The 144,179-nt window shown below is 36.9% G+C and overlaps 2 protein-coding genes across 2 annotated transcripts; both read left to right on the top strand.

The window, feature by feature from the left end:
* The first annotated feature begins 29,304 nt into the window (after positions 1 to 29,304).
* Positions 29,305 to 34,848, top strand: LOC132560042 (armadillo repeat-containing X-linked protein 4-like). Its single transcript, XM_060224699.1, has 2 exons — positions 29,305 to 29,352; positions 33,325 to 34,848. The coding sequence occupies exons 1-2, from the start codon at positions 29,305 to 29,307 to the stop codon at positions 34,846 to 34,848; spliced, it is 1,572 nt and encodes a 523-aa protein (XP_060080682.1).
* Positions 34,849 to 46,021: 11,173 nt separating this feature from the next.
* LOC132560041 (B-cell lymphoma/leukemia 11B-like) lies at positions 46,022 to 143,438 on the top strand. The gene is made up of 4 exons (XM_060224698.1): positions 46,022 to 46,073; positions 88,901 to 89,314; positions 141,049 to 142,384; positions 142,439 to 143,438. Exons 1-4 carry the CDS (start codon positions 46,022 to 46,024, stop codon positions 143,436 to 143,438), a joined length of 2,802 nt encoding a protein of 933 aa, XP_060080681.1.
* Positions 143,439 to 144,179: the final 741 nt, after the last annotated feature.

Genomic DNA, 144,179 nt, shown 5'->3' with positions numbered 1-144,179 from the left:
TGAAAATCCTGTAACCTAGAATATCTTTTTTTATCTGTGTTTGTTTGTTTTTTTGTTGTTTTTTTTTTTTGTAATTTTAACGTCGTTTAGAGAATACATAACACCAATATTAAAAAGAAGAAATTAGGAATGAAAACATAGATAATCGAAAGAGAGAAACATCAAAAGTAAACGGAATCATTAGTCTATACAATACGTGGAAACATAAAAACTGGTTTTCTGTAAACGTAACGAAAAAGTTGAAGGATTGATAACAAAACAATGATATTCTACAAAAAATATATACTTACTTATACCGGAACTTCTGATGATGATAATGTAAATTAAAAACAGACGTAAAACAAAAATATTGTAAAAATATTCAAAATACAATATGAAATTACATAGGTCAAGAAACAAACAATTATAAAAATACCAAAACTTCGCGGAAATCAACATGGAAACCGAAAAAAAATCCTCAGAAAGGAATTAATATGGCTGTAGAGTTCATCCAACGTAACTATAGGATCTTAAAATCAACACTCTACATATCGAAAAAGAAGAAAAAATAATAATTACAAAACAGCATTTTTTTAAAATCGAAATTGCCATTAAAGTGCAAAAGTAAAGAGCGCGTGATAAACTTGCAAGATTGCATACTTGTAATGGTACCTTACGGATAAATAATTATATATCTTGCTATACGTTAAAGAAAGCCTTTTAGCTGTATTTTTAATCAGCTCCCATTCGAATCACTAACACATAGTTTACCCAAAACACAATAACATGTCTCTACACTTAACAGCTTTAATGACATAACAACCATTAGCCGTACTAGGGAGTGGCGACGGGGTCAGGGAGAGGGTAAATAGTGGCAGAGAGTGGCAACGGGACAGGGAGAGGGGTGAATAGTGGCAGGGAGTGGTAACGGGCTCAGGGAGAAGGGGAAATAGTGGCAGGGAGTGGCGATGGGGTCAGGGAGAAGGATGAATAGTGGCAGGGTTTGGCAACGGGCTCAAAGAGAGTGGCAACGGGCTCAGGATGAGAGGTGAATAGTGGCAGAGGGGGGCAACGGGGTTAGGGAGAAGGTTGAATAGTGACACTGAATGACAATGGGCTCAAAGAGAAGAGTGAATAGTAGCAGGGAGTGTTGACGGGATCAGTGAAAGTGGTGAATAGTGGCAAGGAGTGGCGACAGGATTTGGAGAAAGGTGAATAGTGGCAATGAGTGGCACCGGGCTCAAAGAGTGTGGTGAATAGTGGCAGTGAGTGGCGACGGGGTCAGGGAGAAGGGTGAATAGTGGCGGAATGTGGCAATCGGTTCAAGGAGACCGTGGCTGACAAAGAGGGATGAACAGAGGCAGGGACTGACAACACGATTTAGGTAGAAGGATGCATTAAGGTAGGAAGTGAGTGAGACCGGGGCTCAGGGATAGGGATGAATTGAGACAGGGAATGGGTTAGACAGGGACTCAGAAAGAGGAAAGAATTGAGACAGGGAATGAGTCAGGGGAGGACTGAATAGGGCTATGCAGGCAAGGAGTAACACCGGGGCTATTACAGCTTAACTATACGAGGCTGGTAGTCAAGTAGTTGAATATCAATTATGTTTAGAAATGGCAGTCGGAGAAGAGTGAATAATCTCGGGAAGAGGAATGAATTGAGTTTCGGAGATGGGTGAATATAGTCGGAGAGAGGGAGTGAATACTCACGGAATCCTTCTATGGTATAGAAAAGAACGAAACGGGTTGATGGAAGAGGCGAATAGTTTAAAGGTGCTTGTGTGAACAGCTTGCTTTGGAGGAAATGGAATCTTTAAAAAGGACAAGTTGGTAAATAGTTTGAATAATACAGCACTATCTCTTCTAATTTCACAAAGGAACTAAATTTTGAGAAAAGCTACAAATATGTCATTAATATCTGAAACATGGTGAGAAGGAGGATGTCGTTCATAGTTTCTCCAGTGTTGACTGATATTTTCCCAGTAGACAACCTTGATGATAGAATGTAACTGGCAGTGGAAGGGGTCGCCCCTACAAAATTGGCCTGGATTCTTTATACAAAAAGGAATGTAAATCTAATGAACTGTTATTCACTGGAAAGGGAAGAAGGTGAGAGGGAGGGGGGTTAATAAAAATGATGCACTTCCGTATCTTTCTTGTTTTTTTTTTCACTGGATAGAATCACGTTAGTCATATTTTCTGGTTTATTTTCTTTTCGTTTTCTTTTTTCTCAAAAATATATGATAAAATCAAATAAAAAAAACATTGTTCGTTTTCGTCAATTGTGAAACAAGATGTATATAGATAACATATTCAAGGAAATGACGTACAGGGGAGATGACGTCACATTTAATTTTTGTGACGATGTTATCAGCGATTTTTCAAATTTTGTTTTTCGGCAGGTCTGTGAACTATTGTAATAATGTGAAGTCATTTTCAAAGTTAAAATAGCAATGGATTGTATAACACATCTCTGTATCATATTTCTAAAAAAAAATTGTGGAAATTGCTATGACCAAATGACAAGCCTTCACGATTCCACGGTCACTGAAACTGTCTGACCATTTTCGTATATAACGTATACATAAGTCTGTTTGTCCATTATGCTAATGAGTTGGAGAAGAAAACCGATCCTTACGATATCTGAGTGATTAGGAGTAACGCGCACGAGACTGAGAAGTTCAAAGATCAGTCCAAACAAATTTGTCTGAGCTAGAGTCCAATATTAGACATAAACTGACCGGCGGTGACCCTCCTGGCCGAAGTATAATGGAGTGACAGTCTTGTCATAACGAAGACAACTCAATATACATTATGTAATAGTCCTAACGCTGATAAGATTGCTGTTTGTCTAGCGGTCTAGCTGGTTCCTTGCTATAAAAGTTCAAGGCCACCTTTAGGTAAATTGGGAACTCTTCAGTAATGAAGTTATGAAGTAGTGGGGGATTTTACCCCAAGATATTTATGTTGGTTTGTCCACTCACAGAAGGAGTTCATTTTTTCCTTAGTGTGCAATGTTCCTATATCAAAGGTAATCACCAGCTCGCGCTAAACTTAATAATTCAAGGCACCGTTATTTTCAAATAATTTCGAAATTTGCATTCGTAAGAAAAAGTAAAAAGTGCACTTTGAGATGAGTTTCGTTAAACGAACGATATGGACGCTCAAAACACACACAAAATAATCTACTACTTATAAAGGCGATGGACAATACATCTCGGCAAACCACAAAACATTAGCGTTTTCAGAGTTCTCCACCGGTCATACACTGATCTATGCTTTTGAATAATTTTGATCATCATAACTTAATAACGAACTTTAAACAAACCGATGTCAACCATGACTTAGAACTTGGCCCCGGAGTTCGAAAGACATCATCCTTCTGACCTAAACTTAGACTCGGTGTTCAAGAGAAATCATCCTCATGACTTCGAACTTGGCCTCGGAGTTCGGGAGAAATCATCATCTCACGTCATGACTTCGAACTTGGCCCCGGTGTTCGGGAGAAATCATCATCTCACGTCATGACTTCGAACTTGGCCCCGAAGTTCGGGAGAAATCATCATCTCACGTCATGACTTAGAACTTGCCACCGGTGTTGCAGAGAAATCATTCTCCGTCAACTTTGAACTTCTCTACGGTCGTAAAGATCACACGGGACTTCGCCCTTTTTTGAGTTACCGAGAACTCATAGGTCGGATGGTACATGTGGGACAGAAAACCTTACATATATCTGTCTCGATTCGACTTACAACTTGCCTTCCTATTCCAGTAATGATTAGACGAACCCGGAGTGCTATATCTCAAAAAGTATGACACTATCGACGTTGTCAAATCTATCATTGCAAAACAATATCAACATAAGCAGGGTTTAATGGAGTACTTGCTTATTGCCCTTTGTGTTCTTACATATGTCTTGCTTCTGGGGAGAAAGCTGAATTGGTTAGAGCATCTAGGGACGAGATCCGACGCTCCATACTACTGACTGTGTGTTTTACAAGAAGAAGAGGAGCAGACAGGCCCAGGTTATGGTTGCGTCATAAGGCAAGGCACTTCACGTTAATTACTCGGGATGGAATGCGACGGGCCTCCCGTATCCTTTTCAATAAGACTATTTCAGACCTAACAAACAAATCTAACTTTTCATCTGTCGAGATTTTACAAACAAGATTAACATTTTGATTAATGATGCTACAGCATGTCGCTTAAGCTTCACATTGCTTCCTGACAAATGTGATATCTGGATTTTTTCGTATTGCTAGACTATTATAAATATGCTAAGCGGTGCTGTCGAATTAATGACTCATTCTCTAGAGAAAACACTGCTTACACTTAAGAAGCTGTCACCTTACACCTACACACACCCTTTGATATACTTAGATTGTACACATTTGTCGTTAACATACACTTTTGATATTTTGACCAAGTCAATGATAAGGGAATGCTGACGATTGCAACATGTAACTTCCTTTTTTAAGGGAAGCCTTGATGAAATATTTGTCGAAGTCTCGACGATATCCGAGAAAGCGAGAAGACACGTTGCTAATTGAACCTAAAAGAAAGCAATGGATGTATATTGATTTTTATATTGTGATCAAAATACTAAAAAGGCAATGCAGTAAGACTGCAAATGAATAAAAGATGGAGATGAAGTTGAATTTCAATTTACGGTTCGGCGAGACAATATAAAATAATACCTTTTCTACCACAATATGTTGTGTTATTTCTCTCTCAGATCATAATGTAAACTTGCTGACGGAAATATATATATATATCACTGATGTAAGCCTAAGCTGGACTTTCAGATCACCCAAACTGTTTTAGTGCGAAAATCTTTCTACTCCAAATGGACTTAGATGCCGGTAGAATTTGCTTTATTTTCAAGTCAACCACTAAAAATGTACATAAAAAGGTACACAGAAAGAGAAATAAAAACGTCACAAAAATGACGCTGTATTGAGATTTAGGTAGTCCGTACAAACTCACAGCGCCCAAGTCACGAAACACCACTTCTTTTAACTTTAATGCTTATTTTTTCCGTAAATAATACAACAATATATAATATGTCGATTTTTCAAATCCAACCTGTATTATTTTTCTTGTCTCAATTAATCATTTTCGTAAATCCAATTTTCGTGAATTTAATCGTTCGTAGCCGAAAACATAGTATGGTGTACTCTACCGCTGGAGTCCGCGACGATCTTAAGTCTTCTGTCCTTTTGAAAGTACAACACGGTTGCTTTATAATACAATTTACTGGTAACATTAACTATAGCAATTAGCATACAAGGGTGCACTGATGACCGTCTGGATGTAAATTCGGTAGGATTAACGGAGTTCAAGTGTTTGATCTCTTCAGACAGTTCAAATCAGCCCGGATGTCAGAATCAACTGGGACCCGCCCACACCTCCATACTCTGGTAACCCAGCCACACGGAGTTCAATGGAGCGCGAACTCGTAACTATGGTTTGTATAGGCATCCAGAATGGTTCGGAATATAAATCTCGTGTCACCTTCCCATAAGTATCCTGGATACAAATATCTCCGTTCTTTTTTCCGTTTTTCATTTTGGAGACATAGTATGTTCCTTAGAACAGAAGTTCTTATAACACAACCTATAGGATTTTAGAGATGGTAAACAGATTACTAATCACGATTGGGGTCAGAGACGAATATGTGATCAAGTGTTAAACAACGCGTACAGTACATTGTTTCTATCTTGTGTATTTTTTTTTATAAAGCGTTTACCATCTCGTCACACTATTTTCGACCTCAGTGTATATAGGATAGTACAGCCGAAAAAGTTGGTCGATTCCTTACCATCTCGTCACACTATTTTCGACCTCAGTGTATATAGGATAGTACAGCCGAAAAAGTTGGTCGATTCCTTACCATCTCGTCACGCTATTTTCGACCTCGGTGTATATAGGATAGTACAGCCGAAAAAGGTTGGTCGATTCCTTACCATCTCGTACACTACGTGCGTCAGTGCTAGTAAGCTTCACACTGGTCATTTGTCTGATGAAGGTGACTGTGAAGTCATCGAAACGTCCCACTAATCTTCTACTAGTTTCGTTATAAGAACTTCTATTCTATTGACATCACCAACCCGAAGAAAATTATCCGAAAGAGTCTGTCCCTGCCATCTTCTCTAAAGGTAGGGAATAGATCATTGTCAGACCCCATCGGCTGTCATACCATCTGACAGAGTGAAACTAAGGGAAGTAACTCTGGGAGATCAGAATGGGAGTAGTGATAAATTCAGAATACAGGGGTGCTATAAAGAATTGACAAGACCATACTGATGATTGTTGTCTTTATCAAGAGGTTCTGTATGGAAGAGGTCATGAAAGCAGAGAGAAATTTTGTCTGTCCAAAGACTTCAGTATTCGATAACAACCGGTGGAGAAGGGAAAAGGACGGCATGTCTTCTGCCTCAATGTTGGTAGATATTTTCTCAATAAGGAAATTTATAAGTATTTTTTCCCATTCGACCGATACGATAATTATGGATAGTCTATAGGTCACAACTGCCGGTTACTACGCTCTGACAATCTCATTAGACAGATGACCAGTGAAGGTCGACGGGACATTCCAGCTATACTATTAACTTATGCACACTTGAGGTGGAAAATAATGTACGAGATGGGGATAAAATTCAGGTGAAAACAGGTGGAATCGGTAATAATCTATATCTACATTAGTCTGAAACAATGTACGAACTGACCTATGGAAGTCGATTAGGCCATGCATTGTTGAAAGCTTTCTAGTTGTGACTTAGAAACCCATTTTCCTGTGTTTTACTGATAATCTTCATTATAACTTTTAAAATCAGGTGCGAATTAACAACGGCGTCAAAACAAAAAGAAAAAATGAAATAATTAATTTGCCAATCAACACTTTATTCAAATCACATGGCAAAATCAGCATATCGTTCTATATATCTTAACACACAACCATTATACACAGACTAATGAACAAAGGTAATTTCGTGAGAACTTCCCTGGCTCCAATCTGCTGTAATATATACATCGTTCAACAATACCTAGCTATTGTTTGTAAATCTACAGGAAAGTGCAGGTAAGTAAGATTGTTTTAAATTAAAAAAAACAGAGGACACTAGAGAGCGCTTTATGTAAGACATAACGCTCATCGACAGCCATCAATTAAAATTCCAGAGGACATAACTCAAATTTAACTTGACACTAAGTCGATGTATCAAAGTCTCATTATTCATACCTAGATAATGAATGCTAATACTTTCTCATTAAATATGGATATTATCACGTGACGTCTAACGTCAAGACTTCCGCATACCTAATGTATAGCGTGCATGTACAACTTTCTATTTGTATACTTGTTCTCATCAAAGCTGTGTTTATGATTTCTTTAACACGTGAAAATGGACCTAGTCTACTCGAGGTTATGTTACGCAGGGACATGCAATGAAGAAAATACTTCAAAGACGTATTTGTCAGAATAGGACGAGAGGACAATCGAAGCGTGCCAATATATATTATTTATCACGAAGATAAAAAGAGATCTAGAATAGTTGTTCACACTTTAGGTCAATAACGCTTACAAAGATAAGGACAGGTGACAGATTTAGTCTCAACTAGTTCCTAAGTAATTGATTTCTATGTACTATTTTACAATAAGTAACATACGATATACACTACTTGTATCAAGTAATCATTTTCCTCTTGGCTTCAGATCGTTGTACATATTTCGATGTCTGCCTCTGGGAAATATCTTGTTTAAAAAGGTATTTGATAAGAATTTACATTGGATAGTTTCATCTTACTAGTGCTTAATGATTTGAAGCGTATGTGAATGAAATCTTATTCAAATATAGCCACGGTATCATAACCTTTATATAGTCATCAATCGAAAAAGATTTGATTAATTTACTTAATAGACACCATCGTATAAACCAGTTGTCTGGTTATATCTGACCCGATAAAAGGTAAACACAATATAAGATCCCATGGGGTCACACGATATATAGAATATAACGTCATACATTGTCATTGGTAGATAGAATATAACGTCATACAGGGTCAAACGGTAGATAGAATATAACGTCATACAGGGTCATTGGTAGATAGAATATAACGTCATACAGGGCCATTGTTAGACAGAATATAACGTCATACAGGGTCATTGGTAGATAGAATATAACGTCATACAGGGTCAAACGGTAGATAGAATATAACGTCATACAGGGTCAAACGGTAGATAGAATATAACGTCATACAGGTTCAAACGGTAGATAGAATATAACGTCATACAGGGCCATTGTTAGACAGAATATAACGTCATACAGTGTCATTGGTAGATAGAATATAACGTCATACAGGGTCAAACGGTAGATAGAATATAACGTCATACAGGGCCATTGTTAGACAGAATATAACGTCATACAGGGCTATTGTTAGATAGAATATAACGTCATACAGGGTCATTGGTAGATAGAATATAACGTCATACAGGGCCATTGTTAGACAGAATATAACGTCATACAGGGCTATTGTTAGATAGAATATAACGTCATACAGGGTCATTGGTAGATAGAATATAACGTCATACAGGGTCAAACGGTAGATAGAATATAACGTCATACAGGGTCAAACGGTAGATAGAATATAACGTCATACAGGGTCAAACGGTAGATAGAATATAACGTCATACAGGGTCAAACGGTAGATAGAATATTAAGTCATACAGGGTCAAACGGTAGATAGAATATAACGTCATACAAGTTAAACGTTAGACTTACAGAGAAATACGATATACATGATATAGGGTCATGAATAGAAATACTGATACCGTACAATGAATTAGGATCGTTCAGTGTCACACGGTGGATCGGATATCAAGGTATACTGTGTAAAAGGTCATACGGTAAATAAGATGTAAGGTCATACAAGGTCATACGGTAGATAGTGACGAGAGGGAACATTTTGGAGAGTCTTTGGTCACTTGTTGTTTTTAAAGAGACTAAAGGAAACATTCGGATTGGATATCTACTCAGACAGGGCGAAACGCCAGTAGGAGCCTCTATTCACTGTGAGGGTATTATCTACATAGATTATAGAACCTCTGGTCACCATGTTGGTGTTATCTACAGAGATCAGGGGGAGCACCCGGGGAACCTCTGGTCACCGTGTTGGTGTTATCTACGGGGACCAGAAGGAGCACTATGGGAACCTCTGGTCACCGTGTTGGTGTTATCTACGGGGACAGTGGGAGCACTGTGGGAACCTCTGGTCACCGTGTTGGTGTTATCTATGGGGACCAGAGGGAGCACTGGGGGAACCTCTGGTCACCGTGTTGGTGTTATCTACAGGGACCAGAGGGGGCACTGGGGGAACCTCTGGTCACCGTGTTGGTGTTATCTACAGGGACCAGAGGGAGCACTGGGGGAACCTCTGGTCACCGTGTTGGTGTTATCTACAGGGACCAGAGGGAGCACTGGGGGAACCTCTGGTCACCGTGTTGGTGTTATCTACAGGGACTAGAGGGAGCACTGGGTGAACCTCTGGTCACCGTGTTGTTGTTTTTTACAGGGACAGTGGGAGCACTGTGGGAACCTCTGGTCACCGTGTTGGAGTTATCTACGGGGACAGTGGGAGCACTGTGGGAACCTCTGGTCACCGTGTTGGTGTTATCTACGGGGACCAGAGGGAGCACTGGGGGAACCTCTGGTCACCGTGTTGGTGATATCTACGGGGACAGTGGGAGCACTGTGGGAACCTCTGGTCACCGTGTTGGTGTTATCTACAGGGACCAGAGGGAGCACTGGGGAACCTCTGGTCACCGTGTTGGTGTTCTCTACGGGGCCAGTGGGAGCACTGTGGGAACCTCGGGTCTCCGTGTTGGTGTTTTCAACGGGGACCAGAGGGAGCACTGGGGGAACCTCTGGTCACCGTGTTGGTGTTATCTACGGGGACCAGAGGGAGCACTGGGGGAACCTCTGGTCACCGTGTTGGAGTTATCTACAGGGACCAGGGACAGTGGGAGCACTGTGGGAACCTCTGGTCACCGTGTTGGTGTTATCTACCTGGCCCAGAGGGAGCACTGGGGGAACCTCTGGTCATCGTGTTGGTGTTATCTACAGGGACCAGAGGGAGCACTGGGGGAACCTCTGGTCACCGTGTTGGAGTTATCTACAGGGACCAGAGGGAGCACTGGGGGAACCTCTGGTCACCGTGTGGTTGTTTTTTACAGGGACAGTGGGAGCACTGTGGGAACCTCTGGTCACCGTGTTGGAGTTATCTACGGGGACCAGAGGGAGCACTGGGGGAACCTCTGGTCACCGTGTTGTTGTTTTTTACAGGGACAGTGGGAGCACTGTGGGAACCTCTGGTCACCGTGTTGGTGTTATCTACGGGGACCAGAGGGAGCACTGGGGGAACCTCTGGTCACCGTGTTGGAGTTATCTACGGGGACCAGAGGGAGCACTGTGGGAACCTCTGGTCACCGTGTTGGAGTTATCTACAGGGACCAGTGGGAGCACTGGAGGGAACCTCTGGTGGGGGAACCTCTGGTCACCGTGTTGGAGTTATCTACGGGGACCAGAGGGAGCACTGTGGGAACCTCTGTCACCGTGTTGGTGTTATTATCTACAGGGACCAGAGGGAGCACTGGGGGAACCTCTGGTGGTCACCGTGTTGGTGTTATCTACACTGGGGACCAGAGGGAGCACTGGGGGAACCTCTGGTCACCGTGTTGGTGTTATCTACGGGGACAGTGGGAGCACTGTGGGAACCTCTGGTCACCGTGTTGGTGTTATCTACAGGGACCAGAGGGAGCACTGGGGGAACCTCTGGTCACCGTGTTGGTGTTATCTACAGGGACCAGAGGGGGCACTGGGGGAACCTCTGGTCACCGTGTTGGTGTTATCTACGGGGACCAGAGGGAGCACTGTGGGAACCTCTGGTCACCGTGGTGTTGTTTTTTACAGGGACAGTGGGAGCACTGTGGGAACCTCTGGTCACCGTGCTGGAGTTATCTACGGGGACCAGAGGGAGTACTGGGGGAACCTCTGGTCACCGTGTTGTTGTTTTTTACAGGGACAGTGGGAGCACTGTGGGAACCTCTGGTCACCGTGTTGGTGTTATCTACGGGGACCAGAGGGAGCACTGTGGGAACCTCTGAAACCTCTGGTCACCGTGTTGGAGTTATCTACGGGGACCAGAGGGAGCACTGTGGGAACCTCTGATTACCGTGTTGGAGTTATCTACGGGGACCAGAGGGAGCACTGGGGGAACCTCTGGTCATCGTGTTGGAGTTATCTACGGGGACCAGAGGGAGCACTGGGGTAACCTCTGGTCACCGTGTTGGAGTTATCTACAGGGACCAGAGGGAGCACTGGGGGAACCTCTGGTCACCGTGTTGGAGTTATCTACGGGGACCAGAGGGAGCACTGTGGGAACCTCTGATCACCGTGTTGGAGTTATCTACGGGGACCAGAGGGTGCACTGGGGGAACCTCTGGTCATCGTGTTGGAGTTATCTACGGGGACCAGAGGGAGCACTGGGGTAACCTCTGGTCACCGTGTTGGAGTTATCTACAGGGACCAGAGGGAGCACTGGGGGAACCTCTGATCACCGTGTTGATCACCGTGTTGGAGTTATCTACGGGGACCAGAGGGAGCACTGGGGGAACCTCTGGTCATCGTGTTGGAGTTATCTACGGGGACCAGAGGGAGCACTGGTGTAACCTCTGGTCACCGTGTTGGAGTTATCTACAGGGACCAGAGGGAGCACTGGGGGAACCTCTGGTCACCGTGTTGGTGTTATCTACAGGGACCAGAGGGAGCACTGGGATGAACATCAGGTCAAAGTGATTTTGAGGGTGTTGTTCACAGGGACCAGGGTGAACACTGGGAAGGGAACCTCTGGTAGTTGCGAGGGTGTTATCTACAGAAACCTAAGAGAACATTGAGACGAACATCTGGTCACTGCGATGGTGTTATCTACAGGAACCGAAGGGGAATACTGGGGGGAACCAAAGGTCACTGTAAGGTTTTCTTTTTAGTCAAAGGGAACACTTATTTTGGCGATATTAAAGGGGTTTAATAGATCCTTTGAGACAATTTTAATGATTTAAGCTTTTTTACATTATAAAACACCTATTGTGTAGCTTCCAAACATACAATGTCCCCTTTTTAAAATGGAATTTGTTTTTAATTATCGAGCTGTCGTATTTTGATATTCAATTAAATCACTTTTTCGTCGAGGTTGTCAAATACACGCGAACTCTATATGAGGTGCAGGTTTGTGTACCTTTAGGCGTGGCGATGCCCATGTAGGTACCAGCATCCAAACCGCATATCTTACTTCAGATTTGTACTCATGTACTAGACGAAGGGAGATGTAAAATAAGGATTTCGGCAATGGTTGGCGCTACAATCCTGTACGCAATGTTCCCTGGAGACTTCTTTAAAGGCAAGAGAAATTCTAATGTCCTCATTTCGTCATCAACTTCTCGCTGTTTCTGTTTGACCTTTGATAATGGAATTTCAAAGTGACATATAGGGTTCACGTAAACGGGAACAGCCATCACTTTACTATTAGGACTTAATACGTTTACAGATAAATTTCTAGTTTACACAGGCACCAGGCAGTGAGAGCATTTAAATGTGTTTTCTTATTAAAAACATTTAATCTGGTCTTTTATGTAAAAGTACATAAAAACTCGGTACGCTGACAATTTTTTGTGTACTGCGTCTTATGCAAATTTGTATACAAAGTGATATACATTAATGGTAGTTGCTGATCGGAAGTCCGTTGTTTGTAATCTGATGAGATTTGCGTATATATTTATTTTCGTCAGCTGATTAATCAACAAATGTACTGTTTCATCTGAAATTGATTACAGAACGGATTATCCTCATTATTTGTGCTTTTACCATTTTCACTACTTCAATAGAATTCCTTTTTTCTCAATTTTTTCAAATGAACTATCCTTCTGTCGAATGGCAAGATTGACAGAATAAAAAAAAAGATGAGTGTGGAAAGAAGGACAGAAAGAACAAATACACGTATATAACAAAACTAAGTAAAATCCGCTTAAAAAAAGGAATACAAATGTACCAGTGCAGATGTAAGAAATGCGGAGATAAAAGAGCAAACGACATCCATATTAACTGATCATAAGAATGGAAAGAGCATTGCACTTTTAGATTAGCTATTAATGAAACGTATTAGTTTAAGTTGTTTTAAGGAAGATTCCCAGGTCGATCTAATTGAGTAGGTGTCACAAGAGTGCAAATTAAGGTCGTTTATCCGTAATCCTGTCCATTAGTGATGTCGACCTTCATTGCTGTACCCTCTGTGTAATACAACCTGTCTTTACTGACACCAAGATGGCGGACCCATTTACTCGTGTATAACGTTAAGTCTTAAGTGTTCTTCTTCTTCTTCTTCTTCTTCTTCTTCTTCTTCTTCTTCTTCTTCTTCTTCTTCTTCTTCTTCTTCATTCCCATGATTCTAGAAAGGATAAATAAGGGACTTTCTGCAGATTCATTGTTTCATTTTGTATCGCCTACTTACAGTACATTGGATAAATCAAAGTTGAACTGTTGTCCTGATTGTCTTCACAAGTGTCTTTTCTTCTCCGTCTTTTTGTAATCTGCACTTTGCCCATGTCGCTTACTTAACCTTTCTCACGGTTATATCGGATTTAAGCCGTTACAAGTATGTAAAACATCAAATTCACAAAATACCGAAAATTCAATGATATCATAATTGCCAAACAATAATATTGAAATACTGGTGAAGCCATGAAATCTCTGCTTCCACGTCACATCCACACCCAGCTGCACGTCGCGAACCAACTCCGGAACACCTATTATAAGCTTACAGCTATGTTTAGAACGTTATTGCAAAGCAGTTCTCCGTATGAGTAGAAGATATATCAAATCATTCATTAAAATGACATAACCTTAAGGAAATATCACATTAGTTACCAAGGCAAAAGGCAATGACTTTTCTCTCAAAAGGTAATCTGCCGGAAGTAGGTAGTTTCTGTTAGATTCGTATCCCCTGACGACAGTATTTGGCGGGTGATATATAGCGTTATTTTCGTACATGGGTACTTGCAGTTTAGTAGATATCATTAGTTATGGGTTTTTATAAATGTGATGTACAAATAATATGGCAATGATTACCACTAACAGAAATACATCTCTGATCATTTTAACAACTCCATTCTATCGTTACTAGAAAACATCGTTTGCACGCTGAAAACATCATTTCTTAAGATCGATTTTGATCAAAATTGACATAAATGATTCGCTATCACACTAGCCTATTCAGTTCAAGTTCAGGGTCATCGTTACTATTTCACAGCGGATTTTGTTTATAGTAGCCTTCTTATTAATAAAATTTGATGACATCCACACAAAACCTATAAATACGAATGTAAAATAGCTTGATGGAGTCACGTTGGTTCAACATTTGTAGGTTCATGGTCATCGTTGCCATATATAGAAAACATCTCGCTTTGACAATGAATTCTCGCGAGAACGAGGGCATGCTTTCGATTCCGATGCTTTTTATTATAATTAGTTTGAGACAGCGGAGGAGTATACTAATATCAACCGAAACGAGAATAGGAACAATAAAATGATGTGATCGCGCAGAAAGATCGCGTATTTTTATATCATATCGTTAAAGCGAAAACCGTATAAAATATCTGCTCAAACATCATGCATCCTTAAAGATGTCACAAAATTCTATTTCAGTGAATTGTGGGCGGGTGGATCACGAGATGCTCAAATTTATTGGCATTATATCGTTTTTATGTATATGAAAACAGATGTCGGAGCATTTTTTATAAGGGGAAGAAAGAAAAAACTCATAAGATCAAATTTCTTGTTATCTTCAATTGCTGGTCAAAGTATTGTATATCCGGTAAGAAGCAGACATAAATTCCGAACTACAGGAATTATCTCAAACTGACTGTTCTTTTCTACCATCTACACTTCAACCACAGAATACACTGCATATCACATCCGGATCTTCTGTCACTGTAGACTAACCAAAACCATCTGTCCACGACGGGTTTGGTGACTGGCAGTTGAATATAATACACACAACGTGACGTCATCAAAGTAGTTAATTGAAATAAGATTTGTTTCGTGTAAATCTGTAAATGACACATGAAAAACACGCAAGTAAATGTTTTTCATGTTCCTTTTATTGTCTCTATTATGAACAGCGTCTCTAATCTCGAAATGTATTTTTTTTCAAATCTCAATGAACGTTTTTTTATGGAAATGAAAATCTGCATGTAGACACTAATGAAATAATATTTAGAAATTTGCACACTGTCATGAAATGAATTTATTTTCAAATTCCGGAGATGAATGTAACGATCCAAGGTAATTTTAGATTCATGGCCTCTTTGTTTTGTCAAATGCTGTAATTGTTGTTTTGTTTGGGAAATAATTTAAATAATATTGGAATAATTCGTGCCTAATCTTTTTTCCTATTATTATAGCAAAGTGTATGTTTAAATCAAGTAAAGAAACGAAGTTCGTTACTTATCATAAATAAACTTTTCTCCCAATTATACAGCAGACAGACAGTGAAACACAAGGTCAATGACGATAGCAGACGAGGTAACGAACTGACGTCACTTCCTTTTGGAACAAGACCGTAATAACACGTAACGTGTCAAACAAATGTCATTAACGAGGTTTGTTAAGTACATCAGTATTCAGACTTTCGATGGTATGTTCTGTACGTTTCTGTCCGTGAGTCCATTATATTACTAAATAGGATTCTTTTGTTTTTGCTATCTTTTCCGTGCAGGAACTTTGTACAAGGACCGATGAGTGGTCATTGATAATGTATAATATTGTAGGTGTACTGAAATACACGTTGCTACCTATCTTTAATCACATCTGTCGCCATTATGAAACACGCTTCATAGTCCGAGTTTTAATATTTTATGACTTAAAAATTCTCATTTCCATGAAGTCTTCGCCTTTTTATGCACAGAGTGCACGGAACTCGCCGCAGCTGTCAACAAAATATTATACATGGTACGTTCATTTCCCTTTGTTGTCATGCAAACTATAAAAAAAACTTATTCAGTCCAAAGGAAAGTTGATCACAGGACGCCTATAAATCTACAGCTTGTTATTTGTCAGAGAGACGTGACCCGCACGTCATGCGAGGCTCGTTGAATGTTATCAGTATGTCCCGTAAGATATTAGATAAATGGAATAAAGAAAATATATTCTGCTTCATTTTACTTGTGAAATACGTCATCAATCACGTGATGCGGTTCTGATAAATGATTCCTTTTACCAATATCGCAAGTTCCCTTGCCCGTTTTCGCCATAAGGAATGGTTTTATGTAACATAGGTACTATTACTGCGATTTTTTATTCTTCGGACAACAAACATTTTCGCGTTGATTGTCCAAAAATTTCATCGTGACTTACGATATCGAAAAACTGATCATTACACAGTAACCGAATATTGCAAAAGCCGTACTGATAAAGACAATGAAAGAGGTGGATCCCGAAAAGGTATTCAGACATGAGCTGTCTATTATAGAGACAAGGTGTCCTCAGTGTCCATATAGAGGACAGAGGCAAGGTATCCTTAGTGTTCATATAGAGTACAGAGGCAAGGTGTCCTTAGTGTTCATATAGAGTACAGAGGCAAGGTGTCCTTAGTGTTCATATAGAGTACAAAGGCAAGGTGTCCTTAGTGTTCATATAGAGTACAGAGGCAAGGTGTCCTAAGTGTTCATATAGAGTACAGAGGCAAGGTGACCTTAGTGTTTATATAGAGTACAGATGCAAGGTGTCCTTAGTGTTCATATAGAGTATAGAGGCAAGGTGTCCTTAGTGTCCATATAGAGTACAGCGGCAAGGTGTCCTTAGTGTTCATATAGAGTACAAAGGCAAGGTGTCCTTAGTGTCCATATAGAGTATAGAGGGTGTGTGTCCTCAGTGTTCATATAGAGTACAGAGGCAAGGTGTCCTTAGTGTTCATATAGAGTACAGAGGCAAGGTGTCCTTAGTGTTTATATAGAGTACAGAGGCAAGGTGTCCTTAGTGTTGATATAGAGTACAGAGGCAAGGTGTCCTTAGTGTTCATATAGAGTACAGAATCAAGGTGTCCTTAGTGTTCATATAGAGTATAGAGGCAAGGTGTCCTTAGTGTTCATATAGAGTACAGCGGCAAGGTGTCCTTAGTGTTCATATAGAGTACAGAGGCAAGGTGTCCTTAGTGTCCATATAGAGTATAGAGGGTATGTGTCCTCAGTGTTCATATAGAGTACAGAGGCAAGGTGTCCTTAGTGTTCATATAGAGTACAGAGGCAAGGTGTCCTTAGTGTCCATATAGAGTATAGAGGGTATGTGTCCTCAGTGTTCATATAGAGTACAGAGGCAAGGTGTCCTTAGTGTTCATATAGAGTACAGAGGCAAGGTGTCCTTAGTGTTCATATAGAGGCAAGGTGTCCTTAGTGTTCATATAGAGTATAGAGGCAAGGTGTCCTCAGTGTCCATATAGAGGACAGAGGCAAGATGTCCTTAGTGTCCATATAGAGTACAGAGGCAAGGTGTCCTTAGTGTCCATATAGAGTATAGAGGGTATGTGTCCTCAGTGTTCCGTTCTAAAATGTATTAAGGGAAGTTATTCTTACTGACCGTTCTATAGGATATTAAGGGAAGTTATCCTTACTGACCGTTCTATAGGGTATAGAGGAACGTCATCCTTACTGACCGTTCTATAGGGTATAGAGGATCGTTATCCTTACTGGCCGTTCTAAAGGGTATAGAGGAACGTCATCCTTACTGACCGTTCTATAGGGTATAGAGGAATGTTATCCTTACTGGCCGTTCTATAGGGTATAGATTATGCTACTTAAGAGGTGGTCGTTTCTTAGAGGTCGTTCAATTGATGATTACGATTCATTGAGACTAATCATTCGTTCCCAAAAGGATAATAATACTCCCTAATGTTCCCTATAATTATGACACGTAAAAGGTGGTCTTTTTCTGGAGGTCCATGCTACCCAAGACGTGGTCGTTTCCTAGAGGTTTAATACCAAAAAGACATCGTTCTCTAGGACGGGTATATGCTACATAAACGGTGGTCGCTCCTTAGAGGTCTATGATACTTGTTCGTTGTATTAACGGCTATGATTAGCCCTGTATGTTTTCAAGATGATAGTCACGTTCTGATGAACTTGCGTCTTGTTATAGCTGGCTTCAAATCATACACTGTCGTGTTTGCTAAAGTCAATTGATAATGTGTTTGGTAGATGGACACTTTTGGTAATGGCATACTACTTATAATATCATCGAATGATTTATCAATAAGCGGCGAGGGCTTGCTCAGTAGTCTTAAATTTTATCATCTTCCTTCCTTCTGAGGATATTCATAGGGATATGCGTAAGCGAACAGAAAATAGACAATCACGACATTGCATATTATGAAATAAAGACTTTCCGCACATGCGCTGAAAGGTTTCACTATGACCACAATATCCGTGCTTCCAGTACATTATCCTGTCTCGCGGTCAGCTACAAATCAAGGTTAAATTATACATGACCGGCTGATATAGATATCAACATTTTCCTCGTTTTAAATACGCCGTAATGACCCCGAACGGCGTGAGCTGTTGGCTTAATTGTCTTTTCTAACGAGCGAGCTATACTGACCAGATGGGCGATGGCCGAAGAAAGATACCTAAATGCACGCAGTTACTTTTTTATCATTAGGACAGATCCCTGGACAAAAAAAAACCAATAATAGCCGGTACAGGTATTGATTTGCCATTAGACCGATGGAGACGTTACCTGTAATATATATATACAGGCTGAAAGTTGATCTGTTGTCCGTGCCAATCTCAGGTATCGCGTCCAGCCTCCGTTCAAGTGTACCATACCAGGCAAATATTGAAGCAAACATTGGTCAGGGATCACAAATGATATCATGTTCTGTGCTGAACGTGCCGAAAAGAATAGCAGTATATGCGAACACGTGCAGGTATTTTTGAAGTGTATTGACCAAATATTATTCGATTGTGTATTTTGACCTTGACCTTAGATCCCCAATAAATGTGATCCGACTGAAGAGAGAATGACACATTACACGTGAAATTATTTAAACGGATGAGTTAAAAGGTGGAAGGCACAAATGGACGAATCAGCTTTTACATACCTGTTAAGCTAATCAACTAAAAAAATCCATACAGACAGATATTTATTGGTAGATATACTGATTTGTTATTGACCCAAAATGTCCGACATTTTATAGGAAATGAACTGCCAATTAAACTACAAAACATACTTTACTGAAATGAGAACTCCGAAATATCTTGTATTATCTCTTAACCAAAAATACACCAGAACCGTTCATGTGAGAAAGTTGTCTGTCATTTATTCTCTAAATCGCCATTGTATACACACCACTAAACTTTAGAATATATCTGGTCGTTTAAGACATCATTATTTCGCGGGAGCTTAGTTGGTTTCCAGTTCCTAATCCCTAGTTCCGTGTATGAAAAAGGAACTGGGAACCAGAACAAAATTCTGTTTTAGATGAAACACAACTGGGAACCAGAAATTAGTTCCGTTTTTATAAAGCAGTTGGTCTGATACGGATCTCGGTTTTACATTTCAGTTAAAGTTTTCTTAAACGGAACTTGGACCTGGTTTAAAGATTCCTTTTTCTAAAATGAAACTAGGAGCTGGAAACCTAATCCAGGCTTCCAATTTCGTGAACTGACAAAGGCTGAAGAGATTAGATAGGTGAAGTTCCCTTATTAAACGTAATAGCCAAAGCTGTTAAATCAGAGTAAAGCAATATAGGACCAAACCAAGACACAGAAGCTCTTTTCTGCCTCGTTACACATCTTTTTCGTCACCTGACATCATCTATGACGTAAATGGTAATTAGAACGAGTAAAACTTTTACGTAACTCTCTCTGTTCCTCGGCCATAGAGTCAATTTGGATGAAAATGTAGTTGAATCTAACAGTAATTTGAGATATGAAATGTCTTGATATGGGACCTTGGCTAGAAGTATGAAGGTCAACTAGTATCTATTTTTCTGACACAGCAGTTTAATTAAGTTTTTGTTTGTGATCTATTTTATTCAGTGTTTAAAACGTTGTAACACCAATTTTTCGATGGAGCGATGATGGACTACAATTGAAATTCAGAACAAACTTGGATGTTGATCTATAGGAATGGTACATGTCCTTGAACCTTTACGATACTGTGGTTAGCGATAATGTCACCGAAATATCACGTGATGACGGTACAAGGATTGATAATGATTTGTAAAGAATTTTCGACAAATTTGTATTTTAAAGATATGAAAATGCAGTAGAAATAAAACACACTGGTTCCCTGTTGAAATGTTTACATGTTGTGTTTGGTCATTCATTCTCCATATAAAGCAACCAATGCCTAGCCATGGAACATCACAATTCATTAGCACGTAACACATATACAAACATTCTGATCTTTCAATTATGACAGGCTGTAATTAAAATATAAAGTTATTGTGTAATATTCCGGAGAAAAAAACCAATATTTTAGACCATATATTTCCCAGAACAGCTTTTAATTCATCTAAATGTTTGAACCTTATGATTAAATGTATACCGTGCTATTTGAGGTGAAGTGGGAGCCTGAAAATAACACTAACTCAACTGCATTTATGGCGCTATAAATGAAAATTCTCCTGGTGGAGCATTATATACTGTAGGATACATGTTTAAGTGATGTCTTTCTTACTTACATCCATAACACTTAACCAGGATGGTACAATTTAATGGATTGTATTGGGAGCTAGAGATGCTGACGATAATTAGCATGATGGCTAGTAAGTCTTATGTATGTGGGATATGATTGCTTCCGTCCATTTCAATAATTACAACCTATTGATAACCACTACATGTTTTTCACACTCAACACACAATACCTGTAATGGACTTTTATCGACATGTCCTGTCCTGACCGATAAACAGCAGGGTGATTACCATAAAGGTGAAGTCTTGTTTTATTTCCACAAACATTAATAAGACACAGAAAGAATACATTTAAATTATGCATTGATAAAAATACCGGTCAACTTCAATGATATCTACACAAATGCAACGTGATAAATGTGTTTTCAACATGGCGTCCCCTGAGACCACGTGATCTCCAGTCATCTCTATCAGCGAGTACAGCACAAGTTAAAAAGAGTACGGTCCAGGCACACTGATTAAATGTTCATGAATTTATCGTTATCCAGCTTTACTTAACATTAGAGGAGTTAACCATTGGTCATCTCAGGTCAATGGTCCGGCTGGCTGTTCAAGGTCATTTAGGGTCACTCAAGCGTTGGCCAGAATAGTCATGATCGGCCGTGCCTGTTCGTTTTAAGGGCCGGTTAGTGTCCAGTATAGTGTTTACACACTTACGTCCATTCAGAGGTCAATTCTAATAATTGACTGTGTTCGTGATCAGCAGCCATACATTGACCAGTTTATCTATAATGTGTACACAATCATATAAAAAATGTATTGGACACACAGCAGAACGTATCTGGACATTGAGTGAAATATACTAACTCAAAGCCACAAGTGCCTGTCTTTCAAAATATCTGCATTATATCTCTATTTTCAACCATATCGTATGTATCAATGTGCTTGATGTACATATCGACAGCTGAATCTTTACAACTCGGATTTATAGTTTCAAATTATTACGAAATTGTGAAATAAAATTCAGCTAGAATTTGTATCACGTTTTCTCTATCCAGCAATTATTTTTCGTTGTATAGGGAAAGTACATTTCTTAAAAACCTCCGACGGCTTTGGAAAAAATGAAAAATGTGTGGGATCTATATTTTCAGCAGCAAAATGCATATTAATCATTAGATACTGTTGAAATTGATTAAATGATTGATTGATCGATTTAAAGTTAAATTGGTATTATTGTAAAATAGCTTTCAGATAAATAATGTCAAGTATGTGTCTGCGTTAGAAGATAGCACAAAAGTTTAAGATGAAGCATTGTGTAACTCCGAAAAAAAAACTACTTATCACTTTAAAACAAAAAAATATTTTATTGTGAACTTTCTTTTCTTGACAACAACAGATGCAGTTAATATACCATCGGGAATATTTCGGAATATTCGTAGAAATCCTAAATTTGCGGTTTTCCGAATGTCATTTTTTGTGATTTTTCTTCATTGTCAAATTTTAACACATCATGAACAAACAGAAATATATCATCTCCAAGTCTCCAAGAAACACGCAGTTTAAAAACTGCTCTGTTAATATTTTGCCCTCCATTACAATCAAATGTATGTTCCATGTCCATAATCGGAATTTCGTCGCGTCTGAAGGACACTGTAGCACCCCTGCCCTACCCAAGGGATAACCCGCAAAGTGTGACACGTGCCTCGCATTGCCATTCCCAAAAACTCTATTAAACCGCTGGAAAAGTAATAAGGAATAAACTCGACTTTTGATGTGTCTAAATATGCCTCATACTTAAAGGGTTACTACTCTTGCAATTGAAAATTAACGCGATGAACCTTTTGGTAATAGCGTTTTCTTCACTTCTGAAACGAGACTGTTGTATCTGGAGAGATGGCACGAGAATTAAGACTTAATTTGAAACGCAGACTGTAGAAAATGACAATTTCTTTTATGACAAACAAATATTCATCCAAAGTTGATCATTTTCCAAGGTCATAGTTCCAATCTTTGATTTGTTCTGCCAATTTCTATCAAATGTTTCAAATAACCTTGGGAATCCATATGTTATCCTGAAAAACCCGAAAGGTGTGTTACTTCTCACTTCGAGTACGGGTTAATGTCAAACGCCGCGTTCTATTTCTGTAACATTAAAGTGAACTTCAGTGAATGAAGCCAAACAGCTAGCAAATGAGCCTTAAATGAAATATGGGTACCGTGTGTCTTACTGCATTTGACTGATTATTACTTTTGATTACATAAGCAACCGGTTACGAATAAATTTTGAAACAAACGACAGTCAGTTTATGACCTTCTTTTTCACTACTTTTAACAGAAGAATTATAGATCGATATAGATATAGACTTTTAGTATCATATGATGATCCTGTTATCAATGTAATTACATCAATTAGACAAATTTTCGCTAATGACACACGTGTGATATGGCCTGGCGGATAAGTGATTGGCTAAAGGTTCCCATTGTTTCCAGAGTGACATCATAATTTCATGGTGTCATATTTAGTATGACGTCACTGAAGAAATCAAAACAGAATGAGACTATTGCGAATTTTGCATTAAGATAATAAAATATCATTTTAAAAAAATCTGAAAAAGTATACAAATCATGATAAACAGAGTATGATATTCGTTATCATTTCATATAAGATTTGTGAAACTCCCCAAAAAGTCACAAATCTCAAATTAACACTTATGTAAAACCCTCTATTACACTGTATATGTTAAGTGATAAAATTCACTATCTGGTGACTCGGAAACGACAACTCTGAACTCTGAACCGTCTCTTCATCATACGGAAAGTCACGAGGCCGCCATTTCCAGAATGTCTATATAGCCGTTCCGTGTGTTTTTGATGACTGAAACATTGCTAAGGAGATTAAACATATTTATATAATCTCTAACAGATACAGTAGAATACCAAGGTGTGAAGTTCGTCCTAATTCCGCTCTATTAGGTCACGGCGCACAACTGCTGTTTAAAGACTAACCTTAAACGTCTAGTCAGACAATTAAAGATTTCCTTCATTACCACATTTGAATGTCAACAAAATAGTGGTTTCAATTGATGTTTGAGCATGCTTGAAGGAGCGTTGGACATTTTTATGGAACTAATCTTTAAAACCTAATCACATTCAGAATTTCGTGGTTCATAAGGTTAGTGTTTATATAAATATGTTAATGAGTTCATGAGGTATCTTGTTCACAGGTTTTTTATGATACGGTTGGACGAACACGCGGATGCACAGACATACATCAATAGTGATGACTATATAAACGCTCTGTAACTTGGAAGAGTGATTGTAAAAGTCTTCCCCCAAAGCAGTTTTCCAACTTTATTTTGAAAACAAATTAGTATCCAAACACTTGTGAAGTCGAAATCCTCATTCTCTGCTTGTGGTCATTCATTTAAAAAAATAACACAACCCCTTATCAGAAAGCTGGCGGTATTTGAAATCATTTATTTAAATAACTCTATATTTTATCAAATCTTGTAGACTGACCTTATTGATAATTTCTTACTGGCTATCAAGTTTTTCTAATTAGCTGGACACTGGTCAGGGCCAATCTCTAATAAAAACGATTTCATATATGAACCACAATATCATTTTCATTACTAAGTGTCAGTATTCTCCAGCTTAAGGGATACTGCTATATTTATGTAAATATTTGGATCTTCCAATGCTGTCATATGATAACGACAGCGAGACCTGGTGTAACGTAGTATGTAGTACAATAGTTTTTCTTACAAAATGCTCAGAGCAGGATTAATTCCTGATCGAGCTCGTCTCCCGCACGTGCAGTTTTACTAATAGCTTTCTCACAGAAATTAATGTATTGATGATTTTTCGTGGATTTTCTTTCCGCATTAGATTTATGACCGTCGTGATGATTGTGATTCCTTTAATCTCACGAAGCTCACGAAATGAGAACAAGAGAATTTTGAAATAAATGTCATGCTATACAGGAAAACCAATGCCGAGATTTATCTATCACATATAAATTAAATATTAGTGGAAAATGAGTCTTCGTTGACGGATTTCCAAAGGTTACGTTTTAACAGCAAACGTCACAAGGGAAGGTTCTACTTGTGACGTCATGACAACGTCACTGGTTAGGAGATTTGTGTGAAAGTATGTACAGTACTTCTACTAACCCATCCATCGCCAGTTCTATCACAGATCGGTGGCCTATACAGTGCTGTTTAAATTGCGCTAAAATGGACCATTACTGAAGGTCGCTTAGTATCTCACCGATATGCCAATCAATATGAAAAAACGCAAGATATCGACAAGTTACCGGAAGGTCTAAGCGCGAGCCGGCCATTGTATCTCAACTAGTACTGCTAATTCACTCTCAAATATTTCATCTATTGATTCCTGGCCAAGCATCATCGGTCACGTGCAGTGTCTGCGTGAAACATTGGTCATTTATGTATAATACGTGGACATCTGTCGAAAAATCTTAACATACATCAAATTCAACTTGGGTTGACGAGGTGACTTGAAGTCCTACGTGAGTAGGAACTATTGCAATTTTCTACGAGTGTTAGAGTACAATAATTAGCAAACGAGTGCATCGCCGGAAATGCAGGAATTACAAACACAACTCTGACTTAAGTGCGTTAGTTAAATGTCGTTTTTTTCTTAAATCACGTGACACAACAAACTAATTATGAAAACAGCGGATGTGTATATAGACCTCTATCTGTGCTGTTAGCCAGTAGTAAATTATACCCACGTATAACGCTTATTTAGGTGTGTCGAGTGCACGTGACTCCATAAAGTGCATTCTCTATGGCGTAATAGTATGTAAAGCCATGTGACATTGATGGAAAGTCGCCATGTTCTGTGAGGTTCAATATTGATTGTATCGGAGCTAAGACATGCAATGACAGACGGATGGGCGAGAGGTAATGGCGGTCACTATGATCGGCCATAAACATCAGCCACTGTCCTCAAAATTACATTTACGTCCGACTTAGGTCTCATTTTCTCCTCGTTTAAAATGTCTTTTGGAATTACTTCTGTGACACAATGTAGCCAATAAAACGTCGCCGGGAGAGGGCGCTAGTGTCCAGGAACAAAGATTTGATATGGCTAGTCGGTGACCGTAATCTCGGACAGAACTCAGCTGACAACTTTTGCCCACTAATTCGATACCGTGCCAATTGCATTAAAGCCCCTGTACTCAGATTTGTAACGCGACATGTATCCCCCAATTTTTACTTGTGAAGACGATTTTATCACTGGTGCAGTGAACTAACACAATTATACACTAACACTCTATAGTATTGAAATTGATATTTAAAAGATCTACGACAGCTTAATATGACTACCGTTACACTGTGTTATCTCATCGTTCCATCCATGTACTTTCCTGTCCAGTATTCAAAATGTTCAGTTAAGAATGCGAATTGACTTCATATTTGCCTTTTAACACGCAAAATCATTTCGAGTGATCAAAACCGTGATGTGGAGATTTCGGGTAGGATATTTAGTAGAATTTTTCGCTCAGCATATCTTATGTCTGATCAAATGTCTTTATTCGGATTTACTACCAACTTTTATGTTCTGTATATATATATATATATATCAACCAACTTGCTTATCGAGTCTAGATCTAGGAGCGGACAGCTAAATGACAATGACCTTTAACTGCCAGTCCAGCATTATGAGCCTACTCGACGCTGATTGAATATCGCACGTCGTTAACTCCCCAAAGTCCACTAATTCCGGAATTTGGCCGGCCAAGGACTTTCTCTGTGTCCAGTACTGACCACTATGAGTTATTCCCCAGGTACGTGACCCGGAATAATAACAACAGCTCGCGGGCTTGTATTGGTCATCAGTACACAGAAACAACTTCTACCAAATAGTCATGTTTGTTTTAATACCACCAGAACCAACCTCTGTCGGAACATGAATAGCGTTGCTTTTTTATTCAACGCGATCGTTTTCGATACAATATCCGTGAAGGAATGAATGATTATTCGCCCTAGTCTTAATGTTGCATGAGTGATTAGGAGTTTACATGCGGTCACGTATGAAGTTCATGAGTGAAGCATGAGTTGCTCGAGGTGACACCTGAGTTTTACTGAGTGATATACAGTTTGCAGGTTGTACAAAACGATGCACGAGTATTAGTGAGTGATCTAAGTTGTAAAAGTTGTACCACGTGACATGTAAGGTGAGATGAGTTGTACTTCAGTGATGTATGAGTTGTACTTTAGTGATGTATGAGTTGTACGTCAGAGATGTACTTTAGTGATGTAGAAGTTGTACTTCAGTGGTGTATGAGGTGTACATCAGAGATGTACTTTAGTGATGTAGAAGTTGTACTTCAGTGATGTATGAGTTGTACGTCAGAGATGTACTTCAGTGATGTTGAAGTTGTACGTCAGTGATGTATGAGTTGGAGTTTAGTGATGTAGAAGTTGTACGTCAGTGATGTTGAAGTTGTACGTTAGAGTTGTACTTCAATGATGTTGAAGTTGTACATCAGAGTTGTACTTCAGTGGTGTGACGTTGTACATCAGAGTTGTACTTCAGTGTTGTTGAAGTTGTACGTCAGAGATGAACGTCAGTGATGTAGAAATTGTACGTCAGAGTTGTACGTCAGTGATGTAGAAGTTGTACGTCAGTTATGTTGAAGTTGTACTTCAGAGTTGTACTTCAGTGATGTTAAGTTGTACGTCAGAGTTGTACTTCAGTGATGTGACGTTGTACGTCAGAGATGTACTTCAGTGATGTGACGTTGTACGTCAGAGTTGTACTTCAGTGATGTAGAAGTTGTACGTCAGAGTTGTACTTCAGTGATGTGACGTTGTACGTTAGAGTTGTACTTCAGTGATGTAGAAGTTGTACGTCAGAGTTGTACATCGGTGATGTGACGTTGTACGTTAGAGTTGTACTTCAGTGATGTAGACGTTGTACGTCAGAGATGTACTTAGGTGATGTTGAAATTGTACGTTAGAGTTGTACTTGAGTGATGTTGAAGTTGTACGTTAGAGTGGTACTTCAGTGATGTGACGTTGTACGTTAGAGTTGTACTTCAGTGATGTGACGTTGTACGTCAGAGATATACTTCGGTGATGTGACGTTGTACATCAGAGTTGTACTTCAGTGATGTAGAAGTTGTACGTCAGAGATATACTTCAGTGATGTAACGTTGTACGTCAGAGTTGTACTTCAGTGATGTAGAAGTTGTACGTCAGAGTTGTACTTCAGTGATGTGACGTTGTACGTTAGAGTTGAACTTCAGTGATGTAGAAGTTGTACGTCAGAGATGTACTTAGGTGATGTTGAAGTTGTACGTTAGAGTTGTACTTCAGTGATGTAGAAGTTGTACGTCAGTGATGTTGTTGTTGTACGTCAGAGTTGTACTTCAGTGATGTGACGTTGTACGTCAGAGATGTACTTGAGTGATGTTGAAGTTGTACGTTAGAGTGGTACTTCAGTGATGTGACGTTGTACGTTAGAGTTGTACTTCAGTGATGTAGAAGTTGTACGTCAGAGATGTACTTAGGTGATGTTGAAGTTGTACATTAGAGCTGTACTTGAGTGATGTTGAAGTTGTACGTTAGAGTGGTACTTCAGTGATGTGACGTTGTACGTCAGAGTTGTACTTCAGTGATGTAGAAGTTGTACGTCAGAGATATACTTCAGTGATGTAACGTTGTACGTCAGAGTTGTACTTCAGTGATGTAGAAGTTGTACGTCAGAGTTGTACTTCAGTGATGTGACGTTGTACGTTAGAGTTGTACTTCAGTGATGTAGAAGTTGTACGTCAGAGATGTACTTCAGTGATGTAGAAGTTGTACGTCAGAGATGTACTTAGGTGATGTTGAAATTGTACGTCAGAGTTGTACTTCAGTGATGTGACGTTGTACGTCAGAGTTGAACTTCAGTGATGTGACGTTGTACGTTAGAGTTGTACTTCAGTGATGTGACGTTGTACGTCAGAGTTGTACGTCTGTGATGTTGAAGTTGTACGTTAGAGTTGTACTTCAGTGATGTATGAGTTGTACGTCAGAGTTGTACCTCAGTGATGTTGAAGGTGTACGTCATAGTTGTGCACGAGTTGAAGGCAAGTCAGATTACAGAAGCTCAATTGATGGTCATATTATGAGGTAGTGTTTTCGATCTCGAAATACAAGTTTTTACTGTCTGTCATTACATTACACCTGAATTCACTATACTCAATAGATCAGAGCCAGTGCCAGGGTCTGTCTCCCTGCTTGTAGAAACAGGTCAGTTAGACAAGTTAATGTTGTGTTTAAAATCATAATCATATCTTTCTGTAGTAGTAATTTAAGAAAACGTCATAAAAGCAATGTTTTAACTTTATTGCTAGATTATTCCACATCGTCATAAACAATACGACAGGATTTTCTATTCCTTTACAAATCTGTAATTCCAAAGCAAAGCAATGAAAATGGATAATGGAATAACGATCCTTCAGTAGATGTCAACTGTATTTTATGTGATAGTTAATTTAATATGTTAAAAAGATGAAGAACTATGCAAACACATTTTAGCAATATGGCCTTGACAGAATATTAACAACAGATGGCGCTATCGTCGGAAGCAGGACCTGTCATGGCCGCATTCAGTCAAGTAAATCCTTTTGGGTTTCGAGGTATACGCGACAAGTTGATAATAAATATAGTTAGCTTTAATAGATTCATTGTACCATAACAAACCTGACAGCTATATAAACTAGAAAAAAATTATAAAAACTGTCCCTTTGATGAAAATGAAACAAATGGTAATCGTTACCTCATACTTTCCTAGGAACTGTCCACACATTGTAGTCGGGCTCGGTAACAAGCTTCGCCCAACGCTGGTGTCGTTTGCAACTTGTCGCCGTGTTTGGTAACAAGCGCCGCGGGCCATCTCTTTCATGATTGGGCACGGCGGAAACCCTCGAGCGCAGGTGAGGATTTTAGTTCTACATGCATATTTTAGTTCCAAGACTATAAAACAGAGAAGCTGAGTCAAAAGTAGGGACATATCTATTTCAGATAACCGGGTTAGTTTTACGTAAACAGATAATTCCTGAAAACAAATATAATGGCAGTCGCTTGGCACCCGAAGGTAAATGTAGTTTTAGATGAATGGCTAATTAAAAAAAAAAAAAAAAACCAGTATGACAACTATATGATAGTGACCGTTTTGAAGCATTCGTCCATTTTATCGGTATGCCAATGGAATCTGTGGCCATTAGATGAAAAAAAGGTCCTGAAATTAGTTCGGTAGTAATATTTCCGTAAGTGTTAAAGGTGTTGGACTCATTTGTACATCTCTTACATTGTCCTGAGCAATATCTCTCTCTTAAGACGTCTACAGACGAAAATGTGAAATACACATGTATTGTCCTGTATTGAAGTCAATGACGGAGTGTTGAAACATATATAGCAATAGGATAGGACAGTCTAAGGGTCAATGGTCATTGTAAATGGTCAACTCACTGGATCACATTCAATGTTGTTCTCTTGGTTTGTATAGTTGACGGTACGTCGCTCGTAGAACGAATATCTGTACATCGCTGTTCGCTTTAAGAGAGTCACTTACAATGCTGGTCTAGTGTATTCTGTAGATTTTACAAAGTTGACTATTCTTGTGAAAACGCAATCTAACAATCTGTATTGCCAGGCGCCTGTAATTAAATTATAATATATAGACGCGAATGCTGTATATAAGAGTCTATTAGAGTTACCTCCCCTTGGCAATTATGGGTATAACAAAATGACCTCATTACATATGTATTACATTTAGTGATGTACTGCTAACATTTAAGTTCCGTATCAGGTTTATTGCAGACTAAAGACCTTTCAAAACATTCACAAGATCTCATCTTCTAATTTATTATGCCCATTGATAAGCGATCGCTTAACTAGTGTGCAAATACATTAATTAGGAAAATAAGACTTTTGGGATGAGGGGGAGGATATTCTTATTTATCTTCAGTAATCAGAAGTGAAATTTTACTAAATGTAACTCCCCATGATTTTTGACTTCCGTATCTTAAACCCGGCGGAATGCTTAATCACATTTCGCTAATACAGTGTTCTGAAAAGCACGCGCAAACTGATGTTTATCTTGATCCTTCCGCACAAATTAAAGGTCTCTAGTAAGACCTACTTCGTAAAAACACGAATCATATTGAGATCAGTTTCGTCAATCCTGCCATTTTGTTTCTATTTCCGTATTCCGGGTCTGTATGCAGTGTTGTCTTTATACTTCCACACACCTTTTACCAAGGTCAAGGGAAAGTTTGAAAAGGCTGTTGGTTCCTGCTGAGCTTACACCTGAATCAGTAGCCGCCATCTTGACTAATGCCACTTGGAAAGACTCTTCTGATCAAGTTCTGAGATAGACAGTTAAATTAATATCATAATTTGGAACGTTTATAGCGTTTTCTCGTAAATGCCCAACAACATGTGTCAGTGTGCGCCAGGCACTGGTCGCCATAACGTTTGTGTTTCACTAGCTACAAGTCCGTTACTCTGTAAGCTGTCTTCGGCTTCAAAGAGGAGTTTGTTATGGTGTAATTCAAATGCTATAAATCATATTTGAAATATAAATCATTCGTTTATGATGACCCTTTGAAGATTGGAGGGGTGTATTAGATAACACTCGACTTTGATAAGTTAAAAACTTCCATAGGCGAGAGGGAAAGTTGTGGTTGCACTCTCGCCAAACGTTTAGGGGCCTTAGACCGAAATATTGGGATGGTTTATTTAGTGTTCGTTGCTTCTTTTAAGCATATTATAAGGCGATGATCTATATAACGTGTCTATATAAAGTCGACAGTCCATCAATGTATGCTTCCTGGATATCCCGGTATTATACAGCTGTGTAGTTTCTAACAATAGGTACATGTCAGGTAGTAAAAATTGAACACTTCAAAAGAGTTTAGACACATTATTTTCATTTATTTATTGAATTGGATTATATAAATCTGAAGAACAATACATAGTTGCAAATGTTATTTTTCAGGTTTTCTCACCGCAACTCAAATTTGTTGTGGTATCAATACACATTTCAGTACTTGTAATTTGGTAGCAATTAGTCAGAAATTAATATATCCTCAGTCATTGGTCATTGTAGACGTGCAAGGAAAACGACTTAAAATTTAGCTCAAATGGGCCACAGAAACAGTGAGGTAATGTCATGTCGAGGCGTCAGACTTGTACCGGTCAGAGGCATTCTTGGTAAAGGAGACTTAAATTTATAAACAATGGTTCGAGGCCCTTTTGAGTAGAAGGGCGGGGCCCAATAAAGAAAATTAGGAAATTCTTTTAAAATCCTACCCCTTCTATAGGGAAGATTGGAATTTGACCAAACCTAGTTTAAAAGCTTTCTGTGGTAAAGGGTCCCGGTTCCATGGGGCAGAAGGGGTAGGGTCCAATAGGGGAAATAGAGCATATTCTTTAAAGTTTTTCTTCTTTAAGAAATGTCAGGATGATCAAAACGAAGACTGAAGGGCAGATATATGGAGGGGGGATTCTTTAAATCCTTCAATACAAGGATATTGTCAAAGTTTGGTCTGAAGCATTCTTTTGTGAATGGAACTCAATTCTGTATGAACGCTGAACCTGAATTTCAGCTGACAACAACCGTGGAGGCCAACTAGGCCTCTTGTTTTAAATGAGGTAGCAATGCGTCATTTTTTATGATAGTGTAGCATATATAGATAATTATGAGGGGTTAGTCATACAATTTTAGATATTTGTGAGGGGTTAGTCATACAATATTAGATATTTGTGAGGGGTTAGTCATACAATTTTTTATATTTGTGAGGGGTTAGTCATACAATATTAGATATTTGTGAGGGGTTAGTCATACAATTTTAGATATTTGTGAGGGGTTAGTCATACAATTTTAGATATTTGTGAGGGGTTAGTCATACAATTTTAGATATTTGTAAGGGGTTAGTCATACAATATTAGATATTTGTGAGGGGTTAGTCATACAATTTTAGATATTTGTGAGGGGTTAGTCATACAATATTAGATATTTGTGAGGGGTTAGTCATACAATATTAGATATTTGTGAGGGGTTAGTCATACAATATTAGATATTTGTGAGGGGTTCGTCATACAATTCTATATATTTGTGAGGGGTTAGTCATACAATTTTTTATATTTGTGAGGGGTTAGTCATACAATTTTAGATATTTGTGAGGGGTTAGTCATACAATTTTATATATTTGTGAGGGGTTAGTCATACAATTTTATATATTTGTGAGGGGTTAGTCATACAATTTTAGATATTTGTGAGGGGTTAGTCATACAATTTTAGATATTTGTGAGGGGTTAGTCATACAATTTTAGATATTTGTGAGGGGTTAGTCATACAATTTTAGATATTTGTGAGGGGTTAGTCATACAATTTTAGATATTTGTGAGGGGTTAGTCATACAATTTTAGATATTTGTGAGGGGTTAGTCATACAATTTTAGATATTTGTGAGGGGTTAGTCATACAATTTTATATATTTGTAAGGGGTTAGTTATACAAATTTAGATAAGGCTGACTGTGTTGCCCTGCATCTTGTGATGGGTAAGCAGTATGGATATTAAAGGGTGATGAAAGCAATCAGTTTTCTTGCACAACTTGGGTAGAGGATGAGGTGAGAGGTTCGATCCCTACCTGGATAGAAGATGAGGTGATAGGTTCGATCCTTACCTGGATAGAAGATGAGGTGATAGGTTCAATCCTTACCAGGGTAGAAGATGAGGTGAGAGGTTCAATCCTTACCTGGGTAGAAGATGAGGTGAGTGGTTCAATCCTTACCTGGGTAGAAGATGAGGTGAGAGGTTCAATCCTTACCTGGGTAGAAGATGAGGTGAGTGGTTCAATCCTTACCTGGGTAGAAGATGAGGTTAGAGGTTCAATCCTTACCTGGGTAGAAGATGAGGTGAGAGGTTCAATCCTTACCTGGGTAGAGGATGAGGTGAGTGGTTCAATCCCTACCTGGATAGAAGATGAGGTGATAGGTTCGATCCTTACCTGGATAGAAGATGAGGTGATAGGTTCAATCCTTACCTGGGTAGAAGATGAGGTGAGAGGTTCAATCCTTACCTGGGTAGAAGATGAGGTGAGTGTTTCAATCCTTACCTGGGTAGAAGATGAGGTGAGTGGTTCAATCCTTACCTGGGTAGAAGATGAGGTGAGAGGTTCAATCCTTACCTGGGTAGAAGATGAGGTGAGAGGTTCAATCCTTACCTGGGTAGAGGATGAGGTGAGTGGTTCAATCCCTACCTGGGTAGAAGATGAGGTGAGGGGTTCAATCCTTACCTGGGTAGAGGATGAGGTGAGTGGTTCAATCCTTACCTGGGTAGAAGATGAGGCGAGTGATTCAATCCCTACCTGGGTAGAAGATGAGGCGAGTGGTTCAATCCTTACCTGGGTAGAGGATGAGGTGAGGGGTTCAATCCTTACCTGGGTAGAGGATGAGGTGAGTGGTTCAATCCTTACCTGGGTAGAAGATGAGGCGAGTGATTCAATCCCTACCTGGGTAGAAGATGAGGCGAGTGGTTCGATCCCTACCTGGGTAGAAGATGAGGTGAGAGGTTCGATCCTTATCTGGGTAGAAGATGAGGTGAGAGGTTCAATCCTTACCTGGGTAGAGGATGAGGTGAGTGGTTCAATCCCTACCTGGGTAGAAGATGAGGCGAGTGGATCAATCCCTACCTGGGTAGAAGGTGAGGTGAGTGGTTCAATCCCTACCTGGGTAGAAGATGAGGTGAGTGGTTCAATCCCTACCTGGGTAGAAGATGAGGTGAGAGGTTCGATCCTTATCTGGGTAGAAGATGAGGCGAGTGGTTCAATCCCTACCTGGGTAGAGGATGAGGTGAGTGGTTCCATCCTTACCTGGGTAGAAGATGAGGTGAGAGGTTCGATCCTTATCTGGGTAGAAGATGAGGTGAGAGGTTCAATCCTTACCTGGGTAGAAGATGAGGTAAGTGGTTCAATCCTTACCTGGGTAGAAGATGAGGTGAGAGGTTCAATCCTTACCTGGGTAGAAGATGAGGTGAGAGGTTCAATCCTTATCTGGGTAGAGGATGAGGTGATAGGTTCAATCCCTACCATGGGTAGAGGATGAGGCGAGTGGTTCAATCCTTACCTGGATAGCAGATGAGGCGAGTTTTTAAATCCTTACCTTGGTAGAAGATGAGGCGAGTGGTTCAATCCTTACCTGGATAGAGTTGAGGTGATAGGTTCGATTCATACCTGGAACTGAAATTCTGTACCGTTCTGAGCTTTTGTAGGTATGTTTTTGGGCAAAACACTTTTCATCAGTTGATTTGGATAGGATGCGTCGGACCTCCCGCGTGATAATCTGTGAATCATTAGGTGCTACAAGAAGGAGGCGATAAGCACAACAAGCAAAGCAGTACGTGCTAATTTCTGTTGATAGACAATATATCTCGACTAACTTTGGACTAAAACACATTTGATCGGAATAATACTTATTTTGCGTGCTAACAGCAAATTTTTGAACTCTTTTGATTGGGTGATAATATATCTAGACTAATTAGGAGTGTAAGCAGCTCATTTTTGAACACTTTTGACGGGGTAGTAAGAATCCTGTTGTGTATTCAGAAGAACATGAAACAAAATTTACTTCCCGCCTTGTTTATTAATCAATATGTCTGAATTGGTAGTAATATGAAATATAATGTTGACAGATTTGTAATGTGTCTTGCGTCATCTCGCCCACACTGTGGTTGAGATATGACACTATTATGCACCCCTTTTTCTGTGTGTATAGTCGACCGACCTCAGCAGCTGCCCAGAGACGTAACTTATCTCTTCTTTTGTATGTCCATTCTACCTACAGGTGACGTAAGTAACCGCAAATCACGGTCACATACATAGAAAGAAAGGCTGCATATGTTTTGTGCTGTTTTGAAAGTAATTTTGTATAGACATCTTTAGAAAAAGAAAGAAAGAGGGAGGGAGGGAGGGAGGGAGAAAGGAAGGAAGGAAGGAAGGAAGAGAAAACGAAATTTAGAAGCAGGATATCTGTTAGATATCTGGTTAAAAAAAAGGAAAGGACAGAAGGAAGGAAGGAAGAAAAGAGAGGAAGAAAGAAAGAAAGAAAGGAAGGAAGGAAGGAAGGAAGGAAGGAAGGAAGGAAGGAAAACGAAAGAAAGGAAGTACGATATATGTCGGATGTCTGGTTATCTAATGTAAGAAAAAAAAGAAAGAAAAGAAAGAAGAAAGAAAGAAAGAAAGAAAGAAAGAAAGAAAGAAAGAAAGAAGGAAAACGAAAGAAAGAAGCAGGATATATGTATGAAGTCTGGTTATAAAATGATAGAAAGAAAGAACGGAAGGAAAAAGGAAGGAAGAAAGAAAAAAAAGGAAGAAAGAAGTAGAATGTCTAAGATGTCTGGTTATAAAAAGAATGAAAGAAGTAGTATGTCTGTAAGATGTGTGGTTATAAAAAACCGAGCAAAACATCGTCGCTATCGTTACACTTCTTAGACAGGATATATTTTGTTCGCTTTCAATAAAGATTCGGTAACAAAGAAGGCCGTATATAAAATAATTTACATAGTGTCCCAGCCAGACGGACAGGTGGGAAGTGTCCATTGTAAATGACACAGTTTTGATATAATATGAGAAGTGTCGCTGACTAACTTTTACCTTACGTTAAGTCACTGTCTGGTACACAGGACACAGGATTAACCGCAGTGCCTTATTACGAAATCAAGGTGTCCAGAGTGGGCGATTTAAAGGCCATCGTGTTGTTGGCGGCATATTTGCTTACATAGAATACCCAGACAAATTAAACAAACAACATTTCAGACCCACTTTGTGAAGGTAGCCCAAGTCCGCTCGAAGGTTTTTTGTCCATAGTTTCAATACCGTACAGGGTTTCAATTTTAAATTGCACAATCGGTTTTATCGTAATGAATGAGCTCGCAAGCTGAAACGGCCTTGTTTGATACTGGACTCGGGTGTATGGACAAACGATCAAGTTTTAAATTTCTGAAGCTACATTATGTCGTTTCGTGACAAGCTATTCACAATATTTAAGAGATAGATTTTTAACATCCATGATCATTCACGACACCACGAGTGAGTTTGCATGGATATATTTGGTTTTTTTCAACGATATGAAAAGATCATCAACTTTTTCCCAATCTAGTAAATAATGTTGACAAACGATACTTTGTGAAAAAATCTATAAACGTTAATTAAATATCTACGATATAACACATTTATACATTTCACAGATCCCGAACAATTCACAGAGAGGCACGCTGGTCATATCATTGCACAGTGAACTTAAGGCCGATACTTATCTAACAATGTACCAACGGTAAAGTTAAATGGGTATTGGATATCAAAACTGATTGTATCTCTCAACCTTGTCAGGTAGGCGATTGTAACGTCCGTGATAGCACTTGTCCGTAGATCACGGAGTGTGCAAATGTGTTGTAACCGATGTCAATATCTCCTCAGTCGGCCAGCGAAATCGACACAAAGCCCCGGATGGTTGTCATTATCTCGCTACCCGGTGTCTGCTGTCATTCATAGACTATGGAGCATTATATACGTTTAGAATTTTTCTACTTTTAACCTTGAGATTGTTTTACCCATTTTCGTACAGCAATGATTTTCAATTGTGTGGTGATTTAAATTGATTTAGATCGTCAAGCGACCCAGTACGTGTCTGCGAGTCAGTGGTTATGTCATTCAGAGACACCAGTGTTTTCCTAAGTAACGAATACATACTGCATATACAGAGGCGGTTCCAGGAAGGGGAGGCGGAATGGCAGATGACTACAGGCTTACCCGGGCGGGTTCTTTATATATAAAAATAGCTTACCCGGGGTAGAATGGTACCCATGACTACAAGCTTACTTGTGCGGGAATGGTATGCATGACTCCAATGTTACCCGTGAAGGAATGGTAACCATGACTACCGCTTACCCGGAATTGATTATCGACTCGTCCAGGTAGAAATGGACCCTCGATGACCATCTCAACGGCAAAATGATCAGCTATGGATGGATGGTGGATGGATGGAAATTTGTTTAGAATTTTGTCTAAGCTCGTTAATTCATATAAGTCCGAACCCAAAATGTGCATAAGTGCCTCCAGGTTGAGGTTACTTTGTACGTACAATGTGCACAATTTAAATAGTCATTTTTTGATATTCCAGTTAGCCTGCCTAAGTTTTGTTTCTTTATATATAACTACAGATTTATCTGTAAATATATAAACAAAATCACTTCATCCATCACCTTCAGGTTTTCGAGTCGATACTTTTTTATCGTAACGAAGTCATCTTGATTTGATTTACATACAAGTATCTTCCCACTTGGCCGAGATCCTATGTAAATGAAAGGAAATGGTTTTCAAATAGCGAATCTAAGTTTCTCTTTTATCCACACACACTGGATCAATAGCGCAATAACAAGTTTAATTTTCTCTCGTCATTGTTTCAATTTCTATCTTTAAATAGCCACAATAAAAGCCGTGTTTTAAGAAGGGCAGAATTGTCAATCAATTTTAGAAACGAATGTAAAAATCTAAAAGATGTTGAATTTTATCAAAATATATACCGTAATTTCTTTCGGATTTCTTCACATTTTCTCTTTTGGACAACTTCCAGTCCCTTCATCAGTTATTGTAGATATTTATCTGTAGATATTTTATTTTGTATTTGTTTCGTAATTGTGTTCTGAGAGCAAACATTTTCTATATCTTTGGAATTTTGAATTGTACATTCAGGTACGTTAAAACGTCAGGATTGTTTGGTGTGTGGTATTGATATGCCGTTTGTCCTTAAAGGTGTATCCTACCTGAAATTAAAACGAAAGTTATTTTAGAAGAGTTCCATTTGGTGAAGATTACGAAAATATTCCCTTAAAACTATACAAGAAAATCTATATGGACAAGATCGATGGTATTTTTAATGAGTAATTTTTGTAAAGAAAAGTAATTCTTTTACTAAAACAAATAATAGAAAGATGTACCACAAACACACAAGATAATCTTCAATACAATCCAACATTAACCTGAATGTCGTAAAAAGTCTATCATCTTTTCATATTTGCATCTGAAGTAGAATTAAGATTAATCAAAATTTAGAAGTGAGTTGAAAAAGTGTTTTTGACTTGACATTTATAGCAAATATGAATGCCAGATGATTTTTTAAAGTTGAGACATGGCATTTATAGCAAATATGAAAGTCAGATGAACTTATAAGGGTTTTAAAAAGACAAAAGATGAATAGAGAAAATACGATGAAAAATGAAATATATCCAAATCCTTGTCGTTGCCACTCGAATATGTCTACATTGATTTATACAATGAAATGTGTTTCCGATTCAGCGCAACACTTTTTATAAAATCTAAAGCGTCAAGGTTATATCTCAGAACATATGTACCTTTAAGACGGAGAAAGACACCAAACTACAGATCGTAGTTTCGTCGTTACAGTAGAAAATTGATGGAAACATGGAACCAGTAAGACTGACCTTTAATTCACTTCTCACTTCATTCAGAATTATTATTTAACTTTTCAGCATAGCTTAAACTTATTTAATACCAAAATCACATTTGTAGATGAGGTAAAAATTATTGTAATTTATCAACCACTGTTCCTCATATACATTCACGATACAGCCAAGTCAGTAATACAGTATATCAGATATAGACAAATAATGGCTCCGGAGTCCGTACATAAAAGTTCGATATTTCGCCTATAAGAGTCACTGTTTTCTGCAAAAGCATTGTATACTATAAAATTAAAGATTGTCTGCAAACTTACCGTACGGCGTACACTGAAGAAATTGTTTCCTTATAAACAATCATATATTCTTGCCTGAACCATACAGGTGTAAACACCGTACGATACTAAATAACAACTAGTCATATATTCTTACCTGAACCATACAGGTGTAAACACCGTACGATACTAAATAACAACTAGTCATATATTCTTACCTGAACCATACAGGTGTAAACACCGTACGATACTAAATAACAACTAGTCATATATTCTTACCTGAACCATACAGGTGTAAACACCGTACGATACTAAATAACAACTAGTCATATATTCTTACCTGAACCATACAGGTGTAAACACCGTACGATACTAAATAACAACTAGTCATATATTCTGATTTATACATTAAGATTTTAAAAAAAACTTAAACAATGATACACGTATAAAACTGCAAATAATTCTTATAAGGATAATCATCTCCATAGAAACCAAATATTGAAGAATTGCCGTTAGAGAATTTGTACAAATCGTACAAGATAGAATCGATATAAATAATGTAACTAAGGATATACTTTATAAAAAGACCGAAACGATCAAAGAAAAATAATGATAAATAATAAATAGTATATAATACTGCTTACACTATCGCTATTACTACATATTTATCGTTAAATTATCTATACTCAAATTGTTAGAGTAAATGAAATAAAAAACAAACAAAAAATAAAAAAGTATCCCCCTCCCACCATAAAACACAAACAACAACAATAACAAAACAAAAAACACACACAAACAAAATAACAGAAAAGGAAATAAATAAAAAAAAACACAAAACACACAAAAAAGAAAGGAAAAACACAAATAAAAAAACACACAAACGTTTCATTGTTCACACACTGATAGAAACACGTTAACCGGATCATGTATGTATCTTACAAATTATTAAATATATGTATATATAAACATCTGTTACAATTATAAATAACAAATACAACTAGCTGATATTCTCGTAAGTTTAAACACAATCAATATTTATATTGAACGATTTTCTAATGTAAAGCATCGGCAGTAATATTTTAAACGAAAGATGATTTCATTGAAATTTTGTCATAAATACCATTTACTGAAGATAAACATATACAAAACATTTATATGTACAAGTTTTACATACCCACAGTTTTAACTAATCATGTATGAAACTGTTACGCGTGATTTGGTAAGAGAGATTATTGGGGTTAAGATATCAACATGCAAACGGATAAGAAATTTAATTCATTTTCATGTTTTTATATTTCAGATTACAGAGAAATGTCATTCATAAGTACATAGCTGATATGTAGACATTGCTAGCTTAATTTTAGAAGTAACATCAAAATATCACCTTCACAGTCAGCGATCCTTTGGGAAATTTCTTAATATTTATAGGTCATAAAATAATTTTTTTATCATTGAAATAGAATTTATTTTAAACCGAAATTTATTTTTAAACAATGAAATTTTCATCGGAGTGATTAACTATATAATACATTTAACAAAACGGTAACAAAATTAATTCCATCCCTCTCCAGCTCATTAACATGTTACCGCCTTGAAAAAATCGATTGATCACAAATTAACGAAAAAATATATGAAACAATGGTTTATGGCTCTCATTGTTAAGTTAATTTAAAATCCAAGCTAGTATTCAATCTGTTTAATACAATGAATATTGGACGTACATTTAAAAAAAAAAAAAAAAAACGCTGACTAAAACTTAATCCGTGTCCACGTCAGAATAAGTGTATTTCACTTACGATACTTTTGCCTCAGCTGAAAATATATACGATAGAGATTTTTCCATGTTTTAAGCTGTTACAAATGTATTATTGTTTATCTTCATCGTGTTGTCGAGACAACTGGTCAAGTTCAAATCGGACGGTTTACATTTTAAAATACATTAATCAATAATTGTATTACATGTCACGCAAAATATATACAATCCAATGAAGAATTTAATAAGAAATCAATAAATATTGCCATGCCTGAGTTGGCTTACACGACACTTTTGTAGGTAAAATACATTTATTCCACAGAATTGAGACAGTTATTGCAATGTAAATGATCGTTTCATTCACACTTGATACAAGCTGATAAGATAACAGCCCCAAGGCACACGTAGTAGCCAAGCGCGTGGCCGGAGCGTTATTGACTCCAACTGACCACTCTATCGAGGCGGTAATAGCATCAGGTGTACACAGCACTTTGTTAACTGTGAGTCAATTGACCACCAGAGTGACCAGTCTGTATCTCTACTGGAAGGAAATAACGATATGGGCCGCAGCATTGAACTATGATTTATATACTTTAACTTCCAAACGTAAAGAGTTGATAGTTCTTTTAAAGATATTTATAGACATTTCGGAAAGTATGTACTATTTATTACAATGTGTTACTTCCAATATACTTGTAAGTGTTTTCAAACAAAACGTCGGAAGACTATTTTTAAAAAGTGCATGGGTACTGACCATGACTGTATTTAACCAATTCTGCGCGAATTTTTTTTATACTATGTTATCGAAGGTACAAAATTAATGCATTATTTTCTATCAGTTCCGTAGATACTGTGTGTTATAAAAATGTTATTCACCGTTAAACAGAAATATAACAGTTTCTATCAGTTCCATAGGTACTCTGTTATAAAATGTTATTCACCGTTAAACAGAAATATAACAGTTTCTATCAGTTCCATAGGTACTCTGTTATAAAATGTTATTCGCCGTTAAACAGAAATATAACAGTTTCTAGCGGTTTCATTGGTACTGTGTTCTACAATGTAATTCACTGTTAAACATAATCAAAGTACATAACTGTGTTACACAATGTAATTATAACAGTATTTCCTAGCAGTTCCGTAGGTACTGTGTGTTATACAATGTGATTCACTATTACACAAGAATGAGATATTTTTTAAAAGTTCCGAAGGTACTGTGTGTTATACAATGTAATTCACTGTTAACAATGAAAGCCGTTCCCTGTATATTTTACAGTGTCAAACATCATACAAGATTTTATACATCATATTATACATTACAATACACTGCTTAACATACCAATGAGTAAACAATGTTTCGTCTGCTGTATTCAACAATGTATCTATCTCAATTTCAAGTATTTTCCCCCGCATATTAAGAAATGATATATTTCATTACCGAACCATTTCTCACTTTTCCTATATTACAAAACAAAATAAAGTTTTGCTGATGTTTTAAAACTATTTTTCAGTATCACACTATATAGGTTTTGTCCAATAATGTTGTACTTTTGTCTTGTAATTTGAAACAATGTATTGTTTTGTTTAATTAGATAGTATTTTTAGGTAACATCATGGAAAATTGTTTTTTACAATACGTGTATATCGTATTTTCGAATACCACGAAATTCATAAATCAAACATGTGGTTTGTATTTTACCCTTTTTTCCAATAACGTTTATCATGAATAATTAAAACAATAATTTGATGATGATGATGATGATGATGATGATGATGATGATGATGATGATGATGATGATGATGATGCATTTGGTCACTTCTTTGAACTTCGTATTGTTTTATATCTCTTACGGTAAAATTGGGATGTAACGCTGTTACATATTATCACCGGAACCTGAGAACGTGCTTTCATTATTTGGAGCTGATTCTTATTTGAAATAGTTTATTTATGTACGATAGAATATATTTCATTTCCTTAATCCCGATCTTCCTTAACTGACTTGTCTTCACATGTATATCAGAAATATAGAATTGACAGTCGCATAAATTCCTCCCACGAATCATTTTATCGTACTAAACAAATTATTAACACCAGTAAGCCTTTAAACTGGATTTATAACTTATTCACAGCTAGAAATTGCAAATATTGAAAACTATATTTAAAAAGATAACACATGTTATATAATGATGCCTGCGAATTGATTATGTTATAGCGGAGTTACCTAATCCAGGCTTTACGATTCAATGATATAATATCGATGCAGTACGAATTGCCTCCCCTTGCCCTATAGGCATCGTTACGTATTGAGCACGAGCGCGTACCGTTATCACAATATTATTGTGTAAACACGAGCCGATCTGGGATACCTTCTATAAACAAACACACGTGCCTGGTATACATCATGGTCTCTGGACGCTTATATCCTCGTTTCGTCCAGATTGACCACTGGTCAAATAAATAAATAAAGTTTCAATGGTTATGTTATTTACTAAGCAAAGCACATTGGAATTATTACTGTATTGTTTTATTTAACTATTTGAGGTATATACATTAAATAAAAATCCGTATCTATATGCAATAAAACAAATCCCTTATCTGTTGCCTATATAATGAATTTTTCTGGGAACATCATGGTCAAGCAGTACTCAAGCTAGATTTCTGAATAGCCTAATCAATGTGTCAGAAACTATATTATATATGTAGGAAACGCAGTCATGTTTTTGGAAAATAATAAAACAATTTGGGATTATTTCACTGCCGTGGTCAGTTTGTGGTCCAATAAATTGTTTAGCATTTTCTCTTTAACCATCAAATTCAAAACAGTCTCGCGCGTATTGGTCAGCGCAGTGGTCAGTGAGATCCACTGGTCAGCTGATAGTAGGTCACGAGGCCAATAAATAATTAGCACCTAACAGTCTTCACCTGGGGCGATATCGCATCGTCTGGACACACACTGGTCATTTCGGGTCAGTATAGAATCGCTCCGGCCAGACGTACTGGCCGAAGCTTAATCGACCGTAGCTAATCCAATGTTGTGATAATTGCTGTTGACCGCACAGCTGGAAACGATCACCTCACTCAATACCGGGGAAGATAAGCCGCTAGGTTCCGTTATGGTCAAGCTTGTCCTTAGCTGACCCTTACCTTGACCTTAGGCTAGAGTACTAGTGGACAAGCGTGTCCTGAACTGACCTCGCTTTCCGCGCGCGGATAAGGTACACATTATATAGGCTTCTAGTTGCAGGCTTTTGCAACCAAGAGTTTGGAGATACACTTTAAAAAAGTTCATTTCAACGCCATCAATATAAAATTATAATATAAAATTTGAGCGTGGCTTATATATCATGTGATTTATCAACGTTTTCTCTCTTAGTGGAGTACTTTTATATATATATCTCATCACTCGATACCAATCATTAATTCTTTGACAGTGTTCCGTGAACCACACAGATATTTCACGCGGGTGACTTATCTCGGTGCTATAAAACTGGAGAAAATTACAGGAAGTCTGCCTTATTCTACATTGTGTGTCCAAAGATTCAATCATGTAGAGATGAAAGCAAAAAAAAAATAATCCGATTTAACTATAAGTGTTAAAAGGCACAATTTTACTGCATCCGTGTCCCGTTGGAGTATCTACATTACTATATATGCGCAACCAACACTAGTAAGTATAATTATTGTCACTTTTTTCCCTTTATTTTCAATGTTTGATCTACCAAGCAAAGCCGCCGGTAGCAGTTCCTCTGTTTAACCCGATACAATTTATTCGGAGTTAATATTGAGTATCATGCAGATTATACATATGGAATCGTCTGGACAGTGTGTTTTTTTAAACTCAACTTATATGTGATGACCTAACAAATAGTAAGAACATTGCGAGTACATGATCGACATTGTTTTCCTGTGCGAGTCGACCAGTTTTACACTAGTGTGCACAGCCATGCTATATAGTGACCATACCTCTTTCTACCGCCCTGGCAAGCTCTGTGCAGGAATACTGCCCATGATGTAAACCAGCGTAATGTTGCGCACACCTATCACCCCCTTGGTTGAAGTAGACTGTGCCGGTCGACGGGGTCATTTGCCTGTAACCCATATTACGGGCCACCACGCTTCAGTTGACCGCAGTATTTCCCGGCGTACTGACGACATCCTCGCGGTTACTTTTTAGCAAAATATGACTATCATTTAAAAAGTAACAGACCAATTGTCAAATATATACTTACTTTCATAAATGTGAAGTCGCTGGTCATAGCAGTCACTGACTTAACAAACCAGTCCGCGGATTGTATACACTGGACTGAAAAATGTTGGCTTACCAGCACCACATGTTTCTCAGTATGTGTTAAGGCTCATATACTGATTGTGTTGTTGTTCACAACAGGAAAAGTAAGGAAGGTGTGGATGAAGTGACCACAACACAAGGTTTATCATTAATAAACACTTTTTCTTTCTTATTTAACATTGGATGGTACGAGTAGCTACACATTTACCTGTGTAGTGGCTAACTGGTCAATCGAGTTGTTTATTTACGTGTGAGCGGTCAGTGGCTCGGGCGACCTCAAGTGACCCTGGTGGCCAGACGCATCGTGTCCTCATGAGGTGAAGGGTGTATGTGGAAGACAGAAGAAGCAGGGATAAGTAAATTTAAGGAAGGTGCTGGTCGAGTTTTCCCATGATTCAGCTTACACAGTCCGCCATCTTTGTTGATAGTCTTTGTCCAGATGTAATACTTTGGTGGAGATCACCGTTTTAATGATCAAATCAACGCTATGTCGCGACGAAAACAGGGAAGACCGCAACAGAGGAAAGCACTGGACTCACGTAAGTAATTTTTACACCCAGAAATGTGTAGAAAGTTGTTTTATTCACTGTCAAACTGAGGCCATTTTTCTGACCAGTTCAATGGACACGGTCCGTACACTTCGCGCTGAGGCAGGACCAGACGGGCCTAGCCGCTCCCATGTTGCACCAAGTTACGTAGATCACTAAGCTGGGGTCTGTTTTCACAATTAAAACACAGGATCTTCAATTCCATCACGTGCTATGTTGTTTTCAAAGAAATAGAAAACTTAAAGGTTCACAGGTGAAATACCGAAAGTAGCCACGCTGAAAACATACTATGTGTCAAAAAAGGTCACCACAGGAATGTCTCTTGTCTCGTAACTCCAATAACTTGCTTTTAAAACTTTTGATCAAAAATGGCAGTTTGATTTTTAGTTAATTTTAAACACGTTGTTTTTGTTTATATATTCCTATACTATTTGAAATACAGGTAAAACTAGTTAAAATGAGCTCCCGCCGCTAAACTGACGAGAGGCGTTCATAGAAACAGAATATGACGCTCGTGTGTGGTTTAAAGATTGTTGAACAGGGAATCACTGTGAAGAAAAAAAATATTTTCATGTCTGATGAAAACGACAACATCATAACGAGCATTTTAGTTTTACCGGAAAACTAATCGTTCAACCAATGAGATAACACTGATTGGGGTATTGTAGTCTGACTTGGTGCTCTGTAGCTGTACTTCTTTCCATTCTGCTTTCATTCCTGTTTCATGGACTTTGTAACACTTCTAAGTGAGTATTTGGTGAGTTAAAACATTATTTTACTAATTAGTGATATTTTTAAGAAGCTGTCAAGTATTTTAGAGTAATTTGTAACAAATATTATGAACCTGCATTCTCCTATTTATCAGTTGAAATAGCGAGCACTGACGTTTTCAGACAGACGTTTGTGATGATATCATATTTTGATATTAGAGATCAGTTTCTTCTTAAAGATTTCGAAAATTGACAGCATATATACTTTGATTTTTATTTTTATTACATAAATACATGGGACATGAAAGGAGTTAATTTTAACAAACACCTCAGCTAGGAGATATTGATAGTTATAAATGATACATCTGTTTTTATCATTGAACATTCAAGTTATCAGTCAATGTCAGTTTAATTTTTCAGACATGACTTTTTTGTTAGATGACAAGCAAATAATTAATTGGATTGTTTAACACATAATGATTTCCTTTGAAGATTTGAATCTTCAAAATCTTCAATCAATTTTATTTTTAAATTAACATTACTGCACGATAATGACAACAGGGAAATTTGATACAATATAGGTTTTATGGTGACCATCAGGAAATTATGTAAAATAATTGATAATTATTTATGAACATACAATGTATAACAAAAATTATACAATGTATATGTAGATTACTGGGCCTCAGTTTTCTTTTTTTTCTTTTAAATTACTATTTACATTTTGACTAGTAAGTTTGAATATAAATAATGTTTTTATGTTGCTATCATCTTGATATCTAATATATATGTATTTAAGTTGGTACATTTTATCTATGAGGTAAATTTACTTATTTACTTATATTTATATATATTAACTATTTCTTCTGTCGATGAGCACCTGTTTTTAACATGTGTTTGTTAACTTGCCAAAGTCATTAAAAATAAGGTAAGGGTGTATAACTATTGTGTATATTCTTAACCTGTTTCATTAAATGTTAAAATTATCATTAAAGGTAAAAAAAGGATTAGAATTAAGGTTGAAAATTTATCTTTGATGGGTCCTGTTGATTGCTTAAAAGTCAGGGCCAAGGTGGTATGAAGAAACTCCTTTTATAAACAAAACTTCTGTTTGTTGTTTCTCAGCTGTAGTAAAAGCATACCTGTGTCACTTTTTATTAATATTCAAACAAGAGAAGGTACTTTAAAATATTTTTCTGCTGTGTATGATTTTTTTAAAAGAACTCAGGAAATGATGTAAGCATTTGAAATAAGTTCAGATTCACAGTGTTAGCCACTTGAAATCTATTCAGTAGTAATCCCCTTCCCAGACAGTGTAAACCTAGTAGTTTTCAGGTTCTGTTTGCTTACTGCACCAGTGGTACACCGGCCCGCTAGGCTAGTTGGTGTGGGTACACATTAGGAGTCAGGTCATGTGTAGGGGTTACACAGAATTGAGTAATGCTAGATAAGCAGTGAGGACCCAGTTATATGGCTGACCCCTCACGTAGGTCCTGTTCTAAATCTCATATTTGTCGACCAGTGCGCAGCTTTTCTTTGGCCTGCGCACTTGTGCCGATAGCCTCACACCGATAGCCTTGTCACCTGAGCGAGGTGCACACATCTACCCTATGTCCTGCAGTACCCAGCACTTGCACCCACGCCTGCGTTGCGCAGTAACACACACGAGCCGGACCTTCCTGGTTTAACTATGTGGCCTGAACTATTACAGTATTACTCATTTTGTTGTTCAGAATAAATAATTAGAAAGTGTGGTAACGTTCCATAGATTTCAATTCTTTTTAAAATATAAAAATATTGACACACGTCTGCGCTGAGTATTTACAAGCTTTTCCATATGAAATTATAAGTAATCTGATGATGGTGCTGAGGATTGGTTGGTTTTTTGGAGAGGGATATGTTTATGACCAGGAAATCATGATATGGTTTTAGCATGGGGGTGTCTCGATAGTCGACTTTCTGTGCACCACTGGTGTATATATGTATGCACCTTGTGCAGTGGAGTGGATAGGTGTAGTTTGAAACTAAAACACCCATTTTATTGTGGATCAATGGAGACACTTGGTATTCAAGGTTGACAGAAGGACAGGGTACCATGTAGAAAGGTCAGGAAGGCCACCATATACAGACAAGCATTAAGGTTTTTAAGGTAGGGTCTGTTTGGGGTGCACTAGGCCAATAGAGGAAACTGCTGCTAAAGTCTATTAGCAGGTTTGTTATAGGTCATGTTAGAAAGGAAATTTAAGAATAAAAAACAGAAAAAAAGAATGGCTAGAGTTTTACTTCTTCACCAGGTGACATACAAAACTGTGGTGAAATAAACCTACATCTTATGAACATTTATCTCTGAAAGTTAAGTACTTCCTGAAAAAACTGGCTTGTCCCCTCCATGGCCCCAGGGGTGGGTGTTTGGTGCAGTGCAGATTCGCTGCACCGATTGGTCAGCTGCAGGAATTTTTTGAAAGACTCCTGCGGCTTTAGTGTTATATTTGAAGTGATAACATGCCTTACATTTGGTATATTTTTGATCAACTCGGGGTGACATGCAAGCAGGGTTGCCTGGTTTTTAACCTTGGCTGTGGAATTTGAGACCGTTAGGCAATCACAGTGTTGTGTAGCTGTAGGGAGGGGGAAAGTTAGATCATCGCCAGGCTACCAGATGGAATAGAGGCTAAAAGAGGCCCTGTCGGAAATATTTTGTCTGCATGGGCAGCCTGGTTCTCATGGGGGTCCTGCCAGAGTTGGAGGAGGTTGGATTGGGGGAGGGGAAATATGGGAAAGCATGGTTAGGTACAGACGCAGAAGAGGTCAGAGTTCACCGTTCAAAGGTGTCACACTGCCAAAATGTTCATGGCTTTTTGGTCTGTAAAATTAAAAAGATGTCTGTTGGTCATGGATTATCTTGGAAAATTTAGACCAATTAGATAACTTTGAGTAAGCAATTGCTCCTAGACAGCATAAGTATGTTGTCAGTCTTTGCTAATAATTTATAGAATGTTGTTGTCTATAGTGTCACACAAACCCAATTTGTTTTTTACCTTACCTGATGGTCATTTTTGGGGTTTCTTTTGTGTCCTTTAAAATTTTGGATCAAGATCAAATGATGAATATTTGAACAAAATTTAAATAAAAGCCGCTTCCTTCATATTGAAAAGAAACTGTATTCAGATACAAAAGGAAGACTTTATGTTATGACGCATAATGCAATTAATATAAGGAAGACTTCTATTTTAACGATCTATCGTAAAGGTGTTAAGTCATGTGACCATCGTTAACAATGTTCTTGGTTAGGCCGGAGTTCAGCCTCATCTCCAACTTGCATCTGTCATTGAAGAAGTCGGTGACACATGGTTGCCATGGTGTTGCTTGGCCTCTGCCAACTCATGATTTATTTGTGGGGAATTTCAATGTATTTGATGGATTGAAAATAGGAAAAAAAGGCCTGATGCAAGATATTAGGATAGGGTTTTACTTCTTTTGACCACATGGAACCTTAAAGACTCAATCTGTTCAATTTCTATATGAATATTCACATAGTCCGGCAAGAAACAGATATTATAATTAGTTAAAAAATGTTCAAACATGTGAGTGAAACTTCATGTTTGAAAATTTTCAATGTTACCCCAGAAAGAGAAATATAACAATATTTGTAGACCTTCATGTATTTTTTCTTTATTTATTGGCACTTGTTTAATGAATCAAGCAAAAAGATGTAATAGTGACAATGAATACTTAAGATCAATCTGATTCGTAGTAGTTTAGTGATTATTTTCCTAGTATTCCAATGTTTTCTGTGAGTTGTAGATTATAAGTAGGAATAACAGGGTATTACCTTCTTCCCCATCACTTTTTTTGCCTTCAAGTGATGGCAAATATTGTGTGTGAAATTATGTAATAATATCTCTGTAAATGACGATAAAGTTTCTTTTGACAGAGTTCTGTATCTAAAGTGCTGACAGAGTTCTGTATCTAAAGTACTGACAAAGTTCTGTATCTAAAGTACTGACAAAGTTCTGTATCTAAAGTACTGACAGAGTTCTGTATCTAAAGTGCTGACAGAGTTCTGTATCTAAAGTGCTGATAGAGTTCTGTATCTAAAGTACTGACAAAGTTCTGTATCTAAAGTGCTGACAGAGTTCTGTATCTAAAGTACTGACAGAGTTCTGTATCTTAGGTAAAGACAAAGTTTTGTACAAAGTGATGCATGAATGGTGACAAAGTTCTGTATCTAAAATTCTGACAAAGTTCTGTATCTAAAATACTGACAAAGTTTTATAAATGAATTAATGAAAAAGTTTCTTAGAAAATAAAGACAAAGTTTTTTATCTTAGCAAGGACAAAGATAAAAGTACTGACAAAATTGTGTACAAAGAAGTGCATAAAGTGTTCACAAAGTTTTGTATCTTAGGTAAAGACAAAGTTTTGTACAAAGTGATGCATGAATGGTAACAAAGTTCTGTATCTAAAGTACTGACAAAGTTCTGTATCTAAAGTACTGACAAAGTTCTGTATCTAAAGTACTGACAAAGTTCTGTATCTAAAGTACTGACAAAGTTCTGTATCTAAAGTACTGACAGAGTTCTGTATCTAAAGTACTGACAAAGTTCTGTATCTAAAGTACTGACAAAGTTCTGTATCTAAAATACTGACAAAGTTCTGTATCTAAAGTACTGACAAAGTTCTGTATCTAAAGTACTGATAGAGTTCTGTATCTAAAGTACTGACAAAGTTTTGTATGAAGGGATGACAAAGTTTTGTATGAAGGGATGACAAAGTTTTGTATGAAGAGATGACAAAGTTTTGTATGAAGGGATGACAAAGTTTTGTATGAAGTGAGGACAAAGTTTTGTATGATCGGTTGACAAAGTTTTGTATAAGTGAGGACAAAGTATTGTTATAAAGTCAAAATTGATTAGGGTGTTGATAATGTTAAGATATTTAAGTTATAAAGTTAAAGTTAGCAAAGTGATGACAAGTTTTTATCTCTGAATTATGTCAAGGATTTATTGGTAAACTACAGTGTTTACTGTAAAGATAGGGCTAAAAGTGATAATTCAGAAAACCAGTATGAAGGTCAATCTTGTGTTTAATACAGGTATTGGGCGTGGAGGAGACTTGTCACATTTCCTGTAGGGGAACCAATAACTCCCCTCTTTGCAGAGCTACAGAGCAACAGTGACTTAAATGGCTTTGACATACAGGTTAACTAAGTAGTATGTTCGACAGATATATTGGTGGAGATTTTTTGGCTGTTAGAACATAACTTGGCAGGGGTTATGCAGATTAAGTTGCCCAGAATCTTCGAGTTATTCTATTTTTAATTTGCACTGTCTGTGCGAGGTAGAACTCTCCGTTAAAAACAAACCCCCCAAAAAATCTGTTTCCTACCATCAGGTGTAACCCTCACTGCCTTTGGCAAAAATGGATCACCCTTAGGTTCGTTTTTATATCTGGGGATGTATCTACCATCCTGGCATTTTCTTACATATGATACAATATGCTAATTTTTGTGCACATGTGTGCTTGGTGTTGGCTTCCTTCCACGGTGTATTATCCCATCATCTGGAACACTTTTAACAGAAAGTTTTTTTTTTTTAACATAAACAAATGTAAAGTTGTATATCAAAATTTTATTGAGGATAATGGATCTGCATCTGTGGATGCATATTATGACTGGTATTTAATGGGTAAATATAATATATTTTTTTCATCCGTTGATGTGCAAGAGAAAACGTGGGTGGTCTTGAGCTGGACTTGTGTTTATTGTGATGTATTCAATCATTTCATATTGTTGTTTGATCAAGTTAATAAGTTAATAAACTGATTTAGTCAATGGGATGTCAATATCACCATTTATTGTTTGACAAGAAATGGAATAAGATAAGCAAGGGAAATAACTCTTACTTTTTTTTTTAATGTAATTTTGAGAAGTCTTTGAGTCATTTTATCTCTATAGGTACAAATATTTTAGAAGTGTTGGAGTTGTTGGCTGCCATTACATATTCTATATGAAAAAAACAACCCTCAGAATTACATATTTAAAGGTGTTTGATTTAATTTGAACTCTCTAAGTTTTTGTGATAAAGGAATAAGTATACTCAATGTAACCTCTTAATTGTAATAACTGAATTTCAGGGTCTGCTAAAATTACTTTAAAAAGATGGTCAGATGAATAATTAGGTTTTACATGTCCATTTTATACGAACATTTGTATTGAGAATTGATCAGGAAGTAAAGTTATCACAGGAAGTTTGTGTCTTCGCTTCGTGTCTAAATAATATTCAAACAGCCAAAGTCAAAATATGTTTGGAAATGAAATACATTTTATATGTTTCTTTGCTAATTTATAATGTAATGTAAGTAGGCCAGTGCAGTAATTTGGCTCTAAATTTTGTTTGTTTCTTTTCATAAATTTTGCAGTATTGAAGTTTGAGATCAGTGCAGTTTTATTTCAGAGAAGCCATATGTTCAGTACCAATTTTCATTTTCTGATGATAAAATGGTTACTCTTTCTCTGTAATGATCTTATTTAAAAAATAAAATTGAAAATTTCTATTGTCAGTACATGTCATTAATAAATTTATTTCAAGATTTAAAAGAAAAAATCATTCATGAACAAAACTAGTGCCTTGCATTCAGTATTTATCAATGTAGCAAATATTGTTGATTATGTCCATTGCATTTGAATATTTAGTTGACTATTTGCTTGGAAAATTTATAGATATGAAAACAAAGAAAATTATAATTTAGGGGATATTAATCCCGTGCATAAAATTACATTTGAAATCAGATCATTTACCTGATCTAGGTATACGTTATATTTTGCTTAAGACAGGAACACTTGTAATAAAGTTTAGGTCTATATATTGGTGGATATATGGAGGCCATTATCATGTTAATAAGTGGGAAGATATGCTAGGGGGCACTAATGTAGAGGAAAGATGATGTGGATTAAAAGGGTACACTTCCGCCTGGTGTCTGTAAATTTAAGATAAACATATTTATTGTATTTTGGCATCGCTCCTTTGATCTGCTGATGGACATTAATGCTAGACCTTTTTATCATCTATTAAAAAGATAGTTTGCAAATCTGAATAGTCGTTATTATAAATCTGAAATGATGAACACAGAAAAATTGAGTACAGCTTTCATTCTTCAAAAATAATTACAAGCGAAAAAATGAAATATTTGTCTTGATGACGATATAATAAAATATATGTTTTACTTGTCTGCTGCTGTAACGAGCATAAAATGAGAGAGAAATGTAATTTTTGTGTATAAATATTCATTGTGGTTACAATGTGAAACATTGTGTTTGTTTTGTAATTTGGCATTACATTAAAATTATCTAATCAAGGGCTAGACATCATCTAATACAGACGGTTAGTTGAGACTCGTCGCCTGAGCCTTTGATCATGTCAGAATTCCCGAATAATAATGCAGTGAGAATTAAGATATGACTGTGGTTTCATCCCACTTCAGTCTGCAAGTCATTTTAACAGTCGACCTGTGAAGCCGAAGACAAAATTTTATTTTGAAATCTGATTTCAATTTAGTGTTCTTTTATGAAAATTTCGGAAAATCAGAATAAGTTACGGCCTTCCTTTACATCTATAGCAGTTAGTGCATAATTTGTTGTGTCATGCGCACAGAAATGTGTGTGCTTTTCCGAATGTGTGTCAAACTATTTCATTAGGAGCGGCTTCAATAGAGTTATTGCAGTGTATTCCATCAGTGATGTATTTACTAAAGATAGATCCAGGTTTCAAGAACACGCCCCCACTTGTTGAACTGGTTTTACAGATGACGGTTCTTAAAGCTCATTTGCATATGTGCAGAATATTACAGTCTGATTTGGGAAATTAGAGATACAAATTTGAATAGAATAGATGCTCTTGTAAAATTAATCACTGTGTGGGCCTTCAACAAGATATTAAACTGATTGATTTGACCCAGGTTGTGTGATTACCAAGATTATGTATTTATGCTAAAAGAAAAATTATCATGATGATACATGTTAAATGTTTTAACCAAATATTAGAAATCACAACCACTCAACTGGTAAATGATTCAGCAATACAAAAATTGTCAGTCAAATTTGTAAAAAAAATATTTGTTTACGTAAATGAAGGTGTTGTAGATTTAATTGACTTGAAATTTTAAGTTTTGACAGTTTGAAATATCAGGCAGGCTTTTCACACAAAGACTATTATCTGTATCATGTCCACCCACCCCTTGTAAGTAATGATATCGCATACATTTCAGATTTAAAAACTTCATTGTTTGAAAAATTGTGAGAAGTGATTATCTTTTCAGACTGACCTATTTCATATCCTTATTGTTCCGGCCTTTAGTTTCGTTTATTTCAGTTGAAGTGTTTATTGAGTTGAGAAGAATGACCCATAGGGTGTCACCATGGACACCGTCCATTTCTTACAGCTATGTCTTTAACATTACCTGTATCTGTTTTTCCTACCTGTATTTTTTACCTGTAGAAGTCCTTGACACAACTGCAGTTTTCTCGTGAACTTTCAAATTTGGTCAGGTGAAATTTAAATCCTGTAATCTGGACAATCTTTTTGTTAACTTGCGTGTGTGCATCAACTGTGTAATGAATCCGGAGTTAGTGCTGTTATCGCATCCCAAATAGATATTCAGTAACACATGCGCTGGATTACTTCTCGCACGTCCATTGAGTCGGGTCATACATTATCTAAGTAATTAAATAATAAATAGTCTTCACTTCAGTCTTACCATTTTGTAAAATTCTGGAAGTGAAGTCACGATTCTCTTACATTATTAATAGTGATATTCAAATGATGACAACTTCTTGAATTTTAAATATTGTAATTGTTTTGTCACCAGTTTTAATCTCTGTTAAATAAACTGTAGTATTCTTATGGATCAAAGTGAATCAATAAATACTGTATTTATTTGTCTTGTTGATAGATAATTCAATTCAAAACTATTGTTGATGAAATTAATTAAGAATGATAAAATTCAAATATGTTATCTTCCTTGAAAATTATTAATCTTTACATTAAGTTTTCAATTTTATCAAATGTACAATCTTAAGGTTGAAAAAAGCAAAGGTTCTTTTATATCTAAAAAGACGTATATATATATAACTTTACTATTAAAACCAAACATGTATGAGGTAAAAATATTTTTATAAGATTACTATTTCTTGAAAAATAGGCACGTGAAAAAAACCCACTAAAATTTGGCAACAGAGTGAATAAAATAAACAGCGTATATCTGGTATTAGTATCTTGTCACAGGCTTCGACCTGAACTTATTAACATTGGTAATTTGATATTTATATGAGTGTGAAATCCACATCATTTTGATTTTGACACTACAAACAGTAACTTGTACACACTTCATCATTATTCATGGTATTTCATAAATCTCATAAACAGTTTCTAAAAACCTGCATTAATGATGAAGATGGGATTCAAATGAGCAGTGTATATCTTCTGTTCATTTTATATATCATCTTTGATTTTACCAGCTCACAATAGATCATTATAAAAGCCTTTCATAGTAAGAGTTCAATATTTTCCCAATTCACAATTTTCTCTAATTTTGTCCATATTACACAATTAGCTTTTTTTTCCAAAAAACATTTAAATTTTCTTGGCATTTTTTTAAAGGCAATTAAGAAACTACACATATATATAATATATATATTCTTATTCAGCAAACTACATATTCTGATTCCTTTAGATTTGATAGTTAAATTTTTTTCAAGAATATATATCAAAATTGTATTAAGTGTTAATGAATTTCTGATTATTTGCTCCCAATTTTGACACTGTCCTTTTCCGAAAAATAGCTGGAATCTCCGGCTGCACAATTATATGTCTAAACCTTTTGTCCAGATTCTCAATTTCTACATTTCAGTCACAGTTTTCAAATTTTTCTTTGGCCAGTTATTTGATCAGAGCAATCTATGCATAAATCTAGGTTAATCTGAATTTATACTTTTTCCTTTAATGAAAGATGAGCTTATCACTTGGTAAAATGGAAACATCAAAAATGAAATATCAGGATTAACTTCAAATGGCTGAGATCTTTTTCAAACTGAAATCAAACAATTATCATTAATTCCTTGTTAATTCTCTATTAAAGATTTTATACTCGAGATTAAGTCTCACCGCTTTCATTCATGTGTCGCTAAATTAAACATTTCACATAAAGACTTTGAGTCATTATGTGGAAAATATCCTGCCATTTAGAACGATCACAGACATAATTTGTGATCCTTTTTGGATGTTTACATATGTCCCAGTAAAAGGGATTTTTGTATTAGATTTAATTTGTTATTTTTAACAGTCTATATCAAATGAAATAAAAAAATATTGATATCAACCACTTTTATTTTGATATCAACCAAAAATAATTTTATCATGTTTTTTGTTTGTTTTTGTGTTAAGACAATATTTTATACTGTATTAAAAATTTCATTATGTTCTAGCTGATAAAAGCTTGCCTTCTATTGATTTTCTTTACAAAAGGTTTTAAAAATCAAGACATAAATTTTCACTTAACATGCAAATACACCAGACAAACTTTGAATATTCAACAGGCTTCTTAAATTATAAATTGACACACTTGTATAGTGATATGAAAAATGATATTGTTTTCTAGGATACTGCTGTAGACAGGGGAAGATGGAGTATCAATATTTGAAACACCAAACATTAATAGAGATAAGCTGTAAACAGAAGTATGTAGTTTTAGTGTGTCTAAAAACTTTAGACATATTCTAATGTATAATTCATTTATAGTTATGGTACTTTACGGTTCAAACCATTTCATCAAACACATTTCATTTATGTTATTTCATTCTGTGTATGTTTATATATAGACAAAGGATAATTTACGAGTGAATAAAATCTTCAAGGAAGTAAAATTATTAAAAAGTTCCTCTGAATTTTTTAAGGAAGGAAAATTCAAATTTGAAATTTGATTTATATACAGATAGTGTTAAAAAAAAACAGAAAGACCAGGAAAAATAAGAGGAAAATTAGAAATTGACCAGAAGAGTTTTCACAGGGTCACAGAAATTTATTTGAAGTTATCCCATGGGTATCCACTTACTAAAACCAATACCAGTCCAACTTTCCCTGGATATTTACATATGTTGTTTTGGGGATTTTTATTACGTAGTTCTTCTATGCATGTATAATAGATGTCACACAAGTCAGGGGACATCCCACACAGGGGGGTTGTTAGGACAAAGGTCTGGGTTGACAGTGGCCAATCTCAAACCGTATAATTATATGTTCTGATCACTGTACTGTGCTAACACTGAAACTGGTGGCACTGGAAACGTTGACAAGAAGTCGCCTTTTGTCATGGGATTGAGTAATGTCGCCTGGACCATTCAATAGGTTATACAATGCCAAGGGGAAGAATCAACACAATAACTTCTACAGATGCTGGACAGCAGCTGAACAGCGTCCAGGCGGCTCAGAAAGGGCCAGAACAAAGGAATACGCCCAGGAGAAAAAAGTCTTATTTTTCAACCTTCCAAGATAGAAATTTTGAGTGTCGCAAACATTGTAGATGATGAGACATTCACAGTATTTAAACAACAATACATCTTTTATCTTATCTGACTGAGGACAGCTTGAGCCAAATTTTCATCCAGGTCCCTGTCACATATCCAGTCATAAAGTTATACTAGATTACAGTAATCAATATCAACATAAACAAATAGTCGAAACATGATCGAAAAAAATAACATCTTAAAATCTGACTTGTCGGTCAGTTGAGACAATTTCTTATCATAACAGTTGACAACTGATCTTTGTCTCTGTGGTTTAAAGTAAATAAGTGAAATGTGATATTAGAGCGATGTCAAATGACACTTTTAATATGAATGTTAGATGACATGTTGAACAATGAAAATTAAGCTTGTTGTTTTCGAATAATTTAGAATAGCAAAATTAAGAGAGAGAGTCACACTATGGATCAATAGCTGACAGCGAACCGCTCGGTATAAAAATTTGAATTGAAATTTACACATAACTAATGGGTTTGTTTGAAGCTAGACTTGCTGATTGTGAAGAGGAGACACTGTCGCATAGGTAAAATGAACATCATTATAGACAATAGAGTTTCCTTTGATGTACCTGACCATCATTGATGACTTTATGGTCACTTTGACTAAAAGTCGAGAGAAGAATGAATTTGTCATGATGGAAAGTTGACACTGGAGCCAATGCGACATTCATGTTACATATGGCAGCAATTATCGTTGGAAATGAATTACATTTCATACTTTACCGTGAGTTTTATTTCGATTCTTTACTTTGAAATTTGACATGCATGAACTTTATATGCATGCAGAGAGAGACAGAAAGAAAAAAAAACACATCATTTTCAAACGATTAGTTTTGTGACAGCCATGTCATAATGCATGTGCCCATCAAATGATATCTTACTGAGTCGCCTTCGGTAAGATGCAAATTTTTCGCTGTAAAACTATGTGAATAAAACTAGTGATCTATCGGTATCATTGATCAGACATTCGGTGCAAAAGCACAAGCTTTAGGATTATGTAATTCGAAAGTTTACATGTATTCCTTGGCTAATAGTTCTCATCAAATTAGAATATAATCATTTGTTGTAATTAAGATTGTTAAACATGCTTGTTTTTGAGGTAAAAACATGCAACAGCAAAAAAAGAAAGAAAGAATTGAAAAATGATTTAATATTCAATTTATTTGAAATATTACAACATCTTAAAAATTTTAATTAAATATATTGGACTTAAAAAATAATGCTGTCTTTTATTTATCCTTTGTAAATTTCTAAAACTCCAACAGGAATCAAAATGCAGTGTACACTAAAAGAAAAGTTACCCATATGTAAGAAACATGTATTGATTTTTCATCTCAAATTTGGTTTAAAAAATATTTTATTCAGCTCAGCAGGAACCTGCAGAAAACTCCAAACTGTGAATTTATTGAAATAGCTTTTTTATCATCGTGATCTCAGGAGTTTGTTGAATATAGTGGTTTGTAAGCCATCAACAGCTAGCAGGGTAAGAGCATGTTCTTGAAGAAAAAAATTGACTGATCTGTATGGCCACATATGAAAATGAATAATAAAAAGACAGAATTATTTCCAATTTATTTCTGCATCTATGAACTGGATTTCCACTTCATTTTGAGAGGCCACATTTGAATTTGAAGTCCTATGAAATCCAAAACAGCAACTGCAACATACGGTCATTATAATTGGCCTATCCTCAAGTTGCTTGTCTAATTTGCATATTTTAATTAATAGACATACTAGAGAAATCAATAGTATTCCTTGTAGAAATATAAATAGGTTATCGTATACTTTGGCAGGAAATAGGATATTAAGCAATTTTATAAAATTGAAAATGCATATTATTATAAATAAATGCTTTGTAAGATAAAACATTCAATTTCAAAATTTCCTTATAAAATTTCTCTATTTTTCTTAAAAAGTGATTTGTGAGAAATCATTGCCTTTTATATTCAATGAAGTGAAAGTAAAATTTCTGGATATGTGTATAGTTTATGATTTTTGGACAGATGACAAAAATAGATCCCAGTTCAAGCCTTTCTACTGTAGGATTTCATGAACTTAACCTAAGTATTTTTCATTTTTTTTTAAGTTATTGACGTCTGAGCTATCTATGCCTAGCTCGGAAGCTGGGAACAAACGACTGCGACAGCGGGATTAATGGCTTGTATGTTGTATTGGTTGTAGTTCAAAGGCTTGTACTTAGCCTGTGTCACCCAAGTTGTAGAAACTGATGCACATTTGTGCCACCTGTGACTGAAGCGTTCGCACCTTCTCCTCCCCCTGGCTACGGCTGCCCGTCAAAAGTGTCCCGTCAGCCTGACAATCGTAGCCAACATCAGCCCCCACACTACATTGACAGGTCGCTTTTATTTTAAATATATTGCTCGACTGTAACATATTTATTTGTGCAGAACTTCTATCTGTCCGGGTATATGGTCACTGATGCATTTTACTGTCGTTTCTGTGCGGTTACACTCCAGCGATCTGATGAAGCTAAACATGTCATGTGAGCAAATCCACTCAAGCGTGGTCATTTGAATTTTAGAGTGTTAGGTCTAGAAAGACATATTATATTTTGTGCGTTTTTTGTATGTCTTTTGAATATAAAACATGCCAGCATAGGTGATATGAAGTTTCGTGTTTTAACCTGTGCTTGTCCATTAACAAGTAATGATGGGATATTCAAATAATTTATCATAAGATATACATATATATAGTGTATACCTTATGCATCAATCGCATTCAGTCCATTAATTACAAAATTACTATTTGACAGTTTTGTCACACATGACTTGAGTTTCTTGAGGTACTGGACCAGAACCAACAAGAGGTAACAAAGATTGGACAACTCTGTTTAACAACTTGTCAACACAAAGAACATAGTCTTGCACAAAATCTTTAGGAACACACAAAAAAAATTAATTCACTCTGCAGACTGAAGGTTTGAATAATTGATTTTTGTTCAATTTTTGCTTTGACATTTTTAATGTCTCCTGTTTTTTATGTCTATCACAGTTGAGAAAGATTAGTGGAGCAACAAGATTTGTTAGGCTGTGAAGAGCTGGGTGATAATCCACAATCCTTTATTCTTCCAGGGTTTGTTAATTTTTCGTAAAAGCAAGTTTAATTAATGTTTTCGAACAAATTGTCAGTGTGAAATGAATTGGCTTTAAGGCTCTGTCCTTAGATAAATGTAAATGAATCTACAATGGTGAACATTTTGTTAATGTTTTCTTAAGGCAGATATATGTCTTTCGTAGCTTTAAAGAAATATATCCTTTTACTTAAAACAAAGATAATTTGACACCTACGAAAAAAAAAACCATTTAAAACATTGATGAAAAAAGTGATAGAATTTTTTCACAGTTTATCAGCATTTGATATGAAAGGAGAAATGGTGTCTTCAAGAAAGTGATGAGATATTTACAATACAGAAATACACAAGGATTCTGTGAAATTTTGGACATATTTTTAACTAACCTGGAAAATGATATTTTTAAAAGTTGAAATATACAGAAATTATTATTGACTACATGTAGCAACTATTCAAATTTAATACAAAAAGGAAAGAAAGAAAAGACGGGGAATTTTTATTTTATAAATGATAGGATGATAAGAGATACTTTGGAGAAAGTTGAATGTCTTGTTTATAAACTTTTGTCCTGACTGGTCAAGATGATAAGAGCTGGACATTGCCCTCTAATGACTGGACAATGTTAATCATCCGGTAACCATGCCTGATTGATCAGTTTACCTTGTGGCTATTTTTAACATTGACTGTGAGCTGTTTAGATTATACATATGTACATAACTACTAGATAAAATGTCGATGTCCTAGATATAAAGGTGGCTGCCCTCAGCTGTCCACACAAAGCTGTGTTAGCTGTTAGCGTAAAGCCTCATTTAGGTATACAAGTACTCCTAGTGATGACCAGGCTGTTTCATGTATAATTTGATTCTATATCAACATTTGAATTTTTATAGAATTTTCAACAGATTTCAAGTACATGGTATATTAACATGAAACTGATTCAGTTACATGATTTAAAGAAATGGAAGTTGAGGAGACTTTTTACGAGAAAGCTGTGTTGAACACAAGCTGACCAGTGTGTTCATGCTCATGCAGTGCTAATCGGGAAGGTTTCTCTAGACAGGTTGGGGGTCCCATTAATAGCAGAAACATCAGTATGTACTAGCTCCTGCAACAGGTCAAGGTCATGACCTTTGTGAACTGTATATTCTATAACAACATTCTGACCTGTTGAGTTAGGTGAGAACCTGTGTAAAACAGTATTTAGTCAAACCTACTAGACATCTAGTATGGACTTCACTAATATGGACATATGACTAAGTATGGACTTTGACCATATATGGACATGTGACATGATATTGATATGTGAGATGTGGCCAGATAAAAACATATTACTAGATGCAACATGTTGTGACACTGAACAACAACATAACAATTGTTAAAAGATCTTTAAATTTATTTGAAACATTTCAGTCATTTACAAAATTGAAATATTTGTGTCCTACACCTGGATATCCTTTGCCTGCTATATCCTTCATTATTAAGTCTCACACCAACTTGGACATTGAAGGTTGTGTGAAGTACAGTCTTTCATCAACTCCCTTTGGTACGTCACCATAACACAACATGGAGTTGTTTACGTGAGTGCACAAACAGAAAACTGGACTGATCAGGAGGAAAAGCCAACCCATTCAAGGCCGATTTCCTTTTGTGTCAATTGGATAGTAGTGGTGATTTCAGGTCTGGAAACAGCACTTCACAGGTCATTTTTGTCCTATCTGTGTCCGGAGATTATGTCCATAATCATTATCAATAATTGATTTATTGACCAGGGGTCTAAGGGAAGGAGCAGTCCAATAGAAGCTGGACTGTATGGCCATTATGCCTGGCCCATTGGCCTCTTTACAGCTGTTACTTCATTATACATCACACCTTCAATTCAGGGAAAAAACCTGTATGGTAAATCACATTAAGTTTTGATACCCAATTTTGTTGATGTTGAGTTAAAATGTGTCAAGGATTAAATTGTAGAATCTATTGATGTACACCAAGCTTATGATGTCTCGGTGATAACGGGTGAGATCACATCTACCGCAGTTCTCATTCACATCCCTGAGGGTTAAATACATAGATTTTATTTCATCTAAATATGAAGAATTAGGAGACCCCAATGAGGGTGTTGTGCATATCTAAATATGAATATTGATTTGGTAATTGTCCTATGGGGAATTGGGAAACCCCTTAGGAAATTGTGTGTCTCCAGATATGAATATTGAGATTCAATTGTCTTTTTGGAATTCATGAGACCCCTTCGAGTATTGAGTGTCTTTTCTCTATAGTTATGTATCAGTGGATGACACTGTCAGGTGACGAATCATGTTCACACACACACTTTTTAAAGACAATACACGAAACTGTGAAATAGATTTCCTTGAAGGCAAGAATGATGTTATTGTTATTTTGACCATCAAACTTTGTGGACATCTGTGACCTTTCCGGCTGGGTAGCCTTGCCTCTGTGGCCATGCCAGGCTAGTTATGGCTGTTTGACTCTATATATGTAGATCCTGATGAACGCTGTGTGTACTGTATGTGTACCTAGAGGCCTATCTTGTACATATTAAAGTCAATGACCAGTAGCTGGTGTTTTGAGCTTGCTTGGCTGAGTCTTAATACAACTGACCAGTATTGATCATATTCTTTACCTATACAGGATGTCAAATCTTTATGTGTATTCAGTTCAACAGGGAGAGGCCCTGATTAGGGATCTTCTTCAACTGCTCCATTAAAATTTCCTTTTTCTAATTATAATTCAGATTGTTAGACAAGGGGTTTTTTTGTACAGAGTGTTCTTATGAAGAACTGTTTTTTCCTGTTACCAGACACTGTCTGCTTTTATTGCCGCACATATGCAAATGCTCCAGCATTAATTACATTGTCAATTGTCCATTTAAACCAATTATGAAAATCATGATTGATGCTGAGAAGAGGATGAGGAAACACTTTTGCTTCTTCCTTAAAAGAAATTTGGAGGAGGAGTTATGCCCCCTTACCAGGCTGCTGGAGGTTACAGGCGTCATAGCTCATTGATTTCTCTCAGGAAAGGTGGTCTCAGAAATGATGTTTGATTACTATTTTACAATAGCAATTACAACTGATCCTGTTGGGGACCCCTTGATTTGTCCAGTCTCAAATGTCACTGGCCTGACCAACAATATTGTGTCAAGGTTAACCTTTAACCTGTCTGGTTAACCTCTGGCCCGTGAAGGATCATTGCCCCAACCTGATACACATACAGTATGTATATACTAGGCTGGATTTGATTACCGGCTGAGTTGAATGGCCAGGCTATTAAAACCTGTTGTCCAGCTGCTTGTGTTTCCTTCAAAAAGTTAATGATTAATAATTGTTGTTGATGGTCAGAGGGGCTCCCAAGAGGGTATTTCAGGATTAATAATTAATAATTTTTTTAAGGGATAGGGGATGGTGGGGGCTACTTCAAGTGGACCCTTTTTAAAATGTTTATAGAGTTTTGTAATGGTAAGATATGACAGTCCTGTGTAAGGATATTTGTTACTGTTGGGGAGTAATAGTTTTTGATAGTGACTATCCACAGGGCATTCAAATTTATTCTGTAACATATTAATTTTTGTGATGAACAATCGCCTGTGCAGCTGTGTTATGATTAATGGTCTGTTATGGGGTGGTCAGAGGGGTCCCAGCAGGGGAAAATTTCATTCACACTTAATCAAATTATTATATCATATTGGTCAAAATGACTGGAGCAATTACTTGATATTTGTTTTTGACAAGCGAGGAGGCTTCTAAAGGATATCTCTAAATCCACAAATACTTGGATGGGACATTTATGCCAGGTTTCTATGTGTTATTCAATATCAAATAGGCTTTTTCAATGCACATGAATGTGTCTGTTTTTGTGATAGGATCAACAGCCGGATGACTTGGATCATTGCACAATCAGATTGCAATCCTGTGGTTCTACTGTAGGACAGTAATGACTGGTGGGTTTTTAATGGACACAGCTGTGGACAGCCAACAATTTGTATATCAATTTATCTACAAAAGGGACAAAATTTCTGTTAAGTCATTCATCATGGGTAAACTCCAGACTGAAGCAGTCCTCGTCAAGGTTCTATTTCCTGGACTTGCTGACCTTGTATTTTGAACTGGTTAAATTTATGTTGATAAAAAAAGATGAAAAGGGATTTCTTTCAAAGAAAAAGTAAATTTGTAATGCTCCTTATTTGTGTTTTTATGGTGATTTGGCAAAGGATGATTTAAAATATTGTAATGAATCCCACTATAATGTGTGTGACCAAAGAAACAGATTGTACTGTAAGAATTATGTGTTTCTACATATCAGTTCATTTTAAAGTCCTGTCATGCTATTGGTCAGCAGAATGGTAGCTTGATAAAAAGAAAATTAAATGTTCGGATAAACACAAAGTTTGATAATAGTTTCACAAGCATGTCATCACGTGCTTACACATGCACACAGAATCCACCACAACTTGGAAATGTATTTAAAACTATAATTAGTTCCCAGAAGGAAGTTGTTTACTTGACACCACACATGTTGTTACACGGACAGGACAGATAATTCTATTGTCTGGAGTAAACACTGCACACATGTACACCATCATGAATGCACATGCAGAAACCAGGAAAAAAGGGGGATGGTAATCTGTTGTATCCTGCTCTACACAAGCACCTGTTGAAATGTGGACATGACCATCGTTTTGTAACCCTGGCTTAACTTAGGGGAAAAATTAATTGGAACACAAATGGTGTGCTACTGAGGCTACAGGAAGTGCTTTTCTGCGCACAGAAGTCATGGCATGTCTATAAATAGATTTTTTTTTTCTTTTTCATTTTTATCTGACAAAGATATTACATTAAGTATAGTGTATCAATATAGATTGAAACCTGAACAAGATATTGATTTAGAAATGATATTGAAATATTTTTCATGGTTTTGTAAATGTCTTTTTATTAACAAAGAATTTAAAAAACTTTTTAAAACAAAATTCATAGGAAAATGATTTCAGGCAATTTTAACAAAAAGAATTAAAGTCATGTATAAAACAGGTACATGTTGATTATGTAGAATGTCGCTTAAAAAGATCATTATAGATCTTGAATAGTGTTGAAACAAGAAGTCCTGCTATGGCCTGCATGTTATGGAATATTGTTGAATCAACAATTTGATGGAGAACACTTGCTATTGAAATTACTGATAATAAAAAGTTGTTCACTTTTCCTAATTGCAATATATTTTGTAAAAAAAAGTGTATAAAACTTTTTGTTCTGGAGTAATGTGTATGTGACTTTGAAATTATTAAAAGGTTGGTTTGTAAGATAGGTTTGATGTGTAAGAAAGAAATTGGTTAAGAAGGCAGGTATTACTGAGAAACTGTTGGAAGTGATGAGAATGTCACATTACAGAGTCTGATCTTATTGTTAGTGTAGGTGTTTGTGTATAGCACTTAGCCTGTACCAGTAGTAGGTGTGTTTGTACGCGTTTCTCTCATCTTCTACATCACTTGGTCTGAACTGTGTTTCATGTGTAGAGTCTTCTCAAGAGACAGATTAAAACTCGGTCGAAAAATGAAATGAAAATATTGCTTAAAAAAGATTGACGGAAGAATTAAAAAAATGAATCTTGCAAGTTTGATATGTATGGGCATTCTTCATTGTTGGGCAATTTCTAAATACGATCCTCTGGTTCCATTTAGATTCATAGAAATATCCAGATAAGGATCCGTCATCTCTTGTGGATACTTTTCATGACTGAAATGATTTAAAATGGGCATATGGATGTTTAAATTGTTTTCCAAACAGATGTCAGACCCTCCAGGATTTGAAGTATCTCTTTGGCGGATCTGTTGGAATGAAATACCGCACTTAGATGTGATAGAGAAAATGGAGGGATGACCATTTCTTTTGGAAATGTATTTCATTTATGAAAAAAAAAATTCTTGACTCGCAACGTTTTGAAAGCATACATGGAATGTAACGCCACTGCTTGACACATTTTAAAGCCAAATTGTTCTCTTTCCTGATAATTCTTGAGAATTGAAATATGGAATGTTTCTCTTAATATGTACTTTAGTGGGAAAGAGATGCAGGATTTTGTACTGCAGGTACCTTGTGTCATACAGTTTATCAAGAAATCAGAGAAAGAGAGAGAGAGAGAGAGAGAGGGAAAGAGAAGAGAGTGAGAAAGAGAGAGAGAGAGAGACTCTTTATGTAGTCATAGGCTAAGGAAATCAAATATCAGATTAATCAACAGTTATACAGAACAAGGATGTCTTGTTTTGAGGTGAAAACCATTTTTAAAGACTTTTTTAAAGATTTTTGGAGACAATTCTTTTCGTATGTTTACAAATCTAAAGCAGTTCTGACTTCATCTATAACTTAAGTTATCAAGATGACATCTTCTTTGTTTGATCAATAAGAAATAAATGTGTTTTTGGCAATTCTTTCTCAGAGATGTAAATATACTATCTCATTCATCCACATGAAGTAAAAAAAAAATCCCAGACAATAGAGGGGAGGCTACTCTGTCATGACAAATCCAATTGAGTGACCAGTTGCTGGTCAGTTGACTGTTGACCACTGGTCTAACGTATGGCAGGGCATCTGTTGATTTCATAAAAGTTCATGTTGCTGCGACAAGGTACCGTAAGACTGTTAAAAGTCTGAAGGTTTAAGATTTTTTAACTATTAGAACAAAAAAAAACTTTCATTAAGGATATGAGAAAATAATAAGACAACTCATCATAGATTCTTGAAAATAGTAAGAAACATTTTCCTAATTCATTGATTTCTAAACACTTTAGAAATACCTATATATGAGGTTTAAATGAAACTGCAAAATTGCCTATTGATTTGCTGTAGTTTTGATTCAATTTAGTCATAAACAGAAATTTAAAATTGTACTGTTGCAAAAAGTACAATTCTATTTTTCTTTCACAGAAAAAAAGAAAAAGATGTAAAAGCAAACTAGTTGTACTTTGTAGAATATATATCAAAAGATGAATGGATTGTTTTAAAGCCTTGCAAGTTCATTTCTCATTTTGAATCGCTGTTTGAACAAAGAAAAATTGAAGTTTAAACATTATTTTAGTTAATGAATAGAAAAAGATATAGGATGAGAAAAATATTCCTCAATGAATCTGGTGTAAATATATCAAAATGTTCCATGTTATTTTGAAATAATGAAAATTTAACATTAGCATAAAATTATGACTTTAAAATCAACTTCTGAATGTGGCAGAAAGAAAATATCAATCAGAATTCAACTTAAACATCTCAAGAAGTTAAAAGTTGCTTAAACAGATCCTTTTGAAAGTTACGTATGCACATATATACAAATGTGTCATGGAAGTCTTACTGATCGGAGGTGTACAGGTATTTAAGCCCCAGATTTATGGTTTTATAATATCCTGGAGAGATCAGGTTTCTCTTGTGACATCCCCACCATACTTAATCTTTGTCTGGCTTGTGTTTTACAAGATCTGAAGAAAAAATAAATAAGCAAAAGACGGAAATGGTTATCTGTCTGTGTAGAGGAAGATAGAGTTTTGATTTACTAAAGAAAGTAGGAAGAATATACAGGGAACATTTGATAACCCTGTTACCTACTGCCATGTTAGGGTATCAGACTTTATGAAGCAGAAGACAAATAGACAAAATAATCATAAAATTGTCCTCAAAATGTCAAAATACAAGATGATGATTGTTCATTTGCTCCTGTCATGAATCCGTAACAAATGCTTAATAACCTGAAAAACCTAAAAAAAAAAAAAAAAAAGGAATAATTGCGATCGTCACTGAGAATGGAATCAATTTAAAATTCTCTCTGTTAGCCAGAACTGATGAATATTTCAAAAATATAAAGTACAATTTGCATATGTAGGTGGGTTTCCACTTTGTAGGTCCATCGTCCTATCTGAAGGTGAAAGGTTTGTTGTCCATGGATGATGTTGACAGAGCTGTTGTTCTAATGGTAGGTCTATTACATCATAATGTCATCAAATTGAAATTTAATTGATGACCTGTGGATCAAAGTTTGTGATTGACCAATGAGGACCATCCATTAGAAAACAGCTTTATTGATCAGCCTTTGTTTCCTGTGTCAGTCGAATTAAGAAAGGTCACCTTAGATTAATGATGGAAACTACGTAATTAGGCCACATACACTATTGACCAGCTCTCCTCTATAACATGGTATCAAAATGCATCTTTTTTAAACTTTCTTAGCTTTTCTTATTCTTTAACCAAATAAAATCGTACACACGGATCAAAAGTGAACCGTGTGTTTGATTTTGGACTTTACTTCAGTTTAAATGATAGGACTTACTTACAAAACAGGTGATTTTTTTTATGAGCATGCTTGGTCATATTTGAATTTGCTTTGTCATCTAACTTTAGCATTGTCAATGGCCATCCAGAGACCTTTAAACGAAAGTTGTTGAAGAGCTTCTGTTCTGATGGCCACAGGTGTTCAACGTCCAAGGATGCTGTATTTAGGTCATTTGCAACTCGTTAACATTATTGATAGTAGTCTTCATGTTGGGCACAAAAGTTGTAATGCTAGTCTTTATAGTAAGTTCTTAGCACTGTATTGCTGACGATTGTGTCTCATTTTTTGGTTACCTGGTCTTAACAGAGATCATCGTTCTTAAGATATTTTTGTCACTTGAAATATGATAGACAGTGTTATCATGCAGTCCTTACAACCTTCTTTTTCCGTTGATGTTTAATGAGAAAATATCTGTGGTCATAAATGTAATGGCTTTTTCATCTCTAGCATTGAATCTCAAAGGAAATAAAATGCTTCATCAAAAATATTGAATCTGGAAAAGAAGTGCTTGTTTAGAAAATATACAAGGTAAAAAGTGGTGGGTAGAGGGTCTATATTATTGGGTGTACAGAAAGAAAGATTATAGTTGCTTTGACAGACAGAGTCTATCGTTTTATACAGATTGCCATTTTGAGAGTGACAGTTTATGGGACAGAGGATCATAACCACTCGTACCAAATCACTATTACATCTATTAGGCTGTTTTTACACACATTATTATTTTTTTCACATATTAGTACTTTTGTAGTGGTATACTTTTCACAGGGTGAAGAATCTTGCACTCATTCATCGTATTTCTACATAACCAGTAAGCAGTTCTTAAGAAATAAAAATAGAGATTAAGAATCACAAAATTCTTGATGACTGCTTTTTGTTGTCAGTAATTTCATTTTTCAGTTTTTTACCTTGACATTGAAGTTGTAGTTTCTGAAAAATGTCTGACTTAGGCGGGAACAAGTTATTTTTAGCTTTGAAGGCTGATGCCCTGCCACTGTGCTACAAGGAATTCCAACTCACTACTTCTACATAACTGCAAGTGATTAGGAAGAAAGACCAAGCTCAAACTCAGGACCTACAAACTTCAGACATATGCATTATTCTCTCACAAGCACCTTGATTAAAGACTGAAGTTTCCTAGGCTATTAAAACCTTCTTGTCTATTTGTCAACCTTTGTCCTGAATGCAAACTTTAGAACTAGGAAGGACTATATACCTTTGACCTCTGAATTTGATATACAGACCCCTTAGAAATGAACTACATTGTTAATCTCTTTTGTCCAGCTTCTCTGTCCATCCTTCTGTCTCTGTCTGTTTGTCGACGAATGAGGTGACATGTCAATTTGCCTATATTGCACTCTAGATGTATATATTTAATTTAAACTTTCTTCAGTATATAAGATGGTTGTTGAGTATGCAAATATAGGTTTCCTCTGTAGACTTGTCAATCGAGCTTGATATTACATAAGATATTATTTTCATGGATCTAAGACATAAAACAAAGCTAGTCCAACTTCAAACGGATGGCCGAGGGCAACAATATGAAATTTGAATTCTACGTGTGACACAAATGTCATAACAATGGTCCTAATTACAGAGTGACAAGGTCCTTTGTCTTAATCTTGTTCACATCATTAACATATATTGAAGAAAATACATCTTGGCTATACCCTTCAGAAGTGTAGATAAGGCGCTGGTCTCTTGTCGTCGGTAGCGTCAATTTCATTTGATATAATCACCCATTCATCACAAGTGCCCTATGACCAGGTCAGCTTGTCCTGAACTGGGCTGGCCGACTCAGTACAAACCAATAAACTACCACGTGGCAATGATATATAGGTGAGTGAAGTCATTCGTCAGTCCAGTATTTCCGACAATTTTTTTTTCTTTCTCACTGGTCGCAATGTTCATTACAGTAGATAATAGGCGTGGTTCTTAATGAAAAGTAATTAATTTGCCATAAATCAGAATATCTTATGTCAATTTCTCCTTGTATGGATTAAATCAAATTTTTTTAAGAATTCTGTTTTCTTCCTGATTAAACAATATGGAAATTAAACACTTTTAATCATTTGTGATCTTTATTGTTCAGAGACAAACATAATACATTTTACTGATATATCATTCTGCAGTGTATGTGAATGCTTAGAATAGCAATTTTTTTTCATCAAATTTGAATCTCTGATGTATTAAAATTCTCAAAGATGATAAAAATACTAAAAATCAACCAGTTTAAAAGTCTATAGCATTTGTCACTTCCACCATCACAGTTGCACACTACTATAATCCATCAAATCATCTGTGGTAGTAGAAGAACACAACAAGAAGACCATTTAGGGACAGCATAATTACTCTATCTGCTGTTTTCATTTTCTTTTGTTCTTTTCAGTTATGTCCCTTTGCTCGTTCACAATTAAACTTTTTTTGTTTTTTATAACTTTTAATCAATATATTTCCTAACCAGACTGGAGTAGAAATTCCCAGACACACATCATTTCAAAACAACTTTCTATCTCATTCACTCCAGGTAATGGTGCATAAAATACATTTGAGAAATGTTTCAGAACTGATGATTTTAAACAGAAAATTTGTAACCCCGTCATCAGACATATTGTTAGAAAACACTGCTGTTGATTGGCTGGTAGCTAACATTTCATTTCATTGATAGATTTATGTTATATCAATCACTACAATCGGATTAGATGTAATCCGGGAGATACTTTGACCAAGGGCCCCTGGGTTGGATTGACAGACGGATGCCTTTACGGAAATACAAAATGATGGTCATAGCCATTGATAAGATGGTATAATTGAGATGTTGATAAAAGCTAGTGTCAGGAGATTATACACGAAACCTTTGATTCACCCAAAGATGGCCCCTGTGATAAGTCACCTACTCTAACTTTCTCCTTTCATTTGATGGAGTAATACACAATGGGTTACTTTATTATGACTCGTACTGGAGATAGATGTTACATACAAAAAACATTTTCAGGCCTTTTATGGGGATGGTGATGCAACACTCTGAGATTTACTACATCATAGGGGAGCAATTTAGACGATTGATGAAAAGAAAACGGTTTGTCATCAATTCCTTCAATGGTATGAAAGAAGAAAAACAATTTGGAAAACCTGAAATCAGTTTCGCCAGTAGCTGGATAATGGGTTAAATAACAGCTGGGAGTAAGCCTCAAAGAGCGAACTGACCCACTGACATATCATTTGTTGTTTCTGTTTTTTTCTATTTTGTGACAAACCATTTCAATTCAAATCCTGGAAGATACCATGACAATGAACTAGAAAAAACAACTGCAGTTGTTCTTTTCAAATGACAAATGAACGTATCCTTCATGTTTTTTTCTCTTTGTACAAACAGATTGTTATTCTCAGCTTCTGTCATGGTCAATGTGACAATGTCTGAAGATCTGGGTTTTTTTTAGTTAGAATCTAACCTTATTCTGTACTGTTTGAAAAGATATTGGCAAATTTGTTCATCCTTGCTACGTAGAAATTCAAATCTTTGTTTTAATTAAAGTGTATGTGAACAAGATATTTTAATTAATATTTGCAAATTGAAAATTAATTGTTGAATGAGAGACATATTTTTAGCTTCTACTATGGACCAGGTTCTCAAAGTTGTAAAACAACTTTTAGAAATTGACAAAGTTCTGACATCAAGAGATGGAAATGAACATTAATCATTATACCTTCAAACAAAGTTGTCAAAAACAGAATCAAGATCTCACATCAGTAGGTTCATACATCATAAACAAATCATGATTCTGAGTCAGAAATCAACAGGTATACAGGATTTGAAATGGACAGGGATTTGAAGCTCTCTAGAAACGGATGGAAACCCAGGACACATGGATGCAGTGAACTTTTTCATCAGATGTAGAGAGAGACAAGAAAACAATTCTGCTCAATTGACTTATGCCTGGGTCAGTGATCATAGATCTTCATATTTCCCTTGTTTTATTGGCAGTCAGTGAAGTGTGAGAGTGTGTATGCTAGATTTGACAATGGCTTAAGCAGTGGTCACCTGGTCAGCAGATGAATGGACATCACAACCTACTGTATAAAAACCACTGAAGAACATGCTTTGTTCCTAATGAGATGACCACCATCGGGCTTGACCAAAACTGAGAGGTCACAACCTCAAGAAACGTGCCCTTATAGTGGTCATTCGTGGAGACGTGGAGGGGGGTGTTTTCCTGAGAGCATTTCTAATGAGTCCTAAAGTATTGTATTTAACAAACCAGCCACATTTGAATGACCAGAAAAAAACACAGAATACAATTAAAGCGTTTTATACTTTGCTTTTATCAATTTAAGATAAGGTTGTAATTTATAGTACAAAAACCCTCTGGTGAAGCAAGCTGATGCTGGTCACCTGGTAGTCAGTAGGAAGTTCTGTCGGCAGTATGCTTCCCATACAATACCAGTCACAAACACTTTAAATAAAGTGGGAAGTTTACGCTGTGGGTGATTTTTTTTAGAAAAAATATATAAATCTGATTGAAGAATCAAACATTTCAATTGTTTGGTGTTGGCTTTACCCTCGGTGTTTAGTTTCTGATAGTCATCTTGTGCTTGCACAAAGGTTTCCTTGCATATATGTATAAATATTTAAATTGATACAGTGATACCCAGAGAGATAGCTTCCTATATGGACATATATTGATTTGTCAACTACACCAACCAACCTCCCATAAGGATGCTCCGTATTGTGCTGCTGATTCTTGTACTTTTTTCCCTCCCCCCTCATTTTATTTTAATGTACAAATGCAGTAGTTTTCTCCTCAAGAATCTATAAACCTGAAAAAGGATTGATTTTACTACTAGAGAAGGCTGATGTGTACCTCCAGCAGCAGAATTGGGTTAATTTTGTATAATTGTAGTGGAACTAGATGTTGGCCTGCGTGTCCTCAGACTTGCAATCCAACTGCCAATATCAGGGTCCCCCCTATAACCCATTACAGTTACAGCATCGCGGCTCAACCATGAAGTCATAATTGTTGTGCTACATTCAGTCAACCATGACTACTGGCTACATTATTGATAAATAGTGACGCCCAGTAAATTCAGTGGGAAACAAGGTTTTTAGTCATTTAGGTATAAGTACAAATACGTGTGATTTGTAGAGCTACTCCTGAGAGATCGTGAAATATTCCCAGATCAAATTTTTGTTTTTTATTTCATTTATGAAAATCGCATCTATTGGAAAAAGAATGAAAGTGTTATTGATAGTCTGAATAGATTCCACTAAAGGTTTTAAAGACGGGAATCTTGCTTCAGAGATTGTATGGTCGTGTATTTTTCCCGCGAACACCTCTGTACACTCTCTAGTAAAATGCTGCTGTCGTGTTATTCACTCCGATGCATATATACAAATTTTATTGATGCCCCAACACAAAGGGATTCGCCAAGCATTATGAGTAACAGCAAAAGTTAGAAACTTTTAAACAACGTTGGTTGTCATCCTGTCCTCAAAGCCAAACATATTGTTTGGATAAAATTTCATGAATGGGCAATTTTATTATTGAACAATCAATGCTAGATATGCTGAAATCACATGTCTCAATCTCGTTTAGTTGGTGAGTTGGTTGTGTAGGGTGAGATGTTGAGTATACAGCTTGTTAGAGGGTATAAAACTGGTTGTAAAAAGACCATTTTCCCCCAATATCACTACCATTAAACTCCCCATAAATACTGATTCCTTCATGGTTGACGTACCTTCTATCTACATTCGGATCAGTCTGTCCTTATATGGGCGCTTATTGATACAGTGACTTGATAAACAGCCGAATATTCAGACTGTCGTTATAACAGTTTTTTTTGTGGTAAAAAGATTGTTTTGCTTTAGGTTTTTTGTTTTGGTCAACAAAATATTTTCAAAAATAAATTAGAAAAGGTCTACTTTAAATGTTTTTTCTTACTTGAAGAAAATGTATTGGAAAAGTAAGCTTGGTGTTTTGAAGAGTTTGTCCAACTCTGAACACATTTTGTTCTTTGGGCACCCAGAAAACAAATACAATAGCTACACTCTGAGTTCATAAACATTTTCACCAAATTGAAACATGAGGAAAAAATGGCTCAGTTACGATCTCAATTGTACAATCTGACTCTGTCAATGTTAAAAAAAATTAATTGTACGTAGAACACCAAAGTTTCGGATGAATTAGACTTAAATTTGCAATTTTGTAGAAATGAAAATAGAATTGAACATGAAACGTGTGGTAGGGTTACAAGGTTTGATTATTCATTAATATTTCATGTTCCCAATCAATAGAACAAGCCTTGGAATTCCGGGTCACCAGTGTTCCTCAGACTTCAATACAGAGGTAACCTGACAAAACAGGGCCTTCAATACAGAGAAAACTGGACTAAATAGGTACAGGGAGAACTCCTAGTTACCAGAGTCACTCCGACTTCAATACAAAGAAAAAACTCAAACTCAGTACCAAGGCCAATCAGGGCCAGAGACTATCACTTAACACCTGGACAGATAATTAGTGATGGTTGTTGTTAGATTTGTTTCATTGTTTGAATCAAGTAAATAATTCTGTGATTTAAAGCTTGGAATATTTCACTTTGATTCAGGAACAAGGTCCATTTCACCTAATGACCTTGACGTAAATACAGATAAATACAGGTGATATATTTAAATCTTAATCCATTAAAAACATTGTTGACAATTAAAAAGGAAAATAAATATTCTAATCTTTCCATGGCCTTTTCACCCCATTCTCATAACAACTTCAAGACTTTAATTGCTTTTAACCGAAATGAAGAAAAAAACAGATTTGTGTGTTTTTGTGTACATGGACGATATTGTCGCACCTGACTTTAATAAGGGTGGCCAGATAAGCACCTGTTGGCCTAGGTGACCACTGTATTTTGATCTGACCACTCAGTCTTTGTGTGGACACTTCAAGTCAAGTGGTGGTCACTTTAAGTGATTGTTGATAACGATGTTTGAGGTCATGTTCCAAGGTCACCTGGTAACAAGGAGACGCCTTTTTGTCTGATCCTCCTCGTGGTCAGATCTAAGTATGGCTTTACAGAATACAAAATCATAGAATTTTACAAATCGGGTCGTCAAATTTAAATTTAGAAAGCTAGATGGGATTGCTGGCGACATAAAACTATAGCTGTGTTATCGAGTGTTTATGTTTTAAGGTCAGACATGGGGAAAACTGAGAGGAATATTGCCTGTGTTTATTTCCCAGCAGTCAGCATTTGAATTTGATAAAAACTCAATCATGGCATAAAATTTACATCTATGTAATTGAATTCAAAAAATATATAATCAGGAACAGATAGCAAATTAAAGAAGAAAGAAAATGGCACGAATAGAATTTTGAATAATGTAGGATTGTTTCTAGATTTACACGAAACCAGGAATAATAGAGTCATTCTCTTTAATTAGGCAAAACGGGAAAAGGGATTCGAGGCCCCGAATTAGAAAACCAAATAGGATTAAGGTAGTAATTGAAACATAACCCTGGAGGGCCATTTGAAGTAACACTGGCAATCGGCTAGAATCCTCGGGTGCAACTCCCTAAATCATAGCACCCCAGGGGGTCGTTGGATTCCAAAATATAGAATAGATAAAAACATTAAACAGATCCAATTATTTTAAAGAAGTTAACTCCGTTTTTACTGTCTACAATTTGATTATGTCTTCATAACAACAACTCCATCAATGTTTCTCTAAACATTGATTTTTTGACTGCGAAACTTTTCACAACTTTATCATCAGAATGTTTGGATGTTTACATATATTTTTGTTTTCAAATGTTTGGATGTTTACATATATTTTTGTTTTCAAAAGTTTGGATGTTTTCATATATTTTTTTTTCATATGGTCATTTTCTGTGATCTGATATGGTTTCTTTGATATTTTTGTCATTTTATTATATCTTAATAATTTTCCTTGTCTTTCATCATTTGCTATTGCCTTTTTTTACCCATCTGTCTTTGGCATTAACTAAAGCCTAGTTTCTATCACTTTCTGTTTTAAGTCTTCTTTTTTATCTGTCTTCAACTTCAAATATATTCTGAAACCAATACGTGTTTGAGATGCAGGTGAAACTGCATCACAAGACATTTTAAAATCAGCCGGAGATACAAATGTTTTAGGCTTACAATAATTATCTTAGCAAAAGAAATTGGATTTGAATTTAAATTTATTGTTTCCAGTTACATTGGTGCGGTACGTCACTGGTGCTAGGGAGTTCTTCATTCGTAGAAAAAAATGACAGCTTCTTTAGCTGAGCTAAGATAGACAAATGAGACACAGTTTACATGTGGTGAGAACTGAGCCCTCCCGGAAAGACACAACCAAGTACATGCATGACTTTGAAATTTTAACATTTGCTCTTGAAAGTGGCTATTTTGTATTGATTTTATGTAATTCCTTCATTCTTTTCAAGATGTATGGATCCTATTGAGCCATAAAATTCCATGCTGTCCTTGTGCTTTGAGTGATCAGTATGGCAGGGAGCTTCCTGCAGGCCTGCACAAGCTTGCAGTTTTACCCTACTATAGAGCTTCCCACTTTCTACATGAATGATTACCTGTCTATCACTCCCAACCCGCCACAATCCCTGCGCATCGTCCCCGCTACTCAAAACTCCAGCTTCCAAACTTTACAGAGATCATGATTGAAGGTAGCAATTCACCGAAATGGAGCTTGGTTTAAGGAGTGTCATCTCCTGGCAAATCAGATCTAGCCATTCACACCCGCGCTATACTGATGCTGAGACTAATACTCTGGCGACTTGGGGTTAAGCCAACTTCTGTGTTTCGTGGATCTTAAATTTTGTTTTTCCAACAATTAGATCTAATGTCCCTTCGTTTTTATTTCAGGTTAAGTAGGATGCTTTATTTTGCCAGAGTTCAATTTATTTTTTCTTTTAATCGAAAACTTACCGGCAAGATAACTGCATATGTATTGCAATCAATAAGCAGTCGGAAGAATTTATCAAGCAGGTTTTTTTAAAGCACTCGTAGATTTTTTTTTTAATTATTCAATCATTATCCATACTAGTAATTACAAAGCATTTATCTTCAAATGGAAAATAGACCTTGGTTGATATTACACAGCTCTATATCAATTTGTAACTATTTTTAATTTCATAATAAATTTTACAACTTTTTAGTGGAAATTTTGCCCTTGTTTGTTGTGGTTTCCTTGTTTACAAATATTTATTTTGTGTTAAATCAGAATAATAAACCAAACTGATTAGAATAAACTGGTCCCACATTCATATTCATAATAAAATATTAAATTCTGTGAATGAAATTTGCCAACTTTGTGTTTCTGAGGTGTAGAATATTTTTGGGGTTTTGAGGGAGGAGACAGTGATATATCAAATAATTCTAAATTCAATTTGATAAATTGATCTGTTAATTTTCTCCTATTTCCTGCTCCAGGATGGACAATATTCTTAACTGTAGTAAACATCAATTAAGGTTTCCATTTCAAGAACTATTAGATTGAATCAAATTTCTTTTGTATGTTGATGCAGGTTTGTTTTTTTAAACAAATTTGATAATGGGAAACCTAAGTCCTTTTAGAGCGATTTGATAGAATGAACTTTGGTGTTACTGTAGACATTACAAATACATTTAGACGGGTCAGCTGGCCAGGAATGCAATGAAATATTAATAAAATGCCATTAAAATCTTTAATTTTTCCACATTCCAAATGCACTATGCATTTGTTTGCCAAGAAGTAGATATATTTTGCTGGCGAAAGCAATTTAACAGTGGACACACTTCAAAAATGACGCCTCAGAGTTCGTCCTTAACAAGAGGTGATTAGATTTTAGGAAGTTAAATCCAGTAAGACTAGTTACCCATGTACTACCTGTCTACATTGAAAACTACTGTTTTATAACTTCATCCATATATGTACTTACAGAAGTACAGAATTATTGAAAACTGGTTTTATTGATTCTGTGTCAGAAATATCAAATTAATTTTAAGCTTTGAAATTATTTTGACTACCACACATGATGTTAGTGTTGATTGGGGTGTTAAATGTTAAGTGGGTCTCAGAAGACCAAGGAGACCGAATGACTGACCATCGGCTATCACACAAATATGGAACAATGAGCTCACTGACACTAATTCACATGGAAACCACAAAAAATACCTGTACAATTTATGTGTAGCGGTCTGACTCCCAGCTGACCACTAAGAATGCCTCTTTGTATTAGGGCTTATTTTTTGCCAGTATCAGATTGAATAGAGTAGTATATTGACGGTCAAGAGGTGAGGACACAGGTGACCAGAGTTGACCACATTTACTGGACACTGGTCAAATGCCAGTGGCTAGGGCACTTGAGGTCTGGGAAAAGATATGATATTGTACATTTTTCCCATGTCCAAATTTCTTAGGCATTTTGATCCTTGTCACTTACTGGTTAATGATTCTGGACAGCCAATATCCTTTTACATGTTCATATAAATCACTTTCTGCCTTGAAATATTAAGATCAGAGAGGAAATGAAGCAAACTGCCGACTCCAGTTTCCAGATACATGTATTTGATAAAAAGAAATCTCTGTTGGATTTTGAAATGTTTTCACATAATAAAACTACTTGTTAATTAAAAGACATGGAGTGAGAAAAAAGCCATGAAATATAATTTTGTCATTAGTTGTTCACGTGAAAAAAGTTAAACAAAAACAATAAAATTAAGTGACCAAAGAGCAGTCCTTTGTGAGACTCTGTGGCAAAGTAGCTCGACTTTGATAGGTAGTTGTAGGATATGTGTTGTAACACTGATATAGAGTGATGGACTTTGCAGCGGAATATTTTATGACTGTGATTCTATCAACACTCTTTCCTCTACCAAATCTACATCTGCAAAGAACCAGGGGCAAAATCAATTTCTGAAAATTTCATTTCACAGTTTTTTTTAAATTTTTTTTCCCCAAGTTGCATGATTTGAAGTATTTTGTTTGTAACTTTCTGTCCAATCCACTTGTATAGGAAGGACGTTTATTTGTTAAGCAAAATTCAGAGAAGCAATTCAATCTCCTTAGAGCGCTTAGATAACAACCTCTTACACTCATTTCTTCTTAATTTTTCATTATGTTCGATTCTTTCCAAACTGCAAAATTGGCTCAACAGCCTTCTGTCTTGGTCACCCATAGGTAGAGTGGAGAATATTGATTGTGTGACGATGGTGTCTTTCAAACTAAGGAAGTACCAATGGTGGAAAGGGTGGTGTGCCTGACACATAGGATTACATTAAAAAAGATTTGGTTTTCAAATGCACTGAAGTCTATGGAGACTCCCCTGCAGCAGATTCCATGTATTGATCTCTAAATTTAGTTTCTGTAACAAAGCCTCAAGGATTCACACACTGGAATAAAACTATGGCTTTCTTGCAGGTTCTTCTGCAGCCAAATAATCTAACGAGGGATACTTCACCTTTTTAAAAAAAAAAAAATATTTTTGCGATAGCTTGCAAGCTTCTTTTAGAGTTAAATCCATGCCGAGCTGTGATATTTCAGCCCATATCTTTTAAATTAAGATGTTTCTATTTTACAAGCATATACATCAATTCCCGTGTTGGGAACGGATACAAAAAATCCACTATTGATGCAAATTTTGCTATGGAATTAAAAGAGAATGTACCATCAGGATTATGTTCGGATCATAAGACGTCCTGGTAGAATTAGGAGAGACACAATTTAGGTTGAAGCCCTTTCTGAGAGGAGATGTATATGGCATACTAGTCGACAGAAATATTGGAACACTTTTTCTCGCATGCACGTTTCATTAAAGTTATTACATTTTCAAGAATGGATGCTGTTTTTCAGAGTCTTTCGAATGAAATATACTTTTGTTTTCGACAAATGAAATTTAGTTATATTAGGGTATTTTGTCCCTCTTCAATACAAAACTAATCTCAAGCCTGAAACACTCCAAGACTTTTAAATACATGTACCTGTAATTTGAACATTTCAGAACTTAATTTATTGAAAATCTTAAAATTAGTTCTTGAATTGTGGAAAGATTTTAAACGACTTGATGCACTTTGCGGCATGTTAGTATCTGAATACAAAATCTAAGAATGCTGTAACATATGAAAAGTTGAAGTTAAATGAGATTTTGGGTCACCTGAGACAAATTTGCATTGAAATTAGAAAATCAGCTATTTTTATCACAGATCTTTCATTAGTTCATGGAATGTAATCAGTTTTATAGAATGTAATCTCTTGGTGGATGTGCATCAAGATTTGATACATATGTCTATATATTTGGTACTGTACCATTAGAACTGCTGTTCCCTTACATATTAGCATTGAACTTTTAAATTGAGTGTTTTTAAAGGAATAAAACCAGAATATCTTGATGCATTGTAAATAGAATGTTTATAAAATAATATTATGAAATAACAAATATGTTTAAGCTGAACAACATAATATATTTAGATTTTTATGTACTAACAATTCATTTGCTATTGTTAACCTGACCATGGGACAAAATCTGAATTTTAAAAATTAATTTTTTATGTGCAAATGTTGTCCTGTAGGTTAAAATGTTGTCCAGTGATTATAAAACAACGGTATAAATTAAAATTCAAACTAATCATCGAGTGAAATACCGTAAACAGACACACTAAAAATATTGCACAATGTCGACAAGCAATTTACAATTTGTAACGGTTGCATATTATACATATTCTGTGTCAAATACAAAGAGGAGAATAACAAGCCTGTTTTTAACATGTACAGTTATTATGTAAGTATTTCACTCTTGGCTGTAATTGGGTCAACATATAGGTTCTAGTCTATCTTGGCTGTAATTGGGTCAACATATAGGTTCTAGTCTATCTTGGCTGTAATTGGGTCAACATATAGGTTCTAGTCTATCTTGGCTTTAATTGGGCCAACATATAGGACCTTGTCTAATATTGGACTGTACTTTAACTGGGCCATTAGATATTGGACACTTGCTGCTGTAACTCAGCTGTTTCATAGGAGAACAATTGCTGTAATTGGGCTGTAACATGGACCTCTGACTGTAAACCATTAGGCTTGTTAAATCTTGCTGTTACTTGCATGAGTTGTAATATAGGGCTTTGGCGTCCTAGTCTTGGACTCTGGTCATGAATGACCTGGCCAGTATTTACATTGCGCTAAATGATTGCTGTGCAGTTATTGACCCAGCATGACAGACAAACACTGGTATAATCTGACATAAACACTGACCAATCAATATAGAGGCAGCGCTGACCCAGATCCTGTCCAGACAGCCTGCTAAACAGACAATTAAGTGCTTATCATCAATTAGCTGCGCCATAGCTAGATTGATGCTGGTTTGGACAGACTTGTTGGACATGCAGTCAGATAGGTTTGGCACACCCAGTCATCTGAAAAGGTCAATATGTGTGGCAGCAAGTGCCAAAATGAATCTACTCTCTTGTATACAGCTGTTTATAGAAAAGTGGAATTAAGATGATACATCATAAAAATATACACATTACATCATAATATCTATATATAAAAATACCTTGAACACAGTGCCAAACCTTCATTTCAGTAAGCAATTTGGACATTGATCTTTCACATTAGGGCAGATCTAATATGAGGTATTTTGTAAAGAGCTTTCAATTTTCAAAACTCAAGATCAAAATTTATTAAATTTTTTCACATATATTGTTATATGTTGGTTCTGTGTGAATTTGCTAGACAACAACCTGTAGCAAAGTCAAACTCATACAGAATGATTTGCTTACTAAAGACTTGTGAGATATGTAGCGGTCAAGCATCACCTGGTCAGCCTGAGACTGGACTCCAAGGCCTGAACCTGTGGATGAGGTTATTGGAGGTCAGCATTGACCTGAGGTGACACTAAATGACCTCTCCCTGACACTCACTGCCCTTAATGGTCAAGCTGGACAATAGCCCCTATAGTTAAGGGCCTCTCAAATTTACATGAGAAACTTTTTTTTTTTCTAGATGGTGATCAGATCAGTTAAAAAACAAGCCTGTGAATACATTAGTGTTGTGGTATGCCTGTTGATAAGGGTTTGGCCTGGCATGGCCGGTCAAGCTTTGAGAAACAATTAAGGACAATAAGTCAGAAATGGCCACCTCTGACTGGCTGAAATCTCCAATGTCCAGCCACCCATGTGTACTGGACTGTCCACTCAGATGACCGACAGGGATCACTGAATAGGCATTATTATTAAAATGATACCAATAATGATTTATCGTTTTGCATATATCAAGTGACCAAACAATATCATCTAGTGTATGCGTTTGTTTCTCATTCTGACCTCGAATCTATCCATGTCGGGAACGAATCTGTGCAGCTCTGCCTGGCTCTTGTGCAGTTGTGGTGTCTGTTGCTCTAGGATCGCAATATTCCACACCGTAACATGTATCGAAGCATGTGACATTAATGGTCAATTGAAGACATTGCATTCACATTGTTGCATTGTTATCCTATATGTAAATGAGGAAGGGCAAAGAAATAGTAAGTACACTTATTTCATTTCATAATAAGTGACAATAACTAGCTGGTTTATATTTTAAATTTTGTTACACAATTGTTTCAATCAATGCATTTTAATAAGTTTTCAAAATTTATTTTTTTGCCTTGGGCTTATCACTTCATTTCCAAGCATACATATGGTGCTTCACCCAATACATTAAAATAATCAGACAATTTTACTGTAATAGATAGGACAATTATTTTTTTGGATTTTTTTTTATTCATTAGTGTAATTACATGGCTCGTTTTTTATCGAGTTGATTAATTTGATTTAAAGCTATTACAATGTCCATTGTTTTCAATGTAAAATTTCAAATTAGGAATTGATGCTGTCGTCCTTCGTTCCCGAATTCTTTACTAATCAACAGGGTTAAAATCTGTTCGTATGACATAAAGTGGCAATGTTTTGAAATTTATCCATTTCCGTGGTTTCATTTCATTTGGGCTTTTAATGTCTTTTAGTGTGAAAGTATGGCTTGTAAGTCTATGGGGACAGTTCTGTGTTATTGTATGCACTTCCCTTTGTATTTTAACTCCAGAAAATTGTCCACAGTTTAAATTACACTCTGTATTTCCTGCTTCATTTACCATTTGCTGGAATTAAATTGCTATGTCCCCAGCCGTTGCTACCAGTCCCTCATCTGAACATCGGCACATCTGACCGTTGACCTATAGCAAAGTCACATGACCATATCAGTGTGAGTGATAAGTCACAACGTTTCACAGGCAAAAACATCACAAGTAGATGGGTACAGAATTGAGCATTGTAATTTTTTTTGACTGGCATATGCTACTAGAATCTGTTGTATCATATTTCGTCCGCCCAGTATTAAATGATTGATTGACGGAGCTTTGAATATTAACAGGCGACTTCACTTGAATCGTTGATATCTAGACCGGAGATGCAATAAGAGGTGTCTCTATAGAAATCAGTGTATAAATACATCACGTAAATATCAGTGGCTGGTATGATGGATGTCAGAGCGAATCCTTCTCTTTATTTATACGTTCTAGTGTGTTGGGAATTCATCCCATTTTTTACGATCCCAACATTTATCCAAACCAGCGTATCATAACTTTTTTATTGTTTTTTTTTTTTTTTTTATAATTCATTGAACATAAGGTCGGTTGCACGACGGCCCATACACATTTTCGATAAAGTTCAATATCCACTGCAGAAAGACGCACTTGACTTTCGTGTGTGTACGGGAGAGCTAACAGTATTTAATAATGTCAAATATTCTCAGTATTTATTTGTAATTAAAGAAATCAATGAATCAGTGACTAACACAGTTATCGTATCAGATAAATAGGGCATCTTCAGATTAGATTGTGTTGAGTCGAAATAGTTTATAAAGTTTATGGCAGTTTATTAGGTTTGTGTCAAGTTGAGACAGTTAATAAGGTTTGTGTCAGGTTAAGACAGTTAATAAGGTTTGTGTCAGGTTAAGACAGTTGATAAATTTTGTGTCAGGTTAAGACAGTTAATAAGGTTTGTGTCAGGTTAAGACAGTATAATAGGTTTGTGTCAGGTGATGATTTTCAATCTGCTTTGTATCGGGTTAAACTTCACATCAGATTTATATCAGGTTAAAACACTGTAGAATCTGATGACATTATACACCTACGTATATGTGGTATTGTTATGTGTCTTGGATTGACCTGCTTCCTGAACCAATCTAATTTTGAATTGTAACGTATTGAGATCTTCTCTTGTAACGGTTTACTTGTCTGTGATGTGTCAGCATATCTGATGTTCTAAGCTGAGGGATAATATGTCTAACAAAATTTGAAGGTTAAAGGGATGAAATTTAATAGTCTTTCCATAGGTGCTATCTAACGTTTTTGCTCACAGAATGGAAAAGTAAATACCAAAATGACACTAATGCTTGATTATTGTACAATTGTTTACCTCAGTTTTACTTGGCTATAATTGTGCTAAAACATTTGACCTTGCCGATAGGATTATAAACTGAACCCATTTCTCACCCTCTCCTACCAGTCCGTGTGTGCAAAAACTAACCCTCATTAATCCTACGCTGGAACAGTTTCTGCAGCAGAAAAATCCACCTCCTTCTCCCGGATATCTTCACACCAACCGAGAGCGCCCAGATAACAAATATTAATATGGGTATATTGAAGCAAACTCTTCTTTCTTGGCACTTGTACACCAGGGTTAGGTCAGCGAGGTTGGGCGCATTTGGTTGGAAACCGTGTCATCACTCTGGAGCTCACTTTGATTATGCAGATAATGCTAAGGCTAATGGGTCCCTCCTTGAAGGGGGCGACTTACAAAGCTATCATGCTTTAGGCCATTCAGCAGCCCTGTATCACGCTAATTAAAATCTAAATTGAAGGATTTCTAATCATTAAAGATCGCAAGTATATTGATTTTATTGGGATACACTTGGTTGTGATTTTCTGCTCATTTGTGGCAAAGGTAATCGGGTATGAAAATGGTGTAAGGGTAGATTAGTGACTGGCGTGTTGTTGACAGTTATTTGAAGGTCATGCATTTTCAATAAGACAAATTGGACTGGAAAAACGATGTCTGGTTGTTAACCTCTGGATTTGGCAGTATTCGGCATAGGAACAGTTGAATAATTTTACTGATAAAAAAATAACTGAAGTGACCAGGATATTTTTTTTTTGTATTGCTACAATTAAAAAGGAAATATATGAATATGCCAATTTAAACCTAAATAAAAATTAAGAAACATGGATGTGAAAATAGGTGTTTAAATGAACTAAAAGTAATTACTGGGTACATGTCTCACAAGTTCACAAGAAATTTTAACAACAGAAAGATTTATGAAAGAGGAAAACGTAATATAAAGTAAATAAGTATAGATGGTATGTAGATAATGGTATCAGATTTTTCTCTTCTTCATCATCCTTTATTTGAGACCACAAGATTATCTTCCATCTTAAACATCTTGATGCTGGTGCTTATGAATCGAAGGATACGCAGAGCCTCTCTGTACGGTTTGACCGTAATCGTAAAAATGGACCCTAAACATGCCACTACTGCATAAATACATTTACATCAGCGAGTACATTGTACAATCTTGGGAATTGAACATTTTCCTACCAAACTAGGTCTCCTTAGTTTATGTGGAAATGGAATGCACATATTCGAAATTAATCCCGCTTTTTTCAAACGTATCTTTTAAAGATGGTGATAAATTTCAAATTATTTTTGCTTGTGGCCTTTGTGGGAAATTTCCTGCAAGATATTGTATCAATTTATAAAGCAATTTGCTTGAAAATCGTAAATTACGAATAGAAACTTAACAAACTACAGACCCATATTTAAACACCACTAAAGCTAGTGGGGAGTGATTTAGACGATTCATTAACATAGCAAGCACACGTTGGGGGATTTCTTGTATTGTAATCATCAGCAAGCTAACGCTAGACAATAGTGGCGAGGCATGCAATACAATGCACGATGCACTAACTTTGCAGAAATAAATTGAAGAAAAACCGGTCTCCGTTCTGACCCTGCTCATTTCCTGATTGTACAGTTTGGTTTTGAGAGAAAGTATTAAAATATCAAATGATGTTTTATTTTCAGAGGTAGGCCAATGTTATATTCCTGGAAATGTTTTGGGGTTGACTGTATGCCAGTTCTGTCTATATGATCAATACTCTTAAGACTGTTTGGCGGATGCAAAGCTACCACCTCATTGTTTAGTTTGTGTATTTTTTTTTGGTATCTGTTTGTGAATGAGAAAAAGGGTTGATGATGAAATAGTTCGTTTCTAGAAATTATGACTAGGTTGAAAAAGGACTTTTGCTTAATTTTGCTAATTTAAACTACATTTGAAATACTGACAAAAAAAGTTTAAATATTAAATGCAATAATTGAATTGAAGTTGTACGAAGTGATGTTTAAATCATTTACAGCTTGATCTGTGATTTCAAAGAAATTAACACTTCAAAAAGACATCAGAATTCATTTAAAAAATTAATTTATTCATTGTCATGAAAAAGCTGAATTGATTTTGATTGATAACGGGAACGAGTCTGTCTGGAAACATTCTTGATTTAGTGTTCTTGGAGCTTAAACTCAGTCTTGTCTTACAGAGGTCTGACATAGCATTTGATATTTCAATTCTTAGTTGAATAAGAATGATATTTTCCATAAAAGGCACCTCAATGATTCCAGACATTGTAAAATAATTCATCCAGAGAATTTTTTTTAGATTTTATATCCATTGTGGAATTGAAACGGTTTGTCTGCAAGACATCTGGTTGACGTTGATGCTCACACGCTTTCAGGGAATTCTGTATAATTGATATGCTGTTGAATTTTCATTTTTTCTTCTGTAACCACAAACTGATTTCAAGAGGAGCAATGTATTGAATCTGTGGCATTTTAACAGAGGAATGCAAACATCTGCCAGGATAATCCAGATTTTTCATTTCCAGAAAATATTTCAAATCAGGATGTGGCTGGATACATATAAAAATTTTAGTCTTTCATTGTCATAGAATAGTTCATTTAGCCCAAAACAAAAGATTCCAAAATCATTGGTTTTTTCGAAGGTTCTAGATAACTTATAGTTAATGTTACGGTTTTTCTCGTTACAGTGGAACAAGAAAATGACCTGCTGCTCTGTGGCGAGTGCCAGACGAGCTTTCCACTACAGGATATACTCAAATTCATACGCCACAAGGTCAACAAGTGCAGTAAGAAAATTGTTGACGTGTTGGATTCGCCAGAGTATGAGGATGGTCCCCACTCAGACTCGGAGCAACACTGCGGAAGTATTAGCTCCAAAAGGACTAGTATCTCTGCCCCCATCTCTCTTAAAGAGGCCATCGAAAATAACAAATCGCCACGCTCCTCCATTGACTCACTCGGCTCTCTGAAGGACGTGAGAATCAAGGAGGAGAATGGTCACAGCCCCATGGAAGAGGACAAGCTCTTTGAACAAAAATTATCCCGGTCACCTCTCAAGCCCCGAAAGGTTGTGGATGCAGAGTCAAACACTACAAATACAGGTAAGTAAACCATCTGTTTAAATCATGTCTGTTCCTAAAGTTCTTGATTGGAAACAATCCATAGCAACTACAACAAAAAATGGGGGAATCGTATCTTTGCATCGAAAGCAATCCATTTCCATGTTAAGAAAAAACAAAAAACAAAAATAAAAAAACCAAACACAGACAATGCATAAATCTACATTGGAAACATTGGAAAAGATTCAGTGCTCAGTTTTTGTCGCGATTCATAAGCAGAAGTTTGTTTTTAAAGATAAAAGTGGTAAATGACATCAAATACATCACAGATTATTTTTATGCAGAAATTGTAAAAACTTGATGAAATAAAAGAATTCATTCACTGAAATACATCTTTGTTCAGAGTGCATTATCTGTCATTTGTCCAACTTTGTTTCCATTTTCAGTGCTTTAGATTTATTTTCAAAAATGAAATTACAGATAATGAACATATAAGATAAAATGAAGAAACCTGGTAACGTTTGGTGGAGGTTTGAAATTGTATTAGGAAGACTTAGCCTCTTTGTGAATACTGCGAAGATTTTGAAGCCATAACAGATTGTTTTGAGATAGTATAGTTGTTGATGTAACAGACGAGACCAACGAGGTAAAGAAGGTGTTGACTGTCACACTTTATCCAGTGGTGTTCAGTGTTTGTGTTAAAAGTAATTTCGGCTGAAATAAAATTGAACTTAATCATTCACAAAAACAAGTTTTAAAGTTCAAAACAATTCTTGACAAGTGTACTAGCACGATATTGACAGTTGTCTCACAGTGTTGTGTGATCACGTTTGTGAAGAAGATACAAATGTAGGTTAATTGAAAGCTTCCAAAAAATATCAATTTATAATTATTTCTGGTACGATTTCAGACATCTGCCATCATTCCATTACCTGTCGCGGCTTACTTTAAATATGTAATTAAATTATTTACCATTTTAAAATAAAGATGAGAGTGTGAGGTATAAATGATATTAGAAAAAGGCTTGGGACATGAGAAGTCGTCTCTCTGATTGGTGGGCTCTTAAGCCAAGGTAAGTGTTTCAAGCAGGTAAGTGGCAGTATTTTATTTATAGTGTCTTTTCCTCATCTCAAAGGAATTTTCAATATTGTTATAAGGGAATAGACAACCAACTGTATCGCAGTATTTGATTTATGACGTATTCAATTATACTTATCTTGAGAATGTTGGTTACTAGGAGGAAACTGTCTTAACCTAACATTTGCTAAATCAACATTTGTCTAAATCAGACTTATATCTAAATCAAACACTTGTCTGAATGGGACTTTTGTCTAAACCAAGCATCTCGCTGAATGAAACTTTTCTCCAAACCAGACTTCTATCCGAATCAAGCATTTGCCTGAATAGGACATCTGTCTAAATCAAGCATCTGTCTGAACAAAACTTTTCTCTAAACTAGACTTCTCTCTAAACAAGACTGAATTGAAATAAAATCATTCAGATTGTCAAATCCTCCAGAATCCAGTTTGGGCAGTGTCTGATAAATCACATATTTATTGAAATACAGAATGAAGCTATCCACATCAAATTGGGGGCCATGCTTTTTGGGTTTATTTTTTAACAATTCTTTATATATATTAATGAATTATTTTAAAAAAAAGAAGATCTTCAGCTAATTTCAATAGTGAGACATCATGGAAAAATGATTTATACCTTAATGACAGATACCAGTACATCTCAATAACCACTTTTCACGTTTCTGGTGTTTTTGATGATCTAGAGATGTAATGAATCATATTACTACAAGATTCTCACAGGATGTCCTATGTCATGTAAGACCCGTGAAATTATCACTCAATATTCTGATGAACCTGTCTGTATATCTCACCATTGATGAAAGCCATCGTCATCATTGGGGAGAAAGCTGAGAGAAGGGATGGGGGGGGGGGAGATGGTGGGGGGAATCATTGTGGAACGCTGTACTCTTTGGCCAGTCTGTACACATGACAGTTGTTATACACACAAATATTAATACTGTGCACAGCGATTACATAAAAGCCTCATACTTATTACATGTGCTTGTGTACATTTGGAAAAAATATACAGGGCGTAATGATATAGTCTGGTTCCCATCATAGTAATGGCCATCTTTAATTAAACAAACGGAGGTTCACTGGCGTTGGCATGCTACAGTTGCTTCATCCACATGCCCCCCTCCCCCTCCTACATATGAGGGGAGGAGGACGAGAGGCCGACAGCACTGTAGGACGGTATGATCACTCTAGCTGGCTTGTGGCCTTGCGCGCTGGCAAACTCACACTCGCCAAATCTATCTACATACCCGGTAAATGGCACCATAGGCCAGACCACTTCCACAGTAGGGAAAAAGCTTCCTTTAGGCTGTCCTGAAGATATACCAGACACGCAGGCCAGACTAGTCCAAGAGTATGGATGCTAGACTGGACCAATCTAAAGGCATGCATACCAGGCCGCTTGTGTGGGAGTAACACACACTAGACTTAACTAATCTGAGGAAATTTGCGGTCAAATCTTTTGTATAGGTCATGTTGACTTATATATTGTTACCAAAGCAGCTAGTACACAAAACATTTAATTAGGTCTGATACTGCATCTTGCACCTCTATCATGATTGATTGACAATGATTGATTCATCATGATTGATTGATCATGATTGTTTGACGATGATTGATTGATCATGATTGATTGACCATGATTGATTGGTCAAATTTTTCTTGACCACTGGTCACATATCCAGCTCTTTTAAATGTGTGTTAAAACCACACACAGTTTTATTTGAGTCTCATTTGTGGAAGTCAATATATATCCCAACGAATGTCAAACCCCTTGCCCCTGGCTCTACGGGGTTCCGCCAAATGTCGAACCTCTAACTGTCAGGGCCCCCTACCAATGTCGAACCTTCTGTTTCCGAGACTCCCCCCTCCCTTCCCCTCCCCCTAATGTCAAACCCCCTGGCTCTGAGGTCCACATCTGCCTTACTAGCCGCTACCTTAGCTAATTAGTTCACAGAAAATGCATGTACTGCACATAGCTCTGCATAAGTGTACACAGCTGGCTGTAGCATCATAAAGCTAGCGTTTACATGTGTTACGCTATTAAAAATGTACACTTTTATGTTAATGTGAAAGGTGAGATTGAGGTGAACTGTCCAAGACTTTTAAGATGAATGCTAGTATTAGGATTGCACATTAGATCCTAATAGATGAAAGAAACTCATAATTGAAAGTTATTTCTTTGCGAATGTATTTTATATTATACTCTGAAGGAGATTACATATTCTAGCAGATAACTCCACCTGCGTCAATAACAAAATGGTCATGATTTTCACGCGGGACAATCTGATGATCTATCTGTTCCTACTAAGAATAACAATTTAGTGGAGGTATCTAGAAAGTAAATAATACAACGTGGACCTCGGGAAAAATGTGAGGGGTGGGGGAGAAAAGGATGGTGAAGCAATACATCTCAAAGAGCCCTAATCAGATGATAGAGGAGATACTGAAGGTAGAGATATCAGTTGGGCTGAGTGATGCTAGCCAGGGGAAAAGTTTCCACCAATTTTTTATGAGAAGGGGATCAGCTAGAAGCTTGAAGGTGAATCACACACGGTGGAGCCCCCCAAACATATGATGTAACTCGGGTTTGGCAAGAGATCGGGGCACTGATACAAACTCTACCCAACAGCCAGACTAGACCAGGTCTTCCCTTTCAATTAGCCTTTCCTCTACAGACAGTATTAGTTATACAGGTGATACACCTGGTACTCTGCCTAGAATACAAAATCAACAATAAATAGCAACAACAAAAAACCAACTACAGTAGCAACAACAACAATAACAACATTAATGACAACAAAAACCAACAACAACAAACAACAGCATTAAAAACAACAAAAACAACAACAACAAAAGCAACAAAATACAACATCATCAATGACAACAAAAACCAACAAGAGCAACATCAACTGTCTGTCATATTGTTTAATGTTGATTAGATACCAAGTATAGAAATTAGAATATTCTATGTGTAGGTTTATATATCTATAAATTATGGTCGTGACGATAGGTTTCGGTCCTTGACAAATACTTTAATTGCTCTTGATATTATACACAGGAGGTCATCTCGGCCTATTCTAAAGGAACCGTCTGTGTTAAATGATATGTAAATATTCCTCCCATTGACCAAGATAGATGGCCTAGATAGGCGAATTAAATGTGAAGTTCTGGGACAGGACACCTTGACCACGTGCGTGACCGAGTGGTCAGCTACCCCAAGTCCAAGGTGACCTTACCAATACACCTGATTGACCGGGTGATCTAACGAGTTACCTGGGTGAGTCATTGTATGTCCCTAAATAACCCAATTATTGCCAGCTCTCATTACAAGCGATAACGTAGACTGTCGCCTATTATGTGTGGTATCACAGTGGTCATAAGCTAGCTAAAACCTGTTCTGAATATAACGCCGGACCAGTAGATTTGCATTGCACAGGTATGTCCAGGTAAAACTAGGCCTTGTGTACATAAGGAATGTTTTAGCCTATAGTTGGCCGACAATCCCAATACACGTTTTCCTGATCAGGGCCACACTGACCTGTTAGTATGGGTCAGTTTGGACCAGACAATCTCAATACACGTTTTCCTGATCAGGGCCACACTGACCTGTTTGTATGGGTCAACTCAGGCAAGATGATCTCAATATGGTTTTCCTGGTCTTGTCTACACTAATCTGGTGGTAACTTTTGGTCATCTAAGGCTATGCAATATTAACACTAATTTTCTTGACCAAATCTTGGCTACACTGTAGGTCATATCAGGCCAGACTATCTCTATCAGTGCCACACTGACCCACCACCAATGCTTTGTCCCAGTCAGTGTGTTATACTGACCAATAGGAGGTCACTTCAGGCCAGGCAACCAAGATATTGATCCATACTGACCAGACAAATGATGGACCATTATAGAACTGCATACTGACCAGTCGCTGACCACTGATACCTTACAACTAGATATGATTGTCTATTAGGCTGACTGTACTGACCATTACTTTAATTACTGAATTCACACCTAGGTATATTATGAAGTTGACATTGTCCCCTAGATACAGAACCAGTATCTGTACTTCACACTGACCGACCTGGGTGATTTTATCAGGTTCAGTCTGCCCCATTTCCAATAACTTTAGCAGTGGGCAGTCTGGTGGCCTGTGTGTCCTAGTTATCATGACTGTGGGCAGTCAGTACACTGTACAATAAATAACATTATAATGTACACTGATAAAGTTTTTGTTGAACTAGAGAAAATCTATGAAGCCCATTAACTAGTGGGGACAATCAGCTGTATGGTTAGATAACAAGTGTTATGTCAGGCATAAATAAGAACGTGTAGATCAAATATTAGGTGATCCTCTCCAGATTTCTCTGCAGAATTTATAATTAAATGTTTACAGTATATATTGGTAGTTACAGCTTATCAGATCTCCAATACAATGTCTACGGTTTATTAATTAACTTCAGGAGAAATCAGGTACGTGATTAAAATGCAAAGTTCTGTATTAGGGAACCTGTGTATGGTGAAATTGGAATGGTAAAAATTTGATTGAAAATCAGATACTATTAATTTCAATCCTGTTTAAAGTGTTTGTAATATTTCCTTATATAGGTCCACTCACCTGAATACATAAGCAGTGACCATATTTTTTGTTCAGAAACACAATTTGACAGTTGATAAATCTGCCACTTGTGTATTGGAGTAGCTCTGCTTGAAAACTATAGCGAGTTAATTGGATGAAATGTGTTTTACATCAGTTTGGTGTGGCCACTTGACCATAAATTTAGATATCTTAAGTACAAAGGTTGTATTTGTTTTGTTGGATAATCTTAGAACAGTGTGACATGTTACTGGGATCCAAACTGGTCAACTCAAGATATGGCCAAGGTCACTTATATGGGTTGATATGTAGATACCACTGGTCACCTGGAGATATGGCCAAGGTCACCATGAACTCACTTATCTGGTGGATATTGTCACTGAGCCAGGATGATGTCCATATGTGTAGGACACTATTATACCATCTGTCACGTAACCAGGACGTACATGTCACCCCACCTGGTTTGCCCTGTCATGTTTTCTCTCCTGTTTGTCAGTATATAATACAGTCTTGTGTAAATAATATATTACACTGATAAAGGACTGGCCACTACTCTGCATTGCTAACATACAGACCGACCAGGATGTCACAATGTAAGGGATCTGTTACACAGACTAGGATGTCACAATGTAAGGGATCTGTTACACTGACCAGGATGTCACAGTGTAAGGGATCTGTTACACTGACCAGCATGTCACAGTGTAAGGGATCTGTTACACCGACCAGGATGTCACAATGTAAGGGATCTGTTACATTGACCAGCATGTCGCAGTGTAAGGGATCTGTTACACTGACCAGCATGTCGCAGTGTAAGGGATCTGTTACACCGACCAGGATGTCACAGTGTAAGGGATCTGTTACACTGACCAGGATGTCACAGTGTAAGGGATCTGTTACACTGATCAGGATGTCACAGTGTAAGGGATCTGTTACACTGACCAGGATGTCACAGTGTAAGGGATCTGTTACACTGACCAGGATGTCACAGTGTAAGGGATCTGTTACACTGACCAGGATGTCACAGTGTAAGGGATCTGTTACACTGACCAGCATGTCGCAGTGTAAGGGATCTATTACACGGACTAGGATGTCACAGTGTAAGGAATCTGTTACATACAACTCCTTTACAAAAGAATTTTATGCAAATTAATCTGTAAAATACATAATCTAGAATTATCTTATCAGTTAGCAGTATTTGTTATGGTAACACAGGAATTGATGACACATTTGTAAATACACATGAATTGATGACACATTTGTAAATACACATGAATTGATGACACATTTGTAAATACACAGGAATTGATGACACATGTATACATGCACAGGAAGTGATGCAACATTGTAAAGAGACAGGAATAGATGACACATTTATAAGCACAAAGGATTTGATGACACATATGTAAATATATCAGAATTTATAACATCTTTGAGTGATGCACAGTAATGCATGCTTAGCCAGCACTGTAGCAGTTCTTTTGTTTTAAGGGAGATCACCCTAACATAAACCATTTACAGAATTTGTGTAGGGTAGCATTTAGCCTTAAGTCCATATTTTCTTGAGTTGCTTCCAGGGCAAAACTTAAATCAAGAGGACTTTTTAGAAAAATATCAAGTAATCAGTAAATATATATTGGAAAAGTCCGAAATTATCGTGGAGATTTGCTTTAGAAAGTAAAATTTCAAATCTGTTCATTTAATTCTCTTAATCACATGGGTGTAAGTAAATATCCATTCATTGTAAATCATCCATCAGAATGGTTTGATTTTATTAATGCTTATGTTGTTTGATGAATATTTGAAATTCCAACTAAAGAAATACATAAAAGGATTTTTACTGATGAAAAATGTTTAATTCACTTTTGAAAATTATAAATATAATAAAGAACTTTGAAGGTTGAGGAAGAATTTACAGTAATTTGGTTACTAAAACAGAAATATTAAGAGGTGTTTCAGATTAAGTGATTGGTTGAAGGATTCCAGCATAAGAAAATTGGTTTTGTTCAGGGTTTGTTTTTTTCTATTTGATGGGTGCGGGTGGGAATGAAAGGGTGATTTTAAGAATTTAAATGATGTAGATTGTATGTGTCTTTACACTCGAAATACAGTCAAGCTGTTTGAAAATGTTCCCATGGTTTTTAAAAGCTGTTAAATGTTTTCCTCATTGATTTGAAACTCTGTGCTAAATGTTTCCTTAGTGTTTTAAAACCTGCTTTAAACAACTAAGTATCAATCTGCATCAGAGCCGGTTCTGGTTTACGTGGAAGGCGCAGCAGCCTCATGTACTTAGCTCAGCCCGCTGCAGTTCCAACAATGGGTAGCGGAATGGACAGCTATATTGCCGAATTGACGAAAACAAATCTTATTGGATCCCACTACAAACATTGTTGTGTCCCCATGGCTGTTTCCTTGGCGATTACTAGCTGTTTATATGCTCCGTTGTCGCCAATTTCCAAGGCTGTGACCTGTCATTGCATCGAAATCGTATCAAGCTTGAGCTGGTTTGGGGGAGAGAAAAGTTGCATGGGTATTTTTGCAAGTGACATGATTGATTTTAAATTTTAAGCAAAGGACATTGCGATGTAGCCTTGTGAGGAGTGGCTTTACGCTGGTCTCCTCTGGTGACTGCTATTGTGTTTGAAATGATCAATAATTTATGTTACTGTATTAGTTTTCAATGGGGTCAATCCCTATCTTCATAATTGTTCTTAAAGGATGTGTAGGGTCTTAAAACTTGTTTTTTGATCTCTGTTTTTTTTACCCCCAAAGAATTTGTCTCTCGAAGAAATACTATGTTAACAGCAATTTTTTCCATCAATAAAAAATGTATATACAAAGGTAAGTGCAAGCACAAGAGGCATTCCTCCAGATTAAACACAAAAAGTCCATTATTAACATATATCTTATGCAATGATTATGTCATATAAAATTGATTTTTTTTGTTATATAGGTGACCATAAAGTTGTGGCTAGATTAAACACGCTTTCCTCAGATATCAATTTCCTCTACCTTACTTATAACAGTATGAATGAACAATTAGACTTTTTTTCAGTCAGAACTGAAATGTGCTCCCTTGTTTTAGTTTTTCCCCTGATGTGAGTAAATTATTCATGGCTACATTTATCATGGTAACAAGAATAATTACAACACATCCAAGTCACCATTCTTCTGCAATTGCTGTGACTTAAAGCATTAGAGTCCTCGACAGTGCGTCTTCAGGCTGCAGTGCTGTGACTAGAAGGCATTACACAAGCCCACCATTCATTCTTGTGCAGCTTCTTATTTAGATCTTAAGTTCAAATCTATTGCTGCAAAATTCCCTTTTAGTCATTGGCAATTTTGCCCTCCCAAATGTTGGAATTTGCTTCGGAAAAATAGTATGGTAAAAACAGCAAATGACATCATCGAGAACCCCAAAAGACCAGTGGAATTACAGTGTTCCCATCCAGCACATCATATAGGGTAAACTAGAATGCACATTATCACTTAGGATAGCATCCCTTATTCCAAAGGCCCTAATAGGCTAAAGAATTCTAAGAAATTAAGTTCTGTTTAAGTATGTTATGCGTGTCTTCTACGCTTTTCCTATCAATACAGTACTCCCTGAGAGTGTCATAATCGGAAATCAAACAGTCCCGCTGATACACAGCTCATGTTTACGTAACTATTTCCAAATGGAGCTTGATCTTGGAATCACCTTGATACATGTACTTTGAAAATTCGAACTTTGAAACATGTTGTTAGATGTGTGGTTTAGAAAGTAAACTACATGTAGGTTTTTACCTGTTGATTTAAAGTGAACTTTTTGTGATTTTTTTTTAAAATTCTTTGTGCAGAATTTCCAAGAAATAAAACATTTTCCTCGTGCAGTAAGAATATTTGGTAAATCAGGTATGTTATTTCTGAATCTTGTTTTACTAATCTTTGGCTTCATCAATTGGATGTTTATAGCAGTTTAGAAAACAACAGACAGACGTTATGTGACCAGACCACATCAGACAAAATCATTTCTTGATAGACTACTCTCTAAACACCAATATCATTTGAATACGATATCCATTTCAAAACAATATCTGTCATAAATTTAAATTATCACAGAGAATGCAAGTTGCTTCTACATAGAGAGAAAAAACAATCCTATTTAATGAGAATGACTGGGAATGTTTGATAAAAGCACATGTTCTAGCAAATGGTTACATGGCTAGTTGATGGCATTCTTTGACAGAATTTGATGTTAAGGAGAAAGGATACCATACATATTATACTTCTTCTATTTCTGTTGGAGTTATCTCCCTTCATTTTTCTTAATCTGTAGATAAATTCGAATCATGGTTTTGATTTTAGTGTAAATTTCTATATGTTATTATCATAAAAAGTTGAGGTGATCACATTTGAAAGGCAATTTATTTTGTAATGTGGTAGTATGTAGTTAGTTGGGAATGCATCGTCATATTCCCACATATGTATCACAATTATTAGACGTCCTGAGGTTCATATAACGATACCGTTAGCGGTCCAAGACCATTGGCAAGGTATTCGAAACAGGTGCAAAACTGTCATCTGTTTATCGATCAGCTGAGACCACACCATTTGTTACAGATGGCATGATTTAGAAATAAATGAAGTGCCAAGATCAAACAAATTGTTGTAGAAAAATTCCATAAAACATTCATTAAACTATAATTACTGATGGCCAAGCAGGCGTGTTTTGGTCCAACTGACTCGCTGACATTATTACCACACAGTTAGCAAAGCTTCAGTTTGATATGTACTTGTACATACTGACAGATATCGTGTCAGGCATGTCCTCACGCACTAACTGCGATGTTGTGTACTGACGACAGAAAAAAAATCTATATACCTGTACAAGTCAAACAGAATTTGTCTAACAGGATCAAATGAAAATTTTGCATATTGAAAAGTGTTGATTGTATCAGTATGATCATGTTGGTTAAAGCATGGGGATAACCATGATTCATTTGTATCCTCAAAGTCAAATGTACTTACATTGGGCCTAAATCGTGTATATCTCAACTGTGTACTCCAAGGCTTAGCATCTATTAGTAGTTTAATTTTCAATCCAATTGGATATACAGTTTTGCTACAAATGGTGTTAAATTTCACCAAAAAATAAACTAAAATTTTACACAAAGTTCACACAAAAATAAATCTTTGTGAGAATAACCCTGTGTAGATCTTTAGAAAACAAAATTCCATTGATTGTTTATCACAAAGACAATTGATTATATCTGTTTTGTTATTGGCAGCATACTAGAAACTTTCAGAATAAAAGACCCATTTTGTTAGACACATCATTTGCTTTGGTGCTGATTTTATATCTGACACCCAACAATTCCTTTCAACCTCCATTAGATATTCTGTTCTAGCAAGATGATAAGGTACAGTAAAACCTAGTTATATTGACCATCGGTGCAGCAAAAATCTGTGGTAAACAAAGCTTAAAATGAAAGGACAGTTATTATATTGAAGTTTAAATGAAAACTCCACATCCTGTATATATATGCTGTATATATAGGGTGATATGATGTATGTGAAGAGTCTTTGATTCTCCTGGTGGAACTATTTCGTGACTGCGAGTTGCTCGAATCCGTTGATCCTTCCAGCAATCAGCATGGACCATCGCTTCTCTTCCTCATAGCCTACAAGCTTCACTTGACTTTGCCCTCCAAAACTGCCAGATACTTTAAGCATACATAATTCAATTTTTGAATTTTAAATTGATTATAAACACATAAAAATTGAATTTTCAAGAAATAGAAGTAGAATGAGGGATAATGAGATTGGGGTAAATCTTCTCCTGAAGTTTTAATAGATATGTAAATTGCTATGGATACTTAAATGCGGTGCACAGGCCCCGAAACCAATGTAGTGGAAGATTTTTGAGATGAAAACTGCACACCTAATGTGAACTGCAACACTTGATCGGTTTAGTATAGAGATTCTGACCCATGTTGCATAACAATGTGATATTGGTTTGGCTGCGGGGAAGAGAGGCAGTATTGGTCCCTTTAGCAGTTTACAAATCGGTCCATTTTGTTAACTTGTAAGCGCACTAATTGTATTAGGCTAGCTTCCTACACCTGCATGGCTCACGCACTTTTTGTTTGACTGAAGTGATTTGCAATGTTTTATGTGTTTCTGTCTAAGATTCCCTCCAATATTCCAGCCAATACGTCAAAAGTTTGGTGTCAATTCAATGAGGATTGTTGCCTGGCCGGTGATATCATGCTGACTCCCTGAAACCTGCTTGGATATTTGTCACACATCTTCAATAACCAAAAGTGAATTCCCAGTAGTGATATGATTATACCATGTCTTGGTTTATATTTATGAAAAGATAAACTTTTTTTTCGACAGCGTTACAAAAGAATATATGTCAGGAGTATGTAATTTTAGATGTCCAGATAGGATCATTGTTACATGACTGGTATGTTGAAAATCACATCATGTGACATGGCGTCCCGGACAGATTACAAATTACAAAGTTGTTATCGCTCGGAATGACCAGTCTCCATGCAATCTGGCCAAGACTTAAGCACAAGAAAACAGACATTTATATCAGGATAGAGAATACTTGAGACATGGTTTGAACTCGTCTACAAAACAAAGTCTGACGGACGTTGACTCTTGAGTCACAAGTCTTATTTATTACTTCAATAGGGCTAAGAAATTCTCTGACAAATTATACGGTCAGTCTGACCGATGTAAGGATGGGGGCATTTAATCCAACAACAAAAACGCAACAATAATAGTCTGCAAGTTGTCTATCACAGAAAATTGTTTAAACAGGAACACACAAAAAAAGGAGGGGATTTTAACCAGTCTATGAGTTTTTGAGTCGACAAAACAGCCTTACTTGTAAGCATAATATTTCATAGTCTGTGAGGTTTTTTTAAATAGTCTTTAAGCCTGGAGTTATATTTCTGAGCATGCAAGTTATATATAAAAGCAGCCTGTGAAATATCTTGCCAGTAATTTAAAATTCTGATTGGCTGTCCTTGTAATAATCTTTAATTCAACAAAACCTGGCAGTGGGCTTATTACAGCTGAGATTGTTGCGATTCTGACCTAATACTAATTCATTAAGCTGAAGCTATGAGTGGCCAGTGCATGTGGCCGTGCCTTTGTTTCATCATTTTCCTGGATGCCGTGATTGCATCCCTTGTTCGGGAATATTGACAGAAGTTCACCTTGCACCCATTGATTACATTAACTATTTTCCCTGGAGGTTTACCCAACGCCGAGCCGTTACACCAGAAGGGGAACAATATTGACCACCTCGGCCAGAGCAAGATGCTCCAAAAGGCTTCAGTGATTAAGCTTTAATACAAATATTTAATAAGCTACATATTTGATTAAAAAAATATAGGGATGTGGAATGGTGTAAGTTATTAATACATAAACCTTCCTAGGTTTGGATAAGTGGCATAAGGAATGGCTAATGATTGCCTTTCTTGTGATGAGAATTTAGGGAGATAAGTTCCTAGACAAACCGAGAAATACCTCGGCTTGGTATTGCTTTACAGACCCGTCTATCATACTGATGGATGCTCGTTTTAACCGAGGGATATGTACCTGACAAACAGCGTATAAACAGAATGGTTTAAACTTTCTGTTTAAAATCCTGCACTATATAAAAAATAGATCAGCTTCTGCTCAGCATTAAGTTGTAGACTGGACAGATTTTTTCCTCTCTTTTGAATGTTAGAGATAGGAACCACGTGTCCGAGACTTCTCCATAATGGAAATATCCCTAGCACCAGCGCTCATTAGATGAATTGGGAATGACGGCTCCTTATCACAATGACCAACATTCTGAGTAGAGCTTGGAATGAATGTCGGAACCCCTTGATAAGGGGCCTGTTTGATGGGGGCTCTGCCATGTTGCTCTTTGGCACTGATGGGAAACACCTTCGCTGTAGGGCAAGAGCCAGAAGATTTCCCTCCGACCAGACTAAACATACAGCAGTTATGTAACTCTGGCAAATGACAAACCTCTAGATAGTGGACGAGCCTTACATTACTGTAGACAAGGTTACCCTTATCTGTCTACATACCTAGCCGTCTTACGTTAGGGTTCAGGTGACCACCGGCAAGGTGACCTTCAACTAGTCAGAGGTATAACAGCATTGACTAGTGTCAATGTGGACTGAAAAAGTGACCGGTGTCATGGTGACCTTTAACTAATCAGGAGTGAAACAAGAGTGACCAGTAATGTAACCACTGATAAAAATGACATTTCAAAAGTCAACTGACTGTTTGATCATAATTAAAGTAGCAGGTAACATTGATATATTAGTCATCATATTGATGGCTATCACACCAAAAATGACCAGAGGTAACAAACATTCTACCACATTGATTTTGAAGATAACATAAATGATGTCAATTTTTTAAGACCAAGGTCATGTATTGCAGGTCGCTGTTTGGAGGACTGGAGTCTGTAAGCTTCCTATTTTGTTGTAACAAAGAAAAAAGGAAACATTAATTAATTCTAAAGTTTTTGTACATTACTGGTAGACGGTACAGCTGTGTAATCTTACATGTCTTAGGAAACCACCATTGTTTAATCTTCCTAATTATAGACAAAAAGTGCTAATTTGTTTTGGTCACTATTTTTTTGGAAGCCATTATTGTTCTTGTGGTATTGAACGTGGTTACAAGGTTTTCTTGAACGACACTTTGTCTCTTCGGCGAAATCCCAAGCAATAATTCAATTTGTGTTTTACAGGGTAGTAATGGTAAAGGTCATGTCCATGAGTCAATTCTATGTTAAGAGAATAAGTTGGAATAAAAACTTATTGAGATCCGCATCGGATCCCTAATCATGTTTCTATTGACCTGCTGTGACACAACATCCAATCAAATTAAAATTGCACCTTCAATTGTCATTCTCTCGAAGACTTTCATCTTAATTTCTTTGAACATTTTCGAAGACAAATAGTCGCAGTCTTTTTTATTTTTTCTTCTTTTTTTTTTCAATTTCTTTGTTTTTTTTTCTTATTTCATTTCACCATAATTGTTAACAACAAGTTATTCATCCCAGTCTAACTTAATTAGATTAGAACGTTTATGTGGTGGTGCTAATAAAATGTAGGATGAAAATTTCAAGTTTTTAACTTACAAAAAAAGTCTGCTGTTGACCATTTAAAATGAATCATTTACTATATTTGATGCTGTGACCTGGTTCTCTCAAGTTTTTAAAGGGCAGCGGCCTGCTTGTCCTGCTCTGAAAATAATTTTTCAATTTGATCCATCAGTAATTTTTTTGTAACAACTCGCAGGATGAAAGCACCATACACTTGGATAACAGACTGATGCACACTTATTAAAAAGATAAGCTTCTCCAGTTTAGATGTGGGAAGGAGACCATGGTCTCACCCACTGTGTTAGTAGAAATAAAAAATGTAAAATTTATATCATGTATGTTAAATCTTCAACCTTAGGAGCGCTTGCTTATGTGTTATTCTAAGCATATCTGTGGAAATAAATGGACACGTATCTTTCTCTGATGTGGGTATACATGTGCATTCATGGACCTGGAATCGGAACCGGCTAATTTCTCCTGCCAGCGTTGGAATTGTAGGTGCCTTTGACCAAGAACACGTTAGGCATAGTTGCCTGATGAAGTGATGATTATTAGCAGATTGTGCACGTCTGGTGAAGGGTCTACCCCTCTGTCTAGATGGGTCACTATTTTAAGCTTGGCTTTAATAGATCCAACACTTGTGCAGTGGTGCTCCAGGTTTGGCAAAGAATCAATGCCTCAACCCCTCATACTCTGCTGGGTGTAATGGTTCTGAGACAGTATGTAATTACATGATCAGTATCTTAAGTTCGCCACTGGTCCATGTGATAAAACTGTTTTATGAAGTTTTGGAAATTATCAACCTTTCATTATACATTTGATGTAGCCTCTGACTTGCTTTGACGATTCTGCCCATGTTTCTTGGTGAAAAAAAACCTACGTAATTATAAGGTAATTATGGAGAGACATAACTTTGGCTTTGTGACAACACACTATGGGTAACACTTTTTTTATAACAACTTCCAGTTTAAGCTGATGTCTTGCCATTGTAGTAGGCTATTCAGGCAGATAAATGAATTTCAATTTCACACTGTTTTATAGCTGACTTAGATATGCATTTCAGTGAAAGTCACAGAAAAAAAAAACTGATGGCATTTTTATGAAGAGATATTAATAACGGGAAGAAGAGAGAGGATGGCTAATGGTAGGTTGGTGATAAAGCTACACACGGGGGGAGAGGGGATAGAGGAATGATGCAGAGGCTGATAGCAACTCCTAACAACGGACAACAGCAAAAACTGTTACAGCGATATGAATTATGTAAGGATTGGATGTTTTAAGATGATAAATCTGAGCCAAGGAAGGAAAACGTAGGCCTCACAGAATAACATATAAGGCAGGCACAGGATGACGGACCAGTTCCGATTATATAAACACACGAGATATTAGTGATGGATAAAAGTTCAGGAAATCTTGAGAATTTGGTAGTTCAATTTGAAATAGTTACTACTTCAATTTACATTAGCTTGAATATAGTTTATTATAGATGGTAAGGATATTTTCATTTTTTTCTGAAAAGGAGCTATATTTTTCTCTAATTATATGAAATTGTTCTCCTATATTGCTGGAAATTTTGTTCGGTAAATATTGATTTCAAAAACAGTGTTACATATATTATACAAGTTATATAGTAATACACCTCTTCTGTAATGTAGCATTGTCCTGAAAATATCCGGACGAAAATATCAGGATATAATATTAACTGCACGGTGAATAAATCTATCGTGATACTATATTAATTACAATGATTTAATCACACACATTGCTATCATGGTCACTTTAAATTGTGTTTTCTATAAATTCATTTCAAGGGTATTATGTTGACAGCTTGGTAAACTTTCTATAAAAGTCGACACTTTAATGGTCATTGCGGATGTGGCGAGACAATAACTATACACCACGATTACAGCATTAAGTGTAGACATCCTTTCAACAAGGACATACATGGTATCTGACCTAAAATCATGTCCTGGTCCGTCCCCATCCCTACGGTCAATGTCAAAAGTTATATACCGTAGTCTGTCCAATCTCCTCCCCGCTATAGTCAGATATTATGTACCGTAGTCTGTATAATGTCCTTCCATCTGCAATTGGATCAGTTTTATTTAATTTTTCTGAATTCTGAAATTTATTACATGAACTCCATTCTCCAGAACAAGAATTTTTTTTATTTGACACATGAAAACTCTGTGTATATATGCTGTAATGTATCACCAGTAGTATTGAACAGCCTGAAAGCCAGTTTAATTTGATGAGGGAGAAATGCGAGGAGTGGTTCTGGTCATCACCGCTGGCTTTACCTCGTATTTGCCGGAGGTCAAATTTTGTCACATACCAACATGCTTTGATGATATTCGTGTTAGTGTATGGGAAAGGTTGTACAGGAAGTTCCAGCAAGAGTGGACAAGTTTGGCCCATCTTGTGATGGATGACTTTGCCTGGAAGAGCTGTGCTGGTGCTCGCGCTCTTCGTGCTCCTACACCTTACACTATAATTTGATCAGGGTTCGTACATTTCCATCAACACGACTGACACGTCAACTAAGCACAGCCTCATTACCATGCTGTTAAGTATCATTTTGTTGCATTTGGGTGCATCTTATAGGAACTCTCAGTGGAGACTTGAAGGAGACACACAAGTTTATATAGTTGTTATCCCTGTTACAAAATCTATAAATCACCGACCATTGATGGCATAGATCTGGGAAACACATTCAGGGAAGCTAACTCAAAGCCCTATCAAAATCACAGTTCAAAACCTCAAGGCAAAAACATTGAAAGTTGGAAAGACCAGTCCGAGCTCAATAAATATTGAAATGGTTTTCTTATTGTAACATTGCATGAATAAATTTTGTCATAATTCTGGGAATGTTTGTAATTAATATCCTTGTGGTAATTATAAGAAGATTTCATTTTCAAATTAATTGTTGATTAAAAGATTGGAAATTTGATGAAGATTTTACACCAGGTTAGTAGAACCACTGTAATGTGACCTCTGTGTGTTACAACATCTTATTACATTTAGCATAATGATATAATTACGCTTCACCTGAAATTTGAATATGTTATTTATCCTGTCACACACAGTTTGTATATTAAATTTCATTGACATTTATCATTAACGATAAAGCAACATTTAGGTACGTATTCAAATGTCAATCTTTCAACTTCCATTTTTTCTGATATAGATGTTTCCTATCTGTGATTTTAGTATAAAAATTGTAAGAATTTTACAAAAATCATTTGAATATTAACTCCATTGAACATGTGACACTGTGACAAGTCAGAGCAGGATAACATTATCATATACATGCGTATTTTGATGAATCGTTTTATGACACAGCTCCTGTGTGTCATCTATCACCTTTATAGCTCTGACGTGACCAGGTCTTACATCACCAGGTCGCCAACAATCATTTAAACTACAATCAGGATTTCTAAGTCACCTTCTAAAAAATACAAAATGAGATATAAGGTGTGGTTTTATCTTGTATATTGGTTTAGAAATACGACATGGAAAGTAATTCTGTTTATTGTTTTTCAGGGCTGTAAAAATCGACAAAAAATAAACTAATTATTACTATGTAATTAGCATCAATTATTGAAGTGCTAATTTTAAGGCTGTGCTGGTCATATGTGATGACAAATTGTAATGGTTGTCAAAGAATATTGTGAAAAAATTATGATGTGGATAGCCTCGTTATAAAAGAGAAGGCCAGGAAAATTATAGTTGGTAAGATGATCATAGTATTTTGTCTGGTTTATTTTGTATTTTTATAAAAACCTATGTGGTATACTAGACGTGATATAGAAAACAAAGGTAAAATTATAGAACTCTTTAGAGCAGTAGCATTGTCAATATATACAGGTTATGTGATCTATATGTCCGTTAAGAATGGTTATATAATGAATGTCAGTATAGACAGGTTCTGTGGTATAATGTCGGTATAGACAGGTTCTGTGATATAATGTCGGTGTAGACAAGTTCTGTAATATAATGTTGGTATAGACAGGTTCTGTGATGAAAAGTCAATGTAGACAGGTTTTGTGATATAATGTTGGTTTAAACAGATTATGTGTAAATGTCGGTAAAGAAAGGTTATGCCAGTAAATTTTAGAAATATGCTAAATAGTGATATATACACCAGGTGTATCCAATGTATACCTCGTTATGTGGGTTTACACCAATTAGCATTTGATGTCATATATAAACTGCTGTTATTTAATTTTTTGATATGGATAAAATATTCCATGTTGACTAGTTAAGCTGTGTTTTTGCTGATGTTTATTAGCAGTAAATATGGTGAGATGAGTTTGGGAGGTAGATATACATTCTACAAGGAAGGTGTCAACATTTTACCATCATCACCGCTATTGTTGGGTCATTAAAAGGTCTCCACAGGGTCAAAATGACCTTGTAAAGAATTTATGACAGAGATTTTGAGACCTGGTATGGGAATAAGTTGTTTTCTACATTTCGGTTGTTACAATCAGATTAGTGGCAGTCTGTTTTTTTTTTTTTTTTTCTTAACATGTTTTTAATTTGGTTAGGTTAAAAATGTAGAATTTATTGATAAAGTATGATTATTTCCACAAATGAGCATGAAAATTGGCCATTGACCCGAATAAAGATGAAGATATTACCATATCCATTCACCTATAGCTAGGACAAATGTTGAAACAGTTAGAGTTGAAAGATGAAAATAACAGTGAAGATTTATTGACTCGGAAACACTGGTCTTCTTCTACTAGAAATTCCAGTCTAAGTGTTTAACCACGAATTATTACTCAAATAGGAATAGCTAAAGTTACGCAAATTGGTATAGTTTTCCTACACACTGTGCCTAAATTGCAATTGAAGACAACCCTCCAATAACATAAAGATTAATAACTACAAATTTATAGCGGTGAGTGTGTGTTACATTTCGGTTCCCCGAGAGAATAGAGAGACAAGTACGGAATGAATCATTTCTATCTCTCCTCTCAGGAATGGCACCTATCATGTCACTTACTGATGACGATATGAAAGCTTATGTTTGGAAGTGTTTTTATGCCCTTTTGGTTAGTTTTATATTTCGTTTCATCAGATCGGGGCAGGTTGTAGTGTTGATGAACGACAATCAGTTATCTTGAAAACCGTCCACTCCGGTGCCATCGCTCGTGTGAAAGATAAAAAAAAATTCTAGGTACGGAGGCGGTAGAATCCAATAACAGGATTCTGAACATATTACTTACAATTAAAACTAAAACCCAGTGCAAAAAAAAAATACATTTGAGAGATTGACCTTAACTGATTGTGTTGATGAATTAACACACAAACAATCTGGTAAGTCATTAATTTTGTAAGGCATGGATGTAGTACATACAATTAAAACTTCAACCTGGTGCAGAAGTGGATCTTTCTTTTACACCACCGGCTTTCAGACGTAGTTTTGTGATGAATTAAAACAAAAACAGTTTGGTAAGTTCATTTATTTGACAGACGATGAAGATTATTCAGTTTAGAACGCTTTGTAATCGTTGACTTCTAAGTGGTATCACAAATTTGATGCGGAATATCACCTTGTTCTCAGCAGAACAGCAAGCGAATCGAACTCCAGGTTCAATGAAATTCCAGCACCAGTGATTGTTCTTTCATTGGAATTGATTCTTCCCGGATGCATAGTGAAAAAAGAAATTTCTCAAAAGCACAAAATAAAGAGGCAATTTATCTTGTAAGGACATAGTTCCCCATGCAAGGACAACGTAAGGCCGCACACAGAGGTCGTGTATTACAGTAAACAGCATTATTTTCTTCTATATAGACATAAGTTGGTAATTTTTTTTTTTTTTTTTTTTTGAATATTGATTTTTAAATCTGTTTTTAAACAGTATCTACTGGAGAAAGCCATCTTAACCAGTGTGTCAAATAAATGTATCTTTTCAAAATAGTAAACACTTATGGTGTTTTGGAAGATGTGTGGATTTTTTCCCTAGGCGAACTAGGGGGATTCCGTTGTCTTAGACAATGGAGGTAATTGTCCAGGCTGTCTTGGGGAATAGATGTTGGCGGTGGTAATGAGCGACAATACATGTAGTCCCCTATTGATGATGCAGCTAGTTTAATCATGAATTATGAATGCTTACTGCAAGCCACGCACCCAAATCCCAAAAGATTTGGTTTCGCTTTTGTAATTGGATATACCCAAAATTGTAAAATAAAGATATCCACAATCGTCCTTCACTGCAAATGTTTTCAAATTATGCAGACAACAATGTTTCAATGAAAAATGTTAGGAGAGGCACTCCTTGGTAGATTGTTTTAACTAGGTTTCGTGCGGCCATGTCATCATTGACAGGTCCTCTTGTCGCCTGTTAGCCATGCAAACTACAAATGCTACCACCTGCTCAAAATCTTAAACCATGACCTTGACCAAGGGCTGTGACCTTGAATAAGGGTATATATATATATATATATATATTTACACACTTGCAGGCTAAAGCAGAGATGTTTGGATGAATAAGCACATCCAATCATGAACGGCAATGCAGGTCGGAAACATTCTAATTATTTTACATGCTTTAGATGTTGGTGAAAATATGGAAGCCAATGCTGATTTGAAATCAGAGTCAATACTGTAGAATACAATCAGCTGAATCTAGATTCCCGGTCATGTTACTGTACTGGCGCAGGTTTTCGGCAGTATCATGCATTGGACGTGCTCCTAACCACTTCTAGACCTCTGTTCACCCGAGATGGCTCCATCTCTCTTGATGCTTACCAAACTTGGTCTTAAATTGAAGTTAAATTTTCTTGCGTTTTTGTTACTTCTGCTTTGCAAATTGACAGATAATAGAAAGAATTTGACCTTTGTATCCAGGAAAAATGTGCACTGTGGTGTTTTGATTGATTTATGTATTTCTCTCAATTCATATTAATACACAGCCTGATATCTGCAGTAAATATAACCATGTATCTGTCAAATATCTGAGTTATAGCTTCATTTCAATTTGAATTGGTGTTTTTTTGTCCATCGTGCAAAATTTTCCAGTATTAATATTCATTACCTTAATCTCAAAAACAATACACAGAATTTCTTCTTGTGCACGCCACGTTCACCTGAAGATGTGAGAGACTGACTGCATCTACCTGTGATACACTGGAAATAATCTATTCATTTTACACACCTGATCTCTTGTAAAGGATTTCTTTATTCATCACATAATTATACTATCAACTTTTTTTCTAAAAAAGAAACTTGTAATCAAGCTGATAAAGCCAATCCGACAAGACTTAAGGTATTGGTATATATTGATTGACAATCAGGCAGTTTGTAGCCCTAATTAAGAACATAGCCATTCATGACTGCCATCACACACAAAAGAGTATTCACTGGTCTGGGCTGTTGACCAAAGTGCTGATGAAAATCACCAGCACAATGCTGTCGTAGGAAATTGCGGGAAGTCCATCGTAAGAGATAAGACGAGGATGTAAAATTTTAATCACTGAATTGTATGACACTTAGAAGTATCATGGTTACTTACTGTGGCTGTTGCAAAATGTCTGACAGGACTCCTGAAAAATAAATACATCTGTCTGAGTTATTTGTACATCTCTGTTTTGGGGGGAATCATTGATATATTTACAGGTTCAAGGTCATGATTTCACATCAGGTCGAGGTCAAAAGAGATGCTTTGTTAAACACTGTGAACAGACAAAGTGGGCCTAATTTTTGTTCAGAATAGATATATTAAAGACTGGTCAATCCCAAATATTCAGTGCAGTCGTGCAGTTTATTAATGCACATTTAAAACAACAAATCAAAGTCCACTTGAGCCTAACTTTTGTTCGAACAGCCAATCATAATTGTTTTCCCTATACCTACCTATCACAGGAACAAAGGAACAGATTTTTTTTTTTTTTTAACACACATGTACTGATTCTGGGGTTCATGCCAAGTCAAGTGTCTTGTCCGATGGCTCTTAAATCAGCCTGGAATTGTACACGTTTTGGCGAAGCTGACCAGTTTTATTGGCATTCTCTGTGTTATTACTGGGGTAATGTTATCCTTTTATTACATAAGAAGGTAACTTAAGAATCTAAATGTTCCTTTACATAACAACCTGGTACAAACGACCACCATAACATGGCCAACCTTCTCTCCTTCCTTCAGAACTACTGGTTTCCTCCATCTTTTCTCTGTGGAACATGCAAACCAACCCATGGCCTGACTACCTAGAAGCATATATATATACATACAGGGTCTAGTCATGGCATTTTGAGTGATTAACCCCCAAGATTGCAAACTTATTTCAAGAGGATATTTTCGATCATTACCACGGCCGCAGTTTTCCCTGACATCTGGAATGTGTTTTTTCACAGTTTTCTCATTACATAAAGGAGTTTGATTCTGCTGTCGGTAACACAGTCCAGCTTGTAGTAGACCCCCATACTTATTAAGTGTTTGGGAGATGACAGTTGCTGGGGATACTTCGTTATGCAACCAGATGAGGCACAATTAGGGAAATCTTTCAACATCCTTAAGATCTGGAAACATTATGGCTTAGTTTTAATGTTCATTTTTTCGCTTGGAATAAATGTAATGTTGGCTTCAGATAGAATAAAGTTTACGATACTTTGCAAACAAAGTTATTATCCCCGATTCCTAATATCAAAATAAGTCAGCTGAGGGAAAGGGGATATTTAATTTCCCTCTGAAACACTCACTTATCTATAAAAAGGGATATTGGTTGAAAATTGATATAGTCCTTGCTACATTCCATATTTGAACTTGAAATTTTCTGACCAGATTACAAAGGTGATATCTGTTCAATAGATATAACAGACTGAAAGGAATCATTTGTGATTGAATGAATTAATGTTAATGGTAAATGCCTGAGTTACTTGATAATGCTAAAGGTCAGTGTTTTTTCATTGTTAAGACTGAGTTAGTTTGCCTTTGTTTTCCATCGCTGAAGATTGAGTCGGTATTTTCACGCTGGATGGGTGTTGAGTTTGTTATTTATGCTGTAAATTGAGATTTAGATGCCGTAGGTTGCATGAAGCCGTTACACATGCAGAGACTTAGACCTATAAACAGTTGTGGCCATAGTGTTGTACACATAACTAATATGCTTCCTTTCAGCCTCCACCCAACGTGTGGGAAAACGCATCACGCTTCCTAGATACTCTTGAGATTAATAAGTTTCATTTGATGGATGGACATATGTCTTAATGGGTTCCAAAGATGTGCAGAAAGACTGCAAGCCTGCAGCCAGCAGCTTTTGTTGAGGGCTAGGCTTGAGTGTCCTTTGAGCACACCATGGTGACTTCTGTTAGAGATCACTGGGATACTGTCTAGTAAATTTAAATCAAATAAGTGTGCCAGGGAGAGTGTGACTGTAGCCCAGTGTGCAAATGGACTACAGGACTCACAGACACATCTCCACATCATTTAACAGTTCAAAACATTAATGGAACAAAAAAAAATTGTTGGATTAAAATTTCACAGAAATGCCAAAATTGTTTAACAAGAATGAGTGTGATGCTGGAAGGTCACTGAAATGAGGGTGAATGTTATTCTGTTGTTGTTGTGATGTTTTTAAATTTAGAAAGTGAAGGAAAATTATATATGATTGACGAAAAATAGAATTGGAGGAGGGGTGGGGATAGCTAAAATTATCACCTGTAGGAGCCTCTCCCCACCCCCATTAATGATGTAGGTCCCTCATCAGTAGCCAATAGGGTTCAGATTTAAACTCTTTATGGTTTAACAGATGGAACAGGTCTGTTGGTTTTCCCTGTGCGGGGCACCAGTCATTTGGGAATTCTCCAACACCTGTTGCCCAGCATTTCTAGAGAATTATGCAATGGGTTTGTCCAGGTCTGGCCCTCAATGTGAGTCATTGTTGGCAGAATAGTTCTGCAGAATCATCCAACACACAACTAATTATGAATTATTGCAAGGAGCAAAGTCAACAGTAGTTATATCTTCATTGATTTTTAAACCAACCATATGTACCTCTACGTTTTTGCATTTTTTTGATTTTCAGATGGATTCATTTTGATTTTCACTCTTTTTGGATATCCCTAAGGTGTAATATACCTAATATTGATTTCTTCTTTTCTCAAGACAGTTTCAAAATGGACATTTATTGAATTATTATAATTCTGAATTAATGGTTACTCATATTTTCTTTCCTTTCCAAGCATGCAACACGACCCTAATAATCTATGTACTCAATCTACACCAAGCATTTCAACCACAATGCATTTCCTTACCACCTGACCTGGAAACAATTTGTTCCTTGCCAACAAACATTTGTTCCTTCCGAAAAAACATTCGGTCCATTTTTAACAAACATTTCTTCTCTTCCAGAAAACATTTAGTCTATTTTTGAGAAACATTTTGTCCATTTCCAACAAAAAAATGGTCTCTTTCCAGCAAACATTTTGTCTATTTTCACAAAATGATTTGTCCCTTTCCAACAAACATTTTGTCCATTTTCACAAAATGATTTGTCCCTTTCCAACAAACATTTTGTCCGTTTTCACAAAATGATTTGTCCCTTTCCAACATTTTGTCCATTTTCACAAAATAATTTGTCCCTTCCCAACATACATTTTATCCGTCTCTAGCAAATAACATGTCCATGGCCAGAAAACCTTTAGCCCTTTTCCTTTGCCATTAATAATTCATAATTTGTAACTTCCTATCGAGCAACATTTTCATCATAGCCCTTATGTGAATTAACAACATATACTCTCCACTACAAAATTCAAGCTACAATTCAGAAAAATTTTCAGAAAAAAAATTAAGAAAAAATCTTTTAAAAAAAACAAAAATATGAGATACATATTTCAGAAAAATGCAAACTAAAGGAATTTTTTTCTGTAACCAGCTCATAATGAAATATTGTGATATGTTGATTAAGTATTATGGTGTGTAGTTGTTGACGTAAATATAGCCTGATTATATTTATGTGATGTTGGAGAGGACTTTTCCTATCAATATTTATTGAACTGCTTTTTAACCTAATTGGTGGACAGTGTAGCATGCAACGTGATGTAAGTGCCATCCTTGGCAGAACACATTGTAGAACCTTTAGTTGTAAATGTTAAACAGACCATGTGATGGCCAGTAGTTGCAATGCTGATGGCCTTTGTGTTTCTATGGTTACATTGCTGAAGGCATATTTAAGGAAATTTTAAGATCATGTTTAGTATCTATCTTATCATTTTCCTGTCCTCTATATGTTTATGTTTGGGAAAAATCTAGTTTCTGTGAACTTTGACCCCTGATTCTATGAACTGTGACCCCAGTATCTGTTAACAAGATTTCTCATATGTTAATAATACTGAGATATAAAATGTTTACTAATGACCATGTTGTTATGAATGCTGAAACATAGTTGATATCAAAAATCACACATTCTAAACGTGCTTTCCTATATTTCATTAATCATCAAAATTTGAACAACCTGGGCTTATAAGGGGACAACTTCTGCCATTGTTTAAATGCTTTAACCTATCACTTTTACTTGGAAAATCTTTCAACCTTGTGTGTCTACTTTCAGCTGCGTAATGTGCATACAAATATTCACTCTGTCAAGATTTCCCTCTAAAATATCCAGTTTATCAAAACTTGTCCAAATTAGAACCTGTTTTTTCTGCATAAATCTGTGTTTCTTAGCATTGTTCAAAACAGCTATTTGGGTCTGCTGGATAAGGAATTGAAGCAAAACTGGAATCTATTGCCTCTCTTAGGACTTGCCTCCATGTTTTATTTGAAATCTATGCATCTTTTCTCGGTCCAATTGTTTGGAATTTGGAATTCATCGGATGGTGTATTGGTAGTGGTTTGTGACTGGCATAGACTAGAGAATGACATTTATTCCCAAGATTTCAGTCTAACAAGGCCACAATTGATTGTCAGAGCTGTAGAATTCAAAGCATGGCTATTCAAAAACATTTTATTGTCTATGTAATTGTATTTGAGAGTAAAAATTTTGACATTTTCTTTTTCATTTCTATCAAAAGAGAAACTAGCTGCATGCATTAGTATGTAAATTTGGACCTCAGTTAATAAGTTATATTGTTTAAGGGTCCAATGTCCTTGTTGGAGATGTCAATTACATTTTTGGTTGTCTGGATGTGCATTATGCATTTTTCACAACGAGTGATTTTGATATGCGATATGCTTTACACACACATCTATCTAACTTCCTGACATTGTCTCGTGTCGGGGGTTACTTTGACCTGACATGGTGACAACTATGCCAGCAGAACTCCCTATATAGCCGGATCAACTTGTAACTGCCCGCGGAGGCTGACTAATGAGAATGAAGATGCTGCGCGTTATAATTATCTTGCACGGACAAGTGTACATACACATGCATGTGTAATTAGAACGGTATTGATCACTGGCTACCACGGTTACCAACAGGCCACTGACCCAGGAAAAACTAACCAATCATTTGGGATTCTGCTGTGGCCAAGCATAGGGGTAGGCAAATATCGGGCATCCGGCATCAGTATGTGTGTTATTGTTTTGTAAATGCAGTTGTGGACACAACTAATATGCTTTTCTCCAGAGTAAGGTCACTCATGATGGCAACCTTCACATGACCACATCAGAAATATTACTATGCACCACTCTGAACTCATTGTATAACCTTAGAATGATAAAGTCGTAGGGGAAAATAGCCAATACCATAATATCATCAGAATGAATTATTTAGCATTTACATCACCATCGCAATCATTTAGGACTACAGCGAGTTTCACTGTTATATAAAAAAAAGGATTTTTTATGTTATTGTTGACCAGAGTTGTTTGTAGGCTACATGAAATATGTATTTCATAATCATTAAAAGTCAGAAATTGATTAAAATGTATCTGATTTCCATTTGTCAGGTTCCTTTTTTTCTACATTCTATACAAGATGGTTTTAATTGAGTGGGGATTTTGATCACTCTGTGATTGGTATCAAGGCTAACTATATTAAGACATGTTTATCAAGGTTATTGAAGATTCATTCGTTAATGTCTACACATTTGTAACAATGGAAAGAATGGATTACTGGTGTAAATCAGGGTAATTTAGCAATGTGTAGCAGTTACTGTGGAGTTTTACAACCCTCCTGTCTCATACAGATAACAGGAAACCAGTTCTTAGCACCTGTTAGTAGGTCTGCTGTTAATGTCAAATGTAGGATACTACTGTTCTGAGGACAAGGTGTGGAAATCACCCACAGGTAGCGTAGGGGGCAGAGTATGGAGTACCAACAGGTGGCTGACAGATGGGTAGGGGGCAAGGTGTGGGCAGTACCTACAGGTAGCTGACAGGGGTTAGGGGGCAAGGTGTGGACAGCACCGACAAGTTGCTGACTAGGGGTAGTGGGTACGATGTGGGGAAAATCTGTATGTTAAAAGTTTAAATACCAGTCACTCACCTGTTTCATGACATAGGAGTACAAAAAGATGTTGTATACGACTTAAAGGCATACATGCAGAAAAATTTACACATATTGAACTGGACAAAAGACTGCAATAAATTATACCAATTTCTTGGTACTCCAGGCACATGTCAAACACCATAGTTTGTGTACATACATTGGACATTTTATTTGAGGGTGCCATGAAAAATTTGTGTCTGTGTCAATACATACCTATAGAAAATCAGAAACATGGATGTCACAGGTGAACTTTGGAATAGTTATGTAATTGTGCAACTGTTAGTCAATATTAGAACATTAAACATAGGTGTTAAATGTTCATTTTACACTTAGGATTTACCAAACTATTTACCAGTAGAGAATCTTCATCAGTATACTGTAGAACCAGTGGAACTGGGTACAAAATTGTCTGTCTTCTGTAGGATTCTATATTATTTAGCATTCCATATGTAAATAAATTCTTATATTCAGGTCTAAAGAAATATTCGTAAAATCAAAAGTGTCCAAAAATGAGATTTCTAATACATTTAAAGACCATACCCCTACTCCCTTCTGAACCTCCACGTCGCATCCACTTTCATCCTCGCCCACATCCAGCCTTCATAACATTGACAAATATTTTGTTATTTTATGTTTTGTTTGGCCTTGTGTGCTTGTGTAATATATATTTTGAAAGATGTTTTTGTGCAGTGTGATTTTTTGAGGAGTTGCCTGGTTTAGAAACGGTACAGGTTGACAAAGGTCCACCCCATTTTATGACCACAAATAGAGGGATGGTACACAACACTAGCAGCCCTAATCAGCTCCACTAGATACACGGGGGAAAGTGAGGCCTGCCCTATCATCAGTCTGAAGGAAGCCTCTTCCTTGTCATGAAAGCTGTACCAAATTTCTCAGCATGAACACCAGATATGCAATACAAGTCCGCCATCGAATCTCATTCACAAATCTAGCTCAAAGATCAATAAAAATCATTAAATTCTTGCACTTGTAAAACTCACACGAGATCCATGCAGCATCAGGCTTTCCCCCTACCAAGTGGACCCAGTGTCACACTTAAGTACAGACAAACACATCTGGATAGGATCCAGTAGCCCTGAAACCTTACATGGTAGGGAAATTCCACAAGTCCCTTGGGACAATCTTTAATACTTGTACAACTTTATGTTGGTATGGTAGTATTGTTTCTGGACTGAAATTAAACGTTTTGTGAGGATGTGGAGGTCATTGAGAAGTTTACATTATTATACTGTCTTTATCTATATCGATGTGGAAGTATTCTGTGGGATTAGGTGATTTTTAGAGTAGAGAGAAATGCATAGGGATAAAGATTAAGGCTCAGAGTGTCAGAAAGAAAAAGAGGAGGAAAACCTTGTGGTCATTGGAACCAAGAGATAAGACTGGCAATTCCATATCCTCATGGGAAAATAATAAAAAAATATTTTCATTATCTGTTGATGTGAATACTAGCTGGTAGTGTAAGACTAATGTATCAATGAGTAATGCTTTCCTGCAGAAACGAGAGAGAATATTATGATATATATTGCTTATAGGGGTTGTTCCTTGAAGCTCCAAACAAACACAGATTCTCGGTACAGGGATGCAAACTTAATTTCTCTCTTTTAATTAAGTATAGGAACTTTAGCTGATGCAGGTAATGAAAGTTGCCCAAAGTGCTTTAATTTGTGTAGGTTTGAAGCAGAAATGCAGATACAGGCAGTGTGCTTCTCAGACTGATTATAGAGGTCAAATTCATTACCTCTGTCCTGGAATGACCTCATACATGTCACTAGGTCACGTAATTAGGGTCAGGGGTCATGTGAGGTCACAGACTGGCTGGATGCCTTGTAATTCTCCAGCCATATGGTGGTAGTTTTGGCTATCCTTATATTACAGTGAAAGGGAAGGGTTTTTCATATTGGCTACACACAGTAGATTGAATGAGGGTCAAAGCTTATCAATAGTCTTAACTAGGTGGAATTATTTTCACAAATGAGTATTTGATGAAGTCACAATAGAGAGATGTGTCTTAGGAGTAGATGATACAGATTCTGACAATAATGTACATGAAATGTATGTAACTCGATATCGGGACCACGACCAGGTACAAGGCTTGTCTAATAGCTGATGGCATTGTTAGAGCCAACCTATTATGTAAAAAAGGCTAATGATTGGTATCAATGTTATGTGTACGCACATGAAGCTGGGCAGCCATTTGATTAGGTCTTTGTGACGCTGATTAGAGGGAAATAAACAACAAGCACTGATGTTCGTAGAAGTTTTAATGCGAACATGTTTCGGAACACATAGGTGTAATAAAATTCATTGTTGCTTCATGCTTGTCTGCTTTTTCAATAGACTTTTTCAAAGGGTTCTTTATTATAACAATTTACATTCAGATGGATTATTATTTGTACGATGTTAGGAAATCAATGAGATCACCGTAATGGTGGACGGTGTTCGCACCTGAGGTCTTCCTGGTGATCCTGTTAGAAATAGAACAAGCTACCAAGGTCTTGGAGGGACAACACTACCGATATTACCCACCACAGTCGTTACACAATCGTTGTCCTGGTCACTAAAATGTTTTCGTAATTCCACTAACAATGAAGTAACAATTTTATGTGAATAAATAAAAAAAACCTTGCGTGATAGGAATGAAGATTTTAAAGCCCTAGTTATAAACCCAAGTTGGTCCGGTTATGTAAATGGATGTAGTCAATCTATTGACCAAGCGTGACACATACACACATAGTGACAGACCTCCACTAAGTGAAGGCCTGCAGTTATAGAAATAGCACAAGTAATGCTGTGACATAATCGTAGCTTTTTTTTGTAAGGGGTGGTATCCTTAGTATGAAGTGGCTAGCTGCCTAGGGGTTGACTGGGCTGTAGGGGAGGGGAGACTTTGTAGTCCTCCCCCTTTCTTTTCTCTCTCACACAAACACACATGTGGGGAGGGTTGTCAGACACATATAAATACACCACCTCCTGTTGCTGGCCTGTCTGTCACCATGGTGATAGGGGTATGAGGGGTGCCCACTGCTTTAGTAACATTACAGCACAGCCAGTACTGGAATGTAAGACCACTTCAACCAGGCCTGTCCGTCACGTGTTCCACGCCTAACATGGTCTACATGTGTTAGTTATTGACCCTTCCAAACACAAATCCCGCTGGGAACTTTTTCAAGTCACTCTGGTTTTCTCTTTTGCCTTTTTTTATGATCATATCACTTTCCCCCCATCAACTCCAAAATCTTTTCGATTTTCTTTGAGGTATAGAATTTTTTTATATATTTGGTTCCTTTTATAAACTTGATTAAGTTTTTACTTAATTAATCAGAACTATTGTCCAGTAACGGTATAGTGATTTTTCCCTTTCACACATCTAAAATTGTTTTTTATTGATTAATTTTTCGTCAAGTACCTATGTTTAATATTTTGATATTTTGCTTCCTGTATAATTTATCGCTAATTAGATGGTCTGAATATGTCATTTTGTTGTGTGTATCTTGTTCACCTGTCTCTAATGAGTGTAACATGTGTTGTGACATCTGCCGTCTGGGAATTAGCCCTGTTGTTGTCCAGAGGGTGCCACATCCTCACATGGTAACATTGTCACTATGATCATAAATTTACTTAGTATTAATGGAAAACCTTTATAAGAACAAATGATAAATATTTTATTTTTTAAAACTGAGGTATAGAAATCATAATTGATGGTTTCACTATGTGTTTTCTTATATATGCCTCCATTAGGATACCTAGACTTCGGACATGGAACCTTTCTGTTACAAATATGCTGATGTCTAGTTGGTGTGTAAAAAATGTAAATCATACTTGTGGTTCTGTAGTGTTCTGTACCTTGTCATAAGTAATATGTATAATATTCCTAACCACTACAGACAGTATGTGTGCTACTGTACATTAGGTTGTGGCCATTTCTGCCTTTGAACTTGAATATTAAAAGAGATGGCCTTTGATGACAGCCACTGTCTGTATCAGATACTGGTACAGAACCACAAAGTGCAACCACGCATGACCACCACGACACAGGTAGTGACACCTATACCTTTATGTTGTCGCATCCTTTATTTTCATCCTGATGTCGCAAGTTTTCGCAGCTTCACAGAAATTAGAAGCAATTGTGTACCTTGCCTCCCAGTCTGTTACTGATTACGAGTGTCGGAAGAGATGAGGCAATTGATAATTCATAATTGATGGTGATTTGTAACCAATAATGTGGGGAACAAGTTGACAGGGAACTGGAGTGTAGAAGGTTATAGCATGTTCATGGGACTGGAAAAAACACCTTATTATGACGATAATGTATTATCTGCTCACATATTACTGGCAGGATTTGGCAGACCATTAAAGGTATCCAATTGTACCTTGGTTCAGCTGTCAAAACTCCCGTAGTCACACATCAGTTGACAGCCTCATAAAATAAGTTGTAAAAAGTCCAGTTTTGCACTGAATTGTTACCTGTAACTCCACGGTCTGGCAGTCACAATGTCACGGACAAAGTCACACAATTTGTGCATTTTCTGTTATAAACATCTTCTGTTATACCACATAACTATATCATTGCAAAACAATGAAAAACCATTTAGGTAGTATGCAAACAGGAAAAGGTATGGGTGGGCTTATTACCAGGCATGGGCTTTTCTCTGGATACTTTTTGGTAGATGTCAACCACTTAAGTAGTGGTGTTGTAGTTGGAAGGACATTAGGATCTGAATATATTACAGACAGGTATACATAAGGGGTTTAAGAAAAGCTTGAAATAAGTATGGAGAGCTACTTTTTGTTATGGAGGGCAGTTCTGTATTGATAGATAAGTGTGCTGTGTGGTTTTCATTCATATAAATAAAATTTCTCTACATAAAAGCTGATAGATGGGCAATCATGACAATTATCTATAAGTCATTTAAATCCTCCTAATATGATTCATTTCAAATCTCCCAAGTTCGAAGTGCAAAATCAACCATAACGTTCACCTTAGTGTGAACACTCTTGATCTACCAATGCTAACCAAGGAACAATTTAAAGAAAAAAATATTTCAATGAATGTGGAGTCCTTTTTGGCCTGAAACCATTAATGAGTGTCCTGTCCACCCCTTTGTAAAGTCGTACATTCCACTGCTTTTATGGTGAAGCACTTCTCAAACCAGCCTAAAGACAACCATGCCATTTGAAGATTTCTATCAGGGTTGAAATGACATAAAGCATAAGACATGTATAATTTCCTCAGCTGTAGTGATAGGTGTATGGTGAATGTCACTCAGTTTAAAAATGCCTCCAGCCAAAGGACTCATCGCCACCACTTTTGATACACAAAATTTGAAAGGGGCAGCAATAGTTTCTATTTCTAGAACTTTTGAATTTAGTCAAAAAAAAATCTATTACCATCAATGATCAAGTTTATTGCTTTTTAAATGGCTCTGACACAATTACCTCATGCACTGGAGCCTGGAGAGGTTTAGTTTTGATAAGTGTATATGAAATGTCCTCTGTCCTCTTTATAGAGCTCAATACCTCTTACATCCGGCTAAAATGAGGTATTGAATATCAAATCTAGTGGTCCACAAAGTGTATCCAATAGGTCAAATGTGACACTCCTAAAGTGTCCTATCAAACGTTGGCCTTTCCCTCCGGCCACGCAAATCTTATCTCCTCTTCTTTTTATACATAAACAGTCCTGGACATTTCAAAATGATTAAAAGTTTCCTTCCTTCCCTTCAAAGGAAAAAAAAAAAATAAGAAAAAAATACCTGATTCATTCTATTATGTTTATTTTAGAAATGACTATATCCTATGTCCTGTTTCATTTACTTTTTTACAAAATCTTTCTCTAGTGTCTAGTGATCATACAAAATCTTTCTCTAGTGATCATATAGTCCAACTGTGGATTTTTCTAGGATTTTACACCTACAGGTAAATCATCAATGTGATACATCACAGCAACTACCTTGTCATACGAATAATTTTGGAGGGGATATCTGACAGATTGACTACATCAGACAAATTTGAATAGTCTTAGAATGATGTATTCTCTCGTATAAGCATGTGAGATATTGTTTCACATGCCAACATATGAACCACCTGTAAACTATTTCAATAAACCAATGTCGCAATTTTAAAACTGGAAGTTCTCAATCATTTTGGATCTTTATTTGTGAAATATTTGAAGGTCTAATGCTTTTGTAATGCATGTATCGTTTATTTATAATTTGCTATTTCATTGTGGTTTCACAGAATTAATGAAGCTATGATTTATAATAATTGGTGATTTTGTCATGATTCTAGAAAAAGAACAGAGTTACATAATTAGGGACATACGCTTTGACCTTTATTAATTTTTTCAACAAAGGTCATATTTTAGTCAGACTTCAGTAATTTTAAGTCAAACGTTGTTTCCCAAAATATCAGGATGTATGGGTTCTAAAATTACAGGATCCATACACATATAACAACAAAAGTGGCTGTTTTTATTTTATTTTATCAAAGCATTATCAGAGCAATTGTTGCAAGAGAAGTGGATAAAAATCATACTTATACTGCATATATATACCTCTGACCTCTGACCTCAGGGAAGGGAACAGTTGTTTAGTTTTGGCCAAGATAACCTTCAAACAGGAAAGGGGGAGGAGAAGCTTGTTTGTTTAGCCTGCTAAATATTTCTGTTTTGGTTGCAAGATCTAAATAGAACTACAGTGCCTTTGTGCCTCTGACATTTCAGACAGTGATTTAGGTCAGCTAGCAGCAATCCCTTGCCTCTGACCAATAGTGTAGGGGTGGCTGTTCGGCGCCTGCTGTTACCCCTCCTCACTTCTCCTCTAGCTGTCTAACTCCTTTTTTCTATTTATTTTCCCTGTGCTTCTGTTTCTTGTCCTTTACTTCTTTGACTTTTATCTTTTATATTTCTCCTTCTTGTTTCTGCTGGTCCCCTTACCATTTCCCTGTCTGCTGGTCCTCCACCTCAAACCCCCTCCCCCATCTCTGGTCTACCTCCCTTTACTGCTTGTCATTCACTACTTTTAATAAGTTTTTGACCTCCCAGTCAATCACCTTTCACTGGTGCATCATGAAGGGAGGTAATTGAGAGCACCAAAACCCAAACGATGACAGGATCTTTTATTGTCGCCTCATTTTTTTTTATTCAGTTTTCAGCCACTGCAGATTTTTTATCATTATATGCAATGCCAGGATTATGATAGAATTTACTGTGTCATATCTCTGTAGAATTTTGTAAATTTCAGAGAAAATCAAATGCGGGCAAGGATATATCCTTCTCATTAGATCTGAAAAAAGGGTTGGCTGATGGATTTGAATCACAAATTAATGAAACCTTGCCATCGTGACTAGTATTTTTTATGGCTTTTTAACTTTTTCATATTTATTTTTGACAGCACACTGATGCTACTAACATAAATCTTGTTACAAGGTGTCCTTGACAAGATATTACAGCAGGATCTATAATCGGTGCTAGATGTCCTATGTGGAAAGATAGCTCTGACATGGCTGCAGCTGCCGAAATGGCCCCATCACCTTCATAGCAGAATAAACTGCATCAAGGCTGTTGACAAGCCCTACAACCTAACACACATTCCTCTTGACATCCATAGACACTTAATGTGGTATTGTGAAATCTTTTCCCCAACACTGCTGTTTCAAGATAATGGAACCATGCCTGGTAGTACCACCTTAAGCCATGAAACTGCCAGCAATTCTGCTTCTCTCCAACGCTAATGAGGACAGTTTTAATAGTTTCAAATTTTAGCACCTGTTACTTTGAAAATGTTGAAAACTCCCAAATTACGATGTGACTGGTTATTGTCTGTATGTTGTAGCCTTGACAGTAGGTTAGGTGAGGATTAGAAGTAAACCATCCCTGTGTAACTAGGATTAGAAGTAAACCATCCCTGTGTAACTTATGTACAGCAGCACACAACAGGCCAAACCTGGCAGTATATCATATAAGCACAATGATCTAATCTATTTTTATTGAAAAACTTTGAAAGAAAACATAAAATATTTCATGTTTCATTTTTTTTTTTTTTTTTAAATCTTTTTTTTTTTTTTTTCATTTTTGATGTAAATTTAGCTTTTTGTTTGTTATTTAACCTTGAATATAAGACACACGAGTACCTGTTTCAGATGGCCAATTATTTGTGTCAAAAAAGGAACAAGAAAAATGACTTAATGAGAAATGCTATCTGCCATCAGCCCTCTATAACAGGCTTGGGTTCAAACATCATCAATATTTCAAATGTTTGCTAGTTATTTTTGTATTGGCCGTGTCAGTGGACACTTTCGGGAGTAAATGATATACACAACGGGAAAAGGGTCTCACCGGTGATAAGCATGTTAAGTAAAAATGCAGTTTTACTTGTGCAGGATATGCAAGGTTATACGGACATGTGTTTTAATTATTGATTTCAATCCCGCCCAGGATTATAAGTACAGGGATTGAGGTCAATTCAGCATGGTCAGAATACAACAGAAAAGCTGATGTGTGATGCCAGGGCTGTTGTTGGTAATTGGATAGGTTATGGTCCAATATGGGCCAGCCAGTTGTCAAGTATAAATCAATCAGCCTCACTAGCTCTCTACACTCCCCTCTTATCATTGGCCAATTATCACATCCTCCTCCACCTCCCCCTCCTTCTCCCCACATAGTAAGGCAACCCTCCATCCCTGACCCCCTTGAAGACTGTGCCATCCCTGACCAATTGAAGAATTGATCCATCTTCCATCCCAGACCCCCTTGAATGCTCAAGCACCCCTGACCCTGGCTCATCACTCCTCTATCCCAGATCCTGGATCACTTCATCCTCTATCCCTGACCCTGGCTCATGCCATCCTCTATCCCTGACCCTGGCTCATTCATTCCCTCTTCCAGTCCTGACTATGACTTGATCCAATTTTTGATCCTAAGTCAAACCATCCGCCATCCCAGACTGATTCAGGCCCTACTCCATTCCTTCTGACCCTTAATCCTGTCTGGCCCATTGGCGATAAGAAACCAACACCAGAGATAAAAGGGGATTATATCTCCTCTAACTCTACACAGTGTTTATAGTATATGTTTCCGCCTCATCCTTTATAAGTACACAGGTGAGATTTAAAGATACATCCAGTAAACCTAGCTCTGGACAGAGGCGTGATGTTCTAAAACAGGAATTACGCTTACCAGGTTCCCTGGTTTGGACAGTCTTGTTAAAACTGTTGCAGCATAATTTTTGCACAGAAATGGGTTGAGAAAATAACTAAACAGTTGGGTGTTTTTTTCCAAATAACCTATTTCTGCAAAATGAGATCATTTTGTAGGTAATTAAGAAATAAGATATTCGTTTATAATTGACTACAAGATTCTGCAATTGTGGAACATTTATGTTGGTCACATTAGAAGCAGTATCTGTGATATGGATTAGCCTTAATGCTCTGTATTGTCATTAAGCTTACAGGGTCATTGTAGAATGCTTTCCCACAAAGGTCATACATGCTCATGAATTTGTCATTGTACACACATCACAGCACTGGCGGTACAGTGTCATCGGTGGTAAAGACACTAGTCAATACTAGGAGTTAATTAAACTTCAAACTATCAGTGCTTATGATGCCCTTCAAACAGATACAGCTTGGTCCCAAACCAAAATATATTAAACAGCGGAGATGTCTTCAGCTTTCTTTTTTTGTTGAGTCCAACCCTTGATGAAAAAGTGACATTGTGTACACGATGCAGATAAAAACGTCTACCCATTTGGTAATAACATTCAAGGTTATGTGTCTTAATTGTGTTGTGAATTGTTGGGGCATGACCTTGGGGCCATGGCTACAGCTGCTGTTGTCATTGAGGGATAAAACTTGAGGTTTACAGGACTCTTCTAGAGGAGGTGTTGTGTTTAAATACATATGTGTTGATTGATTTTGGGTGTTCACTCTACCTACACGCCACAGATTCATCATTTTTATGACACATGCAGATGTATCTGTCTCCAAATTAAGATAATTCAGGAACGTTAGTAACAGGGCATTTATCAGGTGATTTGCTTTCTACATTTGAATATTTATTTCATTGTGGTGACATTATACAATTGTATAATTAGGTGTTATGTTTTTACTGCATGGTAGAGTCTCATTATAACAGTGGTATATGTACCAGATATTCAAGTCTAACATGTCAAACTATCATACCAGGGGTTCTAAGCATGGGAATTGTTCTTTACACAAATATCTGGCCAAAATTTAACTTAATTTAAAAAAAATTAAAATTGAAAATTCCAATTGATAGGTCTTGTTTCTCAGGTTTTGTGATCAATTTTCATCATTGGGTATTTTGCTATTGCAACTTTCCTCTGTCCTGATATAGCTGGACACCACCCCTCTCCAGTGTTTGCTGTCATTGAACCATCTGTTACCTATTGTTTCAAGGTCAAATTTATACAGGAAAAATTAATTAATGGTGGTTGATATCACCATAAAGACAAAAGAGAATAAACAGTTTAATAATGGGACCCTGTTCAATATTTATGGTTTGTGTCCGACATCTGATGCTTTGGGCATTGGTCACATACAATATCCAATCCATGCACTCCTGTCTGTACGTGGCAACAGGTGGAAAAGGCTACAACATAAACTAGCTACACCAACAGTTTCACGTGTTTGAATGTTGAAAAAACCTCCTTCAATATCACAGTATTTCTACTGTGCATTGCTGGGGTAGTAGTATCCAGAACAACTTTCTTCGTTTTGTAATTAAACAGGTAGGACAAGATAGCAATCATGAAATACTCAGGCTAGATAGAAATCAGAGCTACTTCAGTGTACCTGTGTTGTCCAACTTTGTAATTGGGGTATTTTTATGACCAGAACATACACCAAGTGACTGGGTAAAGGAATGTGAATAGTGGACCAACTAGAACTTGGCGACTAGAACTGGGCGGACTAAGCGTGCAGTTGAAAGCAGGCTAGTTTAATATGTCCATTGCTGTCAAGTGCGTATATCGCTGTTCTCATGCAGGGACAAGGTGACCCATATCACCACAAGCCAAGCGTGACCACAAGGCCAAAATTAGCAACTCTATAGCTGGGACATAAACTGGTTTGTTGTTGATCTCTGACCTGTTGACGTATTGTTGATAAAGTCTGTATTGTTCACTGTTGGTAACTTAAGTTGTGACTGGCGTTTGGTCATAGTCTCATTAAAACCTATCTTGTCCACTTGAAATCAGGGAACAATAAGTTACGATCTGTATAGGGAAGTAGCCGGGACAATGTCGGTGGTAATTGTATGGGCCTCACAGACCAGTATAAACATTGAATGTTAATATGACACTTCTCTGTGCGACAGCTAGCCAAGGGTTGATATCTCCACGATCTCAAGCCAAAAAACGCCTGTACTTTTAATTGACATTTCTCATGTTACACTGGTCTTCGTGGACAATAATAACTAGTGTATTGAGAGACATAGTCGTCACCATCCCGGCAGACATGGGTAGTTGTTAGTTCTTAATTACTGTTTTTACTGAAGTTCCTAAGACCATACTCTATTGACACAGGTTCTCATGGACTTAGATGGGAATTTTATTTTTGTACTGTCAAAAGATTAGGACTTTACTGATACAGGTTCTGATAGACTTTCAATTTTAGTGGAAATTTTAAGACTACAGCTCACTGCTGTTAAAAATAGGTTCATAAGTCATCAACGTAATCTATATCAAGGTTGGACTTCCACTAGCCTATATAGACCAATACTGTAGCCTGAAGGCTGTCTATATCAAGGTTGGACTTCCACTAGCCTATATAGACCAATACTGTAGCCTGAAGGCTGTCTATATCAGGGTTGGACTTCCACTAGCCTATATAGACCAATACAGTAGCCTGTAGGCTGTCTATATCAAGGTTGGACTTCCACTAGCCTATATAGACCAATACAGTAGCCTGTAGGCTGTCTATATCAAGGTTGGACTTCCACTAGCCTATATAGACCAATACAGTAGCCTGTAGGCTGTCTATATCAAGGTTGGACTTCCAATAGCCTATACAGATCAATGTTGAACCAGCAAGCTACATGCTATCAAAGGCTGTGCCTTCATGCCTACACTTAACCTGAAGTCTCGACAGTCCAAGGCTATCCTGTCCTTACTTATTTTACCTAATACAGATATGTCCTGAATGTCTTCGTTGGGCTATTTATATACCACCTATAGTGTGCAATAAAACCTCCACTTATTACAAAGTATTATGTTATTGAGGGCCACAGACGTGACTACACACTGTATTCAGTATTCACCACCAGCTCCACAATGGTCATTCAGGTGGTTGACCCAATTGCATACTTATCAATGGGAGGTGACTCTTGTAAACAGCCGGTATGGATCTGGGCTAGAGCTCTGGCCAAGGTGATTGACCCTGGCTTTGGCTAATGGCCAGTCCCTTTGAAGTACATTTGTGTTCCCCCTCCAGTGTACCAGGGCCGGGGAGGGGGAGCAATGTATGTTAGCATTAACATCTCATTATGATTGGTCTGGACAGCTATATCAATTACCTGTTAAATTAACACAACTTACTGGGGCCCAACACAGGTTATCTGTGCTTACAACACAGGCTGTCCACAGAAACTGTTTGAACTTAATGTTGAGTCAACATCATTAGTAGATGGTATCAACTAAGTACTTGTTAATGACAGTGTCTGGATAATTGGACCAAACAGTGATATCTATGTATACAGGCCTCTGGACTTGGTAGTGGGGGGGGGGGGGCTGTGTAGGGGGAGCATAGCCACTGGACTGTGGGGGCCTCAGTAACTGGACTGGGTAGGGGGTTATATAGGGGGAGCATAGCCACTGGACTGTGGGGGCCACAGTAACTGGACTGGGTAGGGGGTTATATAGGGGGAGCATAGCCACTGGACTGGAGAGTTGGGACCACAGACATTGGACTGGGAGGAGGGTGGATAGCACTGTGAGTGGACTGGGTAAGGGAGCTATGATGGGGATCAAAGCCTTTTGGGTGGGGGAACCATAGTGAGTGGACTGTGGAGGACCACAGTGACTGGATGAGGTAGGGAATTATGTGGGGGACCAAACTGACAGCACTGGGATAGGGTTAAGATCACTGCTACTGGACTGGCCAAAAAGTATAAAAACCCTTCGCAAGTTGTAGAAGTGGTGAAGGTGATGTGTGAAGGCAGTTATGATGTTGATATGACAAGGACACAAGATCATGGGTATCACCATTTGGTGGGGTACTTCATGGTACTGATTGGACAAGTAGCTGTTGGACACTCTTACTTTGCTTCAAACAGTGGCACATAGATAGCTGATGCTACAGACATTGTAAAGGCATTAGGAACACTTGTTTTTGATTGGGCAGTTCTTGTATGGTGTCGACAGACAGGGGATCTAGGTAGTCCAGCTACATTGAGGTAATATTTCAACAAGACCAAAGTATTCATTGTACCAACAAAACAGCAAATGTTTATAGGTATCAGGGCCAAACTTTATGGTTCTTCCATTTACACCTTGTTCTTTTTAACTGTCACTGATACTTTTGTGAGCAGAACAAAAACATGCCAATGTTATTGGACATGGTTGTGGCCTTGTACTATAGCAGGGATCCCGTGATGGTCAGCAACAGGGGTTAGTCACCTCATAAGTCATCCTCTATGGCCACTTGGGCCACACAAAAGACATAGGTGGTTAGCGAACACAACATTTGTACAGATGTTTTATCGAGATCTGAGGGGGCTAGTGACCTGTGTCCTTACCTAGCTAACAGTGCCAGATCTGAGCCCTGGCTCCCAGGCCTTCCTGATTGATCAGGTGTGAATCTCATTAGGAGGCACCACATGGGTGAACGGACAACACCGTTTACCTGTAACCATACATAATTTAACGATGGACTCAGGTGTGACGAAGCTGTCACCAAACATGGCTTGTGTTTCCTGTTAGGTAAAAGAACTTGTCCTTCATTTTGCATATGTATTCACATCCAGAATATGTATCTTTATTAAATTCTATGTCCATTTGGACAAGGTAAGGGGGTGGTGATGGTTTTAACATAACAAGAGAGGAGAGAGTGAAGATGTGATAAATTCAACTAAGAAATTGACCTCAGATGACCAGAACAGGGGCATGGAAACTACTTGCCTTGAGTTCACTTTCACAGTCCATTACAGTTTGAGCTCTAAACAGAATAAATTGAAAGTAGAAACCATTCTCTATCTGTAGGGGTGTTGGTACACTCTAAGCTCATTTGAATGTTTGAGGTCGAAGGTCCAGAGGCGGCTGGTTTCTCCAGGTATAAGTATATAGAATGGATTTGACAGGTTATAAGAAGCGAAATTTGTACAAGTACAGATCCTAACTTGCCAACACAAACATCAAACCTTTTCTTGGGTTGTATATTTTATTCGTTGTAAATCTTTCTCTTTTTTTTTACAAAGTGAAAAAAGTAATTTGCGATGCAGTAAAACCTGCATGTTGTGCAGGACACAGGTGGTCTCAACTGTGTTCATTTACTGGTATTTAAATCTCATAAATATCTGTACCATCCAGCTTGTTTACCGTACCTACAGGTATTATATGGTTTTATCACAGAATTTAGATCTTAAAAGAAGAAAAAAAATCATTGAAATAATTTGAAATTATAGCCAGAGTCTAGTTTCTTTTCCCAATGAATAAAGCTTAATTCAAGCTAATGGAATGAATGTATTCAGAACAATAAAATTTGAAAGACAGAAATTTGGTTAAGCAATATTTAGTGGCTTTAGACACAATTGGTCAGTAGTAAAAGAGGCTTGGTTTACTGGCTAATATTAGTGGAGTTTTTTATTCTTAACAAGAAAAATAGAGTACCATAGTACAGAATAGCCCGGGTAGAGTTCGAGGACTCGGTGACAATGGTGTATAATGTAGTTCTATGTGAATTAGCAAGGTAATTTAGTTTAGGGACAGCGCTGGTCACATTTCTCCTTTTGTATTGTCATGTAAGGTAGAGGTGACGTAAAGAGTGCTCAGGCCTACATAATAGCACAGAGTGAAAAAAGCTTCCCCTCTTCACTCCGCACAATACAAATCTCTAGCCAACCTCGGAGTCAGTCTCACCTCGCAGAAAATTCAAGGTCTTTTAATTGTTCGACGTGGCAATGCGCTTTATTCATTGTCACTGCCAAAAACTAATAACCTTAAATATATTTACACTGATAACTCTTGACCAAAGTTAACAAAGAAACTACTTTTTCTTATTCTGTTTACAACAAGATCTTATTGTAGAGTTTTAAACAAATATTGTCAGTTGAGACATAATTGGTGACTGGTTGTTTAATGAAATGTGAAGATTAGGGTCTGCATTGGTCATACACAGCACTGATCCCATAGTCACAACAAGGACAACAATGATGCTTTTGTTACGGCCTTTCTAATTGGTCGTTATTCACCAATGACAGGCCTCAATACATGTGATGAAAAATTTTATTTATTCTGCATTATTTCTTTATCAGGTATTTCATCGTGCATGTGAAAAAGGATTAAGATTATTCACATGTTGAAATTTAAAGGTTTAAAAGTGGTCTGAGACATTTGTTGTGGTGAACATTATAAAATATATATTGTCAATGCCCATGTCAGTACAGCTAAACAAACAAATTAATAACCTTGTGGGGTTAGAGGTGCTTTTGTGCAATTTTATTTCGTACGCAGATTCATGCAAGCATGATCAAGTCAAACTGTTGGTAGTGTTTTTTGTTGTTAAAATGTTTAATTACGGTACAGTGAGTTTTTGACTACTGTATATGCTAGTTACATTGACACACCTGTAACAACCTGATGATGGTGCTGATTACCTGTCTATATATAGTTTGTCCGTGTGTCGTTACACAGAGGGTAGTGACACGCTGTTGTATTGATCCTGTTTTATGACCACTCAAAATCGATAAGTGCATAAATTAGATATGTACTTATCACAGCAGTAGTCACTCTGACCCATCACACATGGCAAAGATGACACCGACAGTCTGACACAACGTAACGCCTCACCAACTGCATGCTTGGCCAAACACTGAAGCACTGGATCCCATCACACGTGTCAACTTAATTTCAAATAAAGGAAACCGAAAAAAAAAAAAAAATTGCATATGGGTTCAATTCTACTGAAATCTGGCCTCTTAAGTTTAATTATGGTGAGTTTTCACCTGGCAGTTTGAAGATGGGGGTCAGATTACCTGCACAACTTAAGTTGTATTTAAGATGTATCTATTTCAGCCATTGCTGTGGTCTGTCTGTGTAATCTACCTGTGGTGACTTTACCTATCTGTAGAGGTATCGATCCCCAGGTAGGAAGTAATACACCTAAACTTTGGACGATGTCGATGTTGAGTTGGGGACCTGTTCTACTCTACTTGGTGGTCATTGTCTAGACGTCATGTGATCACCAGTTCATTTCAGGACAGCCAATGAGAGTAAAAGTAGGTCAAAGCCGTGTTATAGGTCACACAGGTGACCACAAGTGGTTACAGAGGGACGGCATAGAAGTACACATGTGTACACATATGTACTATGAACACTTTTTAGTGGTGTCTCCTATAGGTGTCACTTGTGGACATAATATGTAAATTGACCCAGTGGATTAGGGGGTATTGATTGAAATTTCTTGTCTATTTGATCAAACCCAAAAGTTCTCGCCTGGTAAAACCTTCGGCATTGTAACTTGTCACTGACAAGGTGTACCTTTAAATCCTGCCAATGTTATGCCAGGATCGTCTCTTGTAAGAAAGACCCATGTCCATTTTTCTGTGTTGTGACGTAGTAACGGCTTTGACTACTGGATTTTGAAGAAAAAAAAATGGGGGATAAAAAGTCAAAAGAAGAATAAAGAGGAGGGCAAGATTTACCTCATTAAAATTCAGTTCAAATAGAATTTTAATGAAATTCTTGGCTAGTTGTGTGTGCTAGCAGCTGTACTAGAGAGAGGTAGGCAGTGTGTTTTGTCCTGGGCTGCCCCGTCCAACAGCTGTCTGCAAGGTTACACAATGTTCGCAGGTTACAGCATGCTTCAGACACACTGCAGGTTACTTCTGTAATGACATTTGTCAACCCTGTGATTATGTCACTCTATTCATTTGCAAATTTGCTTTTTCCCCACCAGCCTCGCCATGTTTATAACGGGTCACACTGTAGAATATGCTGGGGTCAATCTTTGTTCGTTCATGCAAATTGGGTACAATGGTGTGTTGGACAATTGACGTAGCCCGATTTACTTGATAGAGAGTGCAAGCAAGCATGGAAATGTGATATGTAGATACTTCACGAGATTTTTTTTTTTATTTGTTTTGTACAAAATTGCCACCTTTCTCATGACAGGCGCTGATAAAATTATATTTCTCACCAGTACTGAGAGGGGTTGGGGGTTTTGTTGGCTGGGGTAAGTGTGCTGGGTAAATGTGGTGAGTTTGCCCAAGACAATTATTCCCTGTCAGAGAAATCCATTTTACAAGCCTTATAATTATTGTTAAATGTAATTGTCAAACTTAATTACTTTTGGAACATAAATCCCTTGAGATGTAATAGCTTTTCAATAGGAGTCAGTTGTAGGTCTTGCATAACATTAGCATGATCTGTACTGAAAATTGTTCTATCAAGAATAACTTTCTCATTTTGATGAAAAGATAACATGACACTATTAACACATAGGAAAAATGAAAACTATTCATAGATGGCCGAAAAATCAATAGCTTAAAGCATTTAGTGTTTTCTTCAAATACTTGCTTCTGGAATTGATGGATTGACGAGAAAGCGTGTTGGCCTGTTGGTGTTGATTCGATGCAGTTCTATTAATCTACACCGATCAACAGCTTCCTCTCCTGCCAAACAGCCCAACACACATACCAATCACCACTGTCAGAAAATCTTTACTTTAACCTCTTGTGCAATTTGAAAATGCCATGGTGTTTAGTATGTTCATTAGTGACCTCAACATCAAGACATCGACCTTGTCGGCCAAACATTGAACAGGTCTACTGCTAAAGTAATCCATTGCTTTTATGGATTTAGATAATTTGTGAAGGGGAAGGGGTCTGAATTTATTTGTTTGAATTTTAAACTGCAGACTGCAACAGTGTTTTCTTATTATCCGAAACGGAAAACATGCATAGTTAGTGGTTTTGTTTTAAAAAGAATAGGATAAGCCCACACCAGTATTTTGTTTTGTAGGTGTCATTAATCCACAGTGAGAGGTAAGGTAAGAATTAGACTTCAGCCTTGGTTTACAAATTGTAAGTGGAGGAAAATGTAAAAAGACAAGACATGAAGACTAATTGAAGCCTTGTATTAGAAATAAGATGTTTGGACAAGATAGGAAAGATAGGGATGCTGGAACATCAACTGAATCCATACAATGCTCTCCACCTAGCCTTTTACTGTGATTGAGTTAGAAGCATGGACATGTTAAGTCTGAAGAATGCCCATACATTTTAAATTGGATTCTGTTTCCATGGCCCTTAGGTCCACTCTGGTCATTGATACAGGTTAAAACATGAGAATGAGCCTGATATATCAGTGTTACAATACCAACAATACCGCTAGGTTATCAATTATACCACTGGAAATAGGGTGGATGGATATTGAATATTCTGATCAGAATTCTGGTATTATCAGATGTTAGATATGGGTCAATGATAAAGCTGTTGTCTGCAATATATGCTCAGACGGATAATGTTTGTCTAGTATGTCCCTATAAATGATACAGGTTGTCAGATTGTACATGATGTCAGATTGTACAGGATTTGTCTCCAGTCATTGGTACAGGTTGTCAGATTGTACAGGATTTGTCTCCAGTCATTGGTACAGGTTGTCAGATTGTACATGATGATTTGTCTCCAGTCATTGGTACAGGTTGTCAGATTGTACATGATGTCAGATTGTCAGATTGTACATGATGTCAGATTGTACAGGATTTGTCTCCAGTCATTGGTACAGGTTGTCAGATTGTACAGGATTTGTTTCCAGTCATTGGTACAGGTTGTCAGATTGTACATGATGTCAGATTGTACAGGTTTTGTCTCCAGTCATTGGTACAGGTTGTCAGATTGTACAGGATTTGTCTCCAGTCATTGGTACAGGTTGTCAGATTATACATGATGTCAGATTGTACAGGATTTGTCTCCAGTCATTGGTACAGGTTGTCAGATTGTACATGATGTCAGATTGTACAGGATTTGTCTCCAGATTGTACATGATGTCAGATTGTACAGGATTTGTCTCCAGTCATTGGTACAGGTTGTCAGATTGTACAGGATGTCAGATTGTACAGGATTTGTCTCCAGTCATTGGTACAGGTTGTCAGATTGTACAGGATTTGTCTCCAGTCATTGGTACAGGTTGTCAGATTGTACAGGATTTGTCTCCAGTCATTGGTACAGGTTGTCAGATTGTAAATGATTTGTCTCCAGTCATTGGTACAGGTTGTCAGATTGTACATGATGTCAGATTGTACAGGATTTGTCTCCAGTCATTGGTACAGGTTGTCAGATTGTACAGGATTTGTCTCCAGTCATTGGTACAGGTTGTCAGATTGTACAGGATTTGTCTCCAGTCATTGGTACAGGTTGTCAGATTGTACAGGATTTGTCTCCAGTCATTGGTACAGGTTGTCAGATTGTACAGGATTGTTTGTCTCCAGTCATTGGTACAGGTTGTCAGATTGTAAAGGATTTGTCTCCAGTCATTGGTACAGGTTGTCAGATTGTACATGATGTCAGATTGTACAGGATTTGTCTCCAGTCATTGGTACAGGTTGTCAGATTGTACAGGATCTGTCTCCAGTCATTGGTACAGGTTGTCAGATTGTACAGGATTTGTCTCCAGTCATTGGTACAGGTTGTCAGATTGTACAGGATTTGTCTCCAGTCATTGGTACAGGTTGTCAGATTGTACAGGATCTGTCTCCAGTCATTGGTACAGGTTGTCAGATTGTACAAGATTTGTCTCCAGTCATTGGTACAGGTTGTCAGATTGTACAGGTTGTCAGATTGTACAGGTTGTCAGATTGTGCAAGATTTGTCTCCAGTCATTGGTACAGGTTGTCAGATTGTACAGGATTTGTCTCCAGTCATTGGTACAGGTTGTCAGATTGTACAGGTTGTCAGATTGTACATGATGTCAGATTGTACAGGTTGTCAGATTGTACAGGTTTTATTTTCAGTCAGTAGTTCAGGTTTTCAGATTTTAAGGTTTCATTTCTCTCATGTCGGATTGTACAGGTTTTGTCTCTTGTCAGTAGTAGAAGGCTGACGCTGGGAACAGCTGCCTTTATGTCTGTAGACAGAAACTTTTGTCCACTGTGAGTAGCAGGTGCTCTCCCTCACACTGAGTGGTGTCTACATCTCCCCAGATAAACAACATCATACACACAATTTTATCTACATGTGTTTTATTTTAACACCAGGCAGGGAAATTGTTTAGTGGTCAGGTATGATTACATGAATGCAAGAAAACAAATATATCTACTGTTTGTGATTTTTGTTGTGCTAATGAGGCGTCATGGTTGAATTTTCCCGATGTTTGATGTTGGTTACTTACTGGTGTAGTCCTCAGGTACACTGTTCTGATCAGTTTGAGGTCCTGAAGGAGGACTCCATCTCTTGTTTTGTCCTGTCTGTAGAAACTAGTATACATTAACGTATTAATTAGGAAACATACTGTGAAGGACACAACCTAAACGGTGGCTAATGAAACATTTACCTAACATCATGTAAATTATACATAATTAGTGTCGAGGTCACGAAGGCAGAACACATGAAATATTAAAACGTTGCTGGCCATGGAATAACTTAACAAAACTGTCAAAATTATCTGTCCTCCATCTGATTAAACAGGTTTATTTATTTATCTCATTTGTTAAAACTATCTGTAGCAGTAGATTGGCGGTATCAAAAAGGATATTAAGTTGGGTTGTATAAATTCTGAGTAGCATACAAGCAAGACAACTCCACTGTGCTAGAAATGTTGTGGGATATCCTAGGATGGAAGCTAACTTTGTATGGGTATATGTGCATGTGTGTATGTGTGGGCGATGGTGTGAGGAAACAGACGACCCGTGTCCATCTATGTGAAGGTCGACTAGGTCGTAGAATGTCGCGATGGTTGTCACCACAACTGTCTAGCTTTTACATGCAGACACATCGATCATTGAATCATCAGTCAATAGTCGCCTCTGACAGTTATTTTAAATTCAAACAATATGTAAAATATATATATAGCACAGAGTGGAGAAAGCATTAAAGTTTGTCTCGATTGTGGTCACGCTCCAGTCTAGGGACACAAGGGGCGTGACAGAGAAGTTAAGTGTTAACGAGATCCCATCAACACTACTTCAATATAATACAGTACAATACACAGGTACTAAAAGTATAAATGTTTCGTAGACTTTGCCTGTAGCGATTAATCATAGGAGTATAAATGTTACTTATAGCTTGTTGACGATAGAAAATGTGTTAATAAGTTGTGCTTTTATTATAAGGTCTTTACCACAGGTTTACAGGTGTAAAAGGTTTAAGTAACTGTACCTGTATGTAGGAGTTGGCCCCCATGGCGACCCCCCTCCCCATTGTCTGGTCAGCACTCAGACACATATATACTACCACTATAATAATCTATACAGGTAAAAAAAAGCCAGACCCATATTGATTCAGGACATAAATGCATATTGTCTAAAATATTTAAAAAGCATGTGGGCTGTCACGGACTGACATAACACTATACCCAGGGCCAGTATTTGCCCAGTCCTGCCATAGAACAAACAAGAAGTATTGAATTTCTACAACCCTGCACCATACAAGGTCATCCTGGATATGCAGGCTTGATCTCAGGTTTACAATTGGTATATCCCCAGCCCATAGTTACTGTACCATCTAATAATTTACTACAGAAAAGGTTTTACATATTCTCATGTGTTACGGTAGGCTGGGTTGTTAGCCCGAAGTTGATATAGCCTAGGTTTTCCCTAGTTTACTGTAGCCTGGGTTACAGTCCTTAAATTACTGTAACCCAGGTTACTGTCCTTAAATTACTATAACCCAGGTTACTGTCCTTAAATTACTGTAACCTGGGTGTCAGTCCCAAATCTACTGTCCCAAAGTTACTGTAGCCTGGGTTACTGTCACTAAATTACTGTATCCCAGGTTACTGTTCCTAGTCTGCCTGTCTGTAAATCACTGTAACCTATGTTGTTAATTATTCCTACTCTACTTTTCTCTTTGGTCTGTAACTGTGGTTGTTGTCCCTACTATCACTGTCTCATACAACACATAAACAAAACCTGGCCCAAATATATAAACTCTATCTGCATGCAGTGTCAACTGACTCATTTTCCACTCATTGTCTGACATTTCGATGCAGTGTGTAAAAAAAGGTTCACAGAGAGAACTTGGTCAGCCTGGCTACTGATATAATAGGGTAATTATTGACGTGTTTGTTGGGTATATAAAGTACAAGTTGAATAATGAGGTTTGATATCAATGGAAGTCCCTGGCTACACATGGTAACCACACTGGGTCCTAGAGGGATTTATGATGAGTTGACCCTGGTCTTTGTGCTAGGCCATATGATATTTCAAGGACTAGCTAGAACAGGTGCACCTTAAAGAGCAGTGGTGCACCGCCCAACCCACACTAAACATTCCCCTTGTGTTATGACTCTTGAGATCTATTTAACTAAGATCCTAGTCGGATTTAAAAGTGGGTTTGTTTAAACATGTACGGTACAAACTTACAAGTCTATTTTTAGTAAGAAAATTATAATGAACATTGTTCTTTCCAGTATTGCATTTAGAATTGGTATATTGGTCTTTTATTAACCCACTCACTGTTTTTAAATTAAACTGTATGTCCCTTGTGTTAAATCGTATGCCCCTGGTGTTAAGTTGTATGTCCATAGTGTTAAGTTGTATGTCCATAGTGTTAAGTTGTATGTCCATGTCCATAGCATTAAACTGGATGTCCATAGATTTAAGCTATATGTCCAGGTTTTACACTGGACGTCCAGGATATTAAGTTGTATGTGGAGGGTGTGAAGCTGTTTGTCCAGGGTTTTAAGAAGTAAATACATTTATCCTACCTTACCTATTCTGTGATATGGAATTGTCCACCAGTTTTACACTGATCATGTATGTATGAATTAATCTTCCTCTGGGAGCTCCAATAATTGCAATTACCAGTATGAAACCATCTCCGGCCAGCAAAAATCAATGATGTTGATCTGCACAAACTTGTCTTTGGTGCAAACCTCATTAAATTATGGAATTTTTTTCTGAGTGTCTCAAGGTTTTCAGTGTTGGGAACATACTGATGATCGTGAATGCAAGGTAAGCAAGTAATGGCTCAGGGCTGCAAGGAAAGGTCATTCCTGGACAATTACACAGAAGAAACAGTAAGTAGAAGTGAGAGTGTGAACAGATTAATGGATTGGCTAGTTTGTTTATGATGCAGAGATAGTCCATGATAGCTCAATATCTAACAGTCCTTTGGTTTTTGTGTACTTTCAGAACCATCCAAGTTTGTGTGTGATTCCTGCAAGTCTACATTTGGTTCAGCATGGTCACTTCTACAACATGCTCAGAAAGAACATGGCATGCGCATCTACACAACTTCCCTGGATAAGCAGCAGAAATACCCGGATCATAAAAAGGAGCGTGATGAACGAGATCAGCGTGACCATGTTCAGCATGACCGTGAGCATCGTGAAAATCGTGAGCACCGACATCATGAAAAGCATAATTCAAGTCCTAGTAACCACAGGAGTCATCAGCTATCGAATCCTCCCCAGCAACAGCAAGCACCTCAGCATCAACCAAAACAACGAGACGAGCAACGTGACACCCCTCTCTTGTGTCAGCCCCTCGACCCACATCGAACACCTCCCTCGGCTAGCTCCGCAGGAAGTGCGGACAGTGGCAACCATCTACTGCAAGATGGTGGCCATCATCTACTGCCACCTCATCCGTCACCACATTCTTCTCCCTTCTTGTTCAAATTTCCATTTGATCGACCACCACCATTGTCCCCAGGGTTGCCATTCCGGCCCCCTGGTCTTGGGATGGATTTCCCTATTGTGAGTGAGCCCTCTTTACCGAGATCATTTGTGGGCTTCCCACCTATGTTTGATGGTGGACCTTCACCACCATTTCCGAATCTGTTTGAACGGCCAAGGCAATCACCTGTAGGAATCGAAGAATCATTTTACTCACAACGGCTTAGGCAGCTAGCATCATCAACTTCAGGATCGCCATCACCAGTTAGAAAGCAGACTCCTCCTTTTTCCCAGCCAGGTCCGTCACCGACCACCTTTCCACCTGTGACTCCTCCGAGCTCCCTTTCCTCTGATATAGAGAAGCCACAGCACGGATCTGGCAGTATCACCCCTCCAGCGAAGCTCAAGTCCTGTGAATTCTGTGGCAAATCATTTCGCTTTCAGAGCAATTTGATAGTACACAGAAGGTCTCATACTGGCGAGAAGCCATTCAAATGCCCTCTTTGTCCACATGCATGTACGCAACAGAGCAAGCTCAAACGACACATGAAGACACACATGAACAAATCTCCATTGTCAATGTCGAATGCATCAAATATGTCCAATGACGGAAGTCTAGCCTCAGGCAGCAGCACCCCGGATTCGAGTAAGCGTTTTATAGATGATGATGAGGAAGAAGATGAGGAAGAAGAGGAAGAAATGGAAGAGGAGATGGAAGAAGATGAAGAGATGGCTCTTGGAATGGATGAGGAAGCCTACAAAAATAGCTTCAAAGAGGGGTTTAATCCACCGAAGAAGTTGGAGGTCAATTCTTCTCCAAAGTCCAGTGAGCTAGCAGCAAGGCTATTAGAGCCTGCATCCAGTCCAGATCGCCAGGACCAGCACAAGGAACCAGAGCGTGCTAGTCCTTACACAGACAGAACCAGTCTCCTGTCTGAGGTCATGAAAAATACAGGTCTGACAAATTACCCAGAATACAACGAAGCTTTCAAACAAGCCATGGCAGAGCGGGTTACCTCCCCTGTGGGTGGACAAGAAGAGCAGACATCAGAGAACTGCAGCAACAACAGCAGCAACAGCAGCCAAGATGGGATGAAGGAGGATAATCATAAGAAGTCTTCTTCTGATTCAGATTCTGAGACACAATGCTACAAGAAGATCAAGAATGAACCTGTGGATACGGGATCTTTCCCTACTAATAACATGGAAAACCATCACATCTACTCCCTGTGGGGCTCCATGGGGTTTCCAGCCCCACCCCCTCAAGATTTCTATCATCTTTCTCTTTCGGGGATGCAGTTTGACGGTGTAGGTTCAAACCATAATGGATACAGTCCTTCAACCCCGGAGAGTGCCTTGAAATCATTCAATGCACAGACCCCACCGAAACCTGGGCCCAGCACTCCTGTCTCAGGAGATGCAGCTCACATGAGGAAGGATAGAATCAGAAATGATACCTGTGAGTTTTGTGGCAAGATCTTCAAGAACTGCAGCAATCTCACTGTTCATCGCAGGTCTCATACAGGTGAAAAGCCGTACAAATGTATTCTGTGTAATTATGCTTGTGCTCAATCTAGCAAGCTTACAAGGCATATGAAAACACATGGGCGTATAGGAAAGGATGTCTACAAATGTAAATTCTGCTTGATGCCGTTCTCAGTTCCTAGTACACTGGAGAAACACATGAGGAAATGTGTGGAAAACAGAACACCCGGACTTATCCGGGAAACCGACTCGGATTCTACATCAAGTAATGCTACCACACCAACCCTGAATTGTCAACCCGGTATTCTGCAGGAATCCAGTATGGACAAAAGTAGTGCTAACGTTCCCATGAACTGTGCGCCTGGAATTCTACAGGACACAAGTCTAGACAAGAATAGCTCTAGCACACCCAATCTTTGACTGAAAAATCTATTGCTCAATGGCAAATTCTGTCAGTGAATTTTTTTTAAATATGTAATTATATGGACTGTCTTTTTAAGATTCTGTTGTATGGCATATTATATATTGTAATTATTATAGAATCAATTTGTGGGTCTTTAAATGATTTGTTGACACATAAGCACGGTGCAACTCATGCACCTTGAGGTTTTCCCCCTGTTTTTTAATAGCACAATACTCGTAGCGGGAGTTGCTTAGTCTTAATCATCCTATTGTTCTTGTTCAGTGGAAAGACACTAACATTTGGACGTATGCTACTTTTTATGACCGGTGGATCTGTTTATGAATAATGTATTTTGAATATTGACTTTCATCATTTCTCATGGTGCATGTGAAATGGTCAAACCATTTTGTCATGCGTTCACCCTGTTGTTGGCCAAAGCTAACAATTACTAGTGTATTATATACACGCCATTTGTAAACTTTTTTGCACAGAGTTGATTTTAAATTGTCATTTAAAACCTGTTGGACATTCAATCTTAAAAGAAAATTCTTTATTTTTCACGTGAGAATTTCCTGTTTGTTTTCTTTTTTCGTTGTTAAATGTGAAGTGTAAATAAAATACACTTTTGCAAGCAAAAATTTGTTTTAGAGAAAATACCTCTTTTTGGAAAATTTGAATTTGATGTAGAGATTTATAGTTTGAGTAATTAATTTTTAACGCTGGATTTTTAAAACATTTTGATTTTACAATCTGCACTG

Source organism: Ylistrum balloti, unplaced genomic scaffold, assembly GCF_031769215.1.
Source record: "Ylistrum balloti isolate Yb309-2 unplaced genomic scaffold, AGI_CSIRO_Ybal_v1 Utg371004, whole genome shotgun sequence".
NCBI classification, from domain to species: domain Eukaryota; kingdom Metazoa; phylum Mollusca; class Bivalvia; order Pectinida; family Pectinidae; genus Ylistrum; species Ylistrum balloti.
This window is presented reverse-complemented; position numbering and strand designations above follow the sequence as displayed.

Coding starts and splice junctions, on each gene's coding strand:
- LOC132560042 (XM_060224699.1), top strand. CDS start 29,305: ATGGCGCTATCGTCGGAAGCAGGACCTGTCATGGCCGCATTCAGTCAA. Junction 29,353..33,324: donor TCATGGCCGCATTCAGTCAA/GTAAATCCTTTT, acceptor TGGATATTAAAG/GGTGATGAAAGCAATCAGTT.
- LOC132560041 (XM_060224698.1), top strand. CDS start 46,022: ATGTCGCGACGAAAACAGGGAAGACCGCAACAGAGGAAAGCACTGGAC. Junction 89,315..141,048: donor GTCAAACACTACAAATACAG/GTAAGTAAACCA, acceptor GTGTACTTTCAG/AACCATCCAAGTTTGTGTGT. Junction 142,385..142,438: donor CTAGCAGCAAGGCTATTAGA/GCCTGCATCCAG, acceptor AGAGCGTGCTAG/TCCTTACACAGACAGAACCA.